Consider the following 144,179-nt stretch of genomic DNA (forward strand, 5'->3'; position numbering starts at 1 on the left):
ATTAAGTGAAATTGTTCGAGTTAAATTCTAAAAATTAAACAGGTCAAATAAAAACCATATATATTTGAAAAAATTTCAAAGCAAATTAATAATAAAAAATAAGATACTTAAGTATAATAAATTTGAATTATTAATTAGGTCCCAAAATTATTATTTTAAAAAAATAAAATATAAATTTTGAAATTTTATAAATATTTTGAATTCTGAAAAGTATTTTGAATTTTTATAAATATAAAAATACCTAATGATTTCTAATGATTTGCTATTTAATTTACTTGTTTGATTTGATGAAAGGGCTGACCTAAATAGGAACCTATAATGGAACCTATAAATTAATCCAATCCAATGGTCCATTTTCTCTTTGTCTTTCTCAATGATACCTTTATTTTTTTTAAATTAAGTTAATGTATTTTTTATATATATTTACGGGTAAAATATTAAAAAAAGTCAATTTTTTTTAAATTTACCGAAATAGGTCTAATATTTTATTATTTACCGGAATGGGCCCTTTTCCCCTAAATCGCGTCCACGTTAGCGCGAAATTAGGGGATATGTCAGCAAATCGCGTCCACGTCAGCGCGCTATGCTGACGTGGCAACAAAGCGCGATTTGTGTCCATGTCAGCAAAGCGCACTAACGTGGACGCGATTTGATGCCACGTCGCGCGCCCATGGGGACGCGATTTCGTGGTGTTTCCCTAAGGTTTTTAGGGTTTTTCAGATTTTTAGAGTTTTGGAGAGAAATTAATTAAAATTAAATTACGTTTTGTAATTAAAATTTATTAAATTTTAGGGTTTAGGGTTTCATAATTAAATTAATTTATTAATTTATAAAATCTATTAATTTGAGAGCTAATTGAGATTAAATATGAATTTGAGAGAAATTTAGAAGGAAATTGAGAGGAAATTTGAGAGAGGATTTGTTTGTGAAAAAAAAAGGGGTGGGGGTATTTATAGGTTTTTTTTTATCGTTGGGGGGGGGGAACGGTCAAATTTTTGACCGTTAATCGTTTCACGCTATGGCTCAAATCGTGTCCCTGTGGACGCCACGTCAGCAAATCGCGTCCACGTCAGCGCGCTTTGCTGACGTGGACACAAGGCCGCGCTTTGCTGACACATCCCATGACATCGCGGTGACGTAGACGCGATTTAGGGGAAAGGGGCCCATTCCGGTAAATAATAAAATACCGGGCCCATTTCGGTAAATTTAAAAAAAAAATTGGCTTTTTTTGATAAATTGCCCTATATTTACCATTCATAAAAATTAATATATTTATGATTCATAATTAACTTTTCTAATAATATATATTATTTTTAAACTTGTATATATGTTACTACTATACCTAATTCTTGGTCATTTGCCATCACCTCGGGACCTCACCTTTCAAAAGAAAAAGTCACTTCCTTTTCTTAATTTCACTTCTATCACTTCGTTTTTGACTTGGAAAACCCATTGTTGAATTCATCAAATGCAAGTTAAAATTTCAATATTTCAGTATCAACATTCAATGTTAAAATTTAAATCTAATTAATTCATACAATTATTTTTAAGATTTAAATATTTGTATTTACGTCCTTTCAAAAAATTATATACATTGACGTTGCTGAGTAAAACAATCATAAATAGTGAAACTGACACTCTCATATATATATATATATATATATCAATTCCTTCTTTTGCAATTGCTCCGTTATCAGTCCCCATCCGTCGGATTCCACCAAATCATAATGAAATCTAGCTGCCTTTCAATGTAGAAAATTGTTTGCAAGTAATAGCTATTGCGCAACGTGGGCAGTGTTGAGTTGATTTTTACAAGAATTTTTCATAATTGTCAAAATATGAACTAACAAATTAATATCCATAAATTAAAGTATGGTTGAAATTAAGATAAAAGGGAGATTTATCCTTATTATATTGTATGCTGTTATTAAACAATATTTTACTTATTATGTATGGCGCCGAATAGCATAAATGCTTGGCTGTAACATGTGCAAAAAAACTAGGGGGTTCCGAATTGGGTGTAATATACACTGTTTGAACAAGAGGAGGAAAAAAAAGGCAAGAGTGGGATTATGGGGAAAATCGGCACATGAAGGCGTGGCGGCTGCTATCTTTCTATGAAACTATGACCCAAATTTAATAAAAATTCAAAAACTTAGTTTTACAGTGGAACATTCAACACAGCTCATTAATTACTAAAGATAAAATGATGTGTGGGTGACCTAACCATGCATGAATAAGAACAATTTTCAGTCCACATAACCTGGACGTAATAACTAGTTTCTATGGGCATCAGAGTATCAAACAGCAGCAGTTCACATTTCTACTGTTTAACCTTTTTTTTCTTGGCGACGGTATGGTGTATTATAATATTATGTCAAACTAACACACAAACATCATAAAAAAAACATTTATATTAGTGAATATCTTAAGTAATTTTACATATTTTTATAATTTTTTAAGATTAATACTTTAACAATACAACCGTTATGTTACATTTGTCACATCTTACGCTTGCCAATGAGCACTTTTCCCTATCTGGATAAGTTGCTTTGGCATTACGAGAAGTCTGGGACATATACTATTAAATCCACTTATCGGGTTGCATTTAGTATGCGGAACAATACATGCCATTTTAGTATCGAGGGCCCCTGGCTGAATGTTTGGAATGCTTCCTTCCCACCTAAAGTCAAGGATTTTCTTTGGTGTTGATTGTAGAATTTTGTTCCAACTTGTTGTGACCTAAACATACAAATTTGCCAATTGATATCTCCACAACTAGTATGCTTCTCAATCAGCTTCCCGTCGTGTGCAACAACACCCTTCTTCTCGGCCAAGTGGGCCTGTTGTATGGTCTCTTCCTCCAACCCATGTTATCAAATGCAACATGGATGCAGTAGTCCCCTCCGACCACCAAGTGACTAAGTTTGCAGCCATTATTTGCGATGAGCATGGCGCCTTCGTACGAGCATTTTTAGGTTATATGAACAATTCATATTGTGCTTGTTTGGCCAAAATTGTGTCCATTCGGCAAGTTCTCTCATGGCTTTAGTCTCAAGGTATGGATAATATCATTATGGAAAGTGACTGTAGGGAGGTTGTCCATGGCCTTCAGTCAAACAAGAATTTAGTCTTATGGTTGATGACTATTGCATTTTGCGAGCTACTTTCCAGCGCCTTACTTTTTATTAGGTTTGATGAGTTGCTAATAAGGTTGCTTATTAGTTGGCTCGAACGACCGCTTTCTATGCAAACTCGTTTACGCATGCTACTATTCCTTCTAGTTCATGTGATATTGGTATGGTTGATGCACATGGTGGTAGAAGGGCTTTAGGAGTTCGGCGTATAGGATTGACTTGTTGGCTAGGGGTTAGTTTGGCCTTTCTCATTGGTATTAATGTCTCTTTCACCGGTTAATGAAGTTTTTTTTATTAAAAAAATCTAACTATATGTTTTACATGAAAAAAATCGTCAACTGTTAAATATATATTGATAAAGATGATATTCTGAATCGATATGATAGAGATATCAAATCAATTCGAACTAATAGAAATAATCAGTAATAATAGATTCAATGCCCAACTTAGAACTAACCTCAAGACCATTATCATCAAAGAGACTCATTATCCAGTTTCACATCTATTTTCTATTAGCTCGAGCATGGAAAAAATGGGAGTTTCGGTCACCATACATGAGTCATGACAACTTAGACCTTTGTTGTCAGTATCATTCTTTTTTATCCAGATGATCACCAATTTGCCTCTGCATTAGACTCATTTTGGGGGTCATTTGTGAGTTGATTCAATTGATTAGTGAGTTGAATGATACTTATTTTTTACTCATTAAAACTCTTTCTTTACCAATGATCAAGATCTCTACCCATATCCTCCAATCTCACATCCATCTACCCCACTTTATGCACCCAACTCAATTACTGTCTCTGCAATCCACCTCATCCACCCAACACTTCTTAAACCTGAAGCTACCTGTCTGCTTGTATAATATAGTCATGCACTCTGTAAAATCTATATCTAACCATATATCATGATGATCAAACAGCACCTAGTGTAGAACCTCAACCCATAAATTCAAACAAGGCTATAACCAATCTATGGAAGTAGGAAATGTAACACCTCTTGTTCAACCTGATCACCGGGTCTGAGCTATAGGATGAAACATCCGTTGCTGGAGTAACTATTGTCAAAATGCAATAAATATATCATTCAAACATACATTCATGACTTAAAAACATTCATAATATGATACACTAACTTTTACGAGTTTTAATGGAGCTTATGAAAGCTCTTTTGCTTACCTAAGCAGGAAATAGGACCAAATTGTAAAGTTTTAAAATTTCAGAGTCGGCATCGAGACATCATCATTTCTACGTGGTGACGTTGCCAATCAATTTGGCACATTACAACGTCAAACCACTCGACGTCGAGACGTCACATACTGTTGGCCACGTTGTGGCAATGAGATATGGTCATCAGGACAAGGACTGTTTTTGAAAAAAACTTAGGCCTTTTGGTACCTATTTCATGTTAAGCTTTCAAACTCTAAATTTGGTGCATAATTACACAATTTTATTTGCATAGAATCATCCTAAAAACATACCAAAAAATTGTATTTAACCATTTCAAATCAACCAATCCAATATACTTACATTTGACATCAAAACATATCAAATTAACTAATTCAAACTCAACCTATTCAATCATGCATTTTGTCATTCATTGCTATTATCTTCACTATACCATTTCATACTCAAACATACCATTTTAACGCCATTCAAAATGCCACAACATGTTATTAAAAACATATTGTACTAGCAAGGATTTATCATTACCAGAAATCAATCATTTGAAAAGGTTCAACCAGATCAACTTCTAAGTTAACAAAAGTATAACACCTATATACATGCCACAAAATCGAGCTTCAAAATGATTAAAAGACTACCAAATCAATAATAAGATAGGGTGAGCTTTTCGACGATCCGATAGATATGTTCCGTAAGTTGGTAATCTACAAGGAAAAAAGGAAAAACAACAGAGTAAACATAATGAATTTTACTTAACTTACCTTGACATTTCAACACATTAGTAGTTAAAACACATTTATACATAACATGACATCCTTTGACATCCTTATACTTTTCAACAAATACCACTAATAGGTTAGTTTACTTATACATCAAGCACTTATAATTCAATCACATATACATATTCAATAATTCAATATAGTCACATATACCATCCAAATCATATTCAAGTTGTAAACATATGTAATTCAATTCATATCCAAATCATTTCAACTATTTTATTTCTATTAGGTTACCATTTTCTCGCTTGAGATAACTTTAGTAAATCGGAGTCGGATATAAGGGACTATAGTGCCCACACAAGCTAGCAGTGATCAGAGTTGCTCACAGAAGCTGACATATCTGCTCACACAAGCTGACATTTATGAATTGATAATCTGCAACAAATGATGGATCTCAAATAACCATGTAAATGTTGGATCTGGTGCCCGACGTGTAATATTTTCGTCTAAGTACACTTGTAATTTTTCGAACAGATTAGTTAATAAAATTATTCATGAATTACATTAATACTTTGTATAATTGTCCTCATATGGTTTTTACACGTAAAGAAAAATAGAATCAAATATTGATCAGTAGTTGTTTAATGTTTAACTAATACTGAGCGGTATTACGTGGTTGAATTAGAAATGAGCAAACCTATTGAAAGACTAATATGTCATCTATCAAGTCCAATTGGGAGATGCTTTGTCTTAGGCATCAGAGCGGATAACTCCCAGAAGATAAAGACATGGATGTGACTAACTAGACTGACAGTACATCGGATATGACCCAAACAGAATAGATGTTAAATTTGTTTATGGATTTATTCACTTGTGATGTTCACAGTGTGACATACCTAAATCCTGAGTGGATGATGGACTATGTATACATGACTTGTACACTTTGATGTAAGTAAAAGCCTGAGTTTAAATAAATAAGGAACCGAAAGCTGGTGCGTTTGATGTAAGTATGCAATGTGATTCACAACAGTGGAATTTATAGCCCAAAACATGGGTAAATGATATTCTCTCATTGACATTACATGATTGATAAAAAGTAAACGTGACCACAGGTCGTTCGTCTTTGTGATGAATAACTTGATTACTATTTGATAGTAATTGACTTTTCATAAAGGAAGATGTAATGGTTACACTTATGACAAGGTCATTGGACAAGCACTGATCGAGTTGCTTTCATAATGGTATGCCATTGGGGAGAGGTCAGTCACAATATTGGAATGACTTCGTGACTAAATGAGTTTATGATTAATAGGCAAAAAGCTAGAACTTAATTACAAATCATTCGAGCCTTAATTGCATATGTCCAATTGGTCCTCTACTAGCTCGTTGAAACCATAAATGAATTGCATATTGAATCAAATGAACAAAAATGGTGAAAATGAAGAAATGAGAAACATTTGGAAAAGATTATGATTTTCTCCAAAATAAAAATGAAAATAGAGAAATGGAATCATTTGGAAATGAATGTGGTTTTATTCAAAATGAAAAATAAAAATGACACGGAAATGAATTTATGTTTTCAAATTAAATGAAGTTCAAAAATGGAAATAAATTATTTGGTTATAGTGAACCGTTGAATGTGGAAATATTAAATATATTTTCTAATGGATTCTTTCACGGTAAAGTCGCAATGATTTTAATGAAATTAGAATTAGGTTGACAAGATTATTTGATTGGAAATATATTGAGATGTTTATTTTGGGAAATAAAAAACAAATATTGGGTTGGATTAAATTATAAAGTATTGAGTTAGAAGCCCGAGAAGTACTTGTAATTGAACTCGATATGGGCCTCATGTTAAAGGGGTAGACGACAAACCCTAGTAATATTAACTAGTGTTGCCGCCAACTATACTTCTAGTTAGGCTAGAAGTTCATTTTTCTAGTTGAAATAAACTTCTACAATTCAACAAGGGTTCTACCTTCTTTCTCTATAAATAGATTGCATCAATAGCGTTCTTGACACAATTTAAAGATATCATTATTCTACCCAAAAAAAGAGAGACTTTTATTCTTTAAGAATTAAATATATTTTCTAGAATAACGATTCTATCAGTTTCTATTTGATACGAGATTTTTGTTAAAACTATTTCTAGTTTTGTGTTTGATTTGATTCGTTCAAGCCTACACTCGAAGTAGTTTGTGGTACAAGAATAATAGAGAAAATTGTTTGGTTGAAAGTTGGGAACGATGAGGATCTGTCTATTCGAAAACACAAGTGCGAATTATTTCCCGTTGTATAAGAAAATTATTTTTGAACTGGATTTTTTCCCACAATTGGTATCAGGGTGCCAGGTTGTGCTATGTTTATAGTGTAAACCGAGACTAAAATTCTCTCTCTTATTCATGTATGATTATATTCGATAAGATGTGACATTCTTATAATTGTATACATGTTTTGGAGAATATATGCGAATGTATATAATTATTTTATTGTTATGGTTGATAAAGTAATTTTGCCAAAGTTGTGATTCATAGAAAATTAATTGTAATTTATTATTATCTTGGGCATGTATATTTTAGATCGTGGACTATCATCTCCACACGAGGTTTATTTTATTTTATTATTTATTTATAATAAATTATGTAAGTCGAAAACAAACATAAGAGTTTTGTAATATTTTTCTAGGCAAAACCCAGAGAATTGAGACAAATACAAACTGATCAAAATGATGCAAACCTGACCCAGCTAAATTGCCGGTTTCTATTTGAAAAAAGATTTTTATTTTCACACTAAAAAAAAAGGATAACTATTTACAGTTTTGTGTTTGATTCAATTTGTTCGAGCGCACACCCAAAGCAATTCATGATACAAGAATAGCGAAAAAGATCGTTTGGTTGAAAGTTGGGAACTACAAGGATCCGTCTATCCTAAAACATAAACATAGATGCGAATTCAGTCTAGGATTTATTGCTATAAATATCACAAACCGAGTCAGTTTTTAAAATATTCATTTTCTATTATGCAAGAAAATCATTTTCGAACCGGATTTTTTCCAACAGTAAATCCTTGATCATTTTTATATTTGACCCTAATGACATGTAATACATATCCTAATCCTTTACTAAGTTCATACGGGTATTATTACTGTAATCATAAAATTTCAATCCTTATAACAATATATACATATAATTCAATCATATAAACATTTCATTTTCATTCAGTACCTTGTACTTATTCGTAATCACCATATATTTCATACTTTACAATTTAGTCCATTTGATGCCAAAATCAACCAATTCACATTTATATAACTAATGAACTAATCAAAATCAAAACATGAATACAATAGTAAGTTCCATATGAAATTACCTGGAAAAACAACAAATGAGTAATTCTTTAAGGAATATTTAGCAAATTTGCCTTTTCCGAATTATCTTTGGTTTGGTTCAATTCTCAATCTATACAATAATTCAGTTCAATTTATCAATTCTAAACATCTTATAAAATTCTATTATATTCATTTATCAATTCAATTTCATTATTCGAGTGCCCTAAAATTTTTCATTTTATTCAATTTAGTCCCTAAACCGAATTTGCCTTAACTTTCAATTTTGACCTTAGATTTTGAAATTGATCTCAATTAAATCCTTTTAAGACTCTCTATTATCCATAATTACAAAAATTTACATCAATTTTGAAATTTATAAACTTTAGTCCCTATGTTCAAATATTAACAATTAAACTTTATAAACTAGTCATTTTAACTTCTAAGCTTAAGATATAACAATTTAGCACCAATTTCTTCAAGCATTCAACAATGGAAATTTTTAGAAACTTTAACAATTTTGTAAATTGGTACATGGGTTAGCTAAATTAAGCTCCCATGACCTCAAAAACATAAAAATTACAAGAAAATGACTAAATTTAACATGCTAATTCAAGGCCGAAAGTTTGAAGCTCTTAAAACCTATTTTCCCTTCTTTACTACGGGTGGAGAAGAAGAAGATAAGTAATTTTTGTTTTCATTTCATTTTTATCTTTTATAGTATAATTAACTTAATAAATTAATGTTTATTTTAGCTAAACATGATTAGCAAAATTAGTGGATTACAATTAACATCCAACACCGTTTGGCCATTTAAGAATGGTCCAATTGCTTAATTGGTCATTCGATTAATTAAAAATCCATAACGATTAACTTTTACAACTTTTACAATTTAGTCATTGTACCTTAATTAACTACAATATGAAAAAATAAAAGACCAAACTTTAATATTTAATATTTACAGACTCAAACATCAAAAATGGGGTTTCGAAACCATTGTCTCTGAAACCATGGAAAAATGAGTTGTTACAGGAAACCTATTCAATCTTGTTTCACTAAAGAGTTCACTTTCAGTTGTTCGCCCAAGTAAACCAACCTACGTTCGAATTTATGTCCACTAGGATTGCCTCTTCTAGTGCATCATGGAACTTGTCCATTTCCACTTGCGGCTTCCTCCTACCACTATTATTCTCACAGTTAGCCAGGATCCAATTAAAATCACTACAAGCCACCCAAAAGAAATTACAGTGTCCTTTAAGTAACTTAAGTAGCTACTTAAGTAGCTGCCAAGATTCTTCATTACGATTAGCATCAATATGTCTATAAAATCCAAAAAATTGAAAATTATAAAACCATTAGTATCAACATACGTATCAATATAGTTTTTTTAGTAGCTCAACAAGTCAAGAACCCACCTATCTTTCCATATAACTATTAAACCACCACTTTTTCGAACACAATCAACTATAAAAGCTGGATATATCACATTGCCTTCGGATACGGTCCATCTCATTAGTCTTCAAATGTGTTTAAAAAAGGAATACAATATCAAAATCTTTAAAGGACACCATTCTCCTTAGCGCTTGAACTATTCGAAGCTTTCCACGCCCCCAACAATTCCAACTCAACAATCTTATGGCTCTCAACGAGACTGATGATCAGTCGCCATCTCTTCATCATTCGAACTAGAGTTTTCAAACCTTCTTCTCACTATATTTTATCACTACTTAGACACAACTTCATTAATCATTGGTCTCAACAGTTTCCTCCCCTATTTTTAAATAGCCAACATTGTCTCATTTCAACTCACTAACTTTCTTTGTCTAATTTTCTTGCTATTGCTTGAGTCTCCCTTCCTAGATGACCTCCAATACAACACAAATACAACCAAATACATGAGCAACCCTCAATTCAGTACCGAGATGAAATTTAGAGTAAACCTCAGTCAAATTACCCTCTTCTACTACTAACATTGGCTTACCCTTAGTCGCCCTTCAAATAAGGATATTCTTAGAATGCACCTTCAAACTAGTGATGTCGTCCTCCAAAACCTTAATCTTGTGCTTAACCATAGGTTTTAAGAGTTTTGTTTGTTCATTTTAGGGAACATTTTCCTAGATAAAACTACATTGTTATTTTAGGTATTCAATAGGGACTTTATTCACTTGTAAGTGAAGATAAATAATTATACAACAATGAGGCTATTATTATCATTGTAAAAGTTGGGTAGATAAGACTTAAATCATTAGTTGCATTGGGGATTTTTTTTAACGATTCATTCGTTAAGTAAGGCTTCGTAGAAGTAGGATTGCTAAAATGAACTGAGTACACAATCTCAATCTCTTTATTGCAATTTTGGTTTTTTTTGTTCAAATTTATAATACAATTCTATTGCAACCATTGTTACAACATCAATTTTAAAATATTGTTCGATAACAACATACCAATGTGCTTTTTCATTAACCTATAAAAAATATGAACCAAAAAAGAGAAAGAAGGGGATCAGTGCCACTAATGTAAAGGCTTTGACCATATTCAAGCATAATGTGCAAATACTCTAAAGAAGAAGGAGTCATTTAACGTTGAGAGTGAAGAAAGAGAAAATGAATAATACATAAGCTAATATGTTGCATTTAAGACAAAGAAAAAGGTTGTTAATCCATCTGTTGTGTCAAATTTAAAAGAGATAGTGGTAGTGAAAATAATGATGCAATTGTCCAATTTAAAGAAATACATAGAGACATGTTGGACAAGTGGGAATTAGTATGCAAGGTGGATGAATTCCTATGAGAATAAATCATTGGTTTGAAGGAAGAAGAAGAAGAAGAAGAAGAAGAAGAAGAAGAAGAATAAGAGAAGGGCAATATGACATTATTGTGGTTTGATTGGTCAAATAATTTTGAGATGCTACAAGTTCCTCAATTATCAAAAAAAGAAGTAGTTTGTTGTAGTTCATGTTACAACAAAGCAAATAACAAAGAAGGGACATGCAAGTTTGGAAAAGGAGGACAAAAAATGGTTTATTGTTGCTCCGACATCACTGAAAGCCACTGTTAATAATGTGTGGTATTTCGACATTGGATGTTCGAGGTATAACTAGTGAGAAGGGATTTTTGAAAGATATTCAAAACAGTGATCAAGGCATGGTTAATTTTGGTGATGAGAGAATTCTTGAGAAAGGAGTTGTCAATGTTGAAGGATGCATGATTTTATAAATATTTCTTTGTTTAGAGTTTAAACAATCTTCGATAAGGAAGCTAGTTAATGGAGTGAGTTCACATTAAGCGGGCAAGATTAAGGTTGCAACAACTCTAAATTGGTTGAGCTTAAATTAGTAATTGTACTATTACTTAATTAGTTGATTCACCTCCAGTAAAGTCCACTCAAAATAAATAATTCAATGAATTATATAAACATTTTTTTTAATATAATTATGATTCGAACTCAAATTACTTTTAAGAGAAATGAACATACAACAACTCAGTTTCACTGTATAAACATCTTGAATGCAATAACCTTGCAACCAAATATTTGGAGGGTTCATGCACTTTGTTCCAATTTTTGTTACAAAAAGTAAATCAAGACAATGTACCATAAAACAAGGGCCAAAACACCAAGAATTGAATCAGTTCCCATTCATAATCAGTCAATTAATGCTGATTTTCTTCTTCCTTGAATTTGAATGTCATTATTGCAAAACAAAATCGTAAATTGAATATTGGAGAATTGAGATTTTATCACTTTATAGATGATATGACCATATAGTCCAAATTTTGGTCAAAATCAATCAGTTTAGTACCATAAAATGAAACAGTACTATTAAAGAGCTTTTTCCTTGAATATTACTGTTCATGATAGTCTATATATTATAGATTGTGAAAAAAAAGCTAATTTCATTTCTGAATTCAATGTTTTTTATTTTATTTACCTAACTCATTTACTCTCTTTCCACGTCAGGTCTTCATAAAATCTTTGGCTCTCTCAATCTCACGGCATCAATCCAACTCATAATTTAATCACCATCTTCTTCAATTTTTAGTTACAAGAAGAACGATGTTTTTTCTTAAAAATTATGTACTAGTGTAATGAAAGTCTAAACTAATTAATGTACATCGACAAAGGAAAAGTTAGGTTACATGCACATGCGAGTGATATATAAATTTGTGATTTTGAAAGGATTTATATTTCATGCATTAAATACATAGCTTATCAATGACTAAGGTCATATGTTATTAAAAATAAATTTATATATTTTTTATTTTTATTTTTATTTTTTATCAAATATAACCTCTCTTGTATATTCAAATAGTAAGGAAGGAAAGATTTATTTTCTTAAAGCAAATATAATATGTGTAGAGGGGAGGTCAGATATTTTCGTGAGTCGATAAATGATACTTTCAAAACATTTTTTTGAGAGGGTTTGATCTTCCCTCAACAAAAAGGAGCTAACTCAAGTAATATCATTTTTACCCACTAATGCCATATAAGTTAAATGCGAGGCATTTTTGTTGCCTGAACCCGTCAAAAACTCTCTGTAAATTTGAAGCTAAATCAAGTAAAAACATCTCAAATATAATATTTTTACCATCAAAAGATTCGACAAATGATACCTCAAGTACTTGTGTTATAACATAACTTAGCCATGCAATGAGTGATGAGAGTCTCTGTTCACCTATCCTCCTATATGTAGCACGTGGCAATGGATTGTTGGATACAGCTATAATACTTGACTAAAAGTAATCTAATAAATAAATAAATAATCAAATCGGGAGAAAATTTGTTTATTTATTTATTTTCTTTTGACATCTGTCGACCTGTTTTAGGATAGGAGACAAAAACAACGACTCTAGACCCAATTTAGAAGAGACAAAAATCTACTGTTTACAACTTATTAATCATTTTAATCTTTATTTTTCTTGTCTTAAAACATCTATATTATCCCACCAATTGATACTCCTTCTCGGTTTTAGTTAATTAAGTCTGTCCAGACACTATTCATCCATTAGACAAATTAGATAGGTTTCATGTATGTAGATATATTCTTTACTGTAGTTTAAATATGAGTTTACATGATTCCGAACTCATTTGACGTCGCAGTACAGAACCTCATAATACATAGACCAAATTTAGCTCGTCAACTTGCAAACTTACCTCGCGGACTTAACTCTTGAGTTAAGTCTATGAACTTATTAAGGTCCAACCCAAGTACAAACTTGAAATAGATTTGAGCCAATAATGATAAATATAAATTAGAAAATATATTTTTTTAAATATTTATAGGTGATTCAAGGTTGGAACCCATTTTACAATAGGCAAATGAATATAATTTGATTAAAAAATTTTATGATTTTTTTGATTTATTATAATAAAAAAAATCTTAACATAGGTAAAAGGATTTCGAAATACCCATTAAGTTAAAATGTTTAGTTAATAAAAATTTAAAGGTTTGTTCTTAGGTTGTACAAAGCTAAGGTTTTTTTTTTTTTTTAAAAAAAGACAGTTTGAATGTTTTTATGTGCCCTGTTTTGTTCTTCGTAAGAAGACACGTTTCAATTGGGCGGTACCAAATCCCATTGACTTCTCCCAGTATTTCCCATAGCTTTGTTCCATTTCTTCTCTATTTATATCCCCTTTCTCCATGCATTACATGACTTCGTTTCCCAAGGTTTTTTTTCTTTTGCATCCAACTTCACCTTCCTTCTTATCTTTCCCCAAAAAGGCAAATTTTAAGGTTGTCTTAAAGAAGTGTATATCTATATATATATATATATACATATATTTGGAAATGGGTAAACCTCCAGGTTGTGACAAAAATGGATTGAAGAAAGGTCCATGGACTGCAGAAGAAGATCAAAAATTGATTGATTATATTCAAAAACATGGCCATGGCAGATGGCGTACCCTCCCCAAAAATGCAGGTATATATTCCGATTCAGAACTTGCATATACTTAAAATCATTGAGTCAAATATTCGAGTTTATCGATTTTCTTTGTAGGGTTGAAGAGATGTGGAAAGAGTTGCAGGCTTCGCTGGACTAATTACTTAAGGCCTGATATCAAGAGGGGGAAGTTCTCAATCGAAGAAGATGAAGTTATAATACAATTACACAGTGTGTTAGGAAACAAGTAAGTTTTTTGCATTAATAGTATTTGGTCTAATTATGAATTTTACCCTTTTCTTTAGAAAAATTAAGAAGTGAGTCCCTCCACTTTAACTTACCGGAATATTTATGAAAGTGAGAAGTTAATCCAACTACTAAACCTTACCGTTAATTCAACCAATAACTTGGATTTATATTCATGAGATTAACAAAATCATCACTTTAGTAATTTATATGCAATAAATTAATTAAAGTCAGCAATTTATGTGTTAATCGAAGAACCAAATTCTAATGTAGATGATTAACTTTTAAGTTTTATAAAATGGCAGTAGAAAATTTAGAATTATACGTATTTCTTAATTTATAATTATAGATATTAGTAAAGTCAATGAAACATATGTTGTCTTATGGTGTTACTATGTCTGATTCACTACTGTTTTCTCTTTGAAACTTAGGTGGTCAGCCATTGCTGCTCGATTGCCAGGAAGAACAGATAACGAGATCAAAAACTATTGGAACACTCATATCAAGAAGAAACTATTGAGAATGGGGATCGATCCTGTAACTCATGCTCCTCGACTTGATCTGCTCTCTTCACTTCTCAGTTCATCTCTTTACAATTCTTCCTTAAATCCAGCAGGTTTTGTCGGATCAATGTTTAACCCTAGTTTCTTCAGCTTAGCCACTGCTTTCTTATCATCAAACCAAACCAAAAACCTGGAAATTAATAACCTTGCAGGAAATATCCAACAAATACAGAACCCTTATGAACCTTACCAGGGAAACCAGGTTCCTGTTATAACCCAGGTTGCACAAGCTGATTTGAACCAGTTTTCTGCAAATCCTGGTCTGCCAAATTTGTGGCAAATAGACAATAATGTTAGTGATTCAAAGGGTTTTTTGCCGACCACCATGCAAAACATTAATGGCTACAACCATGGGTTTTATTTAGGTGATCAAAACCTGCAACAGGTATGTACTTTTTCTGAGAAAATACCAAATTTGGTGCCTTTTGGATCACTTTTATCCACACCATCTTCAAGCTCAACTCCTTTGAACAATGGTAGCAGTACTGAAGATATTGAAAGGGATAGTTATTGCAGCAGCAACAACATGTTGATGTTTGATGTTCCTAAGGGATTAAATGTCAATGGATGCATGTAATGTTTTTGAAATAAAAAGTTCGATTTTGAAGTGTTTTTAATTGTGGGGATTTTGACTAGGGTTATTGCATATTTGTAACATCTATGTGGAATCTTTAATTATTATTATTTTTTAGAAGTTTTTGTTGAATTCTTTGCATTGCTTGATTCCTATTTAAATTTTTTCTTTCTGATTCTATTGGGGGTTGAGGTTGAAGTTATGCTGTTTAAATTGACATTTGCCAGAGGGAAACTATATTGACAAGATGGCTTAGGCAGAATTATTTGCTGTTAGGTGTCCATCATTTCATGGGACCCAAAACTATTTTAAATTATGCTGCCTATAGGCTGAGCTTCTTCTTTTCTTTTCTATTTTTTTATTTTACTTTGAAGAAGAAAATAAGAACAAATTATCTTTTTCTAAAATTCCATCAATATTTAAATATTTTTCTAAATAAAATTTCTAAGCATTAGAAAGTAATATACTAATCTCAACCTGCAATCCAATATTTTATATATAAATTTATGACCATCTCTATAGCATTCCGTTCCTAATTCTTAAGTAAGAGAATAATATGCGTCAAGATATTTAAATTCATGTTTTTTACACGAATCAACAATTTATTATTCAGCAAAAATAATTATTTTAGTTAAATACATATTTTTAAAAAGTTTTATTGAATAACTTTACTATGTTTCATTGATTCTCGTTTCCTTTTATTCTTTTCCGTGGTTTTGCTTTTCAAATAAAAATTTTAAAATTTTAAATTTGTAAAAGCACTCTTAAAATTACAATTTAATTTCTATACCTAAAAATTTTCCTCATTTCCCATAAAAGGTCAACTTTTTAAAGCTGAATCAATGGAAGGCTGTTATTCTTTTTCACATTTTATTTCATTACCATCGAAAAGTAATTGCCTACTGTCGGGTTCTCGTGAAGCCAGGGCAGTCCAATTTAAAACGTGAACGTAACTTCATAATGAAAAATGGCAGTTAGTTTACATTTGAGTCCAATTGAACAATATTAATAAAAATTATGTTTAACAAATAAGAAAAGAAAAAAGTGGATCAGAAATTTATTTTTAGACCTTCCATAATACAATGTTTATAGTGAAAATACTCTTTCATATAAAATTATTTTTTTGGTATATAATATTTAAATATTTTAACCCTCTTGCTTAAGTTGATCCATTAAATTACTTATTTTATTATTAAAAAATATTTAACTATTAATATTTTTAATTTTTAATTAATTAAAATATGAATTTTATCATTAAAATTTAATTCAGACAAAATTTGGCCCAATTCAAAATAATTTGTCTAAGCCCAAAAGTTCAACCTTAGTTAAAATCCAAATCCTATAGCCCACCCCTCGAGGATAGATTGATAGGACTAAGTCCAAATTTAACGAATACTAATACTTATTTATAGTAGACAAAAATATCTTTTAAATGTCACACAAGTAAAGCATCAAATATGGTAAAATATAAAAGGTTTTTTTATAATAAAAAATCATTATTCAAAAAAAAATGAAAAATGTACACCAATGCATTATTAGCATAAAACAAGTGACAAATACAAGCAAATGGCTAATACCACCAAAAACAATTGCTCACACTAGTACGATTTCAAAGTAGGTTCTACTCAGTGCTGGTTACTCTTATGCCAAAGGTGCCTTGTCCATCATCCATTCATGACTTTAAGCAAATTAGTTTGGTGGGGAGCTTTTATAAAATTTTGTCTAGTCTCTAGCGAGTCATTTGTCTTTTGGATTATTCGATGATAGCAAATGAGACTATAGACCATGTTTGTAGAGGAGGTTTTAAAGGAATTGTGCTCAATGCCACTTTTCGGAAGGCTTAAAATATGTTTGACTAGGAACTTCCAAATTTTGTTATGATTTGTATTAGTTTTGGTGTAATGGAGTCATGACTAAGAAAATGTGTGGCTATTGTCTCTTTCTCTAACATTGTGGGTTTCAAGGCAAGTAACCATGTCACATTTTTTTAAAGATTCTATTCACCCTTATTTATATTTTGGTGTACAGTTACTTTCAAATAAACCTTGAGAACGAAATGAAACTTAATGGTTGTCGATGTTTTGCACTAACAATCCAATGAGTATTAAATTCTATAAGGAACTTCGTGGTAATTATAGAACAATTTTTGAATATTAGGAGATAGAAGAGAATAGAAAAGCTTTTGTTTCTTAATTTATGGTATGGTTTGGTATATCTATCCAAGTGAATGTTAAGTCCTATTTATAATAATTCTCATGTCTCTTCATACAAACACAACTATCCAAATGGATAGTCATATCATTTAAAAGTAAATATAATTATTCAATAGATTTCTACTTAAATATTTTGAAAATGTTCCAACACTGGACTTTTGTGAAGGTAATGAGATACAAGTTCTAAACATAAAAATGCTCCTTAGGTGGTTCGAACTTGCAATGGGGCTAAAGCTGAATTTGTCGAAGACAAAAATCTATGAAGTAGATGTCGATGATCTGATAATTCAAAGATGAGCCTTGGTTGTGTCATGGTACTTTCCCATCTAATTATTTGGGGATCCATTTAGGACAAGTAAAGAATTATGATGTTTTTTTGGTAGTTAATTATTGAGCGAATTAATTGGATGGAAATTGAAGGTCTTGTCTAATGGAGGAAGGTTGATGTTTATTAAGTCCATTCTTACTATTTTACCCTCTTCCTTTATGACTATGTTCCTTATATTTATAGCAATTTGTTCCCATTTGGACAAGTTGGTTTCTAATTTTGTGTGAGTCGCGTCTACGAATAAAAGAAGTGTTCATTAGGTCAAGTGGGATGAGTTGTGTAAACCTAGAGACTATGGAGGCCTCATTGTAGTCAACTTCAAATTAAGGAATAAAGCTTTTCTAGATAAGTGGATTTGGTGATTTTCCAATGGCAAAGATAGCTTGTGGAGGAATGTTGTTTTAACAAAATATGAAAGGAAGGAGAAAAAAATTATTGTCTTGCAATCAATAAAGCGTTAATATATCTTGGATCTAGTGGGGAATTGTTTCTATGTTTACAACTACGAATCCCATTAGTAAGGCTTTTAGTGATAATCTTAGGATTCAAGTTGGAAATGCAATGCACATCAATTTTTGGTCAGACATGTGGGTTGGTAATTCTCTTTACAATCCCATTTTCTGAGGTTAGTAATTTCTCTTTTAGTGATAATCTTGCAGTTCAAAAGGTTGGGAAGATTACTAATTTTAAATCATGAAAAAATAAAGAATAGGTGTGGGGAGTAGAGATGAAGAGAGCTTTGCTTGTTTTGGAAAGGGCGTAGTGAGAGACATTCACAAAAGTCATTAATTAAGCTCACTATTTTATGGAGAGAGTTGATTTAGTGTGTTAGATCGGATCTAAGAATTGATATTACTCTCCTAAGGCATTTGTTCCTTTGTTCTTCAAAAGGATTACACTATTAATCATCTTTCAAAATTGGTATGGGCCAAAGTCGCACCCCAAATGTTGCATTCTTTGTTTGGCATTTGGTAAGGGGTAGAATAGCAATCAAAATCGAACTTGCCAAGAGAGGTATCATTGCTTTCAACTTTGATTTGTGAACTTTTTGCTATAGATTTCCTGAACTTGTTGAACATCTTTTCTTCTAATGTAGCTATACATGGAGAATATGGCAGTTTTGTTAAGCTATGCAAAATATTCACGTGGTGTAACAATTCAATTTTTAGTGGTGCCGAAAAAGGTGGTTTCAGAACCGCATTTTCGTAAATCGATCTCGTAAATATTAAATATGAATATTTATGAGGTTGGTATAAAATTTTATTAAATTTTAATCCTTTAATTTTTATATTAATTGTTTAATTAAGGTACATTGACTAAATTGTAAAAGTCGATCGTTATAAGTTTTTAATTGAACAAAGATTTAGGGGCTTAAATTGCAATTAGCCAAAAGTCTAAAATGATAAATAAACCATTTTATATTATGGCTTAGTGGATTGTGATGGAAGATCCCACTAATTTTCTTAACGGTAGATTAAGTTAATTCAAGAATATTTAAGTTAATTAAACTTAGTTATTTAAATCCTAATCTACCTATATAAGTTAAGTTAATGAGAAAAAATTATAATCATCATCTTCAATCTTGTTCTTTCACCATCTAAGTGAAGAAAACCTAAGAAAGATTCTAAGACATTCAACTATAATTTCCAAGGTAAAATTTAGTCATTTTTCTTATAGTTTTATGTTTTTAAGGTCATTAGAGCTTTATTTAGCTAGCCCACATGCCAATTTGTAAAACTATTAAAGCTTTTAAAGATTTCATTTTTATTAATTAAATAAATTGGTGTTAAATTGATAGGTTTTAAGCTTAGATGTAAAAGGACTAGATTGTAAAGTTTAATTGTTAGTTTTGTTCATAAAGGCTAAAGTGAATAATATGCAAAATTTATCTGAAATTTTTGTAATAATAGATATTATATGGTCCCTAAGGCATGTGATTGAGATTGGTTTTGAAATCAAGCTCAAAATTGAAAGATGTTATTATTTCGACTTCAGAGACTAAATTAAATAAAATGAAAAAATTGAGGGCATTTGAAAATGGAATTACATAGGTTCATGCATATTATGGAATGATATTAAAATATTTGGTATTGATGAATTGTGTAAAATAATTGTTTAGATCAAAAATTAAATCAAATTGAAGATAATCAAGAAAAAGCAAAAATTGTTGATTAGTTCCTGGAGGTTCAACTTGTTTGTTGTTTTGGTCAGGCAAGTTCATATGGTATTTATAACTTATATAATATGCATTTGAATCATATATGTGCGTATGTTTGATTCTAAATTGGTACAAAATGTGAGAAATGGACTAAATTAGAAAGTGATAATTATATGTGTAATAGATGCCCATTTGAACTTAGGGTCTGTTTGATTGACGGAATTAATTTTCCGGAAAATCATTTCCAACTTTTCCAGTGTTTGATTGGAGGAAAACATTTTCCATTTGGAAAATAAACTCCAAAACAAGGGAAAATGGGTTACATTTTACGGAAAATGTCTTACCCTTTCAATTTCCGTAAGACATTTTCCGTGCTCTCCTCTCTATCGCCTCCTTCATTCCTTCCTTCATTTTCGGTGAGAAAGCGCTTCGCTTATCGATTTTCCAAGAACTTGTTTTTTAATTATTCAATACTTGTTTTTTAACACAATTACAAATAATTTATTTGATATTAGTTTTTTCAATTTATAACGATTAATATTGTAGCTTAATAATTGAGTATTATTATAAATAAATCATTGCAATATATGTAAAAATAATTTAAAATATAAAAATTTATTAATATATATTAATATATGTAAAACAACTTTTCCGAAAAATATTTTCAAAAAATCACGAAGCGTGAGAAAATATTTTACAGATTCAATCAAACACCGAAAATATTTTCCAAGAAATCATTTTACAGAAAAGTAAAACATTTTCCGTAAATCATTTTACGGAAAATATTTTACTGGCAATCAAACAGACCCTTAGTAAAGATCTAATTAACAATGCTTCTGTACATAATTGTAATTACTTGAGCCTAATCGTATATGTTTGATTGGTCCTTCCCTTAACTCAAGAAAAGCTCGATCAGATTGCATTTGAATCAGAAGAAAATTCTATGAGTTTGGAAATAATTTAATTGAGTCTATTTATACGATGTAGAAGTAAATTAGGTGGTCGTACGAATTGTTCAATTAGATAATTTGATTGAAGAATTTTCTTGAAAAATTAATTTAGAAAATTTAATTGATATTTGGGAAAATTAATTTTGATCAAGTCAAATTAAATCAATCAAATTAATTAAAATTAATATGATATTTTTGGAAATTAATTTTCAAGTCAGATAATTGACTCAATGGGTAATTAAAGTTGAAAATTGGACATGAGATTGAAAATTGGGCCCGAGAACCCAAAATCAAGATCGAGACCCAAAAACTGGTCGAAATAGGCCTAGTATGTGAAATCGGGTCGACGGTCCAATCAGTGACAAGACCAGACCGGTCGGGACGTCACTGGCTTGGATTGAATCAACAACAGTCAAACCGGCTTGGGGTGCCGTGAGGGTGCCGCACCTGTGATGACACCACCAGACACGATAGTGCTGATGGCGACGACGGCAACATTTTGGTGGCTGACGGGTGGTCCTTCGAGTTTTAGTTGTTAAATTATTTGAATGGCTTATGAATTGAGTGGGTATCATAGAATTGTGATGGGTCGTAAGTAAATACATTGAGAAATTGGTTAATTGACATGGAAGCAATTAATTTAGGTTTAGGGTTTAAGCTGAATAATAGAACTAAATTGAATAAAAACAAAAAACCTAGAATTGACAACTTTAACCAAAAAATTAGATAAAAGAGACCGAGAGGAGACCTTATTAGGAGGAATTTCAGTCGTCCCATTTAGTTTCAAATAAATCAAAATATAAATTGGACTAAATTGTTAATTGGTAAAACTATAGGCTAAAAGGTATTAATTAGACCAATTAAGAGATTATTTATTAAATTCCTTGAGTTAAAATTAATTGTGACTAGACCTGATCATGGGTAGGGCCACCCGCCCAAGCTCGAAGGTTTACACCAAAAGTAGAAGGACTTGGGCGAAAACATAAGCCCGAAAAATGGGTTTGGACAAAAAATAAGGCTCATTTTCTAAACGAGTTGTAACACTCCAAACTTGGCCTAGATGTCTAGCCGAAGTTTAGAGAGTTACATCATCTATACTCATATACCACACAAGTAACACAATAGTACTAAACCATGTCCCACATAATATCCATCACAAAGATTAATTAGTGCATAATCTTCCAAAGTCCTATCATAGATTACCGAAAGTCTTAACATAATACTTAAAAGGAAGTTAAAAGCTTGACCAAGCTCCAACGACACAGAACCGTTCAAGACTGAGATCCACCTGAAATTCAATCAATAATAAAATGAGTTGTGAACTCAATGCGTAAAAGAAATTTGCTTAAATAGTGCTCACTTATAAAATAATTCCAGATTCAAAGATTTGCTTCTATACAGACGAAGTTTTAGTTCATATTCGGAGCAAATTAGTTACACATATGTATATATGCAAATTCAGTTCCAGATACAGTACAGATCAGATTCAAATACAATAATCCTACCCCCAACCTCTACACACTGTCTTCAGCCATCCCAACACACCATTACCCATCCAACCCTACTCACCTTAGAGTGTCCATTTGACACTTTTACAGAGACACAGCTTAGCTGTTAGATCAGAAGGCAACGAAATGCCAAAATCAGATTTATACATATTGTGGCTTAACCATTATTTTAGTACAAATTACTTCTTTCTTCGCAATACTCCCAACCCATGTAAATGTAGAACACAAATATTCAATCATTTTAATTTATTTCCCAAACAGATAAAATAATGTCATATCATAATAAGCATCATGGTATACATGCAACTATGTTATGCACACATCAGTCTCAGAATATCAGACAACTCCGATATAATCAAATTCAATCATTCACACAAAGAGGAAGCCAGTATCAGTGTTAAATAACATTCACTTCCTCAAAAACAGATTTCAGGCCCTAGTAACATGCCACACGGCCTAGTCTCACACCCATGTGTCTTGCCCGTATGGTTTCGAAGTATAAACAATGAGTTACACGGCCTAGACACACGCCCGTGTCCATGCTCATGTGACTTACACGACTTGGGTACACGCCCGTGTCCCTGGCCGTGTGGTTTTTTTCCACAAACATTAAGTTACATGACCAAGAGACATACCCGTGTGTTTTGCCCGTGTCGTCTTCTACCACAAACAATGAGTTATACAACTTCAACACAAGCTCGTGTTCGTTGCCCGTGTGAACCCTGTACTAATATGGCCACACACGGGACACACGCCCGTGTACCTGTCCATGTGGCCCCAAATTGATGAACAGTGAGTTACACGGCCAACCACACGGTCATGTGGCTCACAGGCCTGGACACACGCCCGTGTGTCTGGCCGTATGACGTCGACATCCACCATTTCCAGCGACCGAAACTTGCAAAAATTAAGGTTTCTAATACGCACCTAGTTTCGTTTGATGGAAAAATAATACGGAGACTACCCGAAACCTAATTAACCATACAATAATCAATAACACCATCGGTTTCAATATTTTCCTAAAATCACCTACTGTCAAGATTATGTCGAAAGTTTCGACGCAACCCCAACTCAAATCGCATACTTACCTTGCACGAAACAAAGGGAATCAGACTAACACAGCGGAGTCACGACTCTTGTAGTAACCTTGCCTAAAAAGTAACCAATCGAGTGTTTAATAGAACTTCAAGCAAACAGAAAAATCTCGTTTCAATAGAATAGTGTTAACACAACGAAAAACGCAAAATAAAAAGAAATAATGGCGGAACTTACACAATATCGACCTCACAAGCAACAAAGGATTCCCAATTCAGGCAAAAATCACTTGTAGTAAGAAGAACAAAAATAAAAGAAAAGAAAACAGGAAGGCAATGAACTAAAATTTTGAAAAAGAAAAAGAACAATAGAATTTTTCAACATGTTTTAGAATAACCACCATCCCACCTTCCGGCAATTGCAAAAATATTTCCTAACGCATACGATGGGACTTGAACTCAGAATTGAACAGAATATAGACAGATGCTTAACCAGTGAACCAGCAGACTCATTCTTGACACTAATTTACCCAGAATTGCACTTAACCACCTAACACATTGATAAGGATAGTTTTAAAAAATAAAAAAACTTTTAACGATGTCACTCAAACTCGAGACCTTAAACATAGAAGCAGAGCACAGAACCAAAGATACAGAAATTAATTACTGCAGATTCTCACAATTAAACTCTTAAATTTTTAGGGCGTTACACGAGTTGAGCCTCGGGTAAGATTTTTAGGCCCTGGCTCGGCCCAAATTTGGCTAAAATTTTTTTACTACTGTTTGGTGTTGTTTTACTGCCATTTTGCTGATGTTTTGATTTTATTTTGCTATTATATTGCTATTATAATTCTTGTGTTATTGTTAATTTTGCTACTATTTTAGATGTATTTCCTTGCTATGTTGTAACTATCTTAGTGAAATTTAAGTATAAATATTTTTTAATATATTTTTAATTTGTTGGGAAACATTTAGTTTAATGTTTTAGTGTATTTGATGTATTATATTTTTAAAATTTGTTTTTATACAAAAATAATATTAAAAAATTTAATACGGGCAGGCCGGGTCGGACTCAAGCCTAAAATTTTGCATTGGCCCGGCCAATGATCAGCTTTAATTCTGACAATAGAGATTAATCAATTCCCACTTGTTTGTCTTATCTGATTCATTTGTAACTTTTGATTTTATTACAATTAGATCCTTTTTACTTAGTTGATATTCGAATTTTATTTATGATCTGTCGTACTATAGTTAATAGGAAAGTAGTTAGTTAGACTTCATATTGCATGTTTTCCCTTCTGTTTAATTCAATTTTAGTTCATACCTCTTTTGGATACTATGCTCGGAATACTTTCATATTTAATTGTAATAAAAATTATATTACAGTTTGACTTGTATATTTATTGTAACACCCCTTACCCGAGACCGTCGCCGGAATCGAGTACGAGATGTTATCCAATTTAACTTACCAATTCGGAGCATAAAAAAAATTGCTTTTAAAATTAAATTCACTGTTCACAACAAAACTGTCTACCCGCGTGACTTTCACTAATTTAATTATAGCTCGAGTTACAGAACTCAAAATTTAAATCCGTAAATTTTCCCTGAAACTAGACTCATATTAATACTTACCATAAAATTTTCAGAATTTTTTTACTTAGCCAATTAGTACAGTTTATTCATTAAAGTATCCCCTATTTCACAGCTCGACAGATCTGACCTCTTGCCACTAAAAATCAATTATCTCTTTGTAAAGAATTCATATAAGGTTATAGTTTGTTTCTTTTGAAAATAGACTCACTAAGAAATCTACACATATAAATTATGACCCATAATTCTTTCTGTACAATTTATAATGATTTTTCAAAGTCAGAACAGGGGACTTCAAAAACCATTCTGCCCCTGTCTCACTAAAATTCAAATATCTCAAAATACAGAATTCCCTTGCCTACACCGTTTCTTTCATATAAAAATAGACTTGATAAGCTTTAATTCCATATATAAGTCACTCTCTAATTCAATTTCTACTATTTATGGTGATTTTTCACATTCACGTCACTGCTGCTGTCAAAGAAACTGCTTCTTTGAATTAGTTACCATTTTAACATACATAACACCAAAACATATTCTTTAATAGCTACTTCAATAGCTAATATTAGCTATATCATTTGAACATGCTCAAAATGATCAAGACTCTATACATGCCATAGTTTAAACATTTTGAAAAGCACATAATACCGAGATGATTATGATAGTGTGATACGAGCTCCGACGATCCCCATTTCGATCAAGTTCAAATCACTATAAAACAAAGGAAAAAAAGAAAGGTGTAAGCTATAAATAGCTTAGTAAGTTATATGTAAACAATAATTACTCATTTAATAATTAACACTTTTAACATATAACTAATCAAAACATTTCTTAGCAATTTCAATCACTTACACATGCACAATCTTACCAATTCACTTGCATATACATTTTCACACTTAACATTTATCACATATGCTCAATTCTTTCAATTGTACTGCATACACACTTCATTTCATATTCACTTTAACCCATCATTAATCCCGTTGAACACTGGAATATACACAGATACGTAGAGATTTAGCACATAAGTGCAACAACGATATGTAGCCGGTTACCACTGAAATGTAGCCGGTTACCATCAAACGTAGCCAAGCTACCACCGATCAATAACACCGAAATGTCCACGGGCCGCTCACACAAGTGTCAGTGTCTCGCAACACATGCTAGATCACCCAAGACCGGGACTCACTGTAACATCAGTAACATCGATCTCTAGTGACATGTCACTTGTATCCACTTCTATTCCTAAGTTCAACCGGGAATTTACACTTAACACTTTATTTTCAACACTTTAACACTTGAATAATTCATGAACAATTTTCCTTCCACATTCAATATTGATTCACATATCAAATAAATTCACAGTTTATAAAATATATTACTATTATTTACACATAACTTACCTCGGATGCAAAACGACTATTTTTGTAATTTAGTCGATAACTTTCTCTTTTCCCCGATCACTTGCACTATTTCTTCTTTCTTGATCTATATTAACACAATTTAATACATTTTATCAACATTTCATTCAAATACAATTCATACACAACATTTTGGCAAATTTACATTTTTCCCCAAAACTTTTCAAAAATTCCACTTTTGTCCCTAAGCTCGTAAAAATAAAATTCACTAAATTCTTAAATTTCAAACTTCACTAAATCATATTTCATGCTCATAACAGCCCTCAATTTCACAAAATCACAACTTTATGCACACTTTACCATCTTTCACAATTTAGCCCTTTTTCAACATTTTCATTGAAATTCATCTAGTAAAACTTGTAGTTAACACTTCAAACATTCATTATCTAACATCACTAATCAATTTACAATTATATCATGAATGGGTCAATTTTTAAACTTCAATTTCATTTAAATTAAATGGTAGAAACATGAAATTCAAGCATCAATAAGCATAAAAATACGAAAATAATTAAAAACGGGGCAAGAAATCACTTACAATTGAGCTTAGAAAAATCAAGAACCTTAGCTATGGTAACATGAAACTTTCGGCAGCAAGCTTCTGATTTTGAAGAAGATGGACACTTATTTTCTCTTTATTTTGTCTTTTTCCCAATTTGGACAAAAATACCCTTGACCCATTACTTAGATATTTTTCTAGAAATACCCTTTTGTGTCCATAACACTAATTTATGGTCTAATTTCCACATAAACACTTCCAATTTTATGCAATAATTCAATTAAGTCATTTAATCACTAATTAGACACACTTTGCATTTTTCTCGATTTAGTCCTAAAAATTCAATTAGGCACTAAATCATTAAAATTTTCTATCCATATTTTCACACAATATTTCAATCAATCAGTAACTAATAAAAATTTATAAAATTAAACTATTTCACTTCGGGTTTGTCGTTACGAAACCACTATTCCGATTAGGCCCTATTTCGAGCTATCACACTTATAGTTTACCACAATTCCATATTTATTAGTAAAGTTTATCCGTCTCAATGTACACACCAAGGAGCGGTCACATACCCTATTTTATACTTTTTTTTCTTAAAGAAAGAATAATACTACTTAAAAAAAATTTGTTTGTATACCTTACCTAAACTAGCTAGGTAATGAGCTGGTTTGTTGCTAGCTACTTGATGGTAATGTAAGATTGTGAAATTACATTTCCTTGTTTAATTTTTAAAATTACCTTAAGTTAGTAATCTTACATTTCGAATAGTGCTAAGTTTTGGTAATATAAAGTATAATCACATTACCAAACTCTTCAAGTAATGTAAGATTAATCCAAGGTAATGTTGATTTTATTACAATTTTACCCTTTTGTTTTATAATTTTGGTCCATTGCAAGTCAATCTCCAACTTTTTTCTGCTTTCTTTTCTATCATGTGACAATTAAACCATGCATAAACTAAATGAAATTAAGGAATTAGTTTAATTAAATTTTAAAAAAACTTTTTTTCAAAAGGTTCAGCTTCAATTATAATAATATTTATATATTTGGATTTGATGGACTTCAATTACACAAGGCTTCACTTTTTAATAGTTCTAGTTTGACATTTGAATTAAGATTATATATACTTATTTTAATTAATTTAATTTCATAAGTACAATTAGTTTTGAAAATATATATATTTTTAAATTTATTACGAGGAATATGCTATTTTGCTAATTTATTGTAAATTTTAAAATTTTCACTAATAATACTAGTAATGTCTAAAATTGTTTCAACTTCTTTATTTATACATATGTTAAAAAGATAACAAATTTCGTAACAAAGATAATTTAGTAAAATATTTGTTTAGGTAATCTTACATTATGTAAACCAAACAAGAAAATCTTACATTCAATAATGTGTTGAATAATCTTACATTCGATAATCTTATTATTAGAAGTAATCTTATATTTTGTGGACTAAACATCACTTTAAAGCATTGCAAAAATAGAGAAAAAAAAAGAAGCTTAGTTGTACTTATTAAATTTCAAGCTAGATATTGGTTGATGTTAAGAATTGTGCACTTGGTTCAATGATTTCGTCATTGTTTATTTATCATTTTTTCGAATTGGTTAAATAAGTAAATAATATTATGTAATTATTTATATCTTTGTTCTTAATGGTTTCTTGCAAGTAAAGCAAGATGAATAAGTAAATATTAGTTCACTGATTACCTAAAATTTAACTGATATTAAGTTGTATTATATTTTCGAATTCTGATGCAAGAAGACAACTTATATTACTAGTCAATCTAAATTGTTCATAGTCCATGGAATTAGATTGAGCAAATTACTTATGTTAGGACTATCATGTCACATATAAACCCAATTGAGGAAATAGTTTGTATGGAGTAACAATTCGTCGGACAGAACCCAAGTTGAATCATATGTTTGTTTATGAACTTATTCACTTGTGACATTCATCTTTAAATATTCATCATGACTAAGGCTACCTTGAGTGTACGATGGAGATGTAAGTTGCTCTATACCAAAAAATTTTAAACATATTAAATGAATTATCGATAAAGCGTTAAAAAGATATGTTAAATGATTCTATTTTACCAATAAAAATGTGTGGAACTTAGACCAAGTCTTATACGTAGACCATTTCCACATCAATGTTTATTATGCGTAGTTGATTGACCCTTAAAACCAAAATAGGATGCTAAATATACACTTTCCTTGTCTTCAAATTCTGTTTTGAGAGAAGTGGAAAAATGTTCACATTTGGAGCCATAGTCATAGATGCCAAGGCCAAGGCCGAAGCCGAAGCTTATTTTAATATTCTTCCTTTTGTGCTTGTTAATTTTTGTCCACCAAATCCAACGTTTGGCTTCCTTAGGAGTTTTTTCTTTTAATGGCCCCTTTTTGGGTCAATATTACTAGCTTGTCCAAGTCAAAGTCAGTCAATGAAGTCAAATAAATATAATAAATGGGTTGGGAACCTCTGCTTTCTTATGACTACTATTTATTTTAAAACAATTTTCTTGTTCCCTCATTGGATGGATAATAAGTAACGACGCGTCTACAGTAGGATCAACGCTTCCTAACATTTGAACTTTTCTTAATATAATAAACGATGTTCACCTATTTTCTCATTTTAATCTTAAATTTTTTTATCATTTTAGTCCTCGACTTTCAAACTTTAATCAAATTATTTTCTTTTCAACTGAAAATTTGACTAAACTGATAAAATTTTAATAGTATTAGCGTAGTAGTCTATGTGCTTTTTATTGCAAACACATGATTTTTTTTTGTGAATTGGTCTTTTCTAAATTTCTAAGTAATTTATTATTTTTGAAATTTTTATATGTCACATGAGTGATCCTATAAATTTTTAATAATTCAACTAACTTTTCATATAAAAAGTAATTTATTAAATTTTAAAATTAAAAGTAAAAATTAGAGACTAAATTTTCCATAATGCATGTGATATAAATTATGATAGAAAAAACATAAAATTGCATTCGAGCGCGATTAGTGCATGAGGTTCGAATTTTTATAAATAAAAATAATTTCTCCATTCATACATATAATTAATAAATTATAAGTTTCAGCTCAATTTAATGATTATTTCTACACTATTATTAAAATCATTGATTTAATTTGATACCAAAACTAAGCGATATTAAATCAAATAACCAAAATACAACCAAATAAAACAAAACTATAAAAAAGATAATTATGTATTTTATAAAACAAATTCACAACTTTTCTAAATATACTAAAAAACCCTATCACTAAATAAATTACACCTTTAATTTAAATTTTAATATTCTTAAATACAAATTATTTATGAAGAAATATCCGATACACAAATAAAATTAAGCGTCGATAAATATCTTACAACAATATAATAAAATATTAAAATTAGATATTTAACAAAAACACAATCTCAATTTTTTAAAATCATTTATGAAATAAAAATATATATATATATATTATTAATTTACCGAATACTCAAAAGTTTAATTGTTTTCCGTTTGGAGAAATATATATTGACTAACGTCACATGTGGGTGGAAATTCTGAAATTCTAGTACAATACAAAACGAAAAGGTTTTATATTAGGTTAAAATATTCTCTCAGTCCTTGTATTCCGATAAAATTAAGATTCAATCATTATACTTTAAAAAAGTTAAAATTAAGTTTTTAACTATTTAGAGTTTAAATTACAATCCAACCATTAAAGTTATAAGTATTTTTATCAAAATTTGTTAGTTTGACATGTTGATTAAGTTGTCTTCATATGATATGTTATATGCTTGACGAAAAATAAGCATGTTAAGTTGACAAATTTAACAAAAATTATTAATAACGATAATGATTGGAGTGGAATTTTTAAATTTAAAAAAGTATAGGAGCTAAATCTCAAATTTTATACAAGTATAGTAACTAATAGCAGAATTTAGCCTTTACATTATTAATTACTATTAATTAACAATGACTAGTGTTTCCTACTTCCCCCTTCATAACGGAGCCTATAAAGAAGCAAAATCGCCACTCCTCCCATTATAAAGAAGAAAAGAAAAACTAACTTTTTTCCTTCGTTTTCTCGGGTTTTCCCAGACTTTCTCTCTCCAAACGAGCACTTTCTCCCCTATATCTTCGCTATATCCTCAAACCCATCAATTTTGACACCTTTTCTCCTTTATAAACAAATCCCCCTCCCTTTTTTTATTCTTTTAATTGCATCGCATGAACTTAAACTACTTTATTATGTAAAAATAAAATGAAAAAAACGGCTAGTAGTTTTTGCATGTGTTTCGTTCCAGTTGTTTCGGATAACGGTTTGATGGTTGGTAAAGGATCGAAGAAGTCATCATCGTTGTCGTTGTCGGAAGTTAAACCGCTTCATTCTCCGGCGGAGAACGTGGTGGATTGCGGCGAAAAAGACAAAGATGGTGTGGGTTCTTTTGGTCTGAAAAACAAATCCGGTCGTCGGAGTCTATCTCGTTATGTCAAAGCCGTCTTCTTTGGAACTTCCCTGGTCAGTTCTCTTTTGCCTTTTGCATCATTTCATGTCATTGTTGTTTAATTTTAGCATATAGTTCTTTTTGATAATTGAAACTAAAAATAGAAACTTACTTAAGTCAAGACCATGCCATTTAAATTTATTTTAATGATTTAAACTTAATCCAACAATTACTTTGCTTAGAAGGATTACGTCTAAATTTATAAATTTTAATTTTTTTTAGAAAAAAAAGTTTTATTTTTTAATGAAGTGTAGTTATTTAATTTGTTAATTATTTAGTTTCTGTTTTAATAATAATTTGAAAAATAAAATTCAATTGTGTGCTCTTGATAAGGAAACTTCCACTCCTTGAAAATTCAACCTGCATGTGCTTCACTGATTCAAAAATTACAGTCAAGTTTTTACCTTCTTTTTTTTTGGACTTGTTTGTAAGTCAATATTGGTTGATTTTATTTTTATATATAAACTTGAAATCATGAATTGAAAAAAAATTGTATACTTAAAATTTTAGACTTGTTGAATGTTTCAATGGAGTTCTAAATTTGGGAATTTACATGTAGATGAAGAAAATGCGGAGTAAAAAATACAAATTTAAATCCAAATTCAAATTCAAATCTGAATGGTTGAATTCAATGCACAACAACCATGTGACGATTGAGGACGTTGATCACTCGACAAGAAGCATGTCTTCCAAGTTTTCATCTTGTTTATCAAAATCAAGTTTGAGTACCAATTCATCATCAACAACATTATCATCATCTTCATCTTCATCATCATTAAGGACATCGTCAGGCCGTTTATCTTCAGCATCACTGCCCTATGATTCGAAGCCATTGATGTCCAAAACTGTGGGAAACAATGGTGTGCAAGGAAAGCTTGGAAAGGGGCGCCATGGTTTCAATGTTGGTGTATGTTGTTTGCTTCTCGTTAGCCTATTGGTTTTGGTCATATGGGGTAAAGTTTGTGCCATTTTCTGCACCTCCGCCGTGCTCGTCTTTGCGAACCGGTTGATCACTTCTATTAAACAAGGTCCATTGGAGAACATTGCGGTTGATCATTGTATACCCGAGATTGGTTCGGAACAGTACAAGAAGAAGATTATCATGGAAGGGTTGCTAGAAAGGAGCCATATTCGAAATTTATATTGATGTGTATTTACTTTTGCAATTTTGTCCATGTTATTTCAATTTGTAATATCAGGTTTTAGAGTCTCATAGGAAATGGCAATTGTACAAATATGTGCATAGTGCTATAAAATGGGAACAGCTTGATACGTAATTGATAGCATGCATTATTTAACTACTAAACTCTGGCATGCAATTTAGTCTTGGTTTGTTTATTTTACTTGACAGGAATTGGGATTAATAAGAGTATGCTGACACTAAAAATTAACTACAATATGACATCAATGGCAACAAAATACTAAAGAATATGGACATTCTATGAAATATATCGGTGTTTGAAATTTTATATAATTTGTTATAACAATTAACTTATGTAAGGTGTTTGAAATAAATAATTGTTGTGGTTCCAACCGTAATTGATGTGAAAAGCCATAAGGGATGGAGGTATAGGGGTGATATTTGAGGAGAGTGAAGGTGATATCATAGATCTTGTGTACCCTTTGATCTCAGAAGAGAGGGTATTTGTAGGAGACTGACTTAGCGTATGTCTCGACCATGGAGTGCTTTACTTTATAAGTGTAGGTGATAGAGTGGCGGGCTGTTAGCTAGGAACATTGTTGTAGTCAATACATGACTAGTCAAAACATCAATACTCTTAAGGAAGTGATGAATTATGGGTGTTGACAGGAGATCTTTCCTAGATATCTTCCAACGAGGCTATAAGGTTGAGCTTTGATTAGTTACACCTTCGGGCATAGGCATCAGGTGGTTCGACAAGGAGATGATATATTGAGGGTGGTATAATAATTTCCCCTTAATTATTATATTGGATTTTAAGTGTTTTCCTTTTTAGTATATTTTCAATCAAAATTTAGCTAATAAATTTATTTTTATTTTTAATTAATAGTGTTGCGGCAGTTCGGATTTCGAAAGTCAATTCTCGTGGCACCTCATGAGCTTGATGATTTGTATCGTATCGACTTATGGTGACCGAATACGAATTGGTTGGTATTTCACTCACAATACATCAACATGTGAAATAATCGGTATGATTTTTTACCTACTTGCGACGCAATTCTTGTTTCGGAGTTAGCATGCGATTCTAATTACATGCCATGGTTTAGGATCCATGGCACGCCATATTTGTTAGGAGAAAAGGCGAGGCGTCATTGTCCCCATATGAGTAGGCCACGATGGGCCCCTCTAAATCCAAGTGGTGGTGAGGCAGGCCCATCATCAGTGCCTACGCAAGAACTGGCCCCAACGGCCTCAGCACTGCCGGCCTCACCACACCCCATTCAGTATGTACTGTATTATTATGGTATGTATCTTAACCCTTTTATTTTCAGACAAGCACAAAGTGTTGTACCGTATTTTTTTGCTCCTAGTCTTATGTCAGGTTGGGCTGTTGGTCATCCATCCTCAACCAAGACAGAAAGAAATTTCAGTCGTTTGCTTTCTCCCCCAGTGTTATTGCAAACGCAATTGGAATGATCCTCCATTTACCATCATATGCCACAACCAACAACAGCCGATGGGTATATCTACCATCAATGAAGGTACCATCTATTTGTACCAATGGCTTGCAGTACTGGAATGCATCTCAGCATTGCTTGAAGGTCCAAAATAGAAGCTTAAACACTTGGCACCCACAGAGCAAGTGATCATTGTAGTATGTGAGACCCGTTTCAAGATCTGTTACACAATCTGGTACGTACCTCTCTAGCACCTGACACCACTACCATACCTTGTTGTATGATGCCTCCCACCCATTGTGCATATTCTCCAAAGCCTTTTGCATAGCTATTCACGCCTTGCGGTACGAAGGCTTATAGTTGAATTAGCTATGAATATTGACAATTAAAATCGACACAACAGTCTTCGAATCCACTTTCACGTCAGTAGTATTAGGCCCGCGATCATATTTGAATCCAACTTCGGATGATCCTGTGAAACACATGTAACCCCACGAGTACATTAAATCAATTGGAAATAATCTTAAACCCTAAATAAAACCCTAATAACTCAATAATATTGTACTAGAGACAATACATGTATGCGGACCGGTGAACTTTTTTAATGTCTATAACCCCATCTTCTTCTTAACAGAAGTCATGATTTTCCATGAATAGCTACCGTCTCATATTGCACACTTTCCCTCGAACTTCTAAGATTTGAATTTAACTACGTGTTAGTTAACCCCGTTCTTAATGTTGTATCGTTGCGAGAAAATTATCTTTACTGAAAAACTCCCTGGCTACTTCTAAATCATCAGAATCAAACGATGCACTTCTATGACCATGCCTCATGTGTGGTAGTTCTGCAAACTCCAACGCATCCTTTACCAATAGATCGACATTATGCATGTGGGCTATGTTGACACCATTTTTTTGAAAACGGGGTCGACTTAGGTTTTGAAAAATGAAATGGGAGTCACCACCAATCCTTTTTTATGAGGTGTGATTGGATCACCTTAAAAAGTGGTTGTTTTTAATAAACGGTTTGATTTTATTAAAACAACAAGTTTGGTCCACGAAATTCAGAAAAACGGGTTCGGGAGTCGGTTACGCACGAGGAAGGATTAGCACCCTTGATACGCCCAAAATTGGTACCTAGTTGATTACTTAATGTCTTAATGTCGAAAATTGAGAACTTTGGAGAATTTTAAAAATACGATCCTTGTGTTAAAAAAAATTTGGAAAAGAAGCATATTTCACGTTATTTGAGAAAGAGAATCATATCCAGTAAGTTAGGACACAATGTCTCGAGTTCCCGATACGCGAATGAAAAATGTTTATTTTAAAAAATTTAGCCCTCTCGGATTTAAAAACGAGATCACGACCAGTAAGTTAGGACGCGATTTTTTAATCCCGAGATCATTTAAAATTTAAGTTTAAAAAGATTCGTACATTTAGATTTATCGTGAAAATCGAAACCCAGTAAGTTAGGGTACGATCCTCTCGAATCTAAACACGAAATATTATTTATTCAAAACAAATTTTGTTAAATCGAGTATAATAAAACACGAAAACCGTAACAAAAAAATGCGAAAGCAAATTACATTGTTGTTATGCCTGGTAAAATCATAATGCACGTAAAAGTATAATAGCAACAATATCAAACCTACAACATCCAAACAAGTAAAATATAAAAACGAATAAAATTAAAACGTTCACTCAAAATAACAATAATAGTGTAAATGCATAAATAAATAAAGAAAATGAATAGAATTATAAAAATGTAAAAAGATATATGTATGTACATATATAAAATATGTAAGTATGTGTATATATATATATTTATAAAACTAAAAAATATGTACGTATAAATATATTATGTAAATGTATTCACGTGAATATATATGTATATACTTTGAAATTATAAAATAAAACATATGTAATTGTTTTAAAAATATTATATATAAAAAATATATGGAAGTAAGTATATACATATTCGTGAGAAAAAATATAAATATACATATATAAATATTTATAATGAGTGTTTATGTATGTATATATAAAATATATAAGTATATATGTTCTTATGTAAGCAATTATATGAAAATAATATGTCACATATATCTAAGATTTATAAAAATAATTATAAGTGTAAATATAATGATAGTCATAATAGTATTAATAATAATACTAAGGATAATAATAATAATAATAATAATAATAATAATAATAATAACACTAAAATAATTGATTAAACAATAAAATTGTTAGAAAAAGGATTAAATCGAAATAAAAACATAAATGTCAAGTAAATCGAAATAAAAAACAAAAAGGGACTAAATCGTGATACACGCTGAAAGAGGGGGACCAAAGCGCAAATAAACCAAGCACTCAAAACGCAGTAGCAAGAGACTAAATTGAGAGAAAGATAAAACTTTGTGGCCAAATTAAAATAAAAGGAAATAGCGAAATAGGACCAAATTGAAACACGCCATAAATCGGAGGGATCATGCGCTTAAATAGCCCAAAATTAAAACACACGGATCCTTGGTCGGATCGGGTTGACGCAGGTCCCCTTACCCAAAAGCTACATTGCTTTTAAAATCAATATAAATACTAAAAAACACTAAAAAAACAGTTTTAAAACCATTTTTCAAAAAAAAAAACGAGAGAGAAGCTCTCACTCCCCCACCCTCTTGGTCCATAAATTGGCCAAGGTCCGGCCAAGGAGCCGGTCGTCCACCGCCGTCCGTTGGCCACCGCACATGGTGGTCGGAGGCACAAAATCGGACCTTTTTGGTCCATTTTTGAAGCCGGTCACCTCTTAGGCACGGATCTAAGGCCGAATCCTGCGAAAGGAGAACCAAAAAATGCGAAAATAGAGGTGAAACCGTTTGGCCTCCCCCTTTTTCCGGCGCGGCTCTTGTAAGAAGGGTAACCCTTTTTTTATTTTTTGTTTCCTTTTCTTTTGTTTGTATAGTAAAGTAAAATAGATAACGAAGAGAAATAAAACCGATTGAAAACAGAAACGAAAGAATCACCTTAAAGCTTGATGATTTTTATTATTCTGTTGATATCCTTCTTTTGTTACAAAGGATTGATAAGAAAATCTAATAAAAAAGCCCCTAAAACATGCTGCATGTTCGGCTTTTATAGCCGATTTATTACTGTTTCTGTTGTTGCTTTCTTTGCTATTTGCAGGTGCAAGTGGGGTGGTTGGAGTAGGTGGTGGTAAGTGCGGCGCAGCTGTGGCGGTGGCAGAACTAGGGACCCCTAGGTGCGGCGCACCTAGGGTTTGACTTGCTTCTGATTGTTTTTCTCTTTTTAGGCTAGGGTTAGGTTATTGGGCTTGTGGGTTGTTGGGTTAGGTTTAGGTGGGTATTGGGCTTCGGGTTAAAATTCTGTAAAGGGACTGTTGGGTTTAGCATTGGGCTGAGTTTAGATTTGTTTTTGGGTTTGCCTGGGTCCCGGGCAAATTGAGCTGTACAGCTGCCCCTCTTTGCTCGTTGTCGTGTAACGATAATAGAGCAAAGACTAAGAAAGACCAATTTTTCCCGGTCTCGCTGAGTCTCGACTTCTTTTGACGCTTCTCTTCTTCAGGTAGCCTCATTCAGTCCATTATGCCTTGTTGGGTCGATCCATTCCACTACACTTCAGAAAGATACGACTTGTAGCTTCAATCCATTCTGCTGTAAATTCAGGGGGACGAGATTCATGGCTTTAGTCTGTTCTACTGCAATGTCAAGAAGATAAGACTTGCTATGATAGTTTTAATCCGATCTACTGCAACTTGGAAGAGATAAGATCTGTCATCTCCAAACTGTTTAACTGCAATGTCGAGGAAGTAAGATTCGTCGTCGTAGCTTCAATCTATTTAATTGCAATGTCAAGGAAGCAAAATTCACCGTTGTAGCTTCAATCTGTTTCGCTGCACCGCCGAGGGAGTAAGATTCGCCGTTGTGACTTCAATCTTTTTAATCGCAATGTCGGGGAAGCAAGATTCGCCGTTGTAGCTTCAATCTGTTCCACTGTACCGTCTAGAAAGTAAGATTCGCCTTGATGGCTTCAATCTTTTGAATTGCAATGTTGGGGAAGTGAGATTCGTCATCGTAGCTTCAATCTGTTCCACTGCATCCCTAGGGAAATGAGATTTGCCGTTGTGACTTCAATCTTTTGAATTGTAATGTCGGGGAAGTGAGATTCGCCGTCGTAGCTTCAATCTGTTCCGCTGCATCGCCTGGGAAATAAGATTCGCCATTGTGGCTTCGATCTTTTAAACTGCAATGTCGGGGAAGTGAGATTCGACGTCGTAGCTTCAATCTGTTCCGCTGCATCGTCCGGGAAATAAGATTCGCCGTTGTGGTTTCGATCTTTTAAACTGCAATGTCTGGGAAGTGAGATTCGCCGTCGTAGCTTCAATTTGTTCCGCTGCATCGCCTGGGAAATAAGATTCACCGTTGTGGCTTCGATCTTTTAAATTGCAATGTCGAGGAAGCAAGATCCGCTGTTGTAGCTTCAATCTATTCAACTGCACTGTCTGGGAGGTGAGATTCGCTGTTGTAGCTTCAATCTTTTAAATTGCAATGTCGAGGAAGTGAGATTTGCCGTCGTAGCTTCGATCTGTTCCGCTGCATCGCCAGGGAGGTGAGATTCACTGTTGTAGCTTCAATATTTTAAATTGCAATGTCGGGGAAGTGAGATTCGCCGTCGTAGCTTCAATCTGTTCTGCTGCATCGTCAGGGAGGTGAGATTCGTTGTTGTAGCTTCAATCTTTTAAATTGCAATGTCAGGGAAGTGAGATTTGTCGTCGTAGGTTCGATCTGTTCTGCTGCATCGCCAGGGAGGTGAGATTTACTGTTGTGGCTTCAATCTTTTGAATTGCAATCTATGGTTTTTTCGACCTGCTTCGCTGTCAACTCGGGAAAGCAAGACCTGCCATCTTCATTAATCTGTTCTTTGGGGAACATGACCTATATGAACCTATTTATGCCTAGTGATTATGATTAAAATGAATCAAAATATCCTGGCTAAACGTATATGTATGAATGCAAATTGAAAATGATCTTTCAATGTTTGAGTTGTTATTGCCCCTTGCTCAATAAGGCTTTATTGCCAACGCGTCTGAATGTTATCTTGTCTGGTTGGTAATGCTCATCTCTTACTTGGTCGGATTGCCCCCACTATAGTCTTCAAGGTTCAATCCACTGGATACAAAATTTGAATCATCTTTCTCCCTCTGTAACCCAATGATAGAAAGACCTGGCATTTTTCTCGATCCTTTGTTATCATAATTCAATGATACAGAATGTGAAACTCTTTGGTCTTCTACACCATTCCCAGGGTGTCATATCAAATGCTCATGCACAATTCTAAAATTTTCTTCTCCGAGAAAACATTTTCTTATCACTCGGTGATCATTACTTGTTTGTTCATTGAAGCTTTGTCACCGACACGACATCTTGTCATTTTGTTCAATCAATGTTTTTGACAACAAAATCCAAAGAGAAAGTCTTAATTTAGACTCTTCCTTCTCAGTTTTCCATCCTTTAAACTTGGTGCGTTCTAAACAATAGTCATGTTTCAGGTTCCTGTATTATTTAGAAACTTTTAGAGTAATATGCAAAACTTTCCTTGTGAAAGTTTTATTAGTCCATTAATCATTATTCCCATGCAACATGCTTACAGAAAGGGTCATAACAAAGGATAAGAATAAAATTGGTTCTGAGCATAGCCCGAAATTATCAAGAATAGCAAGAATAAAAAGAGGAATTGATTAGAACATGTATCTTGGAAAAGAAAGAAGTATTTCAAGAATAACAAATTCAATATAAATAGTATGAGGACTAGATGCCCCAGATATCGCAACCTGAACTTCTCTGTACAAACTTTTTGAAAGACCATTCTGAGTTTGACATGTGTTTAGGAGATCTTCAGGACTTTGTCGATGCTCCAAGATGTCGCCTACCTTTTCTTGTTGTTTTAGGTATGGCAAGATCATCATATGCCCCGATCTGATCAAAATTTGAACTGCTCTGATTACCACCATGCCCCAATTTGATCCAAAATTTAAGTCGCTCTGATCACTTCGTGCCCCATTTTGTTCCAAAATTTGAGCCGCCCTTTTTGGGTTTTCAACTCAAATCCCCTTTGGTCTCAAGGCGCCCTTTGCGGGTTTTCACCTTGGCCTCTCCATTTTCTTTTTCTTTTTCTTTTTCTTTTTTCTTCTTTCTTTTTCTCCTTTTTTTGACTTTGATTTTTTCGATTTTTTTATTTTTTATTTTTTATTTTTTTCTCTCTTTTTTTCTTCTTCTTTTTCAAAATATTCTTTGATTGCATCTAAACTCACAGGATTAGGCATTTCCTTATTATCCTTTCTGATCAAGATTGACACTTTTCTAGATAAGGCCATCACACAAGGTCCTTTTCAACTTGACATAAAGTCCTTTTTGTATGGGAATGATCTTCCTCAATACCAGGTCCCTCTTTATGGAATTCTCTAGGGCGAACATTTTTTGTGAACTCGCATCATTTGCTTTTGGCACATTTGACCGTGATTGATAACTTTGAACATTCTTCTTCAATTAGGATTGAATCCAAAAACTCAAAGAGAAGAAAATCTCGACCTCAATAGTTGAAATCGCGATAAGCCAAAAAGAGGGCGTTGCCCCGGCAGAGTTTTTTTTTTGCCATCATTTTTTTTCTTTTTGGCGATACAGACTGCAAACTTCTGATATCGTGCTCTTGTTCAAATTTAGTGCATTGTCAGATATGATCCTTTTTGGTTTTTCATGCTGACATGATTTTTTTCAATAATTTGCTGTTGACTTTGTGACATTGGCATATGAAGCAGCTTCTTCCCGCGAAGATGAACTGATGACCGCCAGACTCTTTTGGCGAAATCGACCCAACAACCTTCATGTCCCACATAGGGAGAAGTCGTGGATTTTATTGATTCTTTGTAGGGTAGGATTTATTTTCCATATTGTTCTACCATCCTCAATAAGTCCAAAAATAGGCTACAATCCATGTCATTTTCAAAGTCGTGAGATCCCTGTAATCACATGTCTCGCTCAAAAGGAGATTCTGAGTTTGTAGCAACGTCACTCATGTCATTGATATCTGGGGACCTATTATAGGTACAAGAGAATATACAAAGAATATATGAAGCTATGTACAATATGATTACGAATGCAATAATGCTTTAGAAGAAAGAATAAAAGAATAATCATTCATAAGAAATAAAAGAATATTGGTTCAAAAAGATCGCAAAGATGCATTTCCATTAAAATAAAGATGTTCAGACATGAGCCTATTTCACAAAAGAGTTTTTGTTGCCTCTAAGCTGAAAGCAACAAGTGTATTCTGAATATTACTCTGAGTAAGCTCTAAATACTACAGGGATTTCTTTTGCAGTCTAATTATTCAGAACACTCCCAAGTTTATAAGGGCGAACATCTAATGAGATCTCTTCTCCAGTTGCTTCTTCGTATGCGGCACTGATGTGAACATTTCCCAACATTTCTTCATTCATCGCATTCCCTTCATTATCCGCATGATTAAGTAGAGGGTTTTCTGTGCTGAGTGAATCCTCAAATTTGACAATGCCTATATTGATAAACCTTTCGACCAGCTTTTTAAAGGCAGTGCAATTTTTTATAGAATGCCATGTAATTCCCGCATGATAGTCACATTGCGCATTTGTGTCGTACCATTTGGGGTACGGAGGTTGTAAAGGCTTTAAGTAAAAAGGGGAGACAACATGTACGTCAAATAAACTCTGATACAGTTCCTGGTATGACATTGGGATTGGTGTAAATTGAGACTTCTTAATGCTTTGCTTTGTGCCGAATTCTTGTCTTAGAAATATCTGATGGCCAGTAGCAACCGACCTTTGTTGACCTGCAGTAATCGGCTTTGAATAACCTTCATGATGCCTACCCGCATTGTTCACCTCATTTTTCCTCTTCCTCGAGACCTTTGAAGTATTGTTTTGGGAGTTCCACTCTTGCCCTTTCCGTTTGTAACAATCTTCAAATTGTTTTGAGAGCTCTTCCCTTTCCTGTTTTGTTCCCGCTAGATCATCAAAGACAACAAGATTAGTTACATTTCCCCTCAGATTGGAACCTGAACCTGTCGTGAAATTCACCGGTGTCGAGGTATTAGTCTGGTATTGCGGTCGGATGTTAACAATTACCCTTTGTGGATATGTGTTTGATTGTGCTTGGATGTTTGTTGGGGTAAAGTCTGGAAGATATGCAAGACCTTTATTATCATTTTCAAAGTGGACCGCTGGGTTTTTTCCTCTTTCTAACCCCATATCCAATAACTGGGTTAACTGGCTCATCAGATTTCCTTGGACTTCTAGCATCTGATCATTCATATCTTGTTGAAATTTGGTCAATTGCTCTTGTATCTGTATTTGCCTTTTCTCTAATCTCTCCAACCTTTGGTCCATTCCTTTAGTTTCTGTTCGGGTAGCGCAAGGGTGTTGGTTTGGTAGGTTGGTTTCCATTGACTCTGAAATGATTTCATTTGATTAGGGTTTTTTAGTGAAATTTGATGCATGCAATGAAATGTAATGCAGATGCATGAATGAATGCAAAAAAGAGACGTTGATTCTTGGTTCAATTCTTATTAGAACAACTTTACTAGAAAACAAATCTCTTTACATAAAGCGGATATATATACGGTATTGCCTTTATATTCCAAGACAACGATCATTTTCTTCATTCGCGCGTTAAGATGAATCTCACAAACTCTTCAAAAGGACGTCTCTTCTATCTCCCTTTTGCTTGGACCGGGCCGTGACTCGTTAATCACTCATCCTCGTGACGCTCGTTGGCTTCCCTTTAAGAAATTTCAGCGGCTCTCGAATAATCTTGAATTCTCGGGTAACGGAGCAATGGTCGTGTTGTCCTCTATTAAGTTATCATCTTTCTCTTATCACATTTTCTTGGACCATATTCGGACAACCGTATTATTATCCACTTTATCAAGAAACTCATTTCCTTATGGCAAGCTCTCTATTTAACAACCGAACGTGAATCAACAACTCTTTTTATGATGAAAATGCAATGCAATCATAACAAAAAAGAAAACAGGTTAGTACAAAGCAAAAGCAAGCAAGAATAAATAGAACACCTATTCGGGTAAATACTAGGGGCTCGAAGTTGTTCTACCTAGGGTGGGCTCCTAAGGTTCACTACATGAGGTTTGTTTCTAAAGTAAGGGTACCCGAACCGGCAGATTCCTCAATCCTCACCCATTATAGGCTCATATGGACTGAGTTCAGTTCAAGGGAATACATTTCCCTATGGCCATGCGGAGATGAAAATCTCACGAAGACATAGGTATGAATGTATCTCGGAAGCGATTCACTATCCCATGCGGAGGTGAAAACCTCACGAAGGCATAGTTTCTCACTACCACTTAAAAGGGTGTGACCAACGCTCATGCAATGCAATGCGTAGAAATATATCCAAACTTAAACTAACACAGCGATTATAAATCACAATGATGAAGATCGCAATAAAGATGAATAAAAATGCAACGAAATGATCGTATATTTAAACTAAGTTTTTGATTTTTGACAAAAAGACAAAAAGTAATCAACTCGTGGCTTGACTCTCGTGTTTGTCCCCAGTGGAGTCGCCAAGCTGTTGACACCATTTTTTTTGAAAAAGGGGTCGACTTAGGTTTTGAAAAATAAAACGGGAGTCGCCACCAATCCTTTTTTATGAGGTGTGATTGGATCACCTCAAAAAGTGGTTATTTTTAATAAACGGTTTGATTTTATTAAAACAACAAGTTTGGTCCACGAAATTCAGAAAAACGGGTTCGGGAGTCGGTTACACACGAGGAAGGATTAGCACCCTCGATACGCCCAAAATTGGTACCTAGTTGATTACTTAATGTCTTAATGTCGAAAATTGAGAACTTTGGAGAATTTTAAAAATACGATCCTTGTGTTAAAAAAATTTGGAAAAGAAGCATATTTCACGTTATTTGAGAAAGAGAATCATATCCAGTAAGTTAGGACACAATGTCTCGAGTTCCCGATACGCGAATGAAAAATGTTTATTTTAAAAAATTTAGCCTTCTCGAATTTAAAAACGAGATCACGACCAGTAAGTTAGGACGCGGTTTTTTAATCCCGAGATCATTTAAAATTTAAGTTTAAAAAGATTCGTACATTTAGATTTATCGTGAAAATCGAAACCCAGTAAGTTAGGGTACGATCCTCTCGAATCTAAACACGAAATATTATTTATTCAAAACAAATTTTGTTAAATCGAGTATAATAAAACACGAAAACCGTAACAAAAAATGGGAAAGCAAATTACATTATTGTTATGCATGGTAAAATCATAATGCACGCAAAAGTATAATAGCAACAATATCGAACCTACAACATCCAAACAAGTAAAATATAAAACGAATAAAATTAAAACATTCACTCAAAATAACAATAATAGTGTAAATGCATAAATAAATAAAGAAAATGAATAGAATTATAAAATGTAAAAATATATATGTATGTACATATATAAAATATGTAAGTATGTGTGTATATATATATATTTATAAAACTAAAAAATATGTACGTATAAATATATTATGTAAATGTATTCACGTGAATATATATGTATATACTTTGAAATTATAAAATAAAAGATATGTAATTGTTTTAAAAATATTATATATAAAAAAATATATGGAAGTAAGTATATACATATTCGTGAGAAAAAATATAAATATACATATATAAATATATATAATGAGTGTTTATGTATGTATATATAAAATATATAAGTATATATGTTCTTATGTAAGCAATTATATGAAAATAATATGTCACATATATCTAAGATTTATAAAAATAATTATAAGTGTAAATATAATGATAGTCATAATAGTATCAATAATAATACTAAGGATAATAATAATAATAATAATAATAATAATAATAATAATAATAATAACACTAAAATAATTGATTAAACAATAAAATTGTTAGAAAAAGGGATTAAATCGAAATAAAAACATAAATGCTGGGCGAAATCGAGATAAAAAACCAAAAATAGACTAAATCGTGATACACGCTGAAAGAGGGGGACCAAAACTGCAAATAAACCGAAGCACTCAAAACGCAGTGTAGCAGTAGACTAAATTGAGAGAAAGATAAAACTTTGTGGCCAAATTAAAAATAAAAGGAAATAGCGAAATAGGACCAAATTGAAACACGCCGCAAATCGGAGGGACTGCGCGCGTAAATAGCCCAAAAATTAAAAACACGCGGATCCTTCAGGTCGGGTCGGGTTGACGCGCGGATCCCCCTTACCCAAAACGGCGCCGTTTTAAAATCAATATAAATATTAAAAAACACTAAAAAAACAGTTTTAAAACCATTTTTCAAAAAAAAATAGAGAGAAGCTCTCTCTCCCCCACCCTCTTGGTCCATAAATCGGCCAAGGTCCGGCCAAGGAGCTGGTCGTCCACCGCCATCCGTCGGCCACCGCACATGGTGGTCGGAGGCACAAAATCGGACCTTTTTGGTCCTTTTTTGAAGCCGGTCACCTCTTAGGCATGGATCTAAGGCCGAATCCCGCGAAAGGCGAACCAAAAAACGCGAAAACAGAGGTGAAACCGTTTGGCCTCCCCCTTTTTCCGGCGCGGTTCTTGTAAGAAGGGTAACCTTTTTTTTTTGTTTCCTTTTCTTTTGTTTGTATAGTGAAGTAAAATAGATAACGAAGAGAAATAAAACCGATTTGAAACAGAAACGAAAGAATCACCTTAAAGCTTGATGATTTTTATTATTCTGTTGATATCTTTCTTTTGTTACAAAGGATTGAAAGGAAAGTCTAAAAAAAAAACCCCTAAAACATGCTGCATGTTCGGCTTTTATAGTCGATTTATTACTGCTTCTGTTGTTGCTTTCTTTGCTGTTTGCAGGTGCAAGTGGGGTGGTTGGAGCTAGACCTATCCATGGGCCGGGCCGGGTTCGGGTCGGGCCCACAAAAAATTTTTAGCCCGTTTACTAGGCCCGGGCCCGGCCCGGCCCGAAATATGGGCCTGAGATTTTGCCCAGGCCCGGCCCGAAGAAAAAATATGGGGCCCGGCCCGTTTTTAATTAAAATTAAAATTATTTTTTTAATAAAATTAAAACTAATTGTTATTAAAATTAATTGTTAATAAAATTATCAAATTATTAATTGTTAATTGTATTAATTGTTGTAATAAAATCTAACATTTGATTAGTAAATTTATCAAATTATTAATTGTATTAATTGTATTAATTGTTGTAATAAAATCTAACATTTGATTAGTAAATTTATGAAATTATTAATTGTATTAATTGTATTAATTGTTGTAACAAAATCTAACATTTGATTAGTAAAACAAACTTGATCTTTTATTATTATTATTTTGTAACACTAGTCAAGGAAATGAAAGTAAATAAACTTAAAATAAAAACTATTATATTTTAAAAATAAAAATATATATTTAATATTTTTGGGTGGGCAGGCCAAAAATCTTGCCGAGGTCTGCCTATTTTTAAACAGGCCTAAAATTTTGCCCAAACCCATATTTCGGCCTATATTTTTACCCAAACCTCCCATATTTTGGACGGGTAGTGGGGTTGGTGGCCGCCTTTACCATGGATGAGTCTAGTTGGAGCAGGTGGTGGTAGGTGCGGCGTAGCACTGGCGGTGGCAGAACTAGGGACCCCTAGGTGCGGCGCACCTAGGGTTTGACTTGCTTCTGATTGTTTTTCTCTTCTTGGGCTAGGGTTAGGTTATTGGGCTTGTGGGTTGTTGGGTTAGGTCTAGGTGGGTATTGGGCTTCGAGTTAAAATTCTGTAAAGGGACTGTTGGATTTAGCATTGAGCTGAGTTTAGATTTGTTTTTGGGTTTGCCTGGGCCCCGGGCAAATTGGGCTGTACAGGCTAGCGGCGAGTACGCCGTGAATCGTGGATCTTCTTCTTCTTCATTTTCACCCCTTCACCATCTTTAGGTTCAATTGGAATAGTCTCCGGTTCAGAAAATAATTCAACTTTTGAACTGTCGACACCGGGCTCTCAGGGTGGATCCACATCGAATTCATTGCCATTTCCGTTCTCCAAGCCACTAACATCTGCCATGTTGGAGGTCCCTTCACCAGTAGACATCATAAGGAGTACATTATCTCTTATCGTGTACGTTTCGGAACGTCCAAAATCACACGTCATAAATTTTACATCTTTTTAATTTAGTTCCTAAATCACAATTTCATGAAAATTTCCTTTACAAAAGTTGTTTATCTATCAACAACCTTTCATTTTCTACCATAAATTTCAAAATTTCAGCATACTCATCCATGGAAAAAATTTCATACTTTGATAACTTTGCAAATTGATCTCCAAAATAGATAGATTAAATATAAAAATTACTAAAAACGGGACAATAATTCATACCTAATTGAGCCAAAACAACTTGCTTGAACTCACTTTCTCTTAGCTAGGGTTTCCATGTATTCTAATTTAGGGAAGATGATGAAATAAAATGATATTAGCTTATTTCCATCTTTAATTAATTCAATTTCCAATTTAGTCCTTTTCTTTTCTAATTTCGCATGGATGAATCATCATAAATATCTACTAACTCTATTTAATGGTCTAATTTCCATATAAGGAACTCAAATTTTGAATTCCATAGCTATTTGATCCTTCTAGCTACTAGAATTCAACTTTTGCATTTCATGCAATTTGGTCCTTTCTATAATCAAACATGAAATCGATAAAATTTTCTTATCGAAATTTTCATACATCATTCCTATCATAATATAGACCATACAATAATATTAAAATAAATTTTTTTTCTAACTCGGATTTGTGGTCCCGAAACCACTATTCCGGTTTCACTGAAAACATGCTGGTACATGTAAGACATTTGCTAATAAATTGAAATAACATTGCATTCATAAGCATTAACATGACTATGAAAATTGAGATATTATGTTGATGAATTGATCTGATTTACCGATATTCGATATTACTATTCAATTTTGATTTATTCTAAGAGTTGATATTCTATATGATTTGTCTACTGGTTGCATTGGTTTTCTTGTGATTGAACTCATGTTGAGCTTCATAAGCTCACTCCCCTTTTTATTTCCATCTTTACAAATAACCCACCAAGTTAGGACACGAACTCGGCATACGGAGGGCTCGGCTCGAATCGTTTTTTTATAAAAATATTTTAGATTGATTATTTGATAATTTATTATTCAAAGACTGTATGGTTTTATTTTAAACTTTGGCATGGTACTTTAGGTTTCAGTCTTATGTAGTATACATGACGTAGCATGCATGACATTTAGGTTGCTTATTTTAAATTTAATTTTAAAATATTGAAATACAAATTTTAATTAATTATTCATGAAATATAGATTTTATTAAAACTAAGTAAATATCACATTTCCGTTGCTAGATTATAAAAATAAATTTTGAATAACAAGAAAATAGGAAATTAACTAAGTTTTCTCCTAGGATAATCAAATGTTTTAAATTGACTGTTTTATAAATCTCGATCGCTACTAGGCCATTTCGATGGCCGATGTAATCTCTCAAATTTGGGCCTAACGTCTAGGCTGAGTTTGGGGGTTTACATTTATTATATTGTCTTGAATCATATATTTACCACTGGGCTTACTCAGCGTACTATTTTTTTCTCTGTGCACAGGTAAAGTAGATTTCAGTAGTTTGAGCAGTTGTTCCAACATCCAGCAATCGATCCCCGACTTAGAAAAGTTCATACAAATTCTATTTTGTTCTAAGTTTGGCATGTACCTAGGTTGTGTCATTTTTGGCATAACTATGTTATGTGCATTTTGGTTTAAAAAGTTTATATATGGATTTGGTTAGTTGATTATGGCTTGTAAAAATATTTAAGTTTAGTTTGAAATGGTATGATATGATGAAATACTGATGGCCTTGGTGAAATAGGTTTGAATGTATTTCAATAGGTATTAAGCTTATTGGTGATATAGCATTTGCATTTTGTTGAGTAAGGCATTAAAGTACATAAGTTGAAGCTAAAGGGTTACATATGTTAGATAAATATGAATTGATTGTGTTTAGAGATTGATTGGAAGAAAATTGTAGGTTGATGTGTATTAAAACTACCAGAAGCAGTATGTGACATTGCGACGTCGTTCAAATGTCGTCGCGACGAGATCTGAATACCATGGCATAGTGTGACACCAAAATTTGGTCGTTGTGATGAGGCTAGACAGTATGTTGTGCCATGACGAGGAATCCTCTAATGTCACGACGCCATCTTAATGTTTTGAAATTGTTACAAATTGGTCCTTTTCAGTCTCGGGTTAACTTTAAAGCTTCCGTAAGCTTGTATAAGACCTGAAAGTTGTCGTGTATTGTATTATATGCTTAATTGAGTTGAAAATTGAACATTTGACAATATGAATTGGCTATGTTTGATCGTAGTTGCTCCGACAATGAATGTGACACCTTGTAACTCGGACCCGACGATCAGGTCGAGTAAAGGGGTGTTATAAGGAATCTTTGTTAAAGATGATAACAACACTAATAGTGATGAAAGCACAACCAAAATTGAGACTTTTACACTTTTGAAATTTCACAAAGAGAAAATTTATTGGATACTTTAAAGAGAAATCAAAATAACAAAAGAAAGTTTTATATCTAATTGAAAGAAAGTTAAAACTACAGTAAAAATGAAGAAATTACCAGCTACTAACTAACTAAGCTAAGAAAGGAAAAACGGAAAACCTAAAACTGGTGAAAGGAAAATACAAGAGAACTAAAAAGATGATAAATAATGCCTTTTTTATGTTTGACATCAAGTATGCCTTCAATACAACCAAAATTACAACCCTAACATTTGAAAAAAATGCCCTTAAAGTGCATGAGTTGACTTGAGTTGGTGTTGGGCACAAAATTGCCATTACAGTATTTTTTGCCCCTGTTAGACTTTAGTGTTGCAACACCTAAGCTTTTGTCACAACATCCCTGACAGTAGACACAATCTTGTCTTGGGGGTTCTTGATGTCGCGACATAGCCTAGCTAGTGTCGCGACATCCTCGACAGTGGCCTTGGGCTCTTTCTCTTCAACCATTAGCTTGGAGTCACGACATTGATGGCTTGGAGTCGAGACATTGGGGCTCAATGTCAGGACACAGCACATCTAGTGTCGCGACATCCTTGACAGACTGCTCCAAGTTGGTTTTTCGTTGAAGTTTTGCTCTCTTAAGGTGATGGGGGGTCAGTGTCACGACATACATGCATCAGTGTCGCGACACCCAAAACAATCGATGTTTTCCTCAAGGTTTGGCCATAGTCATTTTCCTACACACTCAAATAAACCATTAGATTCCCAATGACATAGTTTTGCCAATTTGAGTCTCAAAAGGATTAAATGTAAGAAAAAATATCATTAACACTAGAAAATAAAAATCAACAAAAAGCATTGAAAAGACTCATAAATTGCTTATAAACAAACTCATCAAGTGTTCGAGTGAACTTAATTTGACATATCAAATTATAGTAAATCACCTAACTATTGTTTTGTCCAACTGTTTGAATGTTATTACCAAGACTCTCTTTGGTTTATCTGTTAAATGAAATGGTTGACATTTTCTTTTTAAAAAATAGTATAAATATATTCTTAAATAATTTATTATATATTTTTATTCAATATTAATAATTATTTTAAATTTTAACGTTACAATACAATCTCACTATTATAATAGATAATCATATCACCACTAAGGGGAAGCAGTTTTAGGAGGGATCTAGGACAAAATAAATGGGAAAAAAGACAACTAGAAGGCCTTAAGGCTTAAACCCATATTAATCCTCTTATCAGCTAAAGTCCCTCTGGTGACCGGTGAATAACAAAAGCTGGAAAGCTTTACTCCACTTAAAAATGGTGGCAATGAAGCTTCTCCATCTCAAACCAAACTCGCTTCTTCCTTTCACTATCTTCTCTATCAAACGCTCCTCTTCCTTTCTTCTTAAACCCTCCATTCTTTCTCTCTTCTGTTGCACCCAAACTCAAACCAAAACCCAAACTTTCTCTTATGGCCCTTCACTTCACAAAGGCAAAATAGCACCCGAAACCCCTTTTCAAACCCAAAATCCGATAACCCATCAACCAGAAGTAGGCGAAGATAATAACCCCCTCTTCGATGAACAGAAATTCACTAGAGTTTTTCATCTTGCTGCTCTCCGTGTCCCTGCAAATGATTGTTTTGCCCTTGAGAACCGTCTCAGGGGTCACCTCTTGAATTGGCCGAGGGTTAAGAACATTGCCAGAGTTCCCGGGGATGAAATCGAAGAAGAAATGATGACCCTTTTTGATAAAAGGAAAGATGGTGAAGAGAACAATGAAGAGGAGAATGAGGAGTTTGAGTCACTGGTTTTATATAGGGAGAAATTGGCGAAGGAGTTCAATTATAGGGGGTTTGTAAAGTTTAAGAATTTGGCTAAGATTTCGAGGCCTGGGAAGAGGAAAAAGAAGAAAAAGAATGGAGATGGAGAAATGAAAGGAAATGAGAGGAAAGAGTGTTGTCTTGTGGAAGTTTTGGAGGAGGAAGAAGAAGATGAAATGAAAGGGTTGTTAGGAGAGGAGTTTAAAGGAGGGAGGAAATGGAAGGGTTCTACAAGATTATTGCTTTTGGATGAAAGGTATGGGGATAAAGGATTTGAAGAGTTGCCTCAAGCAATTAAGGTAGTACTTTGGATGTTCATTTTTGTTTTCTTCTCTTTTTTTGTTATGATGATTTGCATAAACTAGTGTTTTTTTCATGTGTTCTAAAAGATTAGAAGGATTTAGTTTTAGCTTCAGCATTAGTCCTAAAATGCTTTGATGCTCTAGTGATTTAAATTGGATAATTTTGAATTCATTGATGCGTATGTGGATGGTCAATACACTTTTTCCCCCTTAAGTTTTGTTGAAAGAGTTAGTGGCTTGGTGCTCTAGTTGTTTCCCTCTTTTCTAAGGTATATAATTTTGAAATTTTGATGCTGTATCTATGGTGGGATTTCTATTATGAATTTATGACAGATGTTCCTGTTTGTGCACATCTAAAATGCCATCTCTTTTTCAGGCTGTGTTTGTTGGAGAAACCATAGAGAATAGATCGTCGACTATAGAGCTTGTGAGATGTAAGCTGACTTTGTTCTATGATTATTGGCAGATGAATGAGGTATAAATTTTTATTCTATACTTAATAGTATTGTTTATGACAACAAAGATGCCTTTCAAGCTTCTATTCTCTTTAATAGAGATGTCCTAGGCGTCTAAGATTACTTTTAAGTGATTCTTGAAGTTTGGCTGTCTTGCATGGAAAATATGTTCCATTTTTCATCACTCCATCCTCTGATATTTTTTCGGTTGTATCTCCACATGCTTGAATTTATGAGAGACATAGTTTTCGACTAACCTCTCTGGCAGACCGGTCAACACAAATTTATAGGAATCTGGTTCACTTTGCGTCTAATGTCATTGTCTAGAAAAAGTTAGAAGCTGGGGTTGGCAGCACAATAGGCAATGATATGGAAGAACTTTTAATTTGCAAATGAATGAAAAAAAAACAAGATTTTGGAATCAATCACGAACGCAATATGTTTATACTCAGTTAGAAATTATGACATGAAAATTCTGTATATAGTATTCTATTAAACAAAGGCCTCAAAAGTGTAGCTTCCTTCACTTGCCAATGAGAACAAACTGGCTAAGAGGACAGAGAATTTAGGAGAACGTGGAGACTAAGTTGCGGTCTTTTCTTTTGATCCCGCCTCTAATTATAACAGCTAATCCAAGTAAGATATAACTGTCTGCAACATCAATGGGGACTCTAAATCTTATGCATTGGTTGCAGATCTTGGAGACCATGCTCCCAGAGGGCATGATTATCCCTTCAGCCTTTGAGACAGTTGGCCACATTGCACACTTAAACCTGAAAGATGAACATCTACCATACAAGAATGTTATAGCAAAGGTGCTTATTATAGAAAAATTAGTATATTTGACATATTGAAGATACAAATCTACAACTTTGAAAGTGAACTCTTTATTTGTCTTCTGACAGGATAAGGTTATTTTCCACTTTATCAGGTGGTTCTGGACAAAAACAAGCCAAAAATACAAACAGTTGTGAATAAGATTGACGTCATTCAAAATGACTACCGAACAATGCAACTTGAGGTTTTAGCTGGGAATCACTCCTTGGTGACTACAGTAGTTGAGAATGGACTGCGATTTCGTGTTGATTTAGCAAAAGTGTATGCTCCGCTGCTTTCATTCAAGCAATAATATATTTAACTTGGACTTTTTAATGTTTGTTCTCCAAACGAGGAGTAATATCAAATCATATGAAAGATGTAGGAGCCATATTGCAGAGCACACCTAAAAAGGGTATTCATGTTTCTCCTTTCCTCTTCTATGCAGGTATTGGAATTCAAGGCTTGCAACTGAGAGACTGAGGCTTCTGAGTGGCTTCAATCGCAATGATGTTATCTGTACGTTTCCATCTTACATTGTTTGGGATTATGTATTTACAAATAATTTTATTAATATTCATATCAAGATGCTTACAAGTCTGAACTCTTATTATAATTTACAGGTGATGTATTCTCTGGGGTTGGTCCGATTGCTGTATCTGCTGCTAAGATAGTAAAACGTGTTTATGCTAATGATTTGAACCCTTTTGCGGTTGAATATCTTGAAAGAAACAGTGTCCTCAACAAACTTGAAAAGAAAATTAAGGTAACATTACGCTAGTTGATTTAGTCAACTGAAGGAATATCAATGCCCTGCATGCAATTCTTTAAACTTTGCTTTGTTGCAGCCTTGATCTTGGTAATATATATACCATTTTGCGATTTAATGGAATTATATTCCTCACACTAAGGATATTTTATGTTGCTCTCTAGGTCTTTAACATGGATGGAAGAAGGTTCATCAATGCTATGTTTTCTAGCGAGAAAGCTCATTCCATCACACATGTAGTTATGAATTTGCCAAATGATGCAGCAGAATTTCTAGGTAAGTTATCACCTTCCAATGGCTGGAAGTTTTCTTTCACTTGCATCCACTTTCTCGAGTGATTAGACTGTCTTTAGCGTGCTTCATAGTCTTTGAACTGCTTACAATATTTAGTTATTTCTCATTGTTTGCCTTAAGCTGTTGTTAACATTCTTTGGGTTGCATGTTAAAGATCAACTAGTTGATGATCGTTGTTGTTCAAGGAATCACAGATAAGATTGCATCCGTTATGTGATAGAAATTACCATATACTTCAGAAATATCACGGACTTAACTTGGAGCCAAGTCTAGAATGGTATTTGATAAGAGTCTTCATGGTGGCTATTGGTTTCACAATCGTGCAAAAATTTAATCGCTTTCTATTTGTTTTGGCCTTTACAAACAGATGCATTCAGGGGAGTATACAGAAATCAACCTAGAGATAAAGAATTCAACTTCCCAATGATTCATGTTTATGGATTTTCTAAAGCTCGAGATCCTGAGTTTGACTTTCATGAGGTCTAGTGTCAAAATCTTATAATATTTCTCCATTTAGCCACTACTAGTTCAGTTGCCATTTTTTTCTGTTTCATTTCATTTTGATCTTCATGTTCCTTACTAATGCAGCGGATACGAATTGCCTTGCAAGAGGTTGCAGTTAATGTGGATATGCGTAGGGTACGCCTCGTTGCACCTGGAAAATATATGTTGTGTGCATCATTTATCCTTCCTAAGAGTGTAGCCTTTTCAGAATGTAGTTTAAATGTATAAATAGATCAATTTGTAAAACTGTGAATTTCAGATCAAGTTTTGTATTTATAAATGCCTTGTTCATTTGTGTGGTAATTATAGTTTTTTTTCACTTATAGGTAAATATTTAATGTTAAAGAGGCTAAAAAACCCCCAAAGGAAAACTGTGTGCAGTACTACAAACATCTTACAGACACATCTAATAACTTACTGTCCCCATGTCTATGCTTTAGTCCTGTTTATTTGTTTTTTTTTCATATATGCAGTACTATAAAAATACCAACAGCAGCTGAGACTGACCTTCTGTATGTAAATGGTAGGCACCCAAATGTTTCATCCCCAAGGTCTCTTTTTTCTTTTGGGAGGGGGGGGGGGGGGTTCCCTGTTTTGGACGGCTCAGATTAAACCAACCCAACCCTCTGAAACAACCCTGTTGAGAGATCCTGTCCCTCCATAAAATCTTAAAGAACCAAAGACAAAATGTTTTTTTCTTTAACTATGTTGGGCAAACTGGTAATAAAAACTTGGAAAGGAGTAATGTGGAGAGAAAGATAACAACAAAGAGCAACAAAATCTCAGTTCAGATTGATGGGATCCGAGTAATTATTATTGTTTCTTTTATATGTATATGTATATGTACATGTCTATATGACTGTGGTCCATAAATAATGTAGGAGGCATTTTTTGGTTTATGGACAGGGGATTGAAATGGGTGAGAAGGAGGGGATCTTTAGAGCTTTGGTAAGGGTTCCTTTTTTTACCTTAAAGAGTAAAGGCCTTTCACAAGTTGCATAAAGCTACAACTCACACTTACTCTAACCTTTGGTTCCTTATAGCAACCTTTAAGAAACCCTTTGGGGGTTGAAACCAAATGCTTCCCCCTACTCTTTCATAAGTAAATACATTCCATCATTTTAATTAAGACTTGTATTAATAGTGTTATCTATTAATTAAACAAAAATATATATTATATTTTAATTCCATTGATGGAATTACTTTTTGCATTATTATTTGATATACTAATAAGGGAGTCTTTTTTACTCCAGAAGTGAGCTTAAGAATCTATCACGTGTCTCGTTTATTTAGTTTTTATTTTCTTAAATACCCATTAAAGACACATTATGATTTTTTAACCCTATTTGTGGAGTTAAAAACTTCACCACCAATATATCAATTAGCACGATGAATTAAAATACTCGATCATAATTGGGTTTAATTATACTATCGGTCTCTATACTCTTAGCGTAGTTGAAATCTAATCTCTCTACTATTAATTCCAAGGATTTAATATATGTATTCTTTTAATTTAACAATTGAAGTCCAATTGATAAGATTATCAAAGCTTTCAATAAATTAGATTACATAACGTTTTTAAAATAAAGAATGTGTTAGTGTGACCAATTTAACATTACAAGGAAACCATGTAAGCCAGCTTTCACTCTATTTCATTTAAACAATGTCAAAAAATCTTATAACTCTATATTCAGAATAAAAACTTACAATCTTATGTTTAACATTTTATTTGTTTATGTGACCTTTACACAATATTGATCACTCGAGTAAAATTTTTTTATTTTAAAAACACCATATAATTCAATTTAACGGAATTCTATAATGGTTCTATTAAGGGTAAACTATAAAAATAATCATTCTTGTTTGTCTCAAATTATATTTTAGTCACTTATGTTTGAAATATTACGTTTTAGTTACTTACGTAATCTTTTTGTTACAAACTAGTCACTCTACTGTTAAACTCCGTTACCTCCCTAACGAAAGTCCTATGTGGCAGTCAAATGAGTTTTAAACGCCAACTTGAATGTCCAGTTGCTGGGATGAAAATAGGTTTTTAATTAAATAAACTTAATTTGGACAGCCACATAGGACATCCAAGTTGGTATTTAAAACCCATTTGGATTGCCACGTAAGACCGCCATTAGGGAGGTAACGGAGCTTAATGGTAGAGTGATCACTTCGTAACAAAACGATGATGTAAGTGACTAAAATGTAACATTTCAAACATAAATGACTAAAATGTAGTCTGAGGCAAACAAATGTGACTGTTTTTGTAGTTTACCTTTCTATTCATTGAACTTCAAGTAAATAAGCTATATTCTAGAGATTAAAATAGAAAGATTAAATTTTAAATGTGTAAAGAATAGAGGGACTGAGAGGAGAATTTACCCTCGTGCGTGATTGGTGATGGAAACCTTTGAACGCTGTATATCTGGGATCAAGAATCAAAATCATATTTTGTCAAAGTGTTTTGGCAATGGGATCATGTAGATGTGATGTTGAAAAGAAGGTGCCAAGAAATTAAGGCAGGCAAAAGATAGAAAAGAACCCAAAGATGAGTTTTTTTTACCAAACACCATCATTATAAATGGATGAGAAATGATATTTGTGATATTCAAACAACTTGTTTGACCCTTCTTCTTCACAATCCCAACCTTTTTAATGAATGTTTTTAGATAAGGTGTCGAAATTGAATGATTTAAATATTGATTTTTCGGTAATTTATTTTAAAATTAATCTTTCAACATCTCTTACTCTAAACTTTATTATAAGGCTAATTAGTTGATGGAAAAATGGGGTTAGTTTGATGTCGTTTTCTAAGTTTTTTCAATTGTTATTTATGGTAGAAATTTAAGTATGGGGGTATATACGAATATGGTCCCCCATAGTCATGCAAAAGAGGGGGTTACATGGTTAGGGTCATACCCTTGTATATGTAAATCTGTAAGTAAAGCTGCCAATTAGTAGGACACCTCTGCATATAAATGCCTAAAATCCCCCAAATATAGAGTCCAAGCAGGGCACAATCTGCTTCCCAAACCCCAAGAATCCTTCCATGTCTGCCCAAACCCAGCAATCCATTTCCTCTATGTCTAAACCTCAAAAACTTATCCATAATTTTTAAAGAAAAAAATAACAGTCAATACCACACCAGCGAACGTTGTGTTTTTTTTATCGCAATCGGTGTATATTCATATCGATTTGTTTTTATCAATGCTTTTAAAAAATATGTATTAAATATATACATATAAAAATATTTATAATTAAATAAATGAGATTTAATAAATTTTAAATATAAAATATTGACAAATAAAAATCTATCATTCAACAAATCCAAGCTAAACAAGGAGATTCTCCTATTTATGTAACTTTACAAATGTTTTTGACTTTATCCATGCATCGGTTGATAGATATGGTTCCTGTTAATACAATCAAAATTGGAGAAAACAAGCTAACAATGTTGTTAGAACCAAAACTATTGGTTGAATAAAAGATTAATTGATATGTGAATTCAAATAAATCCAACTTTTAAAAAATCACTCGAAAAATAGGAAAAAACTAGAACATTTTGCACCAATAGAATTTACACATGCAAGTTGTAACCCACCTGGTTTGATACGTGCCAAATCTCACCATTGCAGCCGCCTATATCCCATCACCCAAGGTGGCCGTTGATGGGACCACCCACCAATGTCCCTTTTAGAAGATTCTTCTTTACTTACCTATATATTTATAAATAATATAAACTTCATCACACCATACATATGCATGCCTAAGATCTAGAGTACTAGATCAAGGCTTACAAAAAAGACACTCTAGATTAAGACCATTTTTACTTACATGGCAGCTCCTTATTGGTCAATTCCCTTGAGGACCGTCCTTACAAAATGTTCAGCTTTTGTGTTTTCTTGGGTTGCATTGAATCGCATTGCATTGCATGCAATTTGTGAAAGGGATGGGATGATAATTATCAAAGATCTTCAACCAGAATCATATCTGAAAATTACATCTTTGGTTAGTCACGCGGTTTTCATTGCTTTTTTCTTTTTTATTCCTTCTCTTCACTCGTTTTAAGAGCTCTAACACAATATTTTGGTGCACATGAAAAAAAATTATTATAAAAGGGTTTAGGGATTTTATCAAAAGAAATTTTTAAAAATTGGTTCATGCATCGATAGAGTTTTTACGATAATAAACCACAAGTGTCGCATGGTGACTGTTTACCTTGTTTTCTAATTATGTGATCAGGGATTTAATTTTCACTCATGGGAATGAATCACATCTATTGATCAATTGCTTACCTCTTCATATAGACCTATGGTGAAGGGGTTAATCACTACTACTAGCAGTGGTTGCCCTAATAGAAACATTCTAGTATCAACTTAGTTATGGTATGAAGATGTCTCATTAGTTTTGATTATTATTGGTTTGTAACAACTCAATGGATAAATTTGTTGACACAATTTGAAGTGTGGGTGAAAGAGAGAGTCTAACACATACAATGGAATAATATATATGATTGGATTATGTTGGAGCTTTTGGGTAGAGTAGTTTTGAAGAGATGAATGCGACACATGGGAAATCAAAGAGAATACTTGAAATGTTAGGTGGAAGTTAGTTATTTTTGCAAGGAAAAAGAAGGAAATGCTTTGGGGATAAGAAAGGGGGTTCATCCTTTAGGACATCACTAAATATAGAATTTATGGGTCTAATACAAATACATATACAGATATCATGTATTTGTAGTTAGTATTTATCCATGGGATCTTATTCTTCACAAGTTTCTTTATGATCCAAGAATTGAATGAAACTCCCTTTCTTTTATGAAAATTAATAAGTTAGTTCATTAACAAACATGTGAACTTGAACTACTAGTTTTTGCTAATTACTAGTTGCATACAAATTGTTGAATTGCTTGTTTTGTTAGTTCATTGCATATAAAATTGTTGAACTACTGGTTTTCGTGTCAAATATGTAATGGTAAGGTTTAACAATGTTATCCAATTAGATCAATTTTTCAATCTTCATAAAATACGAGAATCAAATTCGATAAACTAAAGTAAAGGGTTTAATTTTTGTAAAGTAAAAGAAACATCTAATTGAAATCCATCAAACTACTAACAAATTGTTGATATTTACATTATTATTATTATTTTATTGTGATGGGATAACTAAAATTGTAATAAAAATTAATTATAGGTGGACTGTTTATTTTAATTGAATCTATGAAATGAACACATAGAATAAAGATATTTTTAGTATCCAACAAGAAAAGGATTCTCAATTGAATTAGATATTTGGAAATTGGATCCAATTAAATGAAGACAACATAATTTAATAATTAATAAAAACTAAGGAGAGAAATAATTGAAACATTAATGGCATATCCTAGTACAAATATTTTTATTATTGTGTTCAAACAACAAATTGGGCAACTATAAACTACCACATGGAATAAGCTTTCCAAATATGATAGAATTAGGCCATCATTGCAACCCTACAACATAGCTAGGCAGATTCACATTGTCATGACCAAATCTTACTCTATGATTGCCCTTACACCTTTTACTTACCATCCTTGATTAATATTACATGTATCACATATGCTTTTTTCCGTATTTGAATCAAGAAAATAATATACAAAAATGTCAATTGAATCTTAACTCGATTGGTATGATTATTTTTGTCAATGCAAGATGACGTAGGTTCGAGTGTGCTGAAACGCATTACCCTTCTATTTATGGATTAGAGAGGGACTATGGATAATTTTAAACCAGATCGGAACACATACTGAGATTTGAACACAAAACACTTAAATTTACCATTTTAACTAATATTTCATTTAAATTTTACATAATTTTTTTATAAGTATATTTTTATATAATTTTTTAACCTATATCATGAATATGTCATAGTCTAATAAATATTAAATATGACTTAAAAAATACATAAATACAAAATAATTTCACAAATACCCAAATCTTTCCCTACTATCACAATATCATGCCCATTACATAAATCAATTTGTAATGTAAAACCATTGTACCCCCACAATGTTGTTTGAGAACCCTAATGGCTTTTGACACTTCAAAATTTTCCCTTTTTTTTTCCCAATATCCTGACCATTAAATCATTGTCATATCATTTTAGATCAAGAAAATTTTTAAATGATTTTGTTTTTATAGCATTTAAATTTCAGGTTATATTATATTGTAAAGAATCATAAATTATTTAGAAGAAAATTGGGCGGGGGAGGGAAAGAAATTAAATATATTTTTTGCATGAAAATGAAAAGCCCTAATGTTTGTTTGCTACTTTTGTCTAAACTGACACTCCCCAACTACTTAAACGGAGTTGTAATGTCCTTTGTGTTTCAGATCATGTCCCCGGTATAATCAGTTGCCCTCAGTGCATGACACGTGTCTCTAGGTACTATATTATTGAACTCCATGCTCACTCTCTCTTATGCGCGTGTTGCAATACTCCATTACAGGACACGCTTTTGTACTACACGCGCGTTTAGATGGATTTGCTTTTGGATTTTGGTTTTGCATAGGGATTGGTGTTCTTTGGCTGGAATTTGCTATTCCTCGGGCTGGTTTTACTGATTCCAGGGATGAATTCTTTTTGTCCTTTTTTTAATAAAAAAAGTTATTGGATCAACAAAGAAATTTATGAAAAATCAATGATTTTTTTTTCAAATTTTATGTATTTATCATTTTCTAAATTATTTTTTAATATATTATGTGGTGAAGATTTTAGAATTGATAAAAACAAAATAAAAACCTGGGGAAAAAAATACAAGAACATGTACCTTGTTATCTGTTTTTTTAATGAAAACTTTATTTTTAATTGCAATAAATTGATGTCTAAGGAAAATCCAAATCTTTCAGAACCCTCTGTCTATAAAATCCCCGTTCTTTTGATCATCAAGCAAAAGCCAAAGACAGGGAAAGAAAAGAAAAAAAAAAAAACTCTCTTGTCTCTCTTTCTCTCTCTTTTTGATTTAAGCTAAAAACATATCAAAACCCTTCTTTTTTAATGGCTACTTCACTTACACTCTTGACTCCAAACACTGATAACCCAACAACAAAACCCATGGAAGATGAAGCTAAACCTGCCATGGAGTTTGTGAAGAGCAACAAAGGAAGGAAATCAAGTGGGAAAGGTCCATACCAAAAGAAACAGCCTCAAAGAGGTATGGGAGTGGCCCAACTTGAACGTTTGAGGAAAATGAGTGAAACAAGGACCACAACGACAATAAACCAGTTCGGTTGTGAAGCTATGGGAGCTAGTAATGTGCCTGTCCTGCATGGTGTAGCAAACTATGGTGTTCCCCCCATGATGATCAATGGTGGAAGTGGGGGGTTATGGGGTTGGGGGGCTGACACAGATGGTTTGATGATGCAAAGAGTTGTTGGTAATGGAGGGTTTGGTGGGTTTAATAGTCAGGTTTTGGTTGGAAATCCTGGTAATGTTCAGGTTGGTTGTGCTGCTGCTAGTGTTGTGGAGGCTTCTAAAGAGCTCTCTTCAATGCCAAAGTTCCAGCATTGCAAGCCTGAGCATTGTGATCTTTGCTTTAAGGTCTAGCTTTTACCCCTTTTTTTTTCAAAGCTTCTTAATTTGCAAGTTTTGTGCTTTGGGTTTTGTTTGCTTGTTTTAAGTATTGTGCTTTTGGTTTTTGGTGATGTTTTGTTTTTGTTTCTAATAAAATGTAGGAAATGTGAAGTAAAAAGATGATATAGTTGAACAGGTCGTAATATTGTTGATTCTGATATTTATTTCTAAATGTTTATGTTTGATTCCTGAGAAAAAAATGGGGGAAAAAGGAGTTATAAGTTGGAAAGGATTTCTTGATTCCTCCTGTTGGCTTGCTAGAAAAATATAGCAACGCAGAAAAAAAGAGAGAACTACAATTAGGAGATCATTAGTCTTATGTTTCTTGGGGTTGTATCTAAAAATCACTCAAAATGAACCCAAAAGCTAGTCAGTATCTGTCTCAGGTTCTTTCTTTTATATATGACTTCTTTGCCATCTTATTGATCACTTGAATACATGTTGCAGAAGAAGCGTTGCAATATGGAGAATGGGAAGTTTAATGGAGGTTTATTCAACCAATTTGGACAAGCTTTGCCAAACAAAGGAACTGACTTTCATGGATGGAACCTGGAAAACAATCAAAACACAAATGAAGAGATGATGAAGGGATTCAGTGCTAGAGCTGCAAGGAGTGCTTATGCATATGCAGCAGCAGGCCAAATGAACATCAATGAGGTGATGATGATGACCAATCAAATTGGGTTTTTTTTAATAAAATACCGTTCTTCTTATGGGGTTCTTTGTGTTGTTGTAGACAGTGGATGTTGTGGCGATTCACAGGAAAGGAAATTCATTTGGCACTGGAAGTTATGTGATGGAGTATGAATTTTTCCCAGGGAAAAATGGCAGAAACACAGCTTCCAAGGAATGGGAATTTCCTGAAGAAGCTTCTTCATCAGCAATTACAGTAGGTGGTGAAGCTTCTTATGCTAATAACGCTCCTAATTGTGTTGATCTGTCACTCAAGCTTTCATATTAGAAGCATACAGGAAAATCTTGGTTTTACTGTTACATTGATTTTGGAGGTGTAATTAATGCTTTTTAAAAAAAAACCAAATTCCAAAATACAGCTTTTAAAGTTCCTCTTTTGTTGTTACACTTAATTAAAAATATATATGGTCACCACTTTTTATTTGAAATGTTGTAGATATCCCACATATTTCTTATGATTAAAAAAAGTGTACAATCTTGACAGATACAGCAAAATAGTGAAGAAATTAACCAAGTTCAAAGTTTCTGTCTATTCTAAATTCACATTGCCATTGCCATTGCCATTGCCAAATACATATAGAAGAAGATGTGTAGATTGTAGAGACTGGTATTGTGTATTGCATATGGAAGCACCCAAATATGGTTCATCAGTGATAAAAACCATTAACCCTGGCTGTCATTTCACAATCCTAGATATATTGTACTTTTAACTTGGAAAAAAAAAAAACTGAGTTTTACTTGTCTTCAGATTATATATATATATACACTAAGGTCTGGGATATATAAATATAGGGTGGAAAGAATTGGCTCAAAACCCTAGCAACTGTCTCTGTCTCTCTTTTAGAATTTTACTTCATTTTTTTTTTAAATTTAATGTGGTGAAACACAAGGAGGGCATCTCTAGCTTTCTGTTTATGGGAGTGAGCTAATTAAGTACACCTTTTTTAGGGGTTGCTTTGAAAAAGGTGTAAGCAAAGAGTATAATATATATATATATATAAAAACTGTCACTGTTTCCAGCAAAATTAAAGCAAAAACATTAACTGGAGGATCATCAGAAACTGGCTGCTACCTACTGCTGTAAGCCTGTAACTGATTAGTGCAGGTATAAAAGTTACAATATGAACTTGAACACAAATAATGTTTTTTTAAGTTAAAAAAGGAAGATGGTAAATTATATTTTTTAATATGAAGATGCGGGACGTGGGACTGGTAGTCTCTGATAGTAGCAAAGCTGAGTATTGGAAGCTTTTTTTTTTGGTGTTGGGGGGGCTAATAATAACTTACTTTTTGATGGGTTTTCTCAATTGTTTTGGTTTAAGAAAACAACAATATCATTAATTCTTCATGGTTGAGAAAATTTGTGTTTATTTTCTAGGAAAATTTTGAAGGAAAAGAAAATTGAAGGAAATTGCCACCAAAAAGTAAGAAAGTTAAAACGTGGACGGCAGGATTCGAACCTGCGCGGGCAGAGCCCACATGATTTCTAGTCATGCCCGATAACCACTCCGGCACGTCCACGAGTTTGATGTGCTTGGAGTAGAATGTTTCTCTTAATCATTTTTACAGTGTTATATTTTGGTTAAATTCTGCTATTAGTCCTTGTACTTTAATTAGATCAATTTTAGTCCTCTACTTTTCAAATTGGTCAAATTTACTCATTGTACTTTTCAAATTATGAAATTTCAATCATGACCCAAGTAGTAGCAATTAAATCCGTTTGGTTAAATTCAATTGTTAACCATGTACCATGCATACATTTGTAGATTTAACCCATAGTCTCCGACTAGATCATTTTAAGTCCATATACTTTTCAAATTTTAAAATTTTAATATTGACACAAATGATAGTCGTCAATCCATTAATTAAAATGTTAGTGAGTAATATGTGGAAAGAACAAGCTAATATGGCCTTACACATATGATATGTTTTGTTGCATCAAATTTTGGAAACATCATAATTTAATTGAACGAATTTAACAGTTATCGTTTGGTGAGAACTGAAATTTTAAAATTAAAAAAGTACAGGGACTAAAAATGACCAAATTAAAGTACATGGACTAAATCCACAACTTTCACAAAATAAAAGGACTAATAGCATAATTCAACCTATGTTTTCCTTGGGAAACGAAGGTCACTTTTTTTAAGGGATAAATATCAAAATTATACATGAATTTTGACCCAATGTGTAATTTGATATACAAGAATTGATTTTGTGTAGTTATACACATTAAACTTTGATTTTAGTTCAATTGTACATATAAAACTTAGATTTTGATTCAATTGTACACATTTACGAAACGAGCACATCAATTTATTTTCATTTTATATTAGTATAAATTTGTGTATGTAACATGTAAACACAAAATGATATTGTATCAATGATGATGCTAGTAGTTTATGAAAATTGAATCAAACCAAAATGTCATTGTATAAAATTATACAAAATCAAAATCCATGTATAACATTACATATTGAACCAAAAATCATATGTAATTTTGAGATATATCCAATTTTTTAATGAATGATATTTCATATGATAACTAAGAAATCTCTTTGATTCCCAAAATTTAGATATTACTTTTTAATGTAAATTTAGGGTAAACTATCAAAATAGTCTATTTTGTTCACCTCATATTATATTTTAGTCATTTATGTTTGAAATGTTACATTTTAGTCATTTACGTTAACGTGTTATAACATTTTAGTCACTGAGCCATTAATTGTCGTTAACGGTGTAACGGTAAGCTGACATGGCACGTTAAATCATCATTTCAAATAAAAATTTTAGGTTAAATTATACAATTGGTCCCCATATTTTTTTTCGTTTTGGGCAATTTAATTTTTTTCTTTTATGTTCTTTTAACTTTCTTTCTTTCTTTTTTCCATTATCTTCTGTTTCTCCCTTTGTTTGCCTCCCTTTTCCTTCTCTTTTAAATTAAATTTTCTATGTTTTCCATTTGTTAAAACTAGTCTCTATACTTTTATTTTTTTGAACAATTTTTTTCTTTATTTTCCTTTTATTCTTCCCCTTTAGTTTTAACAAATGGAAAACATAGAAAAACTTGTAACACCCCTAACCTGTATCTATTGCCAGAATAGGATTATAGAGTATTACCGGAGTTTACAAATTAATTTACAGACATTTCATTTCATCAAGCATTCATATTTAAAATCAATCAAAATCAAAACATTAATGAGCTAACGTTGGCCAATTTAACTTATACATGCCATTCAATGCATTATTCCCCTAACATGCATAAACTCAACATTCAAGTTAGTTCAATAATTTCCATGTATCAATAATATATATACCAAGATTGATGAGCTCAGCAATACCATGATTTCCATTTCCTTGTTATTTTTCCATATTTATCCCATTGAATTTCTCGGAATTTCGATGGATTTTCAGGGGTGTACAAATCCGGGTCCGTCAATCCATATTCATGTGCGCACATTTCCATTTCAGAGAGTACACTCCAACGAACCTCATCCTTACAACGGAATTACCAGTCCAGGCTAAATCCCCTATAATATAAACTCATAGAGTATTGTCGAGATTACCAGTCCAGGCTAAATTCAGATCCTAATTCGGATTACCCGTTAGGGCTAAATCCATTTTCCACATATTCTTCGAGAGGGCTATATCAGAATAGGATCACCTGTCCGGGCTAGAGCCTTTTTACCGTCAATTCCTTTTCAAAGATCCATCGAATTTTACTTCCATTCAACCGGGATTTCTTCCCCTTTTTATCAAATATATCAATGTTTCATCAATTTTCATACAATTAACATTCAAATCATATTCATATCAATAACAAACATTTCAAGCATTTAAGAATATAATTCAAGTTATACGAACTTACCAGGCTAAATTGCAAAAATACCAGAATTCAGGGACATTTTGATAATTTTCTATTTTCCTCGAATTTCCACTCAATCTTGATCTAAATTAATATTTCATTCAATTTATTAATTTAAATAATAAAACAATTCATTTCATGCAATTTGGTCACTTTTTGACATTTTTACAAATTTACCCATAAAATATTGCTTTCATTAAATTTAGTCCCTGAACCTAAAACATGCAAATTAGCCATTTTTAATGAAAACTCATGCTAGTTGAATAATCATATATTTTCCTCCTCCTCCTCTGCATTCCACATCCTTAATGTATATAACATGCTTATATGTAACATTATCTATAATTTCACTATTTATTTATTTGTTCATTCAAAGCTGTCCACTTGAGTCATAGTCACAAAATTATTTATATCTTGAGCTATGTAACTCCGAATTGAGATCCGTTCATTTTCTCTGAAACTAGACTCACATTTCTTCTTACTATAAAATTTTCAGAATTTTTTGTTTAACCAATAAGTACAGTTTATTCTTTAAAGTTTCCCCTATTTCACTGTTTGACAGTTCCAATCCCTCTTCACTAAAAATTAATTATCTCTTTGTACAGAATTCGGATGATGTCCCCGTTTGTTTCTCTTGAAAATATACTCATTAATTATTTTAAAAATATAAATTATAAGCCATAATTATTTTTGTACAATTTTTAATGATTTTTCCAATTCAGAACAGGGGAACCCGAATTCATTCTAACCTTGTCTCACAAAATTTATAATATCTCATGATTTACAATTCCATTACTTACACTGTTTCTTCTATGAGAAACTAGACTCAATAAGATTTAATTCCATATTTTATTTATACTCTAATTCGATTTCCATAATTTATGGTGATTTTTCAAATTTAACCTACTGCTGCTATCCAAAACTGTTTTAGTGCAAAATGTTGATTACTAAATTTATAACACCCTTATTCCCTTTCTCTATAATATTTCCCATCATTTTCTCTTATTTTCATTCACTAATATATAAAAACATAAGAATTTATATAAGAAAACTCTACTATAACATCATTTCCATACTTTTTCAATAATATCACACTTAAAAATATGTTGAAATCTTGATGTTCTTACCTTGTCCTATTGGTTTCAACCTTTAACTTGATTTTCTCTCTCCTCCAGCTTCTATTACTTGAATCTAACTTGATATTCTAGCTCCCCATAGTCTTCTTGTTATCTTTCTCTCTTGATGGCTATGAAAATTCTTTTGATTTCTAGGTGAAAATGGTAAATTTTTGGTGCAAGGACCAAATTGTAAAGAAAGCAAAACTTTCTTTCTTCTCTTCCCTTCTAACGTGACATGCATGGGAAAGATGATGATTTCTCTTCATCTTTCCTCCCTTTTATATTAATCATTTAATAATAAAATAATACCAAAAATCTTAATAAAATATTAACTAAATAACATTTATCTAATTAATTAATTAAAAATATCACCAACATCATCATTACCTTCTAGAATTCTCTCTCTCTAATTGACCATTTTTCCCTTTATAATCTTTTAAAATTTCATCATTGAGTCATCACTTAATTTGGTAAAATTGCAATTTAGTCTCTCAAAATTCTTCACATTTTCAATTTGGTCCTAATCCATCCATTTTCCTTAGTTTCTAAATTATTCCACCATTAAAATATTTACACTATTGGTCCTTCAACTTTTGCATTTACACTTTAACCCTCAAATTTTGAGAACAAAACTTTTCTCACTTTTGTAATTTAATCTTTTCTTGAATTAATATGTCATAATATACTTCCCAATGTTGACTTAACTCAAAATTACCATTTTATCACTTTATATCCTTATTTTACTATATCAGAATATTATCTTACTTTCTTATTGTAGTAATTTTGAGTATTACAAAACTACATTAAAAAGATGGAGAATGGAGGAAAAGCAGAGGAAGAAGCGAAAAGAATGAAAAATAAAGAAAGAAAAGTAAAGTTAAAAGAACATAAAAGAAAAAAAATTAAATGACTTAAAACGAAAAAATATGGTACAAATTGTATAATTTAACCTAAAATTTTGGTTTGAAATGATGATTTAACGTACCATGTTAGTTTATCGTTACACTGTTAACAATAATTAACGACTCGGTGACTAAAATGTTACAACATGTTAACGTAAATGACTAAGACGTAACATTTTAAATATAAATAACTAAAATGTAACCTTAAAAAAAACAAAATTAAACTTTGATAGTTTACTTTTAAATTTAATAAAATCAACGTGCATCAGATTGATGTTGGTTTGAACTCCCAGGGTAGGGCGTTGCACTCACATTATTTATTTCCTTCTACTTTTTCATTTTAAGGCGGGAAGGATTATATGAATAATTATTAGTTGAAGACTCTTTTAACTAAAATCAAGTCCACTCAATCCCATCATCCTAATACCTACTTCTTTTCTTTTCTTTTCTTTTATCACTTTTCAATAAATTAATAGAATTTTATTATTATTAAAATATAATATAATATAATATTCAAATTATAAAATGGGTTAATTTTTATTTTGTTGGTATTTTTTACTTAATTGATATTTAAATTTATATTCCGTCAAATTATTATGACATGAAGGATATTGTATATGTGTTGAAATTCTATTGGATCTCAATTCTTTTATTTAATATCATTCGAGTTTAGATAAAAATGCATAACGAAAATAATCTTTAGATATGAATATGAGATAAAAAGAAATTAAATAGCAATGTAAAAAATAAATATAATTTGAAAGTTAAATGGTGAATAAAATCAAAAGTTTATGAAAATTTTAGGACCCAAAGAGAATCCCATAGCTTGTGATATAATTTAGTGTCACAGGACTAGATCTTTAGTCTCGTAATCCATACGATTTGAAATGATTTTTTCGCTTCAAATATGTCTAAGTCAGCTTAACTCCCACAAAGTGATTATTCTCTCAGAATTACTCCAAGACACCAATTTATTTAGTGGAAACAACTCAAGCCAAGAGAATGCTCAAAAGAACAAAATAGCTTAAAAAAACAATGTGTGATAAGTGTAGCCTAATTTCACATAATTGTCTCACTGGACCACCAAAACTTCAAGTAGACAAACTTCATCACTTATTCTTCGAATCGGACTAGCTTTTATGGAACAAATGATCCCATCTAATCAATAAATCTCCATGAAATGCATTTTGTGCAATAGTCATGAAATTTACAACTTAGCCCGTGATACTAGCATAGTGATAAGTAGGAAAGAATATAATTTAGCTTTATAAAAGCATTTATATTTCCAACTAATTAATTCTATTTAGACCTATTCATGGGTCAGGCCACCCGGTCCGGCCCAAAGGCCGCCCAAAATGTGGGAAGGTTTGGGCAAAAATATAGGCCCGAAAAATAGGCCTGGACAAAAAAATAAGGCTTGTTTAAAAAACGAGCTGTGTGATAGCCCGAAATAGGGCCTAATCAGAATAGTGGTTTCGTAACCACAAATCCGAAGTAAAATAGTTTTATTTTATAAATTTTTATTAGTTACTGATTGATTGAAATATTGTGTGAAAATATGGATAGAAAATTTTAATGATTTAGTGCCTAATTGAATTTTTAGGACTAAATCGAGAAAAATGCAAAGTGTGTCTAATTAGTGATTAAATGAGTTAATTGAATTATTGCATGAAATTGGAAGTGTTTATGTGGCAATTAGACCATAAATTAGTGTTATGGACACAAAAGGGTAATTCTAGAAAAATATCTAAGTAAGGGGTCAAGGGCATTATTGTCAAAAGTGAATAAAAGACAAAATAAAGTGAAAATAAGTGTCCATCTTCTTCAAAATCAGACGTTTGCTGCCAAAAAAAATTCATGTCACCATAGCTAGGGTTCTTGATCTTCCTAAGCTCAATTGTAAGTGATTTCTTGCCCCGTTTTTAATTATTTTCGTATTTTTATGCTTATTGAAGCTTGAATTTCATGTTTCTACCATTTAATTTAAATGAAATTAAAGTTTAAAAATTGACTCATTCATGATATAATTGTAAATTGATTAGTGATGTTAGATAATGAATGTTTGAAGTGTTAATTACAAGTTTTACTAGATGAATTTTCATGAAAATGTTGAAAAAGGGCTAAATTGTGAAAGATGGTAAAGTGTGCATAAAGTTGTGATTTTGTGAAATTGAGGGCTGTTATGAGCATGAAATATGATTTAGTGAAGTTTGAAATTTAAAAATTTAGTGAATTTTATTTTTACGAGCTTTGGGACAAAAGTGGAATTTTTGAAAAGTTATGGGGAAAAATGTAAATTTGCCAAAATGTTGTGTATGAATTGTATTTGAATGAAATGTTGATAAAATGTATTAAATTGTGTTAATATAGATCAAGAAAGAAGAAATAGTGGAAGTGATCGGGGAAAAGAGAAAGTTATCGACTAAATTACAAAAATAGTCGTTTTGCATCCGAGGTAAGTTACGTGTAAATAATAGTTATATTTTTATAAATTGTGAATTATATTTGATATGTGAATTAATATTGAATGTGGAAGGAAAATTGTTCATGAATTATTCAAGTGATAAAGTGTTGAAAATAAAGTATTAAGTGTAAATTCCCGGTTGAACTTAGGAATAGAAATGGATACAAGTGACATGTCACTAGAGATCGATGTTACAGATGTTACAGTGAGTCCCGGTGCTGGGTGATCTAGCATGTGTTGCGGACACTGACGGCTTGTGTGAGCAGGCCGTGGACATTTCAGTGTTATTGATCGGTGGTAGCTTGCTACGTTTGATGGTAACCGGCTACATTTCGGTGGTAACCGGCTACATTTCGGTGGTAACCGGCTACATATCAGTGTTGCACTTATGTGCTAAATCTCTACGTATCTGTGTATATTCCGAGTGTTCAACGGGATTAATAATGAGTTAAAGTGAGTATGAAATGAAGTGTGTATGTAGGTACATTTGAAAAGAATGAGCATAAGTGATAAAGGTTAAGTGTGAAAATGTATATGCAAGTGAATTGGTAAGATTGTGCATGTGTAAGTGATTGAAATTTGCTAGGAAATGTTTTGATTAGTTATATGTTAAAAGTGTTAATTATTAAATGAGTAATTATTGTTTACATGTAACTTACTAAGCTATTAGTAGCTTACACCTTTCTTCTTTTCTTTTGTTTTATAGTGATTTGAACTTGGTCGAATTGGGGATCGTCGGAGCTCGTATCACACTATCATAATCATCTCGGTATTATGTGCTTTTCAGAATGTTTAAAACTATGGCATGTATAGAGTCTTAATCATTTTGAGTATGTTCATATGATATGGCTAAGATTAGCTATTGAAATGGTCAGTAAAGATTAAGTTTTGGTGTTATGTATGTTTAAATGGTAACTAATTCAAAGAAGCAGTTTCTTTGACAGCAGCAGTGACGTGAATGTGAAAAATCACCATAAATAGTAGAAATGGAATTAGAGAGTGAATGATATATAGAATTAAATATTATCAAATCTATTTTTACATGAAAGAAACGGTGTAGGCAAAGGAATTTTATATTCTGAGATATTTGAACTTTAGTGTGACAGGGTCAGAATGGTTTTTAAAGTCCCCTGTTCTGACTTTGGAAAATCATTATAAATTGTACAGAAATAATTATGGGTCATAATTTATATGTATAGATTTCTTAGTGAGTCTATTTTCAAAAGAAACAAACGATAACCTTATATGAATTCTGTGCAATGAGATAATTTATTTTTAGTGCCAAGAGGTCAGACCTGTCGAGCTGTGAAACAGGGGATACTTTAATGAATAAACTGTACTAATTGGCTAAGTCAAAAATTCTGAAAATTTTATAGTAAGTAGGAATATGAGTCTAGTTTCAGGGAAAATTTACGGATTTAAATTTTGAGTCTCGTAACTCGAGTTATAATTAAATTAGTGACAGTCATGCAGGTGGACAGTTTTGTTGTGAACAGTGAATTTAATTTTAAAAGTAAATTTTTATGCTCCGAATTGGTAAGTTAAATTGGATGACATCTCGTACTCGATTCCGATGACGGTCTCGGGTAAGGGGTGTTACAAGCTGGGTCTCGGGTAAGGCATTTTTGACCCGAGTCGGCCCGAATTCACTAAATGACAAAAAAGAGTTTTTAAATATTATATTCTTATTGTTTTCTTCCTATTTTTCTACTATTTTATTATTTTGTTGTTATTGTTTGGATATTGTATAAAACTTATTTTATTGTTAATTTTGTTATTATTTTAAAGACATTTATTATTATTTTAGAGGCATTTGCTTGTTAAGTTACATCTATTTTAGTGTTATTTAAGTATACATATTTTTAAAAATTTATTTTTAATTTGTTGAAAAATATTTATTTTAATATTTTTAGTATTTTTGATATATTATATATATTTTAAAATAATATAAAAATTAATATGAACAGGTCAAACCCGAATTTTAACATTTTTATTCAGATTGGAGCTTAAACAAAATTTTTACCTTATTTTTTAAGTCGAATCAGGTCAGACCAACTCCTTACAAATAGACCTAAAATTTTAGTTGAACCCGAACGGACTATTCACACCTCTAATTCTATTTAAAAATGAGAGAAGAAAAGTTTAGAAATTGAAGGGAAAAGTCAAAGTAAACGTAGAAGTCCAAACTTTTAACTTGTAAATCATCACCATCATCATCAAATCCCATTTCTTAAGCAACCTCTGGTACCCTTGTCAACTCAAACCCCTTTCAATTCATTCCCTTTTTTTATAAGGTAAACCCAGGACAAAGAAACCCCAAGAAAATGAATCCCTTAGATAACAGTGACCACCCTCAGCTTCCAACGATCAAGATCCACCACCCATCATCCCCTCACCATTCCACCTCCACCGCTACTCCCACCGCCGGTGCACGCCGTAAAATCGGTGTAGCCGTTGACCTCTCCGATGAATCTGCCTTTGCCGTCCGTTGGGCCGTCCAAAACTACATCCGAGCCGATGATGCTGTCGTCCTCCTCCACGTGTCTCCAACCTCCGTACTATTTGGAGCCGATTGGGGCCCTCTCCCCCACACCCCACAAAGCCCAGGAACGCCACATTCCCAGCAGAAACTGGAAGACGATTTCGATGCCTTCACGGCGTCAAAGGCGGCGGATTTGGCCAAACCCTTGAAGGAAGCTGGGATTCCTTTTAAGATCCATATAGTGAAAGATCATGATATGAGGGAAAGATTGTGTCTTGAGGTGGAGAGGTTAGGGTTGAGTGCTGTTATCATGGGGAGTAGAGGATTTGGAGCTGAGAAAAGAGGGAGTGATGGCAAGTTGGGAAGTGTCAGTGATTATTGTGTTCATCATTGTGTTTGTCCTGTTGTTGTTGTTAGGTATCCTGACGATAAAGATGTCGGCAATGCCCAGCCCGTCGTGACGGTTAAGGAGGCTGAGGTGGAGGAGGAAGGTGGCAAAGGTTAATCCTTTTTTGGGTTTCTCTTTTTTGGTCGGAAGTTTGGAATCTTTGTATTTATTTCAATGCTTAATTTGGATGGGTCACAATCTATTGCTGATGTGTTTTTATAGTATGACACTATGAACTGATTAATAGGATATAGTAGCAAAGTCTTATCAAATGATCCATACTGCCAGTCCTACATAGCTGGTTTGTTTTAGTTTTGAATAACTGAAATTTGGCTTCCTGGCTGTGTCTAGATGTTTAATTCATATGATTGTAGCATTTTCTTCTCGATCCATATAGCTAATCCAGCTTGTTAGAAATGTATTAGTTTGAAGCTGTCCATGTAGCTTATATATTGTTGAGCGGATAGGATTATATATCCCTTTGAATATTGTTTCAGATTGCGAGTTCATAGATAAGGATGTGGTTAATGGACAACAGAACTAATGATTTAATAAGAACATCAAATGGTACGAGGTGTTCATGGCAATAATCTGATAATATATGTTACCACTAACATGGAATATAAAGAGTAGGTGGGCATAATTCATATACAGTAAAGAAATGTGATAGCAATTGTTCCAGGGTAACTAAATATGTGTAAACACTTGATAGGAATAGTTTCTCTTACCTTGCTTTGAGCTTTGTTCCGGATGGCATGTTGTTAAATTTTGGAAGCTAGTTGAAATGGGGACCAGTGTAGGCAGTGCAAATGATGTTTTGATAAGGAGGACAACATAGGGTAGTGTTGTGTGCTTGATGTTGGAACCTATAATAGAGGTTGCTGGTAGATTGATAGTAGACTAGAGACCATTGTCTAAATGTGATCAAGACACGTGGAGAGCAAATTCTACTATCTCTTAACCTCATTAATACATAAACTGGCAAGTTATCCTGCTCTTAGAGGTTTGAATGAATGACATTTTTATCATGGGAAATGGTCAAATTATATTAGAAAGATATTTCTGAGCAGTTGCTTGCCCTCATAAGATGAAGCAAGTTGATGCATGCACTTCTAGTGCTTGAGGATTGTATGATTTGATTGGAGCTTAAAAGGAAGCTTTTTTTATGGCAATTAGGAAACATAGTTACTTGGAAAAATATAGGGAGATAAATCGAGTTGGTGTACTTTGTAACATGGACTTTTTTGTTAAAGCATGCTTCCCCCTCGATATCCAGGGACTTTTAAGTGTTTGCCAGAACATACTTTTGTTTTAATACATGTTGCTTTACAACATATTTTTTTGGATGTTACATCTATTTCAGTTGGAATGTAGTTGAAATGTTTGGATTAATATGATTTGGGAAGTAAATTGTGGCAGAAAAGTTAAACTTTTGATGCTAAAAGGATATCCCTAGCTATTATATTCATATACATATCAATCGATACACATTTCTTCTCTCTGCCTTCATTTGTTTGGTTAGGCTATTGCTTGTGAAACACTGCAACCTATGGAATAAGAAGACATGCAAAGAATAACATCTCTGCGCTCTGTATGGTTTCCTGGTGGAAACATGAGATTGCCTGTTGTAACATCCAATAGCATGTTTAAGTAGCAAAGCTTTGCCCGAGTTTCTTTCATGGACATTTTGCTTCACATATGAAATTTGTGTGAGCTGCTGAATTATTAACTTGCCCCAATTCTTTGAAATTGACATTAGTGTTTGATGCTTTCTTTCATGGCAGATGCTTAGGGTAATTTCAGCTTAATCTTATCAGAGTACCAGGTTTGTGTCTTCACGCTTAAGTTTTATTTGTCATTCTTTTACCCGTTTATCGTTTCTAACTTATTGTAGCAATGCTAGGAATTAGCCGGAACAAAGAGAAGTCGTGAAAATGTCCTAGTAGTTCATGGTTAAAATGGAATTGAACCAAGGGTTTTTTTTTTCTCCTTTCATCTGCTCTTTATATAAACTCTTAACGATGATGATGTTGTATGGTTAATGAGGTTTCTTGATTACATTTTTATGTGACTCAACTCTTTAAGGATGTTGTGTTTTTACTGTAATTTGATATACTATGAGATAAACAGATATGGTCAACATTTGGTTTTAGTTTTTATGAGCTGTTTGTGTTTTGCTTTGAATGCCATAGAGCAGAGAAAATATGAATTATATTCCATGACCTTCCACTTAAAATTCAATGGTTTGGGTTTTTGCAATTGTTTTTGGTATGATATGAAAATGCAAATTATTATATTTTAGTAGCTTTTAATAACTAAGGGTGAGTTTGGATAGGCGGTGGGTTTACCTGCGGTTAGTTTAAAAACAACGATGGCGACAAGATTATAAACTGTAGCGTGAGACAAAAAAAAGTAAGTTAAATGCATCGCATCGCACTCAATTGTCCATCCAAACCTATCCTAATACAAGTATTTGCTCAAGTGGGCTTTGAGATAGAGTAAAGGTCAACTGTTGTTGGGTTTAATTAAATAAATTATGTAAAAAATAAGAAAAAAGGTGGTTTAATTATTGTTAAAAATGACTATTTAATTGGATTAAGAAAACGGAAGTATCATGCAAAATCATTTAAAAAAAAAGTTGATTTCTTTGCTATATCCTTAAATGGATAAAAGAAAAGGACATGTAATGATTGAAGTTAATCCACATAGACTAGTTGTGCAACTTGAGTCCCTATGTATATATTTTTTAATCTTTAAATTATATCCACCGATGTTACAATTAGCCACAACCAACATGTTTTCTTTCATTATACAAATATATTTGTATTGTTTTTCATTCATACACAATTTAAAATACCAGTTGTTTACTCTTTTTCTTTTTTCTTTTGATAAAAGAAATTACAACATAATACATTTAAAAATATATAAAATTAGAGATCAAACCCAACCCTAAGTCTATCAATGTTTTTGTAAAATTTGTAATTAATTATTCAAAATACAAAAAGATTGCAACTATTGTTTAAGAAAAAAGTCATAAAATGCCATTTTGGACCCATACATACTTCACCCAATCTTTTTTTTTGGTTGGGCATTTTGTTGACATCAATGGACCTTGCACCTTGCATTTGGACATCATGCAACCATACATTTATAGATAAACAAACTATTGATTAAAAATTAAACTAACTAATGTTTATAAAATAATTATTATATTAAAATTCCATCAATTTCAACAATGAAGAAATAGGCACCACAAACCAAAGAAGGAAAATAAATTATTCTGTCATAAAATTGAAACATTTTCCAAAAGAAAAAGGCGAAATTTTTTTTGTATTCTGCAAGTTAGGATATATAATGAGAGAATTAGAGGGAAGTGAAACCTAACGGCTCTGATCTCGGCTCAACCTGCAGATCCCACTGATTATACTTGATGCATCATCATCATTGGTGATCATGTGTTTTTGCAGTCTTCTTAAAGAGCTGATGATAGCCGTTGATCCCGACTCTGAGTCACCATGATCTTGATTTCTACCCGAATGATTACCTTCAGCTAATCTTGGTAGCTTGAATAATCTTGTTGAGCTCATTGATGATGATGCTTCTCCATGAGATGAGGAGCACCCAATCTCATCCTACATAAAGCAATTTCCCTATGGTCAGAAAAGGAAAAAAAGACCTTGTTTGGTTTCTTAGAAAATGCATCACCGAAAGAAGAGAAAATGTCCAGATTCTAAATTTCACCAATGATAGAAAATTTTATTCGGATTATCAAATGGTAAGAAAAAAGAAAGCAAAATATAATTGAAAAAACATACCTCAGAACAAAAACTAGGACTTTCTTTCATCCTCTTCAAGCCGCATTCACTGCTACTTAAAGAATCTGAACTAGCCGCCGGCTTTGACATCGAGAAAGAAGAAGAAACCTCTGACCATGGAACCACTTGATTTTCAGCATCATCTTCCTCTTCCCCTCCTTCTCCTTCATCATCATCGTCGTCATAATCTTCTTCTTCATCCTCATACTCTCCCTCCGATGACTCCTCCTGCTCCGTCGTCATTTCGCAAGTAGTATTTTTGTTGGCTACACATGACTCACAAACGGAGACAGCAGGGCTGAGGTGTTGACCAGAGGCGAGCCATGGAGTTGGGTTTTGACAGACATGGCAGAGGAGGGTTCGGGTGTGCTTAGCTACAAGAAAGTTAGCTTCATGAACCTTGACGTCGCAGTCCCAACATAGGTTTGCCTGATCCGATTCGCAGTGCATTCGAGCTATCCCTCCGCATAGTTCACATTTCTTCATTTTTTAAAAGATAAGCTCTTCTGCGTGAAAATGTTAATATAAAATGAAACCAAAGTACGAAATCCAAAACCATCGAATCCTCCTTTTAACTTTTTTACTATTTAAAACGCGTAAAGGATAGTTTTGTAATTTCAGTTTTGTAGGCGTAATCCAAGTACCTAATACCTAAACTGTAATTTAATAATTGTCTTTTAACTCTATATTTTTATTATAAATATTTTTAAATATTGTATAAAAAAATTGATAACCGATATTTACTGTCATTAATAAAAAAATGCAACCAATCATATCTTGTCACGTACTCTGCAAAAATATTTTAAAAATTCGTAAATGACAATATTGTATATGTAAAAATTGAAAAAAAAAAGTTTTATAACCATCAAAGTAAAAAGCCAATATAGGTTTTACCCCTCCCTCTCCCTATGATTAAGAATTTATAGTTTAGGTTTTCCTATCAGTGTTGTACCTGTAGATTTTGTTGGTGGCTCATACTCATTAGTTCACTGCCTGCATATATATATACATCTGGCATGCAGTAATAAATAAACCAATATAAGATTTTAGGGTTTGAATCAACAATGGATTTTGGTGAAATCAGAAGAACTCAACTCACAAGAGAAGAAGATGATTTAGATGAAAGAACAATTTTCAGCGGGCTTCGTTGAAAAGAATGGGGTAATTTTCTTTGGAGTAAAAACAAATTTATTTTATTAAATTTATTTTTTTTATTTTCTTCACATATTTTGAACTAAATCTCGAAATTAAAAATTATTTTGAGGAAATAAATCAAATGATGTACGTGGCAATTGGAGGAATTTTTCTAAATGGGTAACGAAGCATAACAAGGGAAAAAAGTTTAGGTATGAAATTCAAAAATAGTATAATTTAAGAGTTTATCAACTCAATTTGATTTGATTCTAGACTTAAACAAAAAGTTAAAATATGTTGGTAAGTTTATGTTCTTTTGTAAATTTGAAATTTAGTCTTTGTACTTGTATTTCTAGAAATTTAATCTTTCTCCTTTTAAGATTTTAAAATTTAGGTCAAAATGTTAACACTATTAAATTTATTTTATTAAATTTAGGTTTATTATAATATCATTTTTTAGTAATATTGTTGCCAAATGAATACTTTTTATTTTAAAATATCATACTAATAAATTTAACAAAAATAACAGTGTTAATAATTTGACTTAAATTTGAAATATAAAAAAAGAAGCGTTAAATTCTTAAAAATTAAAATAGAGGACTAAATCCTAAATTTGTAAAGAGTACAGGGACCTATGTCAGATTTTAACCTAAAAAAATATTTTGCAAAAATAAGGAATTTGTGTACAGAGGAGGAGACCGAGGTGGGTAGAAGTTGATTGGGTGCCACGTGGAAGACCGTGGTCGATGAAATATATTTTTAAAAACTAGAAGATTGAAGATTGGAATGAAGTGGCGGTTCTCCAAATCTATCCCACGCGGTCGAATCCAGACCATGAGCGTGGCCACGACCCACGTGATGACCACCTGATTCTCGAAATCGATTATTTTGATGATGTGGCATAATGGGACCCACCTTTACCTTTTTTTTGGATCGAGGGACCCACCTTGACATTTATCGATGCTTTTATCTCCTAATTGTGCCTATTTGAATTTATTTTGTTGGGATTCCCATTTTTAGCTAAAAAAGGCAACCATTTATCATTGCATTAAGCATTCAACATTCAAAGGCACAATTATTTTAATGAAAGTTAAGCGTGTGTGGCATTTTAAAGAGTTTTTTTCTTTAATTGAGAGCAACTCCAGCCTTTTGTTACGACTTTAATCATTATATTAAATAAATTTTATGTTTAATATTAGATGATTAAATATGTTGTAATAAGAAGTTTAAGCCTACAGATATTTGAAACCTTCTGATCATATTGTGTCGATGTCGAACTATGCTTTAATTAATTATTGTTTTCACTCTAAATTGTATTCTTTTATGAAATTGAATGATTATTTTTTTCAATTTTTTTTAAATATAACCTACTTAAATGAAAAATTGGAAAAGCATGTGTTTTAATGATACAAATTGAAATAATAAAAAGGGCATGTGATAAGCCATTGAAATGAATGGGCAAGGACTTGGGAGCAATCCCCACCACCTATTAGGTAAACAAATTATTTTTCTGAGTAGTTATATTAATTTTGATGATGTGGCCAACATCACGTGAAGATGCCAATGTGGCACACAATTAAGGGAGGTTTTGTGGGGAGCCAATCAATCAATCAATCAATCAATCAATCCCCACACATTAAATATTAAAAATAATAAGGAGAAGATAGGGAAGGGGGAATATGTGGAGGAGAATAGAGATAGGAGGAGTTCTTTGCATATAGACCCCTTTGTAGGAAACAACAATTTGGCATTTAAAAAAAGCAAATGTGAGCCCCCACCACAATTTTATACCCTTTTTTCTATGTTTTTCTCTTTGTTATTTTAAGGATTTTATTTCTTTTATTTTTAAAATGCAAGTATAATTGTTAATATAATTATACTAATAAATTTAATAAATTAATTTTAACGATATAAATAATTAAACTTAAACTTTGAAATTAAGAAAAAACTAAATTGTATTTTAACCTTAAATTTTCTTTGATAGTTCTATATATATATATATATATAGATAAAACTCAATTTCATTTCCTAACATCTGTCTCATCATTGCTTATTTTAGAGACTATCTGTCAGATTTTTAAGGCTTAATTCATGAATCTTAAAATTTTCTGGTATTTAAATATTTTTGTGTTAATTCAATATTTAAAATACATTCAATTTTTAATTTGGTACTTAAAGTATATTTTTATTATATTTTTAATTTATTTTTTTACATACGTTAAATTTTTTTTATAACTAATCACAAAGCGGCATGTGACATTTTATGTAAAACAAATATTTTGTTTTATTAAATGTATATACACATTAAAAACATAAAATATAAAAATAAATATATATATAAAATATTCAGAATATATATAATCTAGAAAAGAAAGACTATAGATTATAAAAAAATTATAAAAATAAAATTTACAAAAAGTACAATAATTGAAAAGAAATTAGTTGAAATTAATAATATTATTACAAATATGTAAAAAAATTATAAAAATCATTAAAGAATTTTGAAAAATTTTAAAAGGTTTAAAATAATTTTTATAAAATTATAAAATATATAATTATAAAATTCTACAAAGGTATTTAAATTTCAAGGTATTTATTATTATATATTTTAAAATTTTATAAAAGTATTTTAAAACTTTTTAAAATTTATATATTATATATATTTTACATATTTAATCGATATAATATATATAATACTAAAAAAAAGACATATGGCATGTTCTAATGATGCCATGTGACCGGTCAATGCTCAGTCAATAGTCGGGCAATGCGGTCAACGATCGATTAAAGTCAAATATGTTTTTTAAAATTTAAATATTTGATATTATAATTTTTTTATTTTTAATTTAAATTTAATATTTTATTTTAAATAAACCTAATTGTCACTTGACATTTTTCATTGGCCAAAGTTGCTTAACTGTCCTTACAAATTGGACTAAAATAGAAGAAATTGATACTTTTAAGTACCAAATTAAAATAAAAAATTTAGATACCAAAATAGAAAAATAGAAATACTTTAAGAGCTAAATCGAAAACTAAGCAAACTTTTAATCAAGAGACATTTCAATAATAAATTTTGTTATTAATTTAATTTTATATGTATTTTAAAAATATCATGATGGGATTTATTTAAAAATTCCGTTTTGGGGGGATATGGTGAGATCCAACTCAATCTAAGGGATGGTATTAGGTGCCACGTAATAATATTAGATAATGCCAATTTAGATTTCTTTGAAAAATGTGAGTGACTAATTACTATTTAAATGGGTTAAAGTTTTTTGGGTAAAATAAAGCATACTCACATCATTGTGGGCCCATCATTAATCTTTAAAATTTAATATAAATATTTAAGTAGAGATTGGGTGGTGGACGCTCTTTCCATTTCTTTCTTTAAAAACCATTTGCTTTTTTAATTTTAATTTTATTAGGATTAAGATAAATATCTTTAATGTTTTTTATTTGAATTATTGAATATAATTAATGTCGAAACCATTTTTTGAAAAACAAAAATTTAGTTGTCGACTTTAAAAATAAAACTGGAGTCGCCACCGATCTTTTATTAAGGTGTGATCGGCTCACCTTAAAAATTATTTTGGTCTACGAATTTTGAGGAAACGAGTTCGGGAGTCAGTTACGCACGAGAAAGGGTTAGCACCCTTGTAACGCCCAAAATCAGTACCAAATTGACCATCTAATGTCTTAGTGTCGAAGGTTAAAAAGATTTTAAAATCAACTCAAATGATGAAATTTGAAAAAAGGATAATCAATTGTTCAAGTAATGTAAAGAAATCGAGTCCCAATACTTTAGGGTACAATTCCTCATAATCCCCGACCTTTGAATATCACTTTTATTTTATGTGAAAATTTTCATTTTGAGAAAGTAACATGCCACACCCAATGCGTTAGGACACAACAAGTTAAGTTCCCAAAAATGATCTTTATACCCATGCATTTTGAATAAAGAATATCCTCGGTTATTTAAGATCAACAAAGAAAATCAGAACCCAATACGTTAGGGCTCAATTTCCCTCGAAAATCCCAAACTTCGAATATTGCTTTTATTCAAAAAAAATCTTTGAATCAAGAAAATAACTTTGATGTATGGTTAAAACCAAACTATATTTTCAAAAAGGGTATGTTAAAAATTAATGTACAATATGATACAAATGCTCGATTTAAAACATATATGACTAAATATTTACAAATATATATATATACAAGTACAATATACAAGTAAACTTGTAAATATGTGCACACATATGTTAAAACACATATATAAGTGTACATATAAAAACACAAAATTTATAATAGTTTCTAAAAAATGCATATGTGCCAGAATAAGGAAAATTCGTATGTACTATAAAATAAAAGTGTATGTACATATATATATATATATATACTTGTTTATAAAAACTATGGAATCAAAATTTATAAAATATAAAAAATATGTGTGTATGAGAATTTAAATATGTATGTATGCACGTATATATGGATGTAAAAAAAATGGGAGTAAAATAATATAAAAGTATGTGGATATGCATATATTTACAAAATAATAATGCTTATGGATACATATATAATATAAAGTATATGAAAGCTAAAACAAAAAAAAACTATATATAAAAGAAAATTTTAACACGTATGAATGCATGTATTTATAAAAGCTTAAAAATATTAAATAAAGAAATATGTATATATATATATACTATATAAAAATGCGTATGAATATAGAAATAGTAATAAATGATAATAAATAATATAGTAATAAATTTAAAATAAAAATTTAAAAAAACGAATTGCAAAAAAAAAAAACAAAATAACCAAAAAATGAAATTAAAATAGAACAGGGACCAATTTGCATACGCATTATATGAGGGGCCCTAATGGAAATAATCCGCCTCCCTAAAACGCTGCAAGCAATGGGGACCGATTTGAAACAAGGTAAAAATATTTGGGCCAAATTAAAAAGAAATAACTGACTTAATAAAACATGGCGCAAAGGGGGAGGACTTATTGCGAAATTCTACCATTTAAGGTTGATATGCGCGGACCCCCAAACTAAGCGGTGCCATCTTTGTGTGCTGCATAAATGAAACAAAACTGGAAAAAAAGAAAAAACGAAATCATTTGGTTCCTTTTTAAAAAAAACAAAATGTGGCTCTGCTAGGGTTCTTTTAACCCATCCTTCCGGCACCGATTTCGACCCCGACTCAGGCGTGGCAGACTTGGATCCCCACGACGTAACCACGAAGGTAGTATTTTTCCCCTTGGTTCAATATAAAAGCAGTAAAAAAAAACAAAAATAAATAATGAATAATCAAAGATGTGATTCACCTCTTTCGATTTTATTTCACTGTTTTTCTTTCAATTTACAGTATTCTCTGTATTTTCTTTCTTTTCGTATTTTACCCTCCTCATTTACACAATATAAATGGCCTTTTATAGACCGAAATCGAAAAAATAATCAAATCTAAAGGCTATTTTTTGTTGTTTCTTCTCTCTGGGACTCTTTGAGTCCGTGTTTTTACAGGTGTTCGTGGAGCGACGTGCGTGGAGAGGACTTTGGCCCCGAGACGTGCGTCGCCTGGAATCCTGCTGGAGGCGTGGAGGCTGCGGCGGCTAGGGCGTATGGTGCTAGGGTTGCTGCTATATTTTAGTTAATGGGCTATTGGGGTTTGGGCTAATTGTTTTTTAGGTTTAATATTATTGGGCCTGTAAAGCACTAGACTATTTATTTGGGTTTTTTTTTGTTTGGGTTCTGCATGCGGGCCCGGGCTAATTGGGTCTGCTATAGCTACCCCTCTTTGCTCGTTGTCATGTAATGGGAATAGAGCAAAGACTACAAGGCCCAATTATGCCCGGTCTTACTGAGCCTCAACTTCTTCAGTGCTTCTCTTCTAGTAGCCTCACTCCTTCCTACTGCATCTTCAGAGGTATAGGAACTAGCATTTCAATCTACTCCACTGCAATGTCAGGGAGATAGGATTCGTACATTGTAGCTTCTCATAAGAACAAAATTTGCTATCTTTAATCTGCTCCACAGCAACTTCAGGGAGATAAGACTTATAGCTTCACTTGTTCTGCTACGCCTTAAAGATAAATCGGATGCGATCTGCTCTACTGTAATTTCAGAGAGATGAGATCTGTGATTTTAATCCACTCCATTATAACTTCAAGGAGATAAGACCGGTTATTTCTGTCTGCTCCACTGTATCTTCAGGGAGATAAGACTTGTATCTTCGATCTACTCCACTACTGCCTAGGGAGATAAGATCTGTAATCTTCAATCTATTCCACTGTTGCCCATGGAGATAGAATTATTGGCTTCAATGTACTCCACTGTAACCTCAGGGAGGTAAAATCCGCCATCCTTGATCTGCTCCACTACTGCTTAGGGAGATAAGATCTGTAATCTTTGATCTATCCCACTGCTGCCTAGGGGGATAGACCAGATATAATTTGTTCTCTGCGACTTCAGAGTAATGGGATCTGCTGTGCTTGATCTACTTCACGCCAATACATGAAGACAAGGTCTGTTCTTTTCGATCTACTCCACCACCAGTATGGGGAGACAAGATCTGTTGTCTTTGATCTATTACATGCCAAATGAAGACAAGATCTGTTTTTTCGATCTGTTTCGCCACCAGTATGGGAAGACAAGATCTTTTATCTTTGATCTACTCCACGCCAGTACACGAAGACAAGATCTGCTTTTTTGCTTCACCACCAGTATGAGAAGGCAAGATCTGTTATCTTTGATCTACTTCACGCCAGTACATGAAGACAAGATCTGTTTTCTTCGATCTACTTCGCCACCAGTATGGGAAGACAAGATATGGTATCTTTGATCTACTTCATGCCAGTACATGAAGATAAGATCTGTTTTCTTCGATCTACTTCGCCACCAGTATGGGAAGACAAGATCTGGTATCTTTGATCTACTTCACGCCAGTACATGAAGACAAGATCTACTTTCTTCAATCTGCTTCACCGCCAGTATGGGAAGGCAAGATTTGTTATCTTTGATCTACTTCACGCCAGTACATGAAGACAAGATCTGTTTTCTTCGATCCGCTTCACCACCGGTATGGGAAGGCAAGATCTGTTATCTTTGATCTACTTCACGCCAGTACATGTAGACAAGATCTGTTTTCTTCAATCTACTTCGCCACCAGTATGGGAAGATAAGATCTGTTATCTTTGATCTACTTCACGCAAGTACATGAAGATAAGATCTATTTTCTTCGATCTGCTTCACCACCAGTATGGGAAGGCAAAATCTATTATCTTTGATCTACTTCACACCAGTACATGAAGAAAAGATCTGTTTTCTTCGATCTACTTCGCCACCAGTATGGGAAGACAAGATCTGTTATCTTTGATCTACTTCACGCCAGTACATGAAGCAAAGATCTGTTTTCTTCAATCTACTTCGCCACCAGTATGGGAAGACAAGATCTGTTATCTTTGATCTACTTCACGACAGTACATGAAGACAAGATCTACTTTTTTCGATCTACTTCGTTGCCAATAGAGGCAGACAAGATCTGCTGCTTTTTAACCTGCTCCGCTGTCGCTCAGGGAGATAAGGCTTTATGATTTCGCCGATCTGTTCTCTGTGGAACATGACCTGTATGATTCATTTTATGAACCTAATTATGCCTAATGATTAGGATGTCATGAACAGAATAAATCAAATGCTCCTAACTAGACATGTATGAATGACATTGGAATGAATGCAGAATGTCATTTTCGAAAATGATTCCTCCTTGTCGCTTAGGTTATCATTACTCAAAGTTTATTTAAAGTTTCATTACTAATGTGCTATAGCGCCTTCTTGCTCGGCTGGCGTCTTCAAAGAAACACTTGACCAAATTGCCCCCACTGTAAACCTCCAAGTTTGATCCACTGGGATGCAAAATTTGTACCATCTTTTCCCGTTGTAACCCAAGAGTAAAAGATTTGGCATTTTCTCAATCCTCTGTTATCACAATTCAAGGATACACGATGTGAAACTTTTTGGTCTCTTACACCATTCTAGGGTGTTGTACCAAATGCTCACAAATGAAGAAATCTTCTCCAAGAACAACTTCTTCTTATTATTCGATGATCATTGCTTGCTTGTTCATTGAAGCTTTGTCACCAACACGACATCTTGCCATTTGTTCAGTCAATGTTTTTGACAACAAAACATGAAAGGATAGTTTTAATTTAAACTTTTCCTTCTTAGATATTCAACCTTTAAGCTTGATGTGTTCTAAATAATAGCCCTGTTTCAGGTTCCTATATTATTCAGAAACTTCTAGAGTAATATGCATAACTTTCCTTGTGAAAGTTTTATTAGTCTATTAATCATTACTCTAATGCAACACATTGCAAAGAGAACAAAATGATGGATAAAATTGAATTGGTTCTGAGCATAGCTCGAAATGAAAAATTTATCAAAGATAATAAAGATGGATAACAAAGACATTGATTTAGGAATGCGTATCTTGGAAATGAATAAAGTGTTCCAAGAATAACAAAAATGGTATACGGATTAAGTGCCCCAGATATCGCCGCTTGAAATTCTCTGTACAAACTTTTTGAAGACTATTATGAGTTTAACATGTGTTTAGGAGTACTTTGTCGATGCCCCAAGATGTCGCCTACCCCTTTCCTATTGATTCAGGTATAGCAATACCACTACATGCCCCATTCTGATCAGTATTTGAGCTGCTTCGATAATCTCATGCCCCATTCTAGTCAATATTTGAGCCGCCCTTTTCGGGTTTTCAACTCAAATCCCCTTTGGTCTAAAGCGCTCTTTGCGGGTTTTCACCTTGGCCTCTCCGGTTTTACTTTTTCATTTTTCATTTTTCATTTTCATCTCTTCATTTTCCACATCACTTTTTCCTTTTTTTGTTGGGACTCAAACTGCCCTTTGCGGGTTTTTACCTTGGTCCTCTCTTTCTTTAAGCGGAGTATTTCCTAACTGAATCTGAGTTTATGGGACTTTACAGGTTTATCACCCATCTTGTTCAAAATCAAAGCTCCTTTGGAAAAGACCTTTTCTATAACATAAGGTTCTTCCCAATTTGGCATCCGTTATATTTTTTGTAGAGTGAGGATTTTCTTTAGCATTAGGTCGCGATTGTGGAATTCTCTGGGATAAACTTTTTGCTGTAGGCTCGCATCATTCATTTCTTGGTACATCTGAACCTGATGAATAGCTTCTAGTTTTCTTCCTTCTGTCAAGTTCAATTGATCACATTGCGATTGGATTTGTTCTGCTTCATCCAACTTGCTCAGCCAATACCCGGAGAGAAAGAATTTCAACTTCAATAGAGAAAATAGTGATGAACTAAAGAGAGAGACACTGCTCTGGTAGAATTTTCACTGCATCATTCATGATATTAATCTTGACATACTGCAAATTTTTGATATCGTGCTGTTGTTCAGATTGTAATGACAGTGCTTAACCTGGGCATATCCTGGTATGACCATGCGTAGACATCTTTGAATTCTTGAAGTAACTCAACAATGTTATGCTTCGTCTTTGAAGTCATATCAATTCCAATCTTCACCAAGCTCACAACTTTTAATGATTCTTTGTGAGGTAGGATCTGTCTATCCTCTACCATCCTCAATAAGTCTGGAGATAAGCTACAATCCATGTCACCTTTAAAGTTGTGAGATCCCTCTAAACACATGTCTCACCCAAAAGGAGATTCTGAGTCTATAACAGTGTCACTCATGTCATTGATATTTGGGGACCCATGGTGGGTACCAAAGAATATACAAAAGAATGTATGAATAATATGAATGAATAATTTGGCAGAAAAAATCTGAAAGAATGAAAAAAAATCGTAAAGAATGAAAGAACATTTGCTCAAAGATGTATTTCATTAAAATAATAATATTCAGACGTGAGCCTATTTCACAAAGAAATTCCTATTACTTCTAGGCTGAAAGCAACAAGTGTGTTCTGAACATTACTCTAACAGACTCTAAATACTTTAGGGGCTTCCTCTGCAGTCCCATTATTTAAAACATCTCTAAGGCGAATATCTAACAAGGACCCTTTTAATTGTGTCTGCATATATGGCATCGATGTGCAAACTTCTCACCACTTCTTCATACATTGCAGTCCCCCATCCTCAATCATGATTGGGTAACGGATTTTCTGCACCTTATGAGTCACCCAACTTGACAATATCCATTAAACCCAATACCCAAATACAATTTCTAAAAGTTAAAGCCCAATTCAAAATCTAATTCAATAAAATTAATATTTTTTATTAAAATATTAAAAATATTTTATGTATTACTAGTTACAATAATAAACATGTACTTTAATATACTAAATTACACATAACTATTGATGCTATATCTTTTATTATAATCTATAATACAATAATAGTTATATATATTAATACTTATAAAATATATTATTTCATTATAGAATAGTCTATCACATACTATAAAAATAGAGTAATACATAATGTTAATTATTATAATTTATTATTGTTTATTATATTAGTTGAAATATTCTCTAAGTCCCTATACTTTCCCTATTTGAAAGTTAGCCCTCCTACTATATTATATAATGTTATATTATATCATATCATATCATATAGTATATAATATATTAATAGTATATATATATGCATTAATGATTAAACATTATAATATCATGTAATACTATATCTTTTATTATAATCTATTAATATAATAGCAATACATTATATATTGCATATTACTATTATATTTTAGTGTTTATTGTTATACTAGTTTAAATATGCTCTAAATCCCTATAATTTTCGTACATTTGAAAGTTAGCCATCTTACCATATTATATAATGCTATATCCTATCATATATTAATAGTTTATATATATATGCATTAATGATTTAAAAAAAAATATGTATCAATGGTTGGACATTATAAAATCTTGTAATACTATATCTTTTAGGGTTAAATATAATATGGTACCCGAACTTGTCCATTTATCCCAAATTGGTACCTTAATTTTTTTTCCATCGACTAAATTGGTACCTGAGTCTAACGCTGTTAACTTTTTGCTGACATGATAGCATTGGCCAATCGCACACCGCCATGTGGTATCCTTATAACTCCCCAAACTTCTTAAATTTAAATTGTGCAAGGGTGTCAAGTAAATTGATTTGATTGTGGTTAAGTGTTCTGTAAGTCTACTTAATATCTCGTGTTTGAATTTCTATGTTTGCAAGTTGGGAATATTTTTGCTATTATTCCTTTTTGTGCCAACATTAGTAGTAGAGTTTTGATAGAGTTTGGATACTTGGTGGTTGGTTGTGATATTACCATATAGATAGGTTGTTAAAATATATTTTTTTAAAATACAAGATAATTCCTTAAATCTTTTTTTTGGTTAATACCACTTTCTTGCTCACGTTTCTTACCCTCTCACTACCATCCAAATTCTCCATTTTTGTTATCATTGCTACTTGTTTTCATTCTTTTGTTTTCTTTGCTATTCAATTGGCTTTGGGGTTGGTCTTGTTCTTGCAGCATCTATCAAGATTATTCTTTCTTTCGCTTGTTCTTTTTTTTTCTTCTATTTTGCTGGTTCTTTAATTCTGTGGGCAAATTCTTGTTCATTGCTTATCGTAAGCAATTCGGTGTTTTGATTTAGTTATTTAATTGTTGGATGTGTTATTTTGTAATTTAAAATCGTTGTTATTTAAGGATTTAGGGATTGATTTGGATTCCCCTTGTGATGAAATTTTATTTATCGTAGAATCTTTCATTTTAGGAGAAGAACGTGTGATAATAGACAATCCTCCAACAAATTAAGTTATTGGAGGAGTTGCTGTAAGTTGCGGTAAGTGTTTGTTATTCATTTAGTGACTACTTTCTTCAGAAAAAAGGGTGAATTTAAGTGGAAATCTTTGTGCTAAATCAAAGTTGTAAACATTTCGTTTTGATGGCGTTTGTAGGATTCTAAGTATTCGATTTTGTGGTGGATCAATCTCGCTATCAAGTGTGTGAAAACAACCCTAAAACTCGATAGAAACTCGTAAATTGTGAAACATGGTCTATTTTTTGAAACTGCCAGTGCCACACTGCCATGTGAAATCTTGCAGCCCGTGTGGCTTGGCCGTGTGGGGCACATGTTCGTGTGAAACTTTGTAGACCGTATGTACCATACGGGTTAGGTTTTTGGGCTATGTGGGCCTTTTTGCCCAATTTTAAGACTCGATTAGAGGCCGTTTGAGGGACTCAAAAATTGGGTCCATAGGCATTGTATGGGGTCAGAAAAGTATAGTTTTAGTACGTAAATACATTTGAATAGGCTTAAAAGGTATGTTAAGTTGGAAAAATTACAAATAAACTATGTATTATGCTATAATCTGTATGAAATATGTGTATAGGCATGCCATTTGTTATATGATACATGTGAGTATGTTTTATGATTATAATATGCATGTGCATCGGGTGGGTTATGATATGATGGAGGAAGTGTTATATGAAAATTTATACTGCAATTATGGTAGCTAGACTGCAAGTTTATGTATGGCAAGCTCAGCTGCAATTTATATAAGTGGCACACTGCCACCTATTAGTGTGATTGACTGGAGGAAAATGATGTGTAATGGATGAGGGTAGGACATGATATGATATGTTATAATAGGTTATGTTATGATAAGATACATTTTGATACGAAATCTGATATGCTATGAGACAAATTGATGATTATGATTATTTATATTGAAATTATGAGCCAAATCACACACTGGGCTTAAAGCTCACGTTTATGTTTTGCTTTGTTTTAGGTGATCCTCTGACTTAGGATTAGACGGTGACTCTAGAGCTCGAATTTCACATTTTTGGTTAAAGTTCTATGGACTTTTTTTTTGGTTTTTATTTTGTTTTGGATATTTTAATTTCTGTTTAGTTTATAGGGACTATTTTGACATTTATTACACAAAAGGGTATTATTGTTTAAGAACGTTTAATCTATGATAATTAAAAATGAATCGCAGTTTTATATACAAAAGTTATAAGGTTTTCCACTACAATACTAATTAAAATACTCCAAAATATTTTAGCACACAAATGTTTTCAAGTAAACATGTTTTGATTTTAGTTCAACAATTAAAATGGGGTTTTAAAACATTTGTTATGTTTTTCAAAGGGTTGTTCAAATAGAGTTTTCTTTCCGTTGAAATTGGTTTACCATAAAACTTAACATTTGTTTCCTTTGCTTGTTCGATGTAACCTCCATGATCTGACCGTAACGTTTAGGCCAAGTATGGGGGTTACATTTGGTAGTATCAGAGCTAAGTTGCAAAACTTGGTTGTGTATTTTTAGGTCTAAAATATTTTAATAAATAAATTTTTATTTTGAATTGGAATTTATTGAAATGATTTTTGAATTTTTGGATAAGTGAAACTGAGACTCTGGCACCAATCTAAGTAAGAACTTTAAATTTTAGTTTTGTTTTAGAGATACTTTGCATGTGATACTTTAGTATAAGAAATGGCTTTTAGAGATTGTAGAGTAGTAAAACACTCTCTAAACATGAATAAATATTTCGATAAAACTCTAAGATTACGACTTAAAACTTAAACTGGTTCATAAAATTTTGAAAATTGTAGATAAAGAAAATGAGTACTGGTAGTTCTTGTGGATGTGGTATCCATGGGCATGGTGGTCGCCATTGGGGGGCTCAAGCTGAGCCTTATTTGATGGGCAGCATACCCCAATTAGATACAAGTAGATAAAGAAAATGAGTACTAGTAGTTCTTGTGGATGTGGTATCCGTGGGCGTGGTGGTCACCATTAGGGGGCTCAAGCTGAGCCTTATTCGATGGGCAGCATACCCCAATTAGATACAAGCGAGACTGTCGAAACTTCGACAACTGAGACTAAGTCAGTGGCTCAGATTGACAAGGACGACGCCCTGTTCTAGGTAATGTTGAGGGTCTTGAGACCCATATTAGGTCTGAATTTGAGAGTCGAGGATCGATAACTAACGACTCTGGTCCAATGGAGCTGAATTATTTAGGGGCGTCACTAGAGTAGCCCCAACTGTGGCTGAATATTGGTTAAATGCCACGAAAAGGAAAATGATGACTTAGACTGCACCATTAGAAAAAATTAAAGGTTGCAATATCTTTACTTCGCGATAAAGCATATATGTGGTGGTTGACGGTGTAGGAGGACACTCAACCTGAACAGCTAACATGGGATTACTTTTGGAGTGCCTTCCAAAATAAGTATGTAGGGGCAAATTATGTTGAGTCTCGTAGACGCAAGTTTATGTGGCTGATTCAAGGGGATAGAATGGTGGATGAGTATGAGGCTAAGTTCTTGAGATTAAGTAGGTATGCTCGGGGGTTGATGGCTACTGATTATTATAAGAGTGCTCATTTTGAGGAGGGTCTGAGGTATGACTTTAGGGTTCTGATAGCTCTCTAGAGAATGGGTTTATGCATTCTTGGTTGATAAGACAAAGCTTGTGGAAGAGGCTAAGCTGTAATACCCAAAAAAAAATTACTACAGTAAGAAAGTAAGATAATATTCCTGATATAGTAAAATAAGGAAATAAAGTGATAAAAAGGGCAATTTTGAGTTATGTCAACATTGAGAAGTATATTATGACATATTAATTCAAGAAAGGATTAAATCGCAAAAGTGAGAAAAGTTTTGTGGCCCAAGAGTAAATACTCAAAATTTAAGGGATTAAGTGTAAATATGAAAAAGTTGAAGGACCAATAGTGAAAATATTTTAAGGGTAGAATAATCTAGAAAACAAGGAAAATGGATGAATTAGGACCAAATTGAAAATGTGAAGAGTTTTGAGGGACTAAATCGTAATTTTACCAAATTAAGTAATGACTCAATGATGAAATTTTAAAAGAACATAAAAGGGAAAATGGTCAATTAGAAGAGAGAGAAATCTAGAAGGCAATGATGATGTTGGTGATATTTTAGATTAATTAAATAAATATTAGTTTATTAATATTTTAATTTGATTTTTAAATGATATTTTATTATTTTATTATTAATTTATTTAGTATATATATATGTGTGGAAAGAAAGATGAAAAGCAACCAACCCATCATCTTCCATGCATCTAACGTGAGGAGAAGAGAGAAAGAAGTAAAGTTTTGCTTTCTTTACAATTTGGTCCTTCCTCCAAAAACTTACCATTTTCACCTAGAAATCAAAAGAATTTCCATATCCATCAAGAGAGAAAGATAACAAGGAGACTATGGGGAGCTAGAATATCAAGTTTTGAAGGCACGGTCAGGGGTGGATCCCATGGGCTGGTCACACGGTCGTGTGACCCCCGTTGGGAAGATTTTGTCAATCGCACACGGACGTTTTGTTTAGTCACATGGTCGTGTATCTCAGCCACATGCCACATGGTCATGTCTTCTTTTTTTCAAAAATTATGCTAATTTTGGTTACAAATGCACAGTGAGTTACACGGGAAACTTACATGACTGTGCGACTTCGTCACACGAGCGTGTACCTTTTCCACATGATCGGGTTGACCTTCACACGGCTTGGACCCTCCCACACGGCCTGGTCACACAGCCGTGTGGCTTTATCTTTTTACTATTTCTGTATTTTTTCCTTTTTGCAAATCGATGCGATTTAGACCCTAAATGATCCCGTGTTTGTTTAAGTTTTGTAGAAGTGTGTGAGATCTTGATTTTTTTGAAACTAATTATGAAATGCTATTTGTATATGTAATGTTGTATTCATAAGCACATATTTGATATTGGGTTTTTAATTATGTTATTTATAAAAGTTTGGATGCAATAAATGTGTTTTGTTGCATTTAGTGGAATGTAGGCATGTGAATTCTGGTTTTGTTACTCTGGTTATGAGGAAGTTCATTTCTATGTGTTTTTTTGTATATTGTGTATATACTTTTGCATTTGCATAAAACTGGGGTTTTTGTTGTGAAGAGAAGTTTGTTTTAAGCAGTCAAACTGCAAAATTATTCTGAAAATGGTACATCTGCAATATATATATATGTCGGCTTAGCTACATATATCTATTTGAGTGGCTGAGACCCATTACCGTGGTGTGTAGGGTGGACGAGCCTATAATAGCCCTTTATGGTGTGTAGGGTGGATGGGCCTACCATAGCCCAATTTTGGTGTGAAGGGTGGTCGGAATGGTGTTTGGTTGGTTGTGTGGGTTTTTGATCTGTGCATTCATTACACGTATGAAACTATGATTGATAGAGTGAATAATAAATAATATGTTTGCGTACCTTTTGTTAGTGGAAATAAAATTCGTAAATAAGTTACCAGTTTGGGAATTTCGTATGTTTTTGGTATAAGTATGTTTCTTAAATATTTGTTGTGTTGCTCTGTTTCTGCCATTTACTTATGTTTCGGACTCACATTGAACTCGTGTAGCTTATCCCTTTAGTTTTTCCCTTTCAGGTAATTCACGAGTTTAAGCTTCGGACTCGGCACATCGGAGGTCTCAGAAACTTTTTGGTGTTGATTCGGTTTAAATAAGATTTCCTTAAGTTTAGTATGGTTTATTTAAAAATTATTTGTAAGGCAATTGTAAAAATTGTGGTATGGGTTTGAGTTTGGATTTTTCGTCAAATTATGTGTTTTTGATTTTGAACAACATTTTGAACGTTACTCGCACAATTTTTAACTAAGCTCTTTGCTACTGTTCCAAGGTTCATATGCTTTTTGAGAAATGACCTATGGTCTTCTATTAAAAAGTAAACAACATATTTTTCGCTATAACACTGGTTTGAAATTTTGGATTACGATTAGAAAAATTTGACGCATTTTGGAACTATTCAGGGAATACTAATTTGATTTATTTCTGACTTGTTTTTAATGTCAATTAAACACTAATTGCAAAACATATGTTTAGTTTTTACTAAATTTTGTTAAACATACAAAGAGATTGACTTTTTAAGAGAAATTTAGAATTTAATAATGTGACCTCTGAAATACGGTCAAAACTTCTGGGCCGAGTTCTGGGGTGTTACATTTTGATAGAATCAACTAATAAAAATATTTAAGAATGTGTTTGAGTGAGGAATTTGTGGCACTCATATCATTTATATCAAGATTTTCAAAATTCTAAAATAAGAATTTGCTTGTTTGGGTAAAATATAGAAGAATTTTAAAATTTGTGAGTAATTTTAGAAGGGATTTTAATAGCTTAATTCCTTTTCCAAATTCCACCTAAATAAGGAGTCAAAATTTCTAATTATCTCATTACATAATCGGGTTTTTTTCCTATATATTATAAAATAAAAAATTACTAAAATGACATGTTTAAAAAATTATGTACTAAAATGGTACATTCAAACTGGTGGAGGGTGGTGCATAGGCGGCACCACCCTAGTATTCTGACAAATTTGACTGAAAAAAATAATAATAACATAAACTGGTGAAGGCAATGTAATAGACAGCACCACTTTGTCCAGCCAAATTGATAGGCGGCACCACTTTAAGGTTATTGTTTAACATAAAAAAAAATTCATGTGAATATGATAAGTTAGGAGTCTTAATTTTTTTAAGAAAAAAAATCCAAATATATATTTTCCATTAGGTTTTCGTATTTAGGTTTTGAGGTTTGGAGTTTTAGGGTATATTTGATAAATCATTATAAATGTTCATTTCTAATTAAATGAAAATTTTAACATTTAATATTTTAAATATGTTTGATAATTTTTTATTTTTAAATATAATTTTTCAACAAAATAAGTTTTAAATGAGATAAATAGGTAGGTAGCTACTTATCACTTAATATACAAAATATTAAATTGATTTTACATTATTAAAATAAATTATCTTTAGAAAATGAGATTCAAATTATTATATTTAACTTTTATAAAAAATATTAAAATAATATAAAATATTATATTAATAAGATTAAAATAATTAATTAATTAAAATTTAAAAATCAGTATTTTCTTTTATCAAACAACATAATCATATTCATTAATTATATTTTACTAATTTTTCAAACAATTTTTAATATAAATTCAGCTCTTATAAAATTTAGGAATGAAAATTAGGTACTTAATTTTTAATACTTAAACTTTTAGCTTACCAAATAACATCTTAGAGTTTAGGGTTTTAATTTTTGAGATTGTGGTTTGCTTTTCTAGATTTAAGTGTTATGGTTTTAGCTTGAGATTTGGATTCTACCCTTTTACTAGTTAAGTGAAAACACTTCTAGTTTCACCTAATTTTAATCTTGAGTAAATTAGTTTTTTTTTTTCTAAAATCAAAGCATTTAATTTCTTTTCAAAAGTCAGCATCTAAGGATAATTAATCACAATATTACATTGCCTTCACCAGTTTAGACAAAGTGGTGCCGCCTATTACATTGCCTTCAATAGTTTTTTTTTTTCAGTCAAATTTGTCAGAATACTAGGGTGGTGCCGCTTATGCACCACTCTGCACCACTTTGAATGTATCATTTTAGTACATAATTTTTTAAACATGCCATTTTAGTATTTTTTTATTTTATAAAATATAGGTAAAATACCCTTGACTTATTTCTATTTCAAATGATTAATAATAATTCATATTCTCTCTTTTGGGTTACATTTACAATTTGGTTATTTTCCACATTCTTCACATCCACAGCTACCTCAATGATTTCCATCTTTAATATCGAAAGTGGTTCCTTTTGAATACAGTTTGACTGTTTTTAAATTTATGGAAATTCACTAACATCGATTCTTGAAACAGTAATTAATTTAGTTACAAGAAGTGAAAGTTGAAAAATTCTAAAATTGGGATGGCCAACGCATTGGTACCCAGAAATGGATAAGAGACAAACATTAAAACAAATAAGATTATTGGAATCCAAGTAGAGTCACAGAATGGAGAGAATAAAATATTAGAAATGGACATTAGAAAGACGACACTTTAGTGGGAAGAAAGGGACAAAATTGACCCATTCGTGAGCTGCATCTCGTCACTACCATTGCATGATGTATGGAAAGAGAGGAAGTTCCACATAAAGAGCGATAGACAAAATTCTTGTAGCTTATTTCTTGGCATATATACGACACTTGGAATAGAGGAAGACATGGGAAGTAGATCATTGCTCATGATGCCGTGTAGACATGGTTTTTGCTCGTCTGCTATATATACTTCTCTTGTATGATTCATGGGTTGATAGTGTATATAAACTTTCATATTAACTAATTAAACCATAGTTATTTCTTAAAATTTTCTTTATATGTACTTGTTAACTTTTTAGTCGTATTTGAACAAAAACTAAAATTTTGTATAATTTAATGATATATTCATAACAACAGTTGGAGTTTTCTAAAGGATGTATTGTTTTGAATTATTTTATTTCAAATTTTAACAATATACCTATAAATTGATATTATTATTGAAAAACAAATTTAATGGATAATTAAAATTAAAAACAAATATAAAAAATGAGAGAGCGCTATTTGTTGTATGATATATTTAATATTTTACTATATCTTTATATCTCCTAACTATGTTTGTAGATTTAAAAACTTCACTGACAATGTACCAGATATTGTTTTAGTATTATATATGTTCTTCTTATGATCCATGTTCGGGGTTTGTGGCTGCCTCTCTCAGTAATGTTATCTCCAAGGTATGAACCTACGTTTGTCCCTTAGGAGTACAATGTGCGTTACCATTTGATTACAATGTACCAAATATTATTCCTAAATAGTTATAATATAATCATATGGAAAAATAAATTAAGTTTTGAATAAACTAATCTAGGTAGTTAGTCAATGTGCCTTCAACTTATCTTGACTAGTATTGAATTTGCATTAGAATGAGTAATATATGGAACTTTATAGTTAAATCAAATAATTATATTATTGTTATTATGGATAAAATACTCTAAAATTTTCAACTATAGGAATTTATCTATAAAATGAAATGGTTTTGAATTTTTATTAGTATTTACATTTTATGTTTTAAATTATAATTTGTGAGTTCTACATTGCGTTCCTACAGTGAGCTTCTCATCAGCTCACGTATGGGAGCATAGTTTTGTATCCGTAAAAATAAAGGAAGTATTTTATGATTATATAAAATTGATTTACTGTTCTAAAACTTAATTTTGAAAGCATACAGATTATCAATAATTTTACTGTACCACAAAATATGAGACAATAACAAACATATGAGGGTGCATCGAAAATAGATCAAAAATTATGAGCCATTACCATAAAATATGCAAGAATTTATGAGAAAATATCAAAAAATTTGGTTATTAATTTGTAACCGGCTGAATTGATTAAAGCTTATGGTAAGGTTTTAGTTTTTAGGTTACAACAGAGCCCTATCAGTTATGAATGACCTCATTGCCACACAATACATGCCATTTTAGGGGGAAAATAAAAACAAAATGTAAAGTTGAAACTTACCCCAATTCAAAAGTCGAAATGTATTTTATATGATTGTTATGATGTATTGATGTGCATTTGCTTGGGGGCCTATAATTAATTAACAAATAGTTGAAGCTTGAAAGCAACAAAAACTACTTTTGCCTTGTCATATATCACCTACAAAAAAAAAAAAATCAGATATATGAAAGTAAAAGTGCCTGCTCTTATATGTAGTGTTTGAATTATAACGAACTGTACCTCTCAATTTCTGATGCCATTAATATTTATTTGTATTTTCTCACTTTTTTTTGAAATTTTCCATGTTATTGTTGGTAAGAAAGTTAAAAAATAGAGATGATGACAATGTGGTTAAGACGCTCCTCTCAGATTTAAAAAGAAAATCATCAATTGATATAAAACAAATTTTCTTCTTTTTGAATCAAAATGATCAAAAGCATCTCTCATCTTGTCCCCCCGAAAAGTCTCTGAAATTTCAATGTAAACTTGATTTTGACGTTAGTCCAAATTTGGCCGGAGTTGTTTTCTCTACCTATATGCTTCACCCATCATGACTTGAATCCTCCAAATTATTATCAGATAAGGCTTGGATCCAAATGTAATTATCTTTAAACTTTACTTACTCAAAATAGTCCATGTCTTTTATTTATGAAAACAAATGGATTTAAATTGGTTGGTTTAAGAAAATAATTAAACTATTTTGAGTTAAAGCAGCTACTATCTTTCAATTAAATTAAGATTCACTTAAAGGAAGTTTTCTTAGAAAATGGAAATAATAAATAGATAAATAACGGGTTTTTAATCTTCAATTTCAGCAATCAATAATTATAATTAATTACAATAATGGACCCAGATATAAAGTTTCCAATTCCCAATTCCAATAAGAAATAAAAAAACATAAAATAGAAAATTAAAACAAAAGTGAGTGAGTGAGTGAGAGAACATCACAAAGCTAATTTTGAGTCATATGCAGTACAATCAAGCTGAAATCCGGTCGAATGCAGAGATTTAAAAACGTTAATTAATTATTTATTTCTTCTCCAAGGAGAAGTTTTTGATTCCAGTGACCAAATTGCAATTCTCTAATACTTCAACAATTTATCAAAAAACAAGAAATTAAATTATGAGCAAGGAAAGCTAATTTACAAATATATATAATATTATATAACATCATATTCTTCCACCCATTGTGTTGTTGATCCCTTGTTATCCATTAACCCAGGGCTTAACCTAAGCATGAGAATACAAAACTCAACCTGGTTCAAAGCACCATCTCCATCTAAATCCCCTTCGCTCAACATGCAAATAATTTCATCGTCCCTCATGTCATGCAACCCCAACATAATGCTATTCTTCTTCAAGCTCTCGAACGTGATCAATCCTCTTTCGCAGTCCATCAACAGCCGGAACCCGTTGCAAAGCTCCCCTATGAACCCTTCCGCTCCTAGACTCTCCATCATCGACGGGAAATAATCCTCGAAATCCACTGCAATGTCAAGTTCCATCACTTTAGGGTTTGATATTGTTCTAACTTGTGGGTCAAGCTAAGTGAATAGGGAAGGTGGAGGAGGAAGAAGAAAGGAGGGGACTATATAAAGGGGGGGGGGGTGGAGATTAAGGTTTTTCCAGGAAAGAGTGAGTGGACATTGAAGACAATTGAATGTACCGATAAAAAAAAAAAAAACTAGATTTTTATGGTGGCATGGTGAGCTACCCTACTTCCTGGAAGTTGCATGGTGTATGTATACACCAATAATATATTCATTTAGTGTATGGCGTTGGGTTTTTTTTTCTTACCCATTGTTTTCACGTGTGTTTTGGGAGAAGTATAACCGTAATTAACGGTTAATTATTTCGTTAATCATTAGTAAATTTTTTATTTCTGAAATTAATAACACGACACAATAATTTAATATTGTTTGTTAAGAAAAATTTACACGGATATCATGATAATGCATAGTATACTCTAAAAAAATATAAATATAAATATTAAAAATAATATTATTGAAAGAGATAATTATAAATAGTAAATACATAAAATTCGAAAACTCCACTTTAAAGATAAAATATTTCTGCAACTTTCGGTTCTAGCACGTGTTTCCCATGTTATACCATTTATCTTTCAGTTGTTTTCCTTTATCAAATTCTTTACTTTAACCCTTTTTTAATATTTTCCTTCCTAGGAATCTTCCAATAATTAGGATAAAACAAATTCATTTTGTTTTGTTTTAATTTGCTTGGCTCACTGGATCTCGAATCTTGTCAAAATAAAGACGCACTTAACCATGGTCCATTGAGGACAAGAGAAGGGCCAATAATTAAATTGATAGTTAAAATTTAATATTAGCCCTTATATTTTGTAAAAATCATGAATTTAGCCTCTATACTATGTCTACAATAATAGATTTAGTCCATATTCTTCAATTGAATCATTATAAGTCTAGGGGCGTAGCTAAAAGGCTTGCCCCCTTGGTTCAGTTGAAAGTGTTTTATAACCCTTCCCCACAATTAAAAGATTTAATCTAGTCCTTTTTAACTTTTGATTAAATGAAAAAAAAAATAGTCATTTGAAAATTTAATAATTTAATTTTAGCATTTTTAATACAAAATTTTTAGATTTGGACCTCCCAAATTTTATAATCTTATTAATAATTAATAATTTAATTATATTATTGGGAGAGACAAACACACGCTCGAATATGGACCATAAAACGAATATAAAAATACACAAAAAAACATAAGTCAACAATCCTTTTTCAACGATTTGTATATTACTTTTTTTTCAAAGTTTTCATATTATTTATATATCTTTAAAAAGAAAAAAATTCATAATAAATATAATTTAGTAAAATGTACTTTTGGATAATCTTATATTTTGTCAACCAAACAACAAAATCTTACATTCTAGCCAAATGGTAATGTAACATAATCCGTAATGTGTTAAATAAATTTATATTTCTGTAATCTTATTATTAAAGATAATTTTATATTTTATGAACCAAACACTCCCTAAAATATGTGTCACCGTTATTGGTCATACTCGTTAAAATTAAAAACTTTATAACATTTATAAGTCCATGATTCCGATTGGATTAGGACGTACATAACCTGGTTGTAAAAAGTATCCTAAATTTGTTTTATTTTAAAAAAATAAAAAATAAAAAATAAAATAAAAATTTATATTAATATTCACAGGTATATTATAATTTATTTTAAATAAAAATATTTTAAAAATTATTTAATTTAAATTTGGGGCGAGATGAACCAAATCCACCAAACTAAGTACACCACTTGACTCATGAATAAGGTTACTAGCAATGCTTCGCATAATCTTCTCAAATAATATCTCCTAGCAATGTTTTTTCTTTTTTTTCTCTTTTAAATTTTATCAAGAAGATTAGGCCCCAAAATATATCAAAATAGTTTTGAAACAATCGAATATCAATATCATATATATCATAAAGTAAGGCACGCAAGTAAATTAGGAAATAATCTTATATTTAATAGATTAAAACTTTAACATGTGGATAATATGTAACACTCCCGATTCAGTTTAAGAGTTTTGGCTAAATCGAAAGCGTCACATTAATTATCGAAGTGATCTTGTAATTTCATTCTTTAATTTGTGTTGATTCTATGAAAATTGTTCTTCTGTTTTCAAGGAAAACATTCATTAATTGAACTCATTTTACTTAGCAATTCAATTACAATATTATTAACGTGAAGTTTGAAAAACGGTTAAAGCTAAAAAGACTTTCCAATACTTGAAGTATTTGTAAAGCGGCAAAAAACATTATTAAGAGTAATAATTTTCTAAACCAATTAACATGCAATTATCGAGTATTAACTAAGTGTCATGCTTTAAATTATTAAGTTAAACAACCCCAAACCTAAGATATGAAAGAAATTGTTATAATAAATGTTGATAATGGCAATAGAATGATCGCAAAAATAAGAAAAAATAAGAACACTTAGATTTTACGTGAAAACTCTTTCAGGAAAAAAATCACAGGCAGATGAGAACAAATTTACTAATGTTGAAAAATGAATGATACAAGAGAAGATTCAACTACATCTATTTATAGGTTGAAAAACCCTATTCTAATAAATGACAAATAAAAGAAGTGTAGTTCTATACAAATTCTACTTTTACGGTATGGTAGATCCCCTTATTTAAAGGAGTTTTGGCCTTTGGCCTTTCGCCCTCACATATCCCATTATTTTGCCACTATATTTTATTTTTTGAACAAGTGATGAGATTCGAGTCACACAACTCTAACATAACTAAAGAATTAATAATTACAACCCCAACAATGATTAAGGAAAACTTTAATGGAAACTTTAAAACATAAAGAAAACAGGCTACTAATCCGAGGCTCCTCCGATGCCATTCCGAGACCTAATTCTCTGCGCTACCTGAGAGGTAAAGAAAGTAGAAGTGAGTTTATGACAGCTCAATGTGAGTCTAATTTTTTAACCATTATTTATAATTGTACAAACAGTAAAACATTTAATTTATGAAATAATGGAAAATTAAGCATAATACAAGAAACATATGTAAATTAATGCATATACAGATTATATAAGATTATATATATGATGCAATGCAATTATAGTTTTAAGTTCCCATCCGTCTATCCTATCCGCCCTCGAGCATCGCTCGACACACCAAAACACATAAAAAAACTAACCATCCCAGATTTTCCGATAAAGATGGTCGTTCACTTGTCATATATGACGATGAATTTTATTATAATAACTTAACGTCCCGATTTTCTAATTTTGATGGTTTTTTAAACTATTATCCTGGTTTATCCGGTTTTGGTGACATTGTTGCCTACTTTGTGCAGTATTGTTTTTCGGTGTGGGCTTAAATTGCCACTATTTCCTATAGACCTCCTCCGTCCTCCGTACCCAATTCCATGTAATTATGCATGTATACTTAGCATATTATGCTATTTATCATCAATCGATGCTACATTCAATATTTCATAGTATCATTCATTAGCATGTATTTATGAACTCATTCCCATCAATTTCACATATACAATTAATTTATGCGAATTAAAATAATATTACATATGCAGTATCTTAATGTGAATTCAATAGGCCTAGTTCAGCTAACACATACATTCAGGTTCACTAAAAGGGTTCATACAAGTAAGGTTCGCACATACTGAGTTCGCATATACAGGGGGTTCGCATACATGGCTTGCATACATGGGTCGCACCTATGTGTTTCGCACATATGGTTCGCACTTAGGGTTCACATATATGGGTTCACACCTATGGGTTTGCACATACAAGGGGGCTCGCATAAATACATATACAGGGTTCGCATAGTACACATAAATAGGTTTCACGTAATAACATGTACAAGGTTCGCATATACACAAATATATAGGGTTCGCATAAATAGTCATGTAGGGTTTGCATGAATAACACATAGGGTTTGCGTAGCAATACATTTAGGGTTGACATGTATAAACACATAGAGTTCGCATGATATTCATGTAGGGTTTGCAAAGATATACTAGGAGTTCACCTGATAAGTCCTATATGATTTTGCATATGGGTTCGCATACAAAAGGTTTGCCTATACGGTTCGCACACAAAGGGGTTTGCATTTAGGGTTTTCTTATAGGGGTTCACATGCAGGATTTCGCACACAAGGAGTTTGCACACAGGGAGTTCGCCTATATTGATACTTATTTCCTAGTACTTCAATTAATTATACACAATGATTTAAGTTTAGATCCCACACCTGATTTTGTAGACACAAAAACCTTAATTTGATGAGGAGATTGACGATCTATTTGGGGGGGGGGGGAGGAATGATTTGAAAACCTTGAATTCTTTTGCTTGAAAATTTAATTGGTAATGGTGGAGAAAAGGATGAATTTTGGGAGTTTATCTTGAAAATTTCACTTGATTTAAATTCTAGGGTTTGAAAAGATTAGCTATTTATAAAACTTTTTTCCCTAATTGAAATAGATTTTAGGTATTCATGTAGAATTAGAATTATTTTAAATTAAGGACTAAATTTAAAAAAAATAGTTTTTAATGGGCTAGCTTGAAAATTCGATATTATTATGGGTAAAAATTAGAAAATAAAATATATTGGCTAAAAAGTACACAAGGGATTTTGAACTTAAGACCTAAGGAGAAGTTAAGGCCTTATCACTAAGCCAACAAATTCATTCTTATTAATTTCTTAAATAAAATAATTTTGAAGGCATTTTAAATTCTCTTACCCTACGCTTAAAAAATAAAATCTATATTTTATCCCTATTTCTTGTAACTCTATTTTTTTGGGATGTAACACATCAGCGGATTATTATTAAAAAATACATTATTTTTTGATTTCATTTTTTTTATATTTTTCATGTCCGTTTTACGGTCCATGTTCGGGGTTCCTAGTTGTTCCGCCCAGTAATGTCATCTCTAGGTTTCAAACATGAAAAGCGTATTTAATATGTGGGTCATAATTTTATATAATGTCTATCACATTTATCAAAAAATGTTAGTAAATTTTTTTTAGTAATTTTTTTCAATATTTATAATAATAATAATCTCTTACGAAAACTGTAGATATTATTAAAAATTAAGATAAAACAAAAATTAAAATTAAAAATCAAATAAAAGCAAAGAGAAAAACTAAAACCCCCAATCATTAGATTTGCTCGAGACACTCGAACCTAATTTCTTCAACGTCAGAAATAACAGAAAATAGCTTATCAAAGCATAAACAATGAGAAATAAAATAAGATGAAGAATCCCAAACATATAATAAAGTTGCCTTAACATCTCGATAAATCTATTGGAAGGAAAGAGTTAGAAAATGATCTTTAAGGATATAAGACAAAGTTCCAAATTCCGTTAAATATAGTTTCCATTTAGTGCCCTAAGATTCAAACTAAAAAGAAAACACTTGATGTTGTTAAATTCCAAAATGCGGAGGACCCCAAAACAATTACTATATCTTTGTATATATTTGGTTGGGAACTAATTGGAAGTGTTTGTCTTAGTCGACAGGGGGTTTTTTACAAAATTATTATAAAAAAAAATAAAAATAACCAAAATATTATTACTTTTTTATTTACCAAAATATTATAAATTTTTTTATTTATCAAAATATACAAAAAAAAACAAAAAAACAGAAAAAAAACCTGACAACAGCCTGATCAGGCCAATGACATTGGCGGCACCAAAGGTGCCAAAGAGATTGGCGGCACCAATGGTGCCAAAGGACTAAAATGTAACTATTTGTAGTTTTAAGGACCTGACATGCAAATTTACCATTTTAAATTTTGAAAGTGAATTGATGCTGCCGTGCGTGTGGGGCGCACTAAAATTAAAATGTGCTAATTGCCTTCTAAGCCTTTCTTATTTATTATTTTCTTTTTATTCCCCTTCAACTCACTTTTTTATTTAATAAACAAGCCATCAACTTATTTTTGTAGTTAAATAAGCTCTTAATCTATGATTTTTACTCATAAAAGCCCTTTATTTTATTATTAAAGTAAATATATTTTACCTAAAATAAAGCTATTTAAAAAGTATAAATTAATTAGCATTTTATGTATTATTTTGATAAATTGATGAGAATAGTTTATTTAAAAATTTACTAAATAGAGTTATTAAGAGTATATAATATAATTATGATTTATTTTTTCTATTTGGGTTACATTTATGGGTGATCAGTTTTATTATTACTTGAGTTTTTCAATAAGGCATGCTTGGTATTTCTATTAATTTTTTAATTAAATCTAATATTAGTTAAGTGATAATTAAGATACTTAGAATTCTAATTAAGTAATAACTCTATTTTAATTTAATAAACTATTCTCATTTAATAACTCTATTTTAAATTAATACACTATTCTCATTTTATAACTCTATTTTCATTTAAAATATAAAATTTCTTGAAATATAAAATTTGTAGCTTCATAATATCTTAAGAGACTATTTTAATTAAAATAGTCTAACATGTTTATGTTATAAGTCTATTAAGAATATATTAAATTTATAAATAGATAAAATAGTTTATGTTTCCATTATTTAGTCTAACATGTTTATGTTATAAGTCTATTAAGAATATATTAAATTTATAAATAGATAAAATAGTTTATGTTTCCATTATTTTTTCCTTTTGATTTAATATTAGTTAAGGAAATATATTAAATTTATAAAATTAAAATAGTTTAATTTAATTTTTAAAATTAAAATAGAGTTATTAAATGAGAATAGTTTATTACATTAAAATAGAGTTATTAAATTAAACTATTTTAATTTTATAAATTTAATATATTCCTTAACTAATATTAAATCAAAAGGAAAAAATAATGGAAATATAAACTATTTTATATATAAACATAAACTATTAAATTTAATAAATTAAAATAGAGTTATTAAATAAAAAAGTGAGTTGAAGGGGAATAAAAAGAAAATAATAAATAAGGAGGGCTTAGAAGGCAATTAGCCATATTTCAATTTTAGTGCGCACAGCAGCCGCAATTAACTTTCAAAATTCTAAATGGTAAATTTTCATGTCAGGTCCTTGAACCTACAGATAGTTACATTTTAGTCTTTGGCACTATTGGTGCCGCCAATCTCTTTGGCACCTTTGGTGCCGCCAATGTGATTGGCCTGATCAGGCTGTTGTCAGGTTTTTTTTTTATTTTTTATTTTTTTATATATTTTGGTAAATAAAAAAAATTTATAATATTTTGATAAATAAAAAAAAGTTATAATATTTTAATTATTTTTTTATAATAATTTTGTAAAAAACCCGTCCACAGGCAAGAGGGCAATTAGGGACAACTCTAGGATAATTAAAAAAAGAAAAAAAGAAGAAGCTGTTTAGATATAGAGAATGAGGTCATTTTTGTACTCTTTGATGCCCAAAAAGGACATCCCTGCTTCCCTCTATGCCATTGCCATTAGCCTATCACTTGCTTTGAGACAACAATTGACTTGGTCTGGATTTTAGCTTGGAGTTGGACCCTGCCTACTTACCCTAATAATTGCTACTTCATTTATATTTTACCCTAATAATTACAATTAATTAAGCAATTAATGATTACTGATACACTTAAGAAACTGAGCATGTGGCTAAGATGCAACAATGGCATTATGAATTATTTGGAGAATGAGGAATTGATGTTGAGTTTTCGGGGTTTATTCTCCCCCTCCCATGAGGACAAATCAAAGATTAGACAGCCCAAAATGACGTGTTTCCTCTTTTTGGGGACAAAAAATAGTTGAATTAGACATCAAATGATGTGATGTAAGGTTTGCAATAAGTAAACAGGCTGACGTAACTTTTTCACTGGTTTCATCTTTAAGACAAACGGAAGTTTCAATGCAGTTTCCTTTAAAGCAGTAAACCCCTCTTTTTGATTGGTTTTAATTCAAATAACATCAAAATTCACATAAGATATTGTGGTCACAAAATTTTTGTTAATCAATGTTTTTGGTTTCATATATATTATGAGCCTGTTTCATGATCTTTCCATCACTGATTCACATAAAGCAGGAAAATTTATTGTAGGAGGACAGGTTTTCTCATAAAGTTAAATGATATATCCATTTTAAAAATTTATTTTAGATTTTCCTAAGGACAAATTGATATCTAGATACTATTTGTCAGGTTCCTTTTGAAAGTGTATTTTAATAATTATATATGATATTAATGCATAATGAATTTAGACAAATTGATGTCTATGCATTCACTTGTTTAAGTTCATTCTGAGTGTGTATTTCTAGTAATTTTATATTTTTATAATTTCAACAAAAATATAGAAATATTTTTTAAAAAAAATCGGTAATGTAAAATGTCACATCCCAAAAATAGAGTTAAAGAAGATTTGAATTTGTAGTTGATTGATTGATTGGATTTAAGCTTGAATATGCATGTCTGTTAAAGTTTTGGTTGCATGATGGATGATATGCATGTGCTTAGTGAATTTTTGTTATAGATGCTTGAATGACTTATTGAACATTGAGACAAGCTTAAAATGACCAAATGGTAAGGTATGAACCTATAATGCACTTAGGAATGTATAAGATGCAAATTTGACATGTTAAGTAATATGAAATTGTGACTTTAGGTTTACATGCTAGTATGCTTAACTGGTTAGAGTGTTAATGTGTGTTAATGTATGTTTTAGTGTAACTGAGCATGGTTTGTATGATCTATGTATGACATATGATATGAGTCCTTAAATGCTATAAAATGACTTGAAAATTTGCATGATTAAGTCTTATATGGGTAATTCCATAATTTTACTCTCGATTTTATAAAAGGTTTTACTAAAATATTTTACTAAATTTATGATTTAGTCCTTAAACTTTACTTTAAAAATTAAATGAGGTTTACTTATCGGTTTGGTATTTTCTTTCAATTATTGCCATTATTAAATTGTTCTATACCGTGCATATGATTTAATTGTTGAATTACGAATGTTATTTATGCCGTATGTTAAATAAAAATGAATATTAGGCTTGATGGTTTCCGTGTATCTAAGTCATTTTATTAGAGTTTATCAAGGGTGAAATGAATTAAATTATTAATAATGAGACTTGACTATGGGTATTAATTATTATATATAAACTTAAGTGGAATGTGCTAAGAACTATAAGGTCAAATAAGTTAATAAAAAAATTGAGCAAATGTGTAAGCTCATAAAGAATATGTAAGTTGAGCCCGCAATAAATATATACAGCAAAGAAATAAGAATAAGTAAGAAATAAGATAGAGACTGAATGGTTAGGTGTTAGTGCCTCCTCTTTAAAGCCAAGGTTTAAACCACCCTTCTCTTATTTCTTTCCCTTTTATTTTCAGCAACCTAGGATAAAAGTCACATTAAAATATATATTGTTGGGGATAAAACATAATAAAAAATGGGCAATAGCCCAATGGTTAAAGCATTAGAACACTTCTCAAAAGACCCAAGTTCAAGCTCTATTTTTCCTTATAATTTGTAATTTCGTAAAGTTTCATGAAAATTAAAATATGTCCAGTTAAGTGTCTAAATTAAATAAGAAATGAGCAATAGGTTCAATGGTTAAGGCATTAGTACTTCTTTCATTCCAAGGTTTGAACCCACTCCTTCCTCTTAACGTTAGGAATTTAACCAATTCTTTCGTAATTAGAATTTACAACTTGCTCATTCTCAAAATTCCAATAGAACTAGAACTCCACCATCTTCTTCTATTCTTTTCCTAATTAGATTTTCAATTTACCCCTTTTCATCCTAATAGAATTTGCTCTTCATATTTCTATTTACCCTCTTTTTATTTTTCTCTCTATTTTCTTTACACTATATTTTCAACTTAATTGTTGACAATTACTTTGCTTTCCAGAATCAAATCATCCTCCACTCAATCAGTCTCTCTATCGATTTTGTAATTATCGTCAAATAACATCCTTAATATTTGCCAAAGAATCAATAAATACATCCCAATCTCAATGATTAATCTCGAATTTTTATATAATTTCTATCCCATGCTAGTCTTTCAATCGATTAAATAATATTTTACGGATCTTGCTAAAATCTTTCATTAATCTCGTAAAATCTTGATACCAATGTTAATTCGTGCAAATTTATCATTGAAGGACCTGATTTAGGCAAATGGAATCATATTTGATTGCAAGGAATGTCGATCGGACTCTTAGTGAAAGGTGTGTGTTCTATCCCAAGTGAATCAGTGGTGATTGTGTGTAGGAATAGGGCCACACGGGCAGACCATAAGGTTGGACCATATGATCATGTGCCCTTGTGAGTCGTAGGATACTTCGTGAACTACACGGCCCTAGCCTATTACACGGTCTACCACACAACCATGTCCTTCTTGTAGGGTAACTTTATCATTTTACACACACCCATAGTTTGTTACACGGCCTGACCACACGACTATGTAACCCTTCCACATGACCCATAGCACCTCACACGGCTTAGCCATACGACTGTGTGAATCTTGTTTTACAGTTTTGCATAGAATTTTATGAATTGTTCAGTTTAGTCCTTGTATAATCCCTGAACTATTTTTAAAAATTTTATTTACTCGATTGAGTCTCTGATATTATGAACATGCTAGAACTGTGATTGGATGTTTAAAGTGCTACTGTTTAATAATGATATGTGAATATTTATATCTACTGTCACTATCTTTCTGATGAATAGATACTGTTATTTTTACTATTGTATTACTGGTTGCATGCCTACTTTCATTGTTGAACCAAATACATGTTAAACATGCCTACTATTACTATTAAACTGAATACATGATAAGTATGTCCACTGTGTAACACCCTTTACTCGGTCCGATTGTCGAACCCGAGTAATAGAATGTTACAAACAAATACAAACCATTTTCATACAAATTATAACTTAAAATCTCAATTAATCATCAAACAATTCATGAACAATCAAATTAACATGTGTTTCAATCAATTTTAGTTTAATATCGAGCTTACAGAAGGTTAAAACTAAGCAGGCAACTATAAGGGATCAAATTGAAACTAATTCAAATAGGTAGGAAAAAAATGTAAACAAAGGTCACACGACCGTGTCCCGTGGCCATGTGCGAAAGCTAAACCAGTGTGTGATGAACCACATGGCCATGTCCCTAGACCGTGCAACTAACTGTTGCCGTGTGTACCAAAATCATCTAAATTTTTACAAACCACACGACCGTGCCATAAGCTCGTGTATGGCACACGGTTGTGTGCCAGGCTATGTCTCAAGCCGTGTGTACCTGTAGTTACCTTTCAAAATAAATTTTCTAGCATAGTCTACTTAGGCTAAAAGTCATCCGTTTTAAACCATATTCAGCTACTTCAAAAGCAAATCAAAACATACCATAACCATCATTTAAAATCACCATCTTATGTGCCTAACCAATATGCCCAAATTGGCACCTCAATTCACAAGTTAAAACTAACCAAATGAATATATATACAACTATACCGATATGACTTTAAGGCACCTTAACCAATTCCATTATACTAAGCACAACCAAAAGAACATACCAATACCAAATCAATGATCACTAAATGATATATTAACCATTAACTTCTCAAGCACCAAATAACCAATCAACCACTTCACATTTGATTTCAAATTAGCCTTTTAACCTAAATACTAGAACTACCAAATCTATTCAAGCAAAGTATAGATATAACATCAAACTTACCAAATCACTTATAAGGCATCGCCTAAGTATATCATCCATCATACTATTTCCAAACATCAACCAAAACACATCACTTAGCATGATATTGTCTCAACCATTAGAACATTAGGCATATAACCCAAACAACCTATCAAGACATCAACCACATAACCATTATCATCACATAAATATATACACTTATATACATAGTACAAAAAAATACCATCAAGATACAAAATGATCATAATAACCAAAAAACTTCCTAGGTACATGCCAAGACCTAAAATAAACACATCACAAACACTTGAGTTCGGGACTGTTGTTGGATACTGAATCGATGGTCGAATCGCTAAGTACCTAACCTACGCACGGGAAAATAAAATCGTATGCTGACTATAACTCAGTGGTATTTGTATAATCTAAATTTTTAAACAAAATAGAGATCATTAAGATCCAAAATTTAATTCAAGTAATGATATGGAATATAATCAATATCAGATACCAAATTACCAATTCTTTGATCACAACCAATTCATCATTTTAATATCAATACATGACAATTATTTGTCAAAGTACATATGATAACTCAATTCATAGATAGACAAATTCCATCTAGGTTTTCAATTTCATAAACATTCATTGATCATCACCATTCATTATTCCCATTTCCATTCACCATTTCGTATTCTTTTTCATATTTCAATTTCATTTCTCATCATTTTCCATTTCAATAATACTATCTCGATTTTACCATTTATTTCACTATTAACACAACTTAGACTCTGACGGATACACGGATCCAACCAACACGCTAGTTTGGCACCCAATGCATCATCAGATAAATCTGAAGCAAATAATTGCACCCAACACTATAAATAAGTTGACACCCAGTGTCTCATCGATTAAAATGAAGTAAATTGGTACCCAATGCCTCATCGACTCGTAGTCGAAGTAATCTTGAACACTTTCTATCCTATGACATACCAACTATATCTAACTTTACCTGAATAGTTAATAGGGTTTCCATTTCATATTTCATTATCCACAAATATCCCAATTCACACTTATTTATTCAACATATGGAAACAATAGATCATTACATTACATATTCAATTTCACATTTGCATAAATATATACACTTTTCATAAGTATATAATTTAGTCCTTAGATATATCAGTCAATTTAGTTTAACCCCATTCATTTCATTGTCACAAATAAGTCACCTCACATTCTTACCATACACAAACAATTCAAAATGAAGCAATTTACTAGTAGTTCAAATTATAGAAACACAAACTGTAAACTTCAAACTATTCGTCGACGACTTTGTCTTTTCCTTTCTTTTTCGAGGAATCCGGGTCAATGTTAGCTACAGATTAAAACAAATATAACAAATTATCGATACACAACCAATTTCGCTTTCAATTACTAAATTAGGCAACTTTTTCATTTTATTCAATTTAGTCGCTAAAATCGGGACTAACATAACCTTCACATTTAGCCCTCTAATTTAATGTCAAATTCTTTAGAGTCCCTATAGGACTTTTTATTTCTCAATTACACCCCAAATTTCAAAATTTTTGCATTTTAGTCCCAATAGCACAAAATAATCAATTGACTTTACAATTTAGTCCTTTTTCTATACTAAGCTTAAAATCTATCAAAACCTCACCAAAAGCTTCAATTATTTAACAATGGTGACATTCACAATCCTTAACAATACTAAAATTTATGATACGGGTCAACTAGCCTAAATTATCGGGATTTCGAAAACATAAAAATTATAAAAAAATGACTAAATTGAACTAACCAAATTAGGGTTTGAAACTTTTAAACCCTTTTGATTTCGTCTTCTCCTTTTCTTCTTTTGTTTTTGAAATGTTGAAGAATGAAAAGAGAATGGATGTTTTTCTTTCAATCCACTAATATATCATATTTTAATTTAATTAACTATTAATTTCATTTTATTAAAATTTTATAACATTTTAATCTATTATACCTTATTGTTGTCCACTATTAATAGATCATTGGTCTAATTGCTTCAAAAGTCCCATAGTCATGATCAATCTTATAATTTAATAACAATTAAACTTTTGACACTTTTACTATTTAGTCCCTGTACCATAATTAAACACTAATTCGACAAATTTTCCTAACCAAAATTCAATTCACTTCTAATATTTATGAGTCTTGTAAGAGGCCAAATTCGCCCGGGCCCAAAATCACAAAAAATAAAAAAACCAAAAAGATAATTAATTGTCCAAAAGTCCAATTACAAAAACAAGCCCAGATTCCACTACCCTAAGTACAAATCAGCTAAACCTAACCCGATTAACATAGCCCAAACCTAACCCAAAGCCAACTCGGCCGAAATGGCCCAACACCGGAAAACCCTAGCAGCTAGAGTAAGCCTCCGTAGCCTAGCAGAGCCAAGCTTCCCCCTGGCGTGTTGCGTGCTGCAGCGTGTGTAGTGCCTCTGAGCCGAGCCACGCCACCAACAGGGACCACGCCGTACGCACGCCCGTGCACATTTGTACCTGCAGAAACACACAAAAAATAGTAGATATGCACGAGAAACACAGCAGCTAGGGGGGGAGCGAATCAAAATCGTAATAGCAGAAAATAAAAGGAAAAAAAGAGGGATTCGAGAGGGGATTTTTCTTTTTATTTTTCTTTTTGTTTTCTGTAAAATCCGGCTATATAAAAAGCCATTCATTTTGTATTCGAGGGGAGAAGGGAGGCATATTGTAAAAAACAAAAAAGAAGATCAGTACACAGAAAATCAAAGTGTTTTTGAAGGTGATTTGAGTTTTTCCAAAGGTGATTTGAGTTTTTTCCATTCTTTGATTCTTTTCCTTGTTTGTTTACTATTTGAGAAGAGAAAAGCAAAGAACGAGAGAGAGGTTACCTTCATTTTAGCGCCATTGAATCCCCGTCCGCTTCGTCGCGATCAGAGCGTGGACGGGGACTGAGGGTCTTTGAAAGGGACAGTAAGACCGAGCGGCGCAGAGGGTTTTGTTCTTTTTTTTTCTTTTGGTTTTCTTTTCGATTAGGGGGAATATGAGATAGCTTAGGGTTTGGTGTTTTAGACGGTGAATGGAGCGTCGTCATTTGAGCCTAGGGCCATGGCTTCGAAACGGCGTCGTTTGCATGCATAAATCCGCGCAGTGACTCGATCCGGGGAAGGATCCACGCATTTTGGCCGTTTGGGTTATTTGCAACCATAATCCCTCCGCCTTTTATGATTTCGCGATTAAACTCTTTTTTATTTTTCTATTTCGCCTTGACATTTTTGTAGCGTTTTATTTTGGTCCTTTTCGAAACGCTGCCCATAGAAAGGCTGGGCTATTTACTGTTTAGATCCCTGCCTCTTCGCGCGTATTGTATTATTTCAAAATTTGATTATCTTTAAATTGATTTATTTTAAAATTCCTCTTTTTTATTATATGTTATTTTAACTTGCTTTGTAAATGATTTATTTTAATTTATTACATATTATTTGGTTTTTAGTTGCTTTATATACATTAATTTTAAAATTACCCTATACTATCTGTTTTAAATTGATTTATATTAGCTATTTAAAACTCGCTTTTACATACTATTTATTTATTATCACTTATTTAAATCGTTTTATATATCTATCTTCAAACCCTATTTCACTATATGCTTGGGTTATTTCAAACTATATATATATTATTTATTTTCGATTTTCTTATACAAATAATTCATTAATTTCGCTTGTTTCATATTTCTTAAGTTATTTTAAGATTCATACAATTTCATAAGTGTTAATTTGTTTGGTGCTATGATTGACCTTTAACTCATTAGCCTTTGAATGTCAACATAATATATGATGTCAGATTATTGCTCTTATGTGCATTGTATTAATTATTTGTATTGATTGATTATTTGTGTTCATTAGTGTATATTTTGGCTTACAAACTATCACTTCGCATTGCACATTCCATCGCGCTTTATTTGCTTAGAAAGTTACGTTCAATGTGGTTTAAGCCTTGAAACCATTTTATTCAAAGCTTTCAAAATAACGCAAGCCCTCAGAATTTGGAACTTTCGAAAGAATTGAGCCCTAACGTATTGGGTTCCAATTTTCTTCGTTGAATCTAAATGATCGATATTTTCCTTTAATCAAAACGCCAATAAAAAGCTCATTCTCGCGAATTCAATACGTGGTGTCCTAACGCATTGGATATGACATATTGTTTTCTCGAAACGAGGATTTTTCTAACGAATGAATAAAGGCAATATTCGATATTTGGGATACTTTGAAATCGAGCCCTAACTTACTGGGTTTTGATTTTCTCATTTAATCCAAATAATCAGATATCCTTCTCAAAACGCGTGGGTTTTAAAAGTTAAAAGATAAACCTAATTTTGATGATTGAATTGTCGCACCCTAACTCATTGAGTGTGGCAATTTATTCGAAATGAGTGCATCTTATTATTCACCGCGGTTTATTCAAATTCAAGATAAAGGGATCACATTTTAAAATCTTTTCAAAATTTTGACATTAAGACATTAAACAATCGATTTGGTACCAATTTTGGGCGTTACGAGGGTGCTAACCCTTCCTCGTGCGTAACCGACTCCCGAACCTATTTTTCTCAAAATTCGCAGACCTAAAATTATTTTAAAGGTGATCCGATCACACCTCAATAAAAGATCAGTGGCGACTCCCATTTCCATTTTTAAAGTCGATCCCCGTTTTTTTCAAACCTAGATAAAAATGGTTTCGACAAGTCTGATTTACAAAATCAGGTTTCGAAACCACATTTTTGACACCACTGACTTTCAGGTTGTTACATATTGTTTTGTATTGTATTATTACTAGCATGTCATAGTGCATTGCATGAGATGGGACGCTTTGAAATGAGGAAGTACCGAAAATTTATTTGCAAACATTAACGGTTTATCCACAAATATACTAGCAACGTTTACCTACAAACTCGTTGTGTATTCACAACTACTGACAGCATATTAACCCGCAAACACTAGTGGTTTATCCCCAAATATACTTCCAAATTTTTTCTGTAACCACGTCGTGTATTCACAACTTACTGGTAGCATATTAACCTGCAAACACTGGTGATTTATCCATAAATCTACTAGCACCTTTTATCTACAAACCTGTGTTGTATTCACAACTACTGACAGCGTACTAACCTGTAACACTGGTGGTTAATCCATAAACTGGAGTGTCCAGGATATAAGAGTACTCGGGAACTCTTACTGTAGAGTGTAGTGATGGGGTAGGACATTTTCTGTTAAACTGAAACTGCATTACATTCATAAGCATGAGCATACAGAACTGTGAATACTGAGATACTATACTGATGATTTGATCTAAAATACCTACATCTGAATTGCTATTTAGATTAAGATTATTCTATGAGTTGTTATTCGGTATGATTTGTCTACTGCTTGCACTGATTTTCTTGTGATTGAACTTACATTGAGCTTCTTAAAGCTCACTTCTCTTATTTTTCATATTTACAGATAACACACCACGTTAGGACGTGGACTCGACATACGGAGGGCTTAGCTCGGATTGATCTTTTTAAAAAGTATTTTGGATTTATTATTTGAAAATTTCTATCATTTTGCAACTGTATCACTTTATTTGAATTGTGCATAGGACTTCAATTTTGGATTTATTTAGCATGCATGGTATTTAGGATATTGAAACACGATTTTTAATATGTATACAAGTCTGATTTTAATTAATTATGCATGAAATATAATTTTTATTAAAACTAAGTTAAATATCACTTTTCCACTGCAAGATTATAATCAAAATTCTGAGTAATAAATAAATAAATGGGAAATTAACTAAGTTTTTTAATAGAAAAATAGTCATTGTTACATAGGTTAGCTAATCTAAATCGATTTTTGATAACTTGTAAGTTTTTTTTTTTTCTGAAAATAGACTAAGGTTTCTTCTAAAGTAAACAAATGTTTTAATATGACCATTTTAAAAACTCAGATAGCTTACTGGGCTATTTTGGTGGCTAATGCAATATTCTAAATTTGGGCTTAACGTCTAGGTCAGGTCAGGAATGTTACATTTAGTGGTATTGTAACAACCCGATTTTTTACCCTAATCGGAACAGTAGTTTCGGGACCACAAATCCGAATTAGAAAAATATTTTAATATTATTTTCTATGTTTGTTATGTGTGAATTTACTAGTGTGAAAATTTCGTGCTTTAATTTCGCCGTTTGAGTGTCCGATTAAATAAAAGGATTAAATCGCGTAAAATAAAAATTTAATGGTTAAATATGAAAGTGCCTGATTGTTGTTGTCTTTATAATTTAGAGGTTTTATGATGCAATTAGCCCACTATGTAAGTTAGTGGGTGGCAAAGGACTAATGTAACCTTATTATATATGTTTTATATATATATTAGTAAAGGTTAATATAGTAAATTAATAATAAGGTTAATATATGTTTAATATAACAAATTAAAAGCCATGTTCTTCATCTTTTGGCCGGATTTGAAAAAAAATAAAAGGGTTTAAAGCTTTGTTTCATTCGGCACTTTCAAGTTTTGATTAAGGTATGGATTTTGTTCGATTTTTGATGATTTTTATGTTTTTGAGATCGTGGCTTCAAATACTATCTGACCCATGCTTGAATTTTTGATTTTGATGAATACTTTGAGCTATGCCATTGATGAATAATTGTGTTTTGTGATGTTTGATAATGAATAATGAAAGATATGTTTTAGATTAATATGTTTTGTATTGGAATTTTTGGTGAAATTGAGTAATTAGGGCTAAATTGCAAAAATAATATTTTAGAGACTAAAATGTGAAATAAATAAAATGTGTGGACTTAGATGGACTATAGTAAGATTTGGCCTAGATATGGTATATGCAAATTTTGTGTATTTTGTGTTTTATGCAATAGGGACTAAATTACAAAAAATTGTGAAATGTCAGGGGTAAAATGGTAATTTCCCATTTATGTGTTTTTTTGGATTAAATTGAATGAATGTGTGTTTAAGTTAGTTAAATTTGAATTTATTTAGATCAAGAATGGAAGAAAACGGAATTAGATCGGGGGAAATCGAAAGTAGTCGAATAGTCGATTATACAGTCCGTCGACATCCGAGGTAAGTCTATTAGCAATTAAGAGTTGTTAAGTTAATATTTATACATGTATACTAATTGTATTTGGTATTGAGATAAAAATAAAAGTATGATTAATTGAATAAATTTTAAGTTATGAATAATTTATATAATTATAATGTTCGAAAATACAAGTTTAATCTTGTATAAATTTATGGTTTGAAATAAAATATAAAATGTATAAAAGTACAGATTATATTCGAATAAGTAAGTATATATGTATATGTATTCGTATGTTTAAAACACTCGAATATATATATATATATATATATATATATATATATATATATATAAGTTTTGAATTTAGTTAAAGTATGAATATTGAATATGTATAAATTCTTGGTTTAGATTCAAAGGTATTTATAACTTGTTACTATATAAGGTTCGAATATACATATATATATGTATATACATGTATAAACCTTTGGAATTAATTTAAGACATGTAATTCATGAGTATATATGTAGTATTGAATAGGTATGTTTATGTGTGAGTTGAAAATATATGTATATGCTATATTTGATTGGATATGTTTCTATACATCCAATTTAGGTAGGATATATGTGTAAGATATTATGAAATGCAATGAAGCAAGTATATGCGTATATGTTCTTGAAATGAATTTAGGTATGGAACTTATATATGTTTAAGAAAGTTTCGATTATGTGAAATTATTCATGCGAAAGTTCTTGAATGGAAATGAATATATGAGGTTGTTAGGTTGAACGACTAATATAAAGTGATCGAATATAATTCAGACTTATTGTCTAGCAGGCTTGATGCCGGTGATATAATTCAGACTCATTGCCTAGCAGGCTTAATGCCAGTGAAATTATTCGGACTATAAGTCTAGCAGGATAAAAGCCGGTGTATTAAATCAGGTTTTACAACCTAGCATGCTAAATGCCGGTGATTATATTACTGGTTTCAATATATTGAATATGTACGTGATATATAAATAGTATATAGATTTGAAGATCAAGTATATATATTTGATTAATAAGTTTGATGAGCAGATAAATACTTGTTATTATATATTTGGAGAGTATATATATATTTATATACATACACGGTTTATTACACTTGTTATATATGAAATTATATATATATTTGGTTATATGCATATAGTAAATTTATATATGCATTTGGTATATGTTTTAAGGAATATGTTTGTACTCGGTGTTATATATATATATATATATTGGTAAATGTGATTATATCTGAATATATTTATTTGATGTATATGTATACTCATTTGGTTATGATAATTTGTTAGGTCCAAATACATAAGCATTCGGTTATTCATAATTGAAATGTATATACATTAAGTTTTAAATTATGAAAATTTCATATGCATATGATTATATGCAATAATATGTAATGCATTCGTAAGTAGGACTTTTGACGAATGCATATATATATAAATTGGTGGTCTACATATTATTTATATTTATATATGAGTTTAGTGAATTGTATTTTGTGAATTCATATGTTTGATTATAAATAAGGGGATTATGAATAGCAAATATTCAAAAGACAATATATATGTGATTTTTGTAAATTCAATAGATATACCAAGAACTCATTTAATTGTTTTTTTTATTTTCTTTATATAATTTGTTAAGCTTTAGATTTACTAAGCTTTAATAGCTTACTGTGTGTGTTTTTGCTTACCTCTGTTTTATAGATTTTGGAGTCGCGTTACGAGCTCGGGGATCATCACAATAGTCTATCACACTATCGACTTCTTTCGGTATTTTGTTAAAGTTGAACACGATCTTATGGCTTGTATAGGCTTGATTATGTTTTTGGTTAGTTTTGGATCATAATATATAAATAGCCATGCGAAAATGGTTTAATTTCCATGCTTGTGTTCGGTTTGCTTTAAAAATGGCTTGCTCATGATCATTTTGTTTAAATTGGGTTTTATGTGTTTTTGAATGGGTGCTTGATGTGTTTAATTTTTATGCTTGAATTTGACTACATTTGATCATGATTTGAGCTTGCATTTGAATGAGATATTCAAGTTACATGTATGTGATAAATTTGGTTTATGTTAGATATTAAAGTCTTGTGATATAAGTTGAATAAAAAGGTGATATTTAGTTATGTGTTTCGGCAATAAAATTTGATTGATTTAAGAGACTTGTTTATGTGTACTTGTAAATTGTTCGGATGTGTGCTTTGTTTAGTAATGCCTCGTAACTCTAATCCAGCGACGGACGCGGGTCGGGGTGTTACAGGTATCAGAGCTACAATTTTACAAAAATTGAATTGTGGATTTTTGAATGAGTCTGCATGCATGTCATAGAAATGGGTAGTTCGGTGAAAACCATGCTACAAGTTTTTGAACAATTGATTTTCTTCAGGAAGTTAAATTTGAGACTCTGATGTCAGTCCTGCTTTAGTTACTATTACTTTTGAGACTTTAGATAACTGTAATCTTAAAATGATAAACATTTAGAAAATAGCTAATGTTTGAACTTTTATTTGAAAACCGTAGATAAACCTTAGACTCAAAGAAACAATAGTGTTTCTGTTAAACCAAAAATTTAGGGTAGAGGAAACTGTTAGTGAAATTACTGTAGTTAGTCATTTGGGACAGTCCGTGGTAGTGAATAGGATCTTCAAGGAAAGTCTGTTAGAAGTTTAAAGAGAAGTATTGCCTGGGATTACATTGAAATCAGTGTTGTCCAGTAGAAGCATGGCAGTTGATTTGAAAAAAAGGGATAACAAATTTTGCGGCTAAGCGACTAAAGTGTCAATAGGGAAAATTTTGGGGACAATTTTTTAAGGATGAGAGAATTGTCACATTTTAAAAATAGGGTTAAAAGAATTGAGTTTGTGGTTGGTTGATTGATTGGATTTAAGATTGAATACGCATGACTGTTAAAGTTTTGGTTGCGTGATGGATGATAAGCATGTGCTTAGTGAATTATTGTTATAGATGTTTGAATGACTTGTTGAACATTGAGATAGGATTAAAGTGACCAAATGGTAAGGTATGAACTTTTAATGCACTTAGGAATATATAATATGCAAATTTGACATCAGAAATTTTACGTGGAAAACTCCTTTGAAAAGGATAAAAACCACGGACAAAGGAGGCATCGGATTAACATTAATAGAGTAAACAAAAAGAGAGTACGATGAGAATAAAAAACCCATGCCTCGAACACAAATCTTACACCCAAAGCTTTCACAAAAGGGGTTTAAAAAGATTCTCTCAAACTCTCACCAAAACTCTATATGTGATTACATCTTGTTACCTTAAAAAAAGCCCTTACTAATTGGCATATTTGAATCAAGGCTACAAAAACCCTTTAAATAGGCTAAGATTAGAGCTCTAATCATACTAAAATAACCCTGAAGTAATCAAAGTCCAACTAGGAGAATAAGTCTTGCTTGGAGTCTAAAACGTAACTACATTAGGTGAGATATTGTCGCGACGTCACGAGTATTCTCATTGTAACGTTGTCCCTTGCTCGTCACGTCGTTGTGATGTCGTGCATCTATCATAGAGGTTAAGGATTGTCCCATGCAAACTTTTTTGAGAATTTATTTCCACTTTAGGTTGAGGGACATGAAATTTTAGGGACCTAAATTTACCTAGAGTAGAGGTAATTTCCTAATTTATTTGGATTAAGGTATTTACAAAAAAAGATGGGATGACTATTTTCCAATAGTTTACCATATCCTAAAGTTCAATTCAGACCATAAACTTTATTAATTATCACTAATGCAGTGAAAAGGGTTTGGATAGAGGCAATTTTTTTGGGTTTTCTTGGGTTGGCTTGATCATGTTGAATTTAGTGACGTGGTTAAGAATAATTGTGGTAATTGCCAGTCAATTGCAGAGACAGTGGTCAATTCCAAATGGAAATATAGTAAGTGGAACAAGAATGTGTTTGGAAGTTTTGGGAGAAGAAAGAAACAAATTCAAGCTAAACTACTTGGGATACAACATTCATTTAAAATGCGTTCTGCTAAACATTTGAGACGCTTGGATTGTGAACTTTGGAAAGAGTTTAAACAAATTATTGATCATAAGGAGCTTTTATGGAAATAAAAGTCTAGAGTGAAGTAGATTATGTAAGAAGATCAAAATAGTAGATACTTTCTTAGTCGAGTTATGGCACGTGAATGGAGGAATCAAATACAGGCTTTGGAATTTCCTAACAGAGAATAGTGTTATGTTGAAGAAATTTTAAAAAATAGGGCACTTGTTTTTTCAAAAACATATATTCTATTGAAGGGGATGTTGTTGATAAGTTTCCAGCTATTGGCATGTTTCCTACAATTAACACTCTGATAACTTGAGGATTATGATATGGTAGCAGAGTGTCATTGGCTAAAGTTAAAGGGGTTCTGTATGAGATGACTCCATTAAAAGCTCTAAGTATAAACAGGTTGCATGCTCAATTTTTTCAGAGACCGTATGAGACAATGGACTTTTCAATTTTTAATATGGTCAAAGAGATTTTTTTTTGGAAGCATATTGAGCCGAAACTAAACAAGGCCTTACTAGTTATGTTGTCTAAGATTATTATAAAGGTAATTTTTCACTAGTTGAAAAGGGTTTTTCCATGTTTGATTGTATTGGAACAAGTAAGCTTTGTTACTCATAGCATGAGATTTTGTAAGGGAAAAACTAGTTGGGTGGTGATAAAGGTTTATTTGGAAAATGATTATAATTGGATTAGATGAGATTTTCTCCATGATTCTCTAAATGTGGTAGGCTTTCCAAGGGATTTGACGGAGGTTATTAAGACGTGTCTCAATGGCATTGGTGCAGGTACAATGGAATAACTCTTATATTGATAAATTCATACTATCGGGGGGAATCTTTTAGGACGATTCGTTGTCCCCCTACCTCTTCGTGTTGGGTATGGAATGATTAGGACATAACATTCTGAAAGTGGTTAAAAGGAAGGAGTGAGAAGTGTTTACTCTACAAGAAGGGGTAATCCAATATCTCATCTTTTTTTGGCTGATGTCTTAGTCCCTTTTTGTAAGGTAGATGTTGGACAAGCTATGGTTATTATTCAAATCCTTATAGAGTTTGGGTACTTTTCGAGTCATAAGATAAATGCTCATAAAATCCATAATTATTTCTCCTCGAACACCAAAGAAGATGTAATGGTGCAAATTATTAATAAGATTGGGTACTAGAGAGCTGATGATCTAGAAAATTATATAGGAGTCCTATCACCGCATAAACATGTGACGGACGCATACTAGATTATTATGGAGAAAAATAAAAATAATTTGAATGGCTGAAATGCTAAGTGCCTTTCCTTTATAGGTAGGGTCACATTAGCTAGATTGGTTCTTACTTCTTTACCTAGATATTTCTTGCAAATGACACTACTGTAGGTGTACATCTGTAATGAGATTGAGAAGTTGGTTTGAAGGTTTATATGGGGCGCAAATGAGGGTGATAGGAGGATATCTTTAATAAGGCAGGAATCAATATGCCAACTAATTAAGGAAAATGGGTTGGGGATTTAACGTTTATGTTAGCAAACTATGTCATTCATTTTTAAGTTTGGGTAATCTATTCTTAATAATATGGATCTTTTGTGGGTATAACTATTGTGCTAAAAGTATCTAGTATGAGAAGTATGTCTAGTTACAATTTAAAGAGTGAATTGCTCTTTCTTTTGGAGGCTTTTAATGCATATCTTGTCGTAGCTAAGGGATAATGGGGTATAGTCAATTGGGAAATGTTAGCTAATTAAGTTTTGATATGATAATTGGGTGCTAAAGAGAAGACCACTAAGGACTGAGGTAAGTGGTAACCAACAGCTAGATGGGAGGCTTCTATTGTGTAATCTTGTCAATGAAAGAGGTGAATAGAGATGGGATATTCTTAGTTATTGTTTCAATTAAAGGACCTTCCTTCGCATTACTAAAGTAAATCCTCCTAATCCTTTGGGTAACTGTGATATTTGTATTTAAAGATGGGTAGATACGGGTAAAATCTCAATTAAAGAGGTATACAAGGTTCTTATACAAGGAAAATAGGATGAATTGGATGGAGAATGAAGGCTAATTTGGAAGCTCGAAGTCCCTCAAAGAGTGAGACGATTTTTTTGGTTACCTTAGAGTTAGTTTGCTAACGAATGTCAATAAGTGTAAAAGAGGCTTAGTGAATGATGGTTCTTGTATGAGCTATTGGAATGGGTAGGAAATAACTTTCCATGTTCTTAAGATCGTCCCCTTACTAGACTCATTTTTAGCTGCATAATCCCTATAAAGAAACAATCAAACTTCTTTAATTTATCAATCACTAATTAGTTATACTGTTATAATGTTACTAATACATGCAGGTGAATGCTCATAGTGTGCCTTGAATGTTTTAATTGGTGTAGTTTGTTGGAATCTTTGGTTGCACAAGAATGAAGCTATGTTTTCAAAGGAACTAATGAGCATGAACTAGCTTTTAGCTTAAAGTATTGCCTTAGGTAAGTATATAGTAGCCAGTTTCTAAAAGTTGGGATCATAAGCAAATAAAGGGATGGTGAAGGTGCTATGGATACCTACAAATGTAGGCTTGATTAAGGTGAATACCGATGGTTCTATAGAGTTAATGATGGACGAAGCTTGATTAGGGATCTTTTACGGAACTCAAATAGAAAATGGTTAGGGAGATTTTGCAGGTATATTGGTGTTGGATCAATTATGCAGACAAAATTATAGCAAATATGGAAGAATTACAAGTTACTCTGATGAGAGAGTGCATGCATATGTGGTAGAAAGTAATATCAAAGCTGCGGTAGAGTTATTGCAAGATATGAATGCGTCAAGCTCGCTAAGCTCATTGGTAAAATGTATACATGAATTGAGACATGTTGGAAAAAATCCAGTCCAAAAATGCTTTTATGTCACAATGGAAAATTAAAAATTCGAAAACCAAGCCTGTTTGTACACATTATGATTAATTGTTAACGGTTGATCGAGTTTGATAAATTCACCCTCTGAAACAAGAAGTTCTGGTCCTTGGGGGATAATATCAACCACTTGATGTCCATCCAAGGCATCTGTTATGGTTATTCCGTACCCTATTTTTCTTTTCGTATGATTTTGCTTACTATACTTGTTGTCGTAACATTATAAACAATATTGTTACTTTTTTTCCTGTAGGGATAAATCTGGCCCATTCTCCTGTTTCTACCTACGTAATTAGATATTTTAAGAAATGAACATCCTTATTACTAGCAAGGTATAACGAAAGAATAGGAAAGGTGATTTGACTATACTTTTTGCCATGAACAGGACCTATCACAAGAATATTTTTCTTAGTGCGACGGTAGTTTTGAAAAGACAGATTGCCTATCTTTTTTTCATCTCGGGCGAAATTTGATCAAACGGGGTTAACTCAAACTTTTCTGGTAAAATAAGAACAACACCTACATTCAAAGCCCATTGCTTACCATTAGCAAGAACTTGTTTCAGTTGCATATCATAAGGAATTATAACAATAAACTTTTACTGAAATGTACTTGTGTTTTGTGCGAGATGGATCCTAGACATTCCCGACTTTTAATTGAATGACCTTCTCAACATTCTCGTACCATGAATCGCTTCGAGTGTGGACTCAAACAATCATGATTCAAACTCAAAACCATAAACTAATTTCTTACTTTCAGTAGAAAAGTAAATCTCTCTCTATAGAAACAGGTAAAATTGTTTTTCCTAGAAAATTGAAATTATACTTAAAAAATAAATTCTGAATATTTTTTGGCAGAATAAAGATATCTTAAAGTTGTGTATCTTTAACCTTATCAATGTCATATATTTATAGGGAGAGATTGAAGAATCCTGGTTAAATTAATAGAATACAAAAAAAAAACTTATCTGAAAAAAAAAAACAAGTCCCCTAGTTCTACTAGTTGAGAGAGAGAGAGAGGTGGCTAACCCTAGTTAATTATAATAGGGATGCCACCCCTTATACACATTATAGGGGGTTTTGAACCTTTCATATATTGGGTCAAATTATATGTGCTTCATGAATTTTTAACCCAACACTTTATAATTTGATCCAACCTAATACAATGTTTTTCTATTTCCCAAAATAATTATTATTTATTAAATAAATTAATTTCCAATTAAATAATTTTCCTAATCCAATTCTAATTTCGTTAAAGTAATGGTAACTTTACTGTAAAATAATTTATGAAAAATATATTTAATTTCCATATTCAATGGATTCACAATTACCAATTAATTTAATTCCATTTTCAAACTTCCATTATTAAATAATAATTCAAAAACTTAAATTAATTCTCGGTCATTTTCATACTTAATGATAAACTACATTCATTTTCAAATGTAACTCATTTATCTAACTTTATCATTTCTATCCATTTCTGTTTATTTGATTCTATATGCAATTTGTTTCTGGTTTCAACGAGCTAGCGGAAGGACTGATTGGACATATGTAATTTAGGCTCAAATGATTTGTATTAAGTTCCAACTTTTCACCTATTAATTATAAACTCATTTAGTCATGAAGTCATTCCACTATAGTATTGTAATTGAGTTCTCCCCAATTACATACTATTACGAGTGCTACTCGATTAGTGCTCGTCCAATGATCTTGTCATAAGTGTATTACCCTAATAGGATATCCTTAATCTCTTTGAGATAAAACTGATCTCCTAGTATAATATTATTTTATCTCATGGTAACCATTACATCTTCCTTCATAAAAAGTCAATTACTATCGAATAGTAATTAAGTCATTTATCACAAAGACAAACGACCTGCGACAATGTTTATTTTTCATCTATCATGCAATTCGAATGAGATGATATCATTTACCCATTTCTTGGGCTATAAATTCCACTATTCTAAATGATGCTATATATTGCAGAAGTCTTATACCTAACGCACCAAGTTTCGATTCCTTATCTATTAGAACCTAGGATTTTACTTACATCAAATTATACGAGTCACACATACATAGTCCACCATCCACTTAGGATTAAGGTATGTCATCTATTCTACTTGGTCATGTCCCATGTACTGTCAATCCAACTAGTCACATCTATGTCTCTATCTTTTAGGAGTCATCCGCTTCGATACTAAAGACAAAACATCTCCCCAATTGAAATTGATAGATAACATATTAGTCTTTCAATTGATTTGCTCATTTCTGATTAGACTAAGGACATGCTTAGGTTTATCTACTAATTCAAGTTATCTTTCCATATTACGATCCGACCACGTAATACCGCTTAGTATTAGTTAAACATTAGATAACTAGTGCATTAACATTTGCTTCCATTTTGCATAACGTGCAAAAACTATTGAGGACAATATACAAAGAGTATTTTTGTAATTAATGGATTTTTATTAAACCAATCTATTTGAAAAAAATACAATTATACAAATAAATATACTTCACTTAAGGCACCAGATCCAACAAGAGGGAGTTGCTCTGTATTGATATTTCAGCATATACTTTGTGCAACTTTTGTAGCAGCTGATAAAATGGCTAAAATGTTTAAAGAGCAGCATAACAAGCTATTGATTCTTGACTATTCACCTACTGACATTATTGACCTTCTTGAAGTTGAGAGAATTGGATCTTTGCTTAGCATAATGTCTTAATAGCCTTGTTGTATAAAGGAGTTGTTCCTTTTTCCTCATTAAAAATAAATCTAATCGTGTTATACCCCTACACTTGTACACCCTTAAACCATAGAATAACCTTCACATCACATCATATCACATCTCATTAATACTCTTAACTTTTCGAACTCACCAACCTCACATTTGTATACATCCAGGCCATACATTAACTTAGGTCTAAGTTAAACTCTACTAAATAGATAATCATGATATGAAGGACTCACTTAAACTCTCATTCTCCTATAAATACTCCCTCTTTCAAGATCAAATGGACATGTTAAACAAAGTGACATAAAAACACACGACAGCATAAGATTAATCACCAGCCATTACTTTGCTAAAACACCTTGTATAAAGTAATTATTATAACAAGTCTAAAATTTTCATATAAAATTTCCAATGAAAGAACAGTAGTTCCATCTAAAAATTTCCTTATTTTAAGCCAAATAAAAGATTGCACGTAGAAAAATGTTTAGAGAATAGGAGTCCGTTGAATTCAGGTTCCACATTCGGCTGAACATTTCCTCAATTATCATAAACATTTAAATCGCTTTTTTCCCCTTCACTTTCTAAGAATTGATTACAATGTGCGTAGGGAGAGGCGGAGCCAAGAGCTCGCGGGTGGTGGGTGTTCTTAAAATGAAATTATTTTATTTAAGCGGTATATAATTTATAAAATTTTAAATTAATAACAGTAAAATTATTTTTTAAAAATTATAAAAATATAAATTATTGAAATAATAAAATTATATTTTTATTATTGTATATAATTTAATTTCCGCTAAATTTTTCTCTCTCCGCCAGTCTACGTAGGTTTCATTGGAAGAACTTGACAAATTGTTTCAACCACTGCTTTAGTTTTGGACGAAGGTACTGCACGAATATCAAGCGGTAGAGTTTACAGAACAACCATACAAGCTCTTAGAAAAAATGACCTATCATTATCCACAACAGATGACACTAATTGAGGTGCCTCTTCAATTTTGTAAAGGTCATCTTCAACCTGCAAACTTGCTCTAGTCAGTTCGTAAGCCAGTTGGTTAACTACCGGACCTACATGTCGGAAAACACATCGATGGAAATCGGTGGCGACGATCTTCGATTCCTTTGTTAGGTTTCCAATTAGTGAAAGATCTCAGCCTTGTTGTTGCATGCGAGATATCATTATGCGTGATTCACCCTCCACCTCAATCCTACTAAAACCCATGTCCCGGCCAAATTGAAGCGCTCAAAGGCATGCCGTAGCTTCCACTAGATCTGGGTTAGTTACGTTTAGAACTTTAATCAACGCTCACGCAAGCTTCACACCTTGCGATTCCCGTGCCACCAAACTCACACCACCGCCTTCAGCTTTCGCCTAAAGGCATCATAATTTATTTTGTTAGATCCCGGCGACGGTGGCTATTGATGAATCATCATTAGTGATGGCAACAGAGCGGGGTAGAGTAGATTTTTGCCTACTTCAACCCGACCTGAAACTCTTTCACCGTGCCTTGACTCAGACTTGGTTTGCTAACAAATTTTGCTTTGGTTTGCTTTGCATGCATGCATGTATAATTAATTTAATATTCATGACATTTGTTTTCTTATTGAAAGTTTGGTTGTAAGTAGCACAAAACAAATCTCATAAACATTGTTAAAGTTTACTTGCCGAGGACTGTATTTTTTTTAAAACATATATATATATATATATATATATATATATATATAAATGTAGTTCTTGAAAGGAAAATTTCCAGCCTAGAAATGGTGAAAGCTTGTTAGTGTCAAAATGTTGTACAGTTTGATCGTTGAAAGGCATGGTTGATAAAAGAGTGCATGAATTGATAAGTGAGAGGGTGTTAGCATATCTATATCAATCAATACCTATATATTAAAACAATCCCTAAAGGATTGTAGGGATGACATTTGTAGGGTGATAAAAGAGTGCATGAATTGATAATTGGTATCACGTGTTTATTAAGTACAAATTTGGTGAAAATGATTATAAAAATATCTCTTTGTAGTTAAATCAAATTATATTATTTAAATGTATTTTTTTATTTTTTAAAAAATTAATAAAAAAAATTTGCATGTGATTAGATTTAAACGCATGTTATTTACATTAATAAAACATTAATCTTACTAGAACCAAAGCTTTATTTTAACATGTGGTTAGATTTATGCACTCCTAACCGAGCAACAGGCCAGGAAATGTTGGTTGGTGCATGTGGTTAATTCATTCTGTGTGGAGATTGATGCATGTGATATTGTCATTGGAGCTGTGTTGCAACAAAAAGGAAAACCAATGGCGTTCTTTAGTAGAGCTCTAGAAGTTAAGCACCAAGCCTTGTTCATATATGGCAAAGATATGTTGGTTCTGTTGCTTGCTGTCAAGAAGTGACATTCTTATCTTGTTGGGAGGCCGTTTATTATCAAGACAGACCACTAAAATCTGAAATTCTTGTCAGAGCAACAGGCCATCACCCCATACCAACAAAAGTGGGTGTCCAATATATTAGGGTATAACTACTCAATTGTGTATAGAAGAGGGTTTCAAAACACCATGGCTGATGCTTTATCCAGAAGGAATCATGTGCAAGAAGGCCAAATTCACCAATGTTTGGGACATGTATCACTTACATGGTCAGAACTTTGGGATCAGATAATAAAGGTTGGATTGGAGGATGTTAAAAATAAAAAAGTAGTCAAATGAATTGCAACAGGACCCTTAGTCACATCCTAAGTATTCATGGGATGGAAGGTTCCTTAAGAGAAAATGAGAGGTGATGATAGGTAACAAAATAGAACTCAGGAAGGCTATTTTTGAGTTATTCCACAGTGAGGCCATTAGTGGTCATTCTGGAGTGCATGTTATTAGGCACCGAATAACATGTGGTTAGTTTTAACTAGCCTAGGGTATGTAGGTATTGGGTTAAAGAATGCAACATCTGTCAGCAGTATAAGAGTGATAATGCTGCATACCCAGAGCTATTGCAACCTCTGCCAATGCTTGACCGAGCATGGGCTGCTGTCAGTATGAATTTTGTGGAAGGTCTCCCTTTGTCCAAAGGTAAAAACACTATATTAGTAATAGTAGATAGATTAATCAAGCATTGTAACACCCCTAACCCGCAACCGTCGTCGGAATAGGTTAAGAGGCATTACCGGACCCGTAACTCAAATCAAAACAAACATTTATCAATTAACAACTCAATTTAGTATTTGTCATTCATTTAATATCATAACATGCTTAAAGCTTAGACCATACATTCTGGACTAAATCGGTAACATATAAAAGTTTTAGGAAAACTTAAGAAAATTTTCGTACTAGGGTCACATGCCCATGTGCCTCACACGGCCACCAGACACGCTCGTGTCACAGGTCGTGTGGAAACAGGGCATACATACTGACTTAGGTCACACGGCCGACCACATGCCCGTGTGCCACCCACGGCTAGTAGACACACCCGTGTGTCTAGGCCGTATAACTCACTGGCTTAATTAGTTAAGCTACAGCGGACACATGGTCGAGTCACACGCCTGTGTGCTCAACCGTGTGGGGCAAAATTTAGGCTTGTTTTAAGCCATTTTTCTCACCCAAAACACATGCATCTATAATCAACCCAATGGTACCAAAGCCACATTCAAATAAGCAACCAATTAATCATTTTTCAATACACATATTACACCATTTCATATACATCCATTTCACCTCTCAAATCCATGCCATTCTTACATTAAAACTCATTTCAAATCAATACCATTTGTGTCATCAAATGCATACCAAACCAACAAGACTTATAAGCCAAAATATACATATAATCTATTCAATAATTCAACCTCATAAACATCCACATACCAATTATCATTTAAGCAATTTTGATTCACATATCCATCACATATTCAAACCATTTGCATAATCAATTCCATCAACCAAAATGCCAAACATATCATATTTGGCACACATATACATAACCAAATACTTAGCCAAGTTAAGCCAAATCACATGGCTTAAACACATCAACACATATAAGCTTCAATAGCTAAAATAACTTATACATCTCATATAATCAACTAGCCTATACATGTCATATTACAATATCAAAGAGATCAAAAATACCAAATCAACTTCTGGATAGTGTGATGAAATCTTCGATGACTTTCAACCCGAGCGAGCTTTCAAATCACAGAAAAAAATACGAAAAATAAATAGAGTAAGCTAATAAACTTAGTAAGTCGTATGATTATCGATATTATAAATAATTTAACAATTTATTCACAACTTAAAGCAACATAAATACATATAATTCAACTCCTTCCAATTTAATTCTTATTGCATTAACAACTAGGTACTTCAAATATGAAATCATCAACTTTCACTTACGTATCATATGAATTTATCAAATATCACTTACTTATCGAGCATATCACGTATACCTATCTTGACTCATATCTTCATTTCTATTCTCGTACATCATCTCTTCCATTAAACTATTGGAATTAACATCGAATACGGTATTTTGCACACTAAGTGTCAAATACGTAGTAAAACCATCTATATCTCATATTACATATATATCACCAATTCATACATCAATATAACATGTAATATCATTTCCATACAATCCAACAAAATTTTCCAATTGCCTAAGCATATAAAGCCATCAATAAGTTAGTACCATAATGTCCATATTTCATCAAATCATCACAAGTGAAAACAATAAGTATTCAAGCTCAAGCACTTATAACTTTCATTTCATACTTGAGTTCACCATAAATCATCAATACTATGTAAATCACATAACATTTATATCAATTCGTTTCTATTCGTATAACCTGTAATTCATCAGTAATAACAAAAATTTATCCGTATCAACAATAACTTATACATATCAACAGTAATTCCTCCATATAATTACATAGCTTATTCATATGATCAGTAACAATAATTATGCCCGCCGGACCTATTAAAACATCGAGGGATACATGAGTGAAACAATATAAGTGTATTTATTAGAAATTCGTCAATTCATTATCATTTCCGCTCTTTCAAACCATGATCAGTAAGCTCATTCCAAGCTGATGAACGGTAAGCTCTATCGAGCTAAAACGATAAGATCATAAGAGCTGATATATCGATAAGCTCATACGATCTGTGGCGAGTCCGCAACAAATGCAGGAGCTCGACCAATACGGTAACCCTAGTGACATGTCACTTGTATCCTACGATTTTCTCTAAGTTCAAACGGGGCTCAGTATTACTTAATAATTTCCTCAATCACGCATTTGAATTTCGTATCATACATATTAAACAATTATAATTCTATTTCAAATAAAATACAAGTAAATTCACATAATTAAAGTTTGATTCTATTGATACGAACTTACCTGGCTAAATAGTAGAAATTCCAAGGTTTAGGGGCATTTTGGTAATTTTTATTTTCCTCGATTTCCTCCTGATCATGATCTAAACAATCAAATTTAGCTATTTCAATCCATATTCTAGTCAATTCAATCCAATTTCACATTTTAATAAAATTACTATTTTACCCCTAATACTTCGACATTTTTACAATTTAGTCTCTAGATCATAAAATACAAAATTCATGAAATTCAACCTCAACCCAAGCTAGCCAAATTCTAATAGGGTCCCTAGCAGCCCAAAATTTTCATTAATTTCACATTTCTACCACAAAATTTTCATATTTCACAATTTAGTCCAAAATTGACATTTTTATCAAAAATTCCTTAACAAAACTTGTTAATCTAATAACAACCATTCATAATTTATCCTAAAACATCAAAATACTCATATATTAAACAATGGAAACATTCAAATACTTTAACAGTTTTGAAATTGGAGATACGAGCTAGCTAGATTAAGTTGTAACGAGCTCAGAAACATAGAAATCATTAAAAACAAAGTCAAAACCGTACCTTAATGGACAAATGAAGTTTGACCGACTAAGAACACAACCATGGCTGATTTTTCCTTTCTTCAATCGGTTTTTAGGAAGATGATAACCCAAAATTATTGTTTTATTTTAATTAATTAAACTTTATTATAAAATACCAAAATTAACCTTTAATTAAACAACCAAAAATCATGTTAAAGGCGTCCATAAATGTCCATTATGACAACTAATGGTCTAATTACGAAATTAGGACTCCTACAATTTAATTTAATAGCCATTTGATACTTTTAACTTATAGAACACAATTTTTACACTTTACGCGATTTAGTCTTCTTTACCGAATTAACCACTCAAACGGTAAAATTTCTTTACGAAATTTTCACACGATCATTCTATTATACTATAAACCTTAATAAAATAATAAAATAAACATTTTAACTTTGGATTGTGGTCCCGAAACCACTATTCTGATTTGACCCTAAAATGGGCTATTACAACTTCCCCCTTAGGGATTTTCGTCCTCGAAAATCATACTGGAAAACAGATCAGGGTATTGCTTCCTCATAGGTTTTTCAAATTTTCATGTAGTTTCTTTAATCCCGTGTCGAAATAAAAGAAAACTTTTAGTAACGTTATTCTTTTATTTTTCAGCTCTTTGGTCTCAAGATCTAAAATCCTAATAAGTTCTTCTCTATACTATACTATATATATATATATATATATATAAAAAAGTGTATTACAACTTCAGTAGGAGAATTTATAAGCAAAAGATCTGATCTGTCCTGTCCCCACATAGATACATGAAACACTGGCTTAATTCTCTCATTAATTCATACAGCCATATGAATCGCAAACCCAACTTCTCTTTACGGCTAAATCGAGTAATGTTATATCCACAACAATACTTTTTCAAAGACTTAGTCTTTTAACTGCAATTTAATGTTTTCACATTTCAAGTTCACACCATTTTAACGGTTATGAATTACTTTCACTATCTCTTCAATCTCTCTTATCAGAACAACCATGTGGATCTTTTTCTCACAAAGCTTTATCCAAAATAACGGAGTTCGGTAATTGCAGCTATACAATACTTCATACAATGCCATCTATATACTAATCTGATAATCATTATTATAAGAAAACTCAACCAACAATAAATATCTTTCTCAATTGCATTCAAATTATAAAACACAGTAACAAATCATATTTCCGAGAATCTGAATCACTTTCTTAGATTAACCATCAATTTGAGGATGAAATGCGGTATTAGAACTCAACCTCGTACCCAAAACTTACTGTAGTTCTCTACCGAATCACAATATAAACCTTGGGTTTCAAAATAATGGAGACTGACACGCTGTATAATCTGGAAATCTCTGAAATGTATAACTCATCAAGTTTATCAAAAGAGAAATCTATACGTATAGAAATAAATGTGCAATTTTTTTAAACATTCGATAGTAACTCAGATAACATCTTTCTTTTTTCAGTGATAAGAATAATCCCAATACAGAATCCATCGTAATACAATCCCATTTTTCACTCAAATATCATCTTAGATTGAAATAGTCTCGAATGCACATGACAATCAATTTAACTTGTTGATACTTTAATCTTCTAAGCATAAAGTCTGAAATATCTCATTTCATACCTTTCTATCAATACAACTGTTTCAGATCATTAAACATTTTATTATTTCCTAAAAAAAACAGGTAAGCTACCACTGTGAGCTTCATGTATCATTCGCTGTAAAATCTTTAGGTTTCTCGGTACTCGAATTATGTCTCGAAACAACAAATAATCTTCAGTTCCAATCTGAAACTCTGAATTAGAAGACGTACCCCATTGTACTCTCTTTAGCTTACAATTCACTGTCTTATTTCCAAGTTCCACAGACTTATGGAATAAACATCAATTTAGCTTTTTAACTTGGCTAATATCGAACCACTTTCCAATAAAGTAAACTGCATACTCATTACCCGTGAAGTAAACAAAGATTTCCAGCACCCAATATCTGTGACCACAATCACTTTCCCTGGATGATAATCAATTGCTAATCCATAATCCTTCCACAGTTAATAACTTTATCAACAAGTATCAAACCATTCAAAATTCAGAAATGCAATAACTTTCTCCATCAAAATAACCTTAATTTACAATATGATTTATGAATTAAATTTGATCCGATAGTTTAATTCTGTATCATGTCTTCTAGAATATAAATTCTTCATTCAGACTATCCTTCTATCACATGTGGGAGTACAATATTTATTTTTCGAACCTACAGATAAACTCAAGTACACAAAATTTAATTTCCTTCCAAGTGAAAAACTCAACCAGATTAAACAAATGAGTCGATCTCTTGTCAATAAGGCAATTCGGAACAAAAGTGAAAATCAAATATAGTTCCAATAACAACCAGTGCAGAATCACCACCTTTATAAATCCGGGATTTGTATAACAACTCTATTATGATCAAACCAAAAATTATAATCGAAGTAAATATATGTACCCGGAGTATGCTGTTAATGTAAATTTTCAGCAAAGTTCAATACGTTCAGCTTTGGTATACTTCTTCTCAAGATTATAAGTGACCAAAAGATTAGCAGGTTCAGTCATCCTGTTCACCACCATATCCTGCTGGGCCATGCATGTAAAGAGAAAGAATATGTAGCTTTTGTTCACATCCATTTTTGCTTGCTTTTCTAATGACACCGTTATTCTAGGCATTGTTGCTATGGAATGAAGGCAGAGCCATAGAGCTTGTAGATGCATGTTTGGAGGATTCCATTGTTGAATCCCTAGTTCTTAGATGTATTCAAGTGGCCTTAATATGTGTTCACAATTTTCCCAAAGATCGACCAACAATGTCACTTGTAAATTTTATGTTGACAAATGAAGAAGCTAGTTTACCCCTTCCTAAAGTCCCTAGATTCTTCACTGATACAAGTTCCAATACAAATACAGTAACAAGAAAGTAAGGCTAATATACCGTAAATGCAGTGGCTATAACAATGGTGGGAGGGATATAGTAACCCTGGATCTTGCTTTCTGTTTTTCTCAATTAAATGCATTAAAATCTTCAATCTAAAGAGGTTTTTTTTTTTGTTTTTTCTGGATGGATGGAAAAGCTGCTCCAATAAAAAGCAAGTATAACTAAGTCTCCATGAATTTCCTGGGATACTTAGCTATACTTTTCAGACTTACCCTTTTCTAATCTGGCATCTCGAAATTGAAATTTAAATCATGTCATCTTGTTTATTTATCTTCAAAAATAGACAAAGTCGTCATAGATATCTTTCATGTTGTTATTTTAATCCTATCAATTCATTAATATTGACATTTTTGTAGGTTTTTCCTACTAGAAATGTAACACCCTTAACCCGTGTTTGTCACCAGATTAGGGTTATGAGGCATTACCGATCAAAATACAACTCAGAACAGACATTCATTTCAATTCAAGTACCTAATAATATAATCATTTCAACTCTATTCATCTAATATAGTTTTACACCAATCTAGCATGCTTTGATTCTGTAATTCATACTCTTCCCAAATTAATATTCAAACATTATAAACAATGAATCATGATAATCGAATGTTTAACTTATAACCAATTATAAGTCATTTCATATGCCATTCATATATTAAGACCTCCATTCATATAAATCTATTTCATTAACTACTTTCCAAAAATACTATTTATAATTATGCACTCGTCACATTTTACTAAGTCAAGTCAAACCACATGATTTATTAAAGTTAATATATATATATATATATATATATATATATATACGACATTAACAACATCACATAATGATCAAGCATAAAATTAGGTAAAACCAAATTTTACACACTTTACTAAAATAATAACTACCAATTTCACAATCTCAGTATCAAAGCTAATTGTACAATTTATAATCGTACCTAAAATACCATTAAACCAATTACAAAACATGTTCATATTTTACCATCACAAGTCGTCCTTTAACAATCAATATGCAAGCTATCACACATAAATAACTTAACTTATGTGAGCATAAGTATTATATCAAGAACACATTATTTACCACTTTCAAACCTTTACACAAGACAAATTATACATCCAAAATAAATCAATAATAAACCACAACCAATTACATCCATCAACTATATTTAGTTCACTTAAGTCAATTAAATAATCAATCACCACACAAATATGCTATAAATCATACTTCCAAAATGAGCTACTTTCATAACCGATTATATATCATCATTAACATTTCTTATTGTCGAATCATATAACCAACATCATAAACATATTTAACAACAGAAATACTTCCAAATTAAGCTTATAACATGACCTAATATATATACCAACATTAGTATCATGATCAACCATTTTCACAAGGCTATATGCATATATACAAATTTCAAAACCAAACAAAACAAATACTATTCTATACATGTCATATGTTCGAAGTTTCAAGCTTTTAAAATACCAAAATAGAGATCGATAGTGTGACGGATTTCCTTGATGATCCCCGAGCTCGTAACTAGCTTTCAAAATCTATAAAACAATGAATGAATAAACACACCGTAAGCTTAAATAGCTTAGTAAGTGGTCAACAAATATTTTTCAAAGTACACATATAAATTATACAAGTAAACCAAATTCTACTAATATTGTACACATACATATATACTCATAGTGAAGTATTTAATTCGTCTTTTCATGTTATACATAATGCTTACCTTTACTATCCAGTTTCGTATAACTCAAACTTACCTGAATTGCTTAATTCAAACTCACATTTGGTTTTTCCATATAATTTCTTGTTATACCATTTGGATTCAAAGAAAAGATACTTGGACTCAAAAAACTCGTACAATGTCAACGTCCCAGATGTGGTCTTACATGTAATCAAATAACGATGCCACTGTCCTAGACAGGGTCTTAGACGTACTCATATACGACGTCAATGTCCCAGACATGGTCTTACACTTAAATCTTAAACTGATGCCAACATCCCAGGCGTGGTCTTACACGATATCATATTTCAGCATTCTTGTGGTTCGTATGACTTTCGGATGTCGTAAATCAATCAAATTAAACTCACAATTAATCATCCTATTTTAGAATACAATTCGGCATTGTAGCATACATACACACATTTCTATTCGGTTATGTATAAAATAAGTACATTAAATTTATCCTCAATTATTTACTTACGAACTTACCTCGGATGAAGACGAATGGACCGGGACGACTATTCGACTATTTTTAATTCCCCCTATCCAAATCCAACTTCTTCTTTTCTTGATCTAAATTAATACAAATTTGACTTGTTTAATTATATATTTATTCAAATTCATCCAAAAACACATAAATAGACAAATTGCAATTTAGCCCTTAATATTTCACATTTTTTATAATTAGTCCCTATTTCACAAAACATAAAATAGTCAAAATTTAACAATATCATAGCTTGGCTGAATATTCCTTTAGCTCATATAAGCCCACATATTTCATTTGTTTCACATTTTAGCCCCTCAATATCTCATTTTCACAATTTAACCCAAAATACTCAAATTCATAAAAAATCCCAATACAAAATATATTTATCTAACATCAATCTTTCATATTTCACCTTTTAACATCACAAATCTTACAAAATCAACAATGGCATAACTCAAATTCATCATCAAATTCCAAAATTTAAGTATGGGCTAGCTAGTATTCAAAGCAACGATCTCAAAAACGTAAAAATTATCAAAAATCGAATAAAATTCATACCTCAATTTTAACTTAAAAGTGTCTAACCCTTAAACAAAGTAAATGGCTTCCTTTTCTTCTCACATTTAGCCATAAAAGATGAACATGCATGTGGTTTCTTTATTGTTTTATTTTAGTTAATATATTTTAAAAGCCATTTTACCTTTTTAACCTTTATAATTAAACATAAAAAATCATATAATCTAAGTCCATTACCATCCATGCTAATTTTCAATGGCTAAATTACAACATAAGGGCTCCACATTATAAAAGCCATAACAATATAGGACTTTAACAAATAGCTAGCCACTTTTACATTTTACGCGATTAAGTCATTTTATAAAATCGAGCACACAAACGATAAAATTTTCACACGAAATTTTCACATATAGATTAACATGCTGTAGACACCAAAAATAATATTAAAATATTTTTTTACTCAGATTTGTGGTCCCGAAACCACTGTCCGACTAGAGTCTAAATCGGGCTGTTACAAGAAAGATTATTTATTTTCTTTCTTTAGAAAAAAAACTCCAAAATCAGTTGTGCTTCTATTAGACATAATAAGTGGAAAAAAGAATAGAAATTTCTATAATCCAGATTACCACCATAACCTTTTGGACCATGTTAGTTCATAAAGTTATCTGTAGTTTCACTCATAATCCTGTAAATCTTCTCTTTGAAATTGTGAATGATTACATTATGTTTATATATTAAACCATTGCAGTCCTTGTTGGTATGGAATGAAGGGAAGTCCTTAAAGTTGTTAGGTACATGTTTGAAGGATTCAATTGTGGAATCTCAAGTTTTAAGGTCCATATAAGTGGACTTATTGTGTGTTCTGAGTTTTCCTAAGGATAGGCCAACAATGTCTTCAGTAAATTTTATGTTAGCAAACGGAGATGCGAATTTGCCTCATCCAAAAGAGTCTGGTTTCTTCACTGAAAAGAGTTTGAATGTAGATATAGCAGCATCAAAGAATGCAGATACTATAGCAATGCTTGGAGGGAGATAGAAATTCCTAAAAGTGGTTCAATTCTGTAATTTGGGGGAGTTAATACTGTTGAGTATGACTCTTATTTCAGTCAAATTTGAGAAATAATCTTTCAATTAAACTCTATTTATTTATTTCAATCAAACTCTAATTAGTCTAGATTATTTTATTATTATTTGACCTATAAATTTAGCCTATAAATAGACTCTTTTACAACCTTAGAAATGACACCCATTAGAAATTAGAACTCATAACACATTTAGAGAATTTTGTGTTTACATTTTGAGGGTTCTTTGTTTTCTGGTTTTTGGGGTTTAGTTTTTATCTCCATCTTTTGTACTCTTCGTTCTTTTGCCATTATAATAAAATTATCTTTGGCCGTGGTTTTTTTATCCTCTTTGAAGGCATTTTTCCATGTTAAATTTGTGTATTCAATTTCTCAATTTATTCCACTATTCTTTGTTACTTGTTGTTTAATCGGGTCGATCCCAATAAGTGGTATCAGAGCTAGTTTAATTTTCATAGATCAACTCATTTAGAGATGGCAACAACAAGGTTTGAAATTGAGAAGTTCGATGGTGAGACAAATTTCAATCTATGGCAAGTTTGGATGATGGTAATTCTAGTTTAAACCGACTTGAAAAATGTTGTTACAGGGAAAAAGCCTAAGAATCTAAATCAAACAGAATGGGAATAGCTTGATGAAAAGGCCTTGTCTGCAATCCAGTTATGACTCGCGAATACGGTATTGTAGGAGGTATTGATGGAGAAGACCTCATCCACATTGTGGAAAAGGTTAGAAACTCTTTATGCGACTAAGTCTCTAGCTAACCGTTTAGTGTTGAAACAACGTCTATTTAAGTTTTGCATGAACGAATGTGATCTTCTTAGAGATCACATCAGTCAACTCATTACTCTTTTAAATGATTTAAAGAACGTTGAGGTTTATATTGACGATGAAGATCAGGCTATGCTATTATTGTGCTCTTTACCCCATTCATACAAGTCTTTTAGGGAGACCCTAATTTATGGCATAGACAAACTCTCGTTCGAAGATGTAAAGGGTCATTTGTTGAGTAGAGACAAACTCGACAATAAGTTTGGTTTGGATAGCAAGGCAGATAGGCAAGCTTCCATTTTGGTAGCATCAAAGAAACGAGACAAAATGTGTCGCTATTGTAAAAAGTTAGGTCACGTTAAAGCAGATTGTTATAAACTGAGAAATAAAAGAGCTGCTGAGAGTAACGAGGAAGATGTAGCTGGTGCTAATTTGGTCGATGAAAGCGGTGATGATTTCTTGTTAGTGTCAACGAACGATAACTCCAAGCTCACATCCGAGTGGACCTTAGATTCGAGATGGTCTTTCCACATGTGTCCCAATAGAGAATGGTTCTCCACATACAGTTTGGTTGAAGGTGGATTTGTGCGTATGGGAAACGATTCATCTAGTAAAGTAATTGGTATTGGTACTGTTAAAATTAGGATACACGATGGGATGATTAGGACACTCTCAGATGTCAGGTATGTACCTAATTTACGAAAGAATCTCATCTCCTTGAGTATTTTAGACTTGAAATGATGCAGAATCAACATCGAGTCGAGCGACATTAAAGTGTCTAGTGGAGCTCTCGTTTTGTTAAAAGGTAAAAGAATCGGCAATCTTTATATTCTGAAAGGTGC

The 144,179-nt window shown here is 32.0% G+C and overlaps 7 protein-coding genes, 1 long non-coding RNA gene, 1 other non-coding gene and 1 pseudogene across 12 annotated transcripts; 5 read left to right on the forward strand and 5 right to left on the reverse strand.

The window, feature by feature from the left end:
- The first annotated feature begins 14,028 nt into the window (after positions 1-14,028).
- LOC105779729 (transcription factor MYB102) lies at positions 14,029-15,765 on the forward strand. Its single transcript, XM_012603635.2, has 3 exons — positions 14,029-14,289; positions 14,368-14,497; positions 14,928-15,765. The coding sequence occupies exons 1-3, from the start codon at positions 14,157-14,159 to the stop codon at positions 15,634-15,636; spliced, it is 972 nt and encodes a 323-aa protein (XP_012459089.2). The 5' UTR covers positions 14,029-14,156; the 3' UTR covers positions 15,637-15,765.
- Positions 15,766-25,866: 10,101 nt separating this feature from the next.
- On the reverse strand, positions 25,867-27,438 carry LOC128039262 (uncharacterized). Its single transcript, XR_008193768.1, has 3 exons — positions 27,374-27,438; positions 26,818-26,902; positions 25,867-26,125 (listed from the first exon to the last, which is right to left on the reverse strand). It is a non-coding gene; the product is annotated as an uncharacterized LOC128039262 (long non-coding RNA).
- A 3,959-nt stretch (positions 27,439-31,397) lies between these two features.
- Positions 31,398-33,222, forward strand: LOC105779739 (hypothetical protein). Its single transcript, XM_012603645.2, has 2 exons — positions 31,398-31,869; positions 32,415-33,222. Exons 1-2 carry the CDS (start codon positions 31,612-31,614, stop codon positions 33,000-33,002), a joined length of 846 nt encoding a protein of 281 aa, XP_012459099.1. The 5' UTR covers positions 31,398-31,611; the 3' UTR covers positions 33,003-33,222.
- An 18,056-nt stretch (positions 33,223-51,278) lies between these two features.
- On the forward strand, positions 51,279-55,327 carry LOC105779745 (tRNA (guanine(37)-N1)-methyltransferase 1). 3 transcript variants are annotated; one of them, XR_008196047.1, is made up of 10 exons: positions 51,279-52,183; positions 52,563-52,661; positions 53,337-53,456; positions 53,573-53,739; positions 53,906-53,976; positions 54,081-54,223; positions 54,391-54,502; positions 54,715-54,797; positions 54,888-55,000; positions 55,109-55,127. XR_008196047.1 is itself a non-coding variant. In XM_012603654.2 (9 exons), the coding sequence occupies exons 1-9, from the start codon at positions 51,380-51,382 to the stop codon at positions 55,250-55,252; spliced, it is 1,773 nt and encodes a 590-aa protein (XP_012459108.1). In that variant the 5' UTR covers positions 51,281-51,379; the 3' UTR covers positions 55,253-55,327. The 3 variants fall into 3 exon arrangements, 1 of the variants encoding a protein (XP_012459108.1); XR_001129119.2 differs by having other exon boundaries at positions 54,675-54,797; positions 55,109-55,126; XM_012603654.2 differs by lacking the exon at positions 54,715-54,797 and having other exon boundaries at positions 51,281-52,183; positions 55,109-55,327.
- A 6,650-nt stretch (positions 55,328-61,977) lies between these two features.
- On the forward strand, positions 61,978-63,602 carry LOC105787188 (uncharacterized). Its single transcript, XM_012613624.2, has 3 exons — positions 61,978-62,608; positions 63,089-63,298; positions 63,378-63,602. The coding sequence occupies exons 1-3, from the start codon at positions 62,066-62,068 to the stop codon at positions 63,600-63,602; spliced, it is 978 nt and encodes a 325-aa protein (XP_012469078.1). The 5' UTR covers positions 61,978-62,065.
- Positions 63,603-64,773: 1,171 nt separating this feature from the next.
- Positions 64,774-64,855, reverse strand: TRNAS-AGA (transfer RNA serine (anticodon AGA)). The gene has a single exon. It is a non-coding gene; the product is annotated as a tRNA-Ser (tRNA).
- An 8,954-nt stretch (positions 64,856-73,809) lies between these two features.
- Positions 73,810-76,709, forward strand: LOC105779754 (universal stress protein PHOS32). 2 transcript variants are annotated; one of them, XM_012603691.2, is made up of 3 exons: positions 73,810-74,662; positions 76,335-76,375; positions 76,445-76,709. In XM_012603691.2, the coding sequence occupies exons 1-2, from the start codon at positions 74,005-74,007 to the stop codon at positions 76,340-76,342; spliced, it is 666 nt and encodes a 221-aa protein (XP_012459145.1). In that variant the 5' UTR covers positions 73,810-74,004; the 3' UTR covers positions 76,343-76,375; positions 76,445-76,709. The 2 variants fall into 2 exon arrangements, with proteins under 2 accessions (XP_012459145.1, XP_012459137.1); XM_012603683.2 differs by having other exon boundaries at positions 73,813-74,662; positions 76,454-76,709.
- Positions 76,710-77,720: 1,011 nt separating this feature from the next.
- Positions 77,721-78,925, reverse strand: LOC105779780 (zinc finger protein CONSTANS-LIKE 4). The gene is made up of 2 exons (XM_012603704.2): positions 78,366-78,925; positions 77,721-78,182 (listed from the first exon to the last, which is right to left on the reverse strand). Exons 1-2 carry the CDS (start codon positions 78,849-78,851, stop codon positions 77,931-77,933), a joined length of 738 nt encoding a protein of 245 aa, XP_012459158.1. The 5' UTR covers positions 78,852-78,925; the 3' UTR covers positions 77,721-77,930.
- Positions 78,926-100,890: 21,965 nt separating this feature from the next.
- Positions 100,891-101,483, reverse strand: LOC105787189 (calcium-binding protein KRP1). Its single transcript, XM_012613626.2, has one exon. The coding sequence runs from the start codon at positions 101,386-101,388 to the stop codon at positions 101,044-101,046; it is 345 nt and encodes a 114-aa protein (XP_012469080.1). The 5' UTR covers positions 101,389-101,483; the 3' UTR covers positions 100,891-101,043.
- Positions 101,484-115,462: 13,979 nt separating this feature from the next.
- On the reverse strand, positions 115,463-138,396 carry LOC128034566 (cytochrome f-like; annotated as a pseudogene).
- Between the last annotated feature and the right edge of the window lie 5,783 nt (positions 138,397-144,179).

This window comes from Gossypium raimondii, chromosome 1 (genome assembly GCF_025698545.1).
Source record: "Gossypium raimondii isolate GPD5lz chromosome 1, ASM2569854v1, whole genome shotgun sequence".
Lineage (NCBI taxonomy): Eukaryota > Viridiplantae > Streptophyta > Magnoliopsida > Malvales > Malvaceae > Gossypium > Gossypium raimondii.

Bases quoted from the DNA above. Each gene is read 5' to 3' on its own strand.
- LOC105779754 (XM_012603691.2), top strand. From the start codon at position 74,005: ATGAATCCCTTAGATAACAGTGACCACCCTCAGCTTCCAACGATCAAG.
- LOC105779745 (XM_012603654.2), top strand. From the start codon at position 51,380: ATGGTGGCAATGAAGCTTCTCCATCTCAAACCAAACTCGCTTCTTCCT. The intron at 53,457-53,572 runs GTGCTTATTATA...CCACTTTATCAG, and splicing joins ACAAGAATGTTATAGCAAAG to GTGGTTCTGGACAAAAACAA. The intron at 54,224-54,390 runs GTAACATTACGC...GTTGCTCTCTAG, and splicing joins AACTTGAAAAGAAAATTAAG to GTCTTTAACATGGATGGAAG.
- LOC105787189 (XM_012613626.2), bottom strand. From the start codon at position 101,388: ATGGAACTTGACATTGCAGTGGATTTCGAGGATTATTTCCCGTCGATG.
- LOC105779780 (XM_012603704.2), bottom strand. From the start codon at position 78,851: ATGAAGAAATGTGAACTATGCGGAGGGATAGCTCGAATGCACTGCGAA. The intron at 78,183-78,365 runs GTATGTTTTTTC...TGCTTTATGTAG, and splicing joins GTCCTAGTTTTTGTTCTGAG to GATGAGATTGGGTGCTCCTC.
- LOC105779739 (XM_012603645.2), top strand. From the start codon at position 31,612: ATGAAAAAAACGGCTAGTAGTTTTTGCATGTGTTTCGTTCCAGTTGTT. The intron at 31,870-32,414 runs GTCAGTTCTCTT...ATTTACATGTAG, and splicing joins TCTTCTTTGGAACTTCCCTG to ATGAAGAAAATGCGGAGTAA.
- LOC105787188 (XM_012613624.2), top strand. From the start codon at position 62,066: ATGGCTACTTCACTTACACTCTTGACTCCAAACACTGATAACCCAACA. The intron at 62,609-63,088 runs GTCTAGCTTTTA...TACATGTTGCAG, and splicing joins ATTGTGATCTTTGCTTTAAG to AAGAAGCGTTGCAATATGGA. The intron at 63,299-63,377 runs GTGATGATGATG...GTGTTGTTGTAG, and splicing joins GCCAAATGAACATCAATGAG to ACAGTGGATGTTGTGGCGAT.
- LOC105779729 (XM_012603635.2), top strand. From the start codon at position 14,157: ATGGGTAAACCTCCAGGTTGTGACAAAAATGGATTGAAGAAAGGTCCA. The intron at 14,290-14,367 runs GTATATATTCCG...TTTTCTTTGTAG, and splicing joins TACCCTCCCCAAAAATGCAG to GGTTGAAGAGATGTGGAAAG. The intron at 14,498-14,927 runs GTAAGTTTTTTG...TTTGAAACTTAG, and splicing joins CACAGTGTGTTAGGAAACAA to GTGGTCAGCCATTGCTGCTC.